This window comes from Trachurus japonicus, unplaced genomic scaffold (genome assembly GCF_045865225.1).
Source record: "Trachurus japonicus isolate A0001 unplaced genomic scaffold, Traja_1.0 AP029896.1".
NCBI lineage: Eukaryota > Metazoa > Chordata > Actinopteri > Carangiformes > Carangidae > Trachurus > Trachurus japonicus.
This window is the reverse complement of record NW_028220029.1, coordinates 1-107,842: the sequence shown is the minus strand read 5'-3', so window position 1 is coordinate 107,842 and position 107,842 is coordinate 1. Positions and strand designations below refer to the sequence as shown.

Sequence of the window (107,842 nt, the reverse complement as noted above, 5' to 3'; positions counted from 1 at the left end):
AAAGAAAGAAAGAAATGGAGTAAAAACAAAGGAAGAGAAAAGGAATAGAAAGAAAGAAAGAAACAATCAAACAAACAAAGAAGTAAAAAGACAGAAATGGAGTGAGTGAAAGAAAGAAGGAAAGAAAGAAAGAAAGAAAGAAAGAAAGAAAGAAAGAAAGAAAGAAAGAAAGAAAGAAAGAAAGATTGAAACAAGAGAGAAAAAAGAAAAGGACAGAAAGAAAGAAAGAAAGAAAGAAAGAAAGAAAGAAAGAAAGAAAGAAAGAAAGAAAGAATCAAACAAACAAAGAAGTAAAAAGACAGAAATGGAGTGAGTGAAAGAAAGAAAGAAAGAAAGAAAGAAAGAAAGAAAGAAAGAAAGAAAGAAAGAAAGAAAGAAAGAAAGAAAGAAAGAAAGAAAGAAAAAGAGAGAGGGGGATGATAGATAGAAAGAGGTAGATGGATGGATGGATGGATGGATGGATAGAGAGGGAAGGATAGAAAAAGTTACGTAAAATACAAATGAAGGAGTAGAAGAAAGAAAGAAAGAAAAAAAGGAGACAGAGGGGTTAAAAATAGATAGATAGATAGATAGATAGATAGATAGATAGATAGATAGATAGATAGATAGATAGATAGATAGATAGATAGATAGATAGATAGATAGATAGATAGATAGATAGATAGATAGATAGATAGATAGATAGATAGATAGATAGATAGATAGATAGATAGATAGATAGATAGATAGATAGGAAGGACACATGTTAAAAGCTGCATCCTATGTCCTAGGCTCCACCTGTAATTGTACTACTATTAATAGAGTTGGAAAGACTAAACGTCTGAACTTCAATTCATGAGAAAAATATAAATTGTTGGAGATGTTTACATCAAAAGTATAAAATAATTGAGAGCCTGATGAATTTGAGCTGAAAACCTGTGTGTGTGTCTGGGTGTGTGAGTCTGACGGTCTCTCTGTCTGCGTGTACATGTGCAGAAAGTAAAACTGTTGATAAGCGCCACAGAACTCCTCTCTCCCTAATGATCTGATTGATTGGCAGCCTGCCCTCAGAAGTTACCATGGCGACTACCATGCTTACATTTTACTGTGTGGAACAGTGTTGTGTTTGTGTGTTTGTCTGTTTGTGTATGTGTGTGTGTGTGAGTGTCTGTGTGTGTCTGTCTGTGTGAGTGTGATGCCTGTGTTTGTGCGTGGACATCCTCTGTCAGTCTGGTTTATCATGTGTCTGTGTGGGCCTGTGTTTAAAAACATCTTAACGAGCGGCCAGGCTGCACCTGCACTGTTCTATTAATAGACTTTGATAACGAGCTGGCCACTACAGCTGGACCAACTGCACACAGAGCAGAGCAGAGCAGAGAGATTTGTGCTCTGAGCAGCTTCCCAAAACAGCCCAGAAAAAGAGAACCGTAACTCTTATCAGAATGTGGCCATCTGACCATCTGGGCAAGCAGACCTTCCTGAGCGAGGCAATGTGCATTAAATGTTTGTAGGGCAAAAACTTTTCTCAGGGTCGCAAGGTAGAAAAGGGGGGCATTTCTGCTTTTCTAAAAAAATCAGCTCCTACTTTTCTATTGAAGTGGATGAGCCACTGGAGCGGGTCTAGCTGGACAATTAGGCTCACAGAGACAATTCTGTAAGTCTGTCTGCTGTTTTGAACACATTAAATGAGACACAACAAGTGTGGCTACAAACCGGTGAGGAAATCATGTGTCTAGAGTTTAATTTGTGGCCGTGCTGGCAATTTATCCAGAAAAAATCCTGAATGTTTTTTCGATCCCTCTCACTCTAACGATGATGTCACTCACTCTGACCCAACCCCATACACACTCATTGAAAAGTGTGAAATTTGTCAGAAATCCTCATGTGCTTTTAAAGGATTTATCTCAAAAACGGTACAAGCTATGAAAAAGTTGTAAATACAGGATGAATACATTAGAAGTTTGTCTACAGCTCAGAATTTGAATGAAGTCTCTAGCTGAAAGTATGTGGACGCTTTAAAGGCTGAAAGAAGTAAGAAGATTTGAAGAGTTTCAAGACTGTTCCAATGCATTCTCTATGGGGAAAAAGAAATCAGAAATAGTTGAATATTGCAAAAAGTATGAATAGTTGAAAAGAGAAAAGATATAGCACACCTGTCCCGAAAAGGCTGAACATTTTGATATTTGAATTGTTGAAATAGCACAAAGTATGAAGGACTAGTTACATGACGAAGAAAGGCAGAAAATGGCCGAACCGAATAACAATAGTGTGAATGCTTCCAGCATTCACACTAATAATAACTAGAAAAAACATTTCCAAGAATGGAAATGGTGTGAATGCTGTAAGCAATGCTGAATGAGCTGAAGAAATTGTTGAAAGAAAGAAAGAAAGAAAGATTGAAACAAGAGAGAAAAAAGAAAAGGACAGAAAGAAAGAAAGAAAGAAAGAAAGAAAGAAAGAAAGAAAGAAAGAAAGAAAGAAAGAAAGAAAGAAAGAAAGAAAGAAAGAAAGAAAGAAAGAAAGAAAGAAAGAAAGAAAGAAAGAAATGGAGTAAAAACAAAGGAAGAGAAAAGGAGTAGAAAGAAAGAAAGAAAGAAACAATCAAACAAAGAAGTAAAAAGACAGAAATGGAGTGAAAGAAAGAAAGAAAGAAAGAAAGAAAGAAATGGAGTAAAAACAAAGGAAGAGAAAAGGAATAGAAAGAAAGAAACAATCAAACAAAGAAGTAAAAAGACAGAAATGGAGTGAAAGAAAGAAGAAAAAGAGAGAGGGGGATGATAGATAGAAAGAGGTAGATGGATGGATAGAGAGGGAAGGATAGAAAAAGTTATGTAAAATACAAATGAAGGAGTAGAAGAAAGAAAAAAAGGAGAGATAGATAGATAGATAGATAGATAGATAGATAGATAGATAGATAGATAGATAGATAGATAGATAGATAGATAGATAGATAGATAGATAGATAGATAGATAGATAGAGAGGGAAGGATAGAAAAAGTTACGTAAAATACAAATGAAGGAGTAGAAGAAAGAAAAAAGGGAGGGATAGAGGGATAGATAGATAGATAGATAGATAGATAGATAGATAGATAGATAGATAGATAGATAGATAGATAGATAGATAGATAGATAGATAGATAGATAGATAGATAGATAGATAGATAGATAGATAGATAGGACACATGTTAAAAGCTGCATCCTATGTCCCAGGCTCCACCTGTAATTGTACTACTATTAATAGAGTTGGAAAGACTAAACGTCTGAACTTAAATTCATGAGAAAAATATAAATTGTTGGAGATGTTTACATCAAAAGTATAAAATAATTGAGAGCCTGATGAATTTGAGCTGAAAACCTGTGTGTGTGTGTGACTGTGTGTGAGCGTCTGTGTGTGTCTGTCTGTGTGAGTGTGATGCCTGTGTTTGTGCGTGGACATCCTCTGTCAGTCTGGTTTATCATGTGTGTGTGTGGGGCTGTGTTTAAAAACATCTTAACGAGCGGCCAGGCTGCACCTGCACTTGTTCTATTTATAGACTTTGATAACGAGCTGGCCCCTACAGCTGGACCAACTGCACACAGAGCAGAGCAGAGCAGAGAGATTTGTGCTCTGAGCAGCTTCCCAAAACAGCCCATAAAAAGAGAACCGTAACTCTTATTAGAATGTGGTCCTCCTCACCATCTGGGCAAGCAGACCTTCCTGAGCACATTGATGTGCATTAAATGTTTGTAGGGCAAAAACTTTTCTCAGGGTCGCAAGGTAGAAAAGGGGGGCATTTCTGCTTTTCTAAAAAAATCAGCCCCTACTTTTATATTGAAGTGGATGAGCCACTGGAGTGGGTCTAGCTGCATAATTAGGCTCACTGAGACAATTCTGTAAGTCTGTCTGCTGTTTTGAGCACATTAAATGAGACACAACAAGTGTGGCTACAAACCGGTGAGGAAATCATGTGTCTAGAGTTTAATTTGTGGCCGTGCTGGCAATTTATCCAGAAAAAATCCTGAATGTTTTTTCGATCCCTCTCACTCTAACGATGATGTCACTCACTCTGACCCAACCCCATACACACTCATTGAAAAGTGTGAAATTTGTCAGAAATCCTCATGTGCTTTTAAAGGATTTATCTCAAAAACGGTACAAGCTATGAAAAAGTTGTACATACAGGATGAATACATTAGAAGTTTGTCTACAGCTCAGAATTTGAATGAAGTCTCTAGCTGAAAGTATGTGGACGCTTTAAAGGCTGAAAGAAGTAAGAAGATTTGAAGAGTTTCAAGACTGTTCCAATGCATTCTCTATGGGGAAAAAAAAATCTGAAATAGTTGAATATTGCAAAAAGTATGAATAGTTGAAAAGAGAAAAGACATAGCACACCTGTCCCGAAAAGGCTGAACAATTTGATATTTGAATTGTTGAAATAGCACAAAGTATGAAGGACTAGTTACATGACGAAGAAAGGCAGAAAATGGCCGAACCGAATAACAATAGTGTGAATGCTTCCAGCATTCACACTAACTAGAAAAAACATTTCCAAGAATGGGAATGGTGTGAATGCTGGAAGCAATGCTGAATGAGCTGAAGAAATTGTTGAAAGAAAGAAAGAAAGAATCAAACAAACAAAGAAGTAAAAAGACAGAAATGGAGTGAAAGAAAGAAAGAAAGAAAGAATAGAAAGAAAGAAAGAAATGGAGTAAAAACAAAGGAAGAGAAAAGGAGTAGAAAGAAAGAAAGAAAGAAAGAATCAAACAAACAAAGAAGTAAAAAGACAGAAATGGAGTGAAAGAAAGAAAGAAAGAAAGAAAGAAAGAAAGAAAGAAAGAAAGAAAGAAAGAAAGAAAGAAAGAAAGAAAGAAAGAAAAAAAGAAATGGAGTAAAAACAAAGGAAGAGAAAAGGAATAGAAAGAAAGAAAGAAACAATCAAACAAACAAAGAAGTAAAAAGACAGAAATGGAGTGAGTGAAAGAAAGAAAGAAAGAAAGAAAGAAAGAAAGAAAGAAAGAAAGAAAGAAAGAAAGAAAGAAAGAAAGAAAGAAAGAAAGAAAGAAGAAAAAGAGAGAGGGGGATGATAGATAGAAAGAGGTAGATGGATGGATGGATGGATGGATGGATGGATGGATGGATGGATGGATGGATGGATGGATGGATAGAGAGGGAAGGATATAAAAAGTTACGTAAAATACAAATGAAGGAGTAGAAGAAAGAAAGAAAGAAAGAAAGAAAGAAAGAAAAAAAGGAGACAGAGGGGTTAAAAAATAGGGAGGGAGATAGATAGATAGATAGATAGATAGATAGATAGATAGATAGATAGATAGATAGATAGATAGATAGATAGATAGATAGATAGATAGATAGATAGATAGATAGATAGATAGATAGATAGATAGATAGATAGATAGATAGATAGATAGGACACATGTTAAAAGCTGCATCCTATGTCCTGGCTCCACCTGTAATTGTACTACTATTAAAGGGATAGTTCAACATTTTGGCAAATTGGCCCATTGCCATAATCGCTATAGTCATAGCAGTAGGTTCATTACCTTTAATTGTAGGTGTAAGCTATTTTCAGTACGGCGGAGCGCAGCAGCTGGCTGCTCAGAGCTACGCTATGGAGGCTAATGGAATTTCTTGGTTTCCCTCATTAAACTCATCAAATACAAAATCCCAAAACTCCACAGCGCTTTTGTAGACAAGTTGTGACCTGCACAACCACCACGCTATGAGATAATGACGGAACGATACGAAACGGAGCTGTTTTCGAGGTAAATACATACAAAACCGCTGATGCGCGTTGCGTTCAGGGACAGTTTTTCAGCAAGCAGTCTCCGTATTTACCCTGTATTTACCTCGAAAACGGCTCCGTTTCGTATCGTTCCGTCATTATCTCATAGCGTGGTGGTTGTGCAGGTCACAACTTGTCTACAAAAGCGCTGTGGAGTTTTGGGATGTTGAATTTGATGAGTTTAATGAGGGAAACCAAGAAATTCCGTTAGCCTCCATAGCGTAGCTCTGAGCAGCCTGCTGCTGCGCTCCGCCGTACTAAAAATAGCTTACACCTACAATTAAAGGTAACGAACCTACTGCTATGACTATAGCGATTATGGCAATGGGCCAATTTGCCAAAATGTTGAACTATCCCTTTAATAGAGTTGGAAAGACTAAACGTCTGAACTTAAATTCATGAGAAAAATATAAATTGTTGGAGATGTTTACATCAAAAGTATAAAATAATTGAGAGCCTGATGAATTTGAGCTGAAAACCTGTGTGTGTGTGTGTGTGTGTGTGTGTCTGGGTGTGTGAGTCTGACGGTCTCTCTGTCTGCATGTACATGTGCAGAAAGTAAAACTGTTAAGCGCCACAAAACTCCTCTCTCCCTAATGATCTGATTGATTGGCAGCCTGCCCTCAGAAGTTACCATGGCGACTACCATGCTTACATTTTACTGTGTGGAACAGTGTTGTGTTTGTGTGTTTGTCTGTTTGTGTATGTGTATGTGTGTGTGTGTGAGACTGTGTGTGAGTGTCTGTGTGTGTCTGTCTGTGTGAGTGTGTTGCCTGTGTTTGTGCGTGGACATCCTCTGTCAGTCTGGTTTATCATGTGTGTGTGTGGGGCTGTGTTTAAAAACATCTTAACGAGCAGCCAGGCTGCACCTGCACTTGTTCTATTAATAGACATGATAACGAGCTGGCCACTACAGCTGGACCAACTGCACACAGAGCAGAGCAGAGCAGAGAGATTTGAGCTCTGAGCAGCTTCCGAAAACAGCCCAGAAAAAGAGAACCGTATCTCTTATCAGAATGTGCTGTCCTGACCATCGGGGCAAGGATACCTTCCTGAGCACATTGATGTGCATTAAATGTTTGTAGGGCAAAAACTTTTCTCAGGGTCGCAAGGTAGAAAAGGGGGGCATTTCTGCTTTTCTAAAAAAATCAGCTCCTACTTTTATATTGAAGTGGATGAGCCACTGGAGCGGGTCTAGCTGGACAATTAGGCTCATAGAGACAATTCTGTAAGTCTGTCTGCTGTTTTGAGCACATTAAATGAGACACAACAAGTGTGGCTACAAACCGGTGAGGAAATCATGTGTCTAGAGTTTAATTTGTGGCCGTGCTGGCAATTTATCCAGAAAAAATCCTGAATGTTTTTTCGATCCCTCTCACTCTAACGATGATGTCACTCACTCTGACCCAACCCCATACACACTCATTGAAAAGTGTGAAATTTGTCAGAAATCCTCATGTGCTTTTAAAGGATTTATCTCAAAAACGGTACAAGCTATGAAAAAGTTGTACATACAGGATGAAAACATTAGAAGTTTGTCTACAGCTCAGAATTTGAATGAAGTCTCTAGCTGAAAGTATGTGGACGCTTTAAAGGCTGAAAGAAGTAAGAAGATTTGAAGAGTTTCAAGACTGTTCCAATGCATTCTCTATGGGGAAAAAAAAATCAGAAATAGTTGAATATTGCAAAAAGTATGAATAGTTGAAAAGAGAAAAGACATAGCACACCTGTCCCGAAAAGGCTGAACATTTTGATATTTGAATTGTTGAAATAGCACAAAGTATGAAGGACTAGTTACATGACAAAGAAAGGCAGAAAATGGCCGAACCGAATAACAATAGTGTGAATGCTTCCAGCATTCACACTAATAAGAAAAAATCCACACAATAACAGTAGTGCCCGGGCTTTGCCCGGGCACTGGTCCCTGCAGCTATTTCATAGCTGTTGGGACCAGTGCCCGGTGCGATTGCCCGTGGCCCTAATTAATGCCAAATCTACGAAATACTTCACCAAGGGGGAGTAAGTAAATGTCAAAAAGCAAGGGACCCAAGACAGAACCTTGTGGAACACCAAATTGCACTGAGGAGGATTGGGATGTAGTGTTTTTATATGAGACACAATGCCTTCTGTTGCTCAGATATGATTTTAACCAGGAGAGTGCAGTATCATGGATGCCTACGTAGTTGGATAAATGGTCTAATAAAATGTTATGATCAACAGTATCGAACGCTCCTCATTCGGAGGGAGAATGAGGAGGGAAGAAGAATTGGAGTCTGATGCAAGGAGAAGGTCATTGGTTACTTTAGTGAGAGCGCCGCGGTCTCAGTACTGTGAAGTGATCTAAAACCTGATTGAAAAGGATCACAGAGGCTGTTGCGTGAAAGGTGATCAATTAGTTGACTTGAAACTATCCTTTCAAGAACGTTGGAGATGAAAGGTAGGTGTGAGATTGGCCTAAAATTGTTCAAAACTTCAGGGTCTAGGGAAGGTTTTTTGAGTAGTGGTTTGATCACGGCAGCTTTCAGAGTGGTAGGGACAATGCCAGATGACAGGGACCTGTTTAAAATGTTGAGTATGGGGGTGCCTAGAATAGGAAGAAGTACTTTAATTAATTTTGTTGGTAGTGGGTCAAATAAACAGGTTGTAGGTTTAGATTAAAGCACTATCCTAGAAAACACATCTAGAGAAATTGACTCAAAGTTACCTCCCACAATTTTTGCTCAATTGACACCAAAATGTTTGACTGTAAATGGTATAGCTGTAAATTATTGCTAATGTGAGGGCAGGCACCTCAGAGTACCTGTCTGACGTTTTATTCATTAGCAGGTAGTGTTTCTTATACCCCTCCTTGGTTTTATTTACTATAACAAATCAAACAACAAATTCAGCTATTTTGTAGTTTTTAAATATTTATTAGTTTTGTAATATTAAAGGGACAGTATGTGACATTTACCCCCATCTAGCGGTGCGGTTGCATGTCGGCACGTATTCTTGCTGTTGCGTTTACGTAAACTCGGGCAGAAGTCAGAAAAACAACACACGCTGCATGTATCAGGATAAACAAGCCTCTATGTAAACAAACGGTCCGCCAGCACGAGGCAAAACAATACAGGCGTGACAATATGTTGTCATGGCGATGTCGTATTGTTTACCTGACCCACGTTTTACCGGCTTTCTCTCGTCGAGTAAAATAACATTCAGTCGGTTTGCCGACGGCGTCACTGACGGCGTCATTCAGGTGTCTGACTGCACCTGAAGGCAACACCAGTGCCTCCGTCCTTCCTCACACTAGCTACACGGTGGTGACAGTTTTAACAGGCGCTGTCTGGAAAACTTTCTCCCCGAGCCGAGAAGCTCCGGCGGCCCGAGTTTGTGGTTACTTACAGCCATGGTGACACTGAACGTAAAACATGGCGATTCAACATGGCAGAGAAGGTTCGGTGAACCCCCCCCTGTATGTTTGTAACGACTTGTAACATCTCATTCTAAGGTACGAGAAAGCGCTCGTTTGTATGCGGGCGCGATTCCACTTCAGTGAAATACGTATGAAAGCGATATTTGATTTTTGTCAATAAAAAGCCAATAAAGTCCCATACTGTCCCTTTAAAGGTAATGTGTTAAACTAATTGTTGTTGTTTCTTTCTTTCACCATCAGGTCCATTATCATCAGTTGATTTTAGTTTGCACAATAAATAGAATTTTGATTTGAATGCACGTCTCTGGCTCTCCTTGTACCTGGGGATAAATTTGTTTGTGGGTTTATACAGAGACCCTTACAGTGGGGGTGGTCACAGTAAGTACATTTTCAATGTTCATTAAACAAAATTGGAGTCATGGTAGATGATGTTTGGAAAATATCTGAATTTTATCTCAAAAACTATTTTTTTTTTTTTACATAATTTTGAATTTCGCCCCCATGCGAACAATTTGAGTCAATTAAAAAATGGCATTTTTGAGCATGAGTTTTTCACTTATGGAGCCAATAAATCATTGTTAAAAACAAATTACCAACATCTCCATGCTGTCTAGATGCAATTTGTGTATTTTCAGATTTTTGTCTTAACTACATTTTTGATAGCCGTTTCCAGATCGGACCATGTCATGTCCGTCGACTAACTATGTCCTTCGATGTTAGAGAGGGTGTAGTGCTGGTGTAAGTTCACAGCATCTTCATTCTTAAAATATCTATTGTAAGAACCAGAAAGGTAATTTCATTGACTGTCAGTCACACTTCCTCATACGCATAAAGGAGCTGCACTACAGAAAAAGCAGCCATACCACGAGCTATTAAGCCCATAAGTTTTGAGCCAAATGCAGAGCGGGAGATTATAAGCACTATTGCCCCACCCTGGGGTTGCCTCGAACATCAGAAAAATCCCACAGGAACATGTGAACAACATGAAAAACATGGTTTTCATTGGAGGGATTTTTTAATAACTGAATTTTTGGCAACTGTTAGAAATCTGCCTTTACACACTAACAGCTGCTGTCTTGGTTCTTGAAAATTGTGCGTTCAAGCCTCAGCTCGTGCAACATTTCCATATGAGAAATCTACCCACACTTTTCACAAAGGTCCAGTCCCATGCCAGATGACCTCAACTGGAAACACATGACAATAGTCCTGATGACGGCACTACAGCAAGCCTCTAAATTTCAAAACTTTCGCTTTTAAATAGCCTAGTCTTGCCTAAAATTGCCCAGCCCTGACCATTGCTAAGCAGCAGCTATATATATTTTTTTTTTAAGTTGCAGTGCACTGAGGTCTTGGAGCCACTGATCATGAATTCAACTTGACCTTTTAAGTTCTGAGTGAAGCAGACTCACAGTGAACACCGAGGCCAATGAGTCCAGCCAGCAGGAAAACACTCAGCAGACTCAGAGAGAGGACGACAGCTCCAAGACATCTCCTCTCAGAGCTGGTGGGACCTGAACCAAGAAAAGACCAGTCAATAAAAACAGTCACACATAAAAACAGACATTTGTTCTCTGCTCTGTCTGACTGACAGCTCTTACCTGTGGGATTTGTTGAAATGTTGGACTTGTTCAGCCTTACATCATCAACGTTGACATAGATTTCGTCCATTGATGCTCACTACGATATAGAGGATCAGCTGCAGCAAGGTCCAACATGTAAATGAATCAACGGTTTATGGCTTCAGCTTTATCTTAAAATGTAAGGAAGCAACACATGCTTCTCAAATATGCTACTTTAAACAGGAAATGTGTGAGTGTAACAGAAATCTACAGTCTTATAGTTAAAGCAGAAGTAAGCGATCCGGTCGTTTTGGCTAACTTCTTGTGATGGAGTTAGCAGTCCCCGCCCCCGTGTTTCGGACCAAACACTCTATGTAAGTGATTGCTAAGATATATTTAAGATTGTGTTTGTTTGGTACATGCTGTGTGTGAGTGTTTCACTGCAACAAGTTCACAGCACCCTCATTCTTAAAATATGTATTGTGAGAACCAGAAAGGTCAATTTGTTGACACCCAGTCACACTTCCTCATATGAAGGAGCTGCACCGCTGAAAAAGCTCAAATACGTTTGTGGAGCTTCCTCTAATTCCCGTTCTGTTCATTTTACTTGTTGGTCGCATGACGAAGATTGACTGATGGACTGATTTCAAGCAGCGGCGCCGGATCCCCCCCCCCCCCCGCAAGCGTTCCCCAGACCATCATCATCGTAACTTCTCAAAAAGAAAAAAGGAAAAAAAAAGCTGTGTATTCCGGTCTCCTGTGGCAACACGTTCTCACTCCCAGTGCGTCAACAGCCTGACGAACGGTCACTCTCCCTCATCGTCACATGCCTGACTCATTAGATACCTGTTTTTCGTCAGGTTTTGACGCGCTCGGCTTTCAGTTGATTCCAATGCAGTCCCCTTCGTGGCGATATGTGACGCTCAGAGCAAGTGATCCAGCCGACCGGCTGCGGCACTGAAAGACGCTGTGAGCAGAGGATAACTTTTTTTTTTTTTTTTTTTACTTGTCCTTAAAGCTTTATTAAACCTGATGCTGCTGTGTCTGACGTAGCTTTCGGCAAGGACGTCCTTTCGGTTATTTATTTATTTAATGATCATGGTGTTGGTGCAGAATAATCAATCAATAAATAAATAAATTAGGCTACGTCCTTGTCGGAAGCTACGTCAGACCAAGGGGGGGGTTGTGGATTCTACAGGTGAAGACCACTTCCGCGTTCAAAAAGCTGCTCTGTTTAATCAATATTCTGAAGAAAGATCTGATTATTAGCCATAACGCTGTAACCATCCAAGGAAGACTGTGTAACAATATTATGTGCTTCTGCTGAGTCCAAAAGCCCCGTGTAATATCAACTTTTTTTTAAGAAAACACGCTTTGTTTCCAATGTCATATCACGGAGAAGCACTACATTACCCATAATCCTCATATCAGCGACGTGTCTGATTGGTTGAGCTTGCTGTTACCAGCAAATGAAAAAATGAAACAAATTGAGCTTATATTATTTTCTTAGTAACTAAAAGGTCTTAACATCTTTTTTGTTTTCAACATTGAAAAAAAAAGGGTGCTATATTGTTAAAATTCAACAATAAAGTGCATAAAAGTTGGCTTGACTTCTTTCTTTTTTTCTTTTTTTTCATAATTTTCACCAGCATCTTTCTGGTCCACATCACATCACATTTATTGTAATTTTTAATTCAATGAGTGAAATTGTATTTTTTATCTGAAAAACATTATTATGAATTCAAGGGTCAGATGTCACTGATTAGTGTTAAATTTAACCTTTTTGACCCTGTTTCCTTGAATAAATCACTAAGACTTTGATGCGGGAAGCTGAGATTTTGAAAGGTTGTTCAGAGCACTAGGGACAAAGCTTCTGTAGAATTTCAGACCTGTCGGACCTCCAGAATGGTCACAGCTGACCGTCCAGGCTCGTTTCTCGGCCTTCAAAGCCTAGATTTAGAAGCCTTTTGTCTAATAACGTCCACATTATTGGGGTTATAAGGCTGAAAGTTTAATGTATTTGTCCGGGGCCTAAGGCCATCCACCATGTGCAATTTCAAACCCGTGCGACCTTCACAAGTGTCAAAGGTCGCTGATCTGTGACCTTTTTGACCCCGTTTCCTTGAATAAAACACCAAGACTTTAATGCGGGAAGCTGAGATTTTAATATGTGGTCCAGAATGTCTAGTAGATTGTGTGTGCAAAGATTCAGAGCTTTGTGACATTCAGAAGGGTCACAAATAGCCAAAAAGCAATGCTCCTTTCTCTGACCTCATATTAAAGGAGAAATGTTTCAACAGCAATTCATTAATAGCTTCCAGATGCTTTGGCCTATCAGGCTGAATTTTTAGCTAAAGGAGCTGGTGTACGATCAAGAAGTAGAGGAGCTGTGCATAAAGCCAATTGACCCTTTGTCTTTGCATTACGGGTGCAGGTGAGGGTTTGAGTCGTCAGTTGGAGGTAAACTGCAACGCAGACAGAGTATGATGAAAAAGCTGTGCAGTTAAGAAACAGACAGAGTTGAGTCATGTTTAGCATCACCTCCAGGTGCTTTTTAATGTTGAGAAGCTATTTACATACATCCAATCTTCAGCAAAGTCAAACACAGATACATACCCACATTTTGAACAAACACAGAAGAACAGATAAAGCTCTACATAATCATTGCAAACACTAGAGAGCCATTTTTTCACAGATTGACTTCATTGGCAAATTACATGCTTCATCATTCCACTCTCTCTTATCTTCAGTTGTCACATGGGTGCAGTCCTCCACACCACTTGCATCATTAGGCTCATTTTTGCGCCAGTAACTAGAAGGGAACAAGAGCATCATGTTTATCATGTAAATGTTGTCACACTGGTGTTTGAGTGTAGCCATACAGTAAATGCATTATGACTGATTATGATGAGCATTATAATTCACTATGCCATATAGATGTGGTCTTCATAGAAAGTGTCATGTGGTGTTTAACAAGGACCTTACAGCAGTGGATGTTTTTAGTAAGACCGCCTGCTGGAAAAACAACTACAACAACTTGCATCGTCCTGTGTGAAAGCATCAAGGTGATCAGGGAGCTGCTGTACAACTATTCTCATGAAAAGACATTGTTGGATAAAATATGTAGTAAAAAAAATAAGAAGCCTTACGCCAGAGTAAGTGGAGTTCCATCGACCCATTTCCAGACGCCTTCCTTCTCTTTGTCAGTCAAACCAATCCAAATTTCATCTGAGGTTAATCCAATGAGAAATGTCTGGTAAATATGAAGAGACCACATTATACAGTTATCTGAACATATCAGTGACACAGGAAAGAAGATTAATGTTAATCACACACACACACACACACACACACACACACACACACAACCTGCTCTTCAGCATTGTCTATGACGACCAGATCTGCTCCTCTGCCTCTGCAGTCCTCTCTGCCTTTGTCCCAGGAACGACGGTCAATGGAGAGGAGGTAACAGGAACCACTGAAGATTGTCCATCCTGAGGGACATGTTTTCTCTGCACGACACAAGAGGATCACAATGACCTACCAGCTTGTTGTGTAAAGGCGTTTAAAGCCCCACTATAGCCGCGTTTCCACTGCAGGAGTTCCTGGTAAAAGGAGGGGGTAGGAACTTCTACAGGGTCTGGGCAGCTAAGCTGCCAGGACACTATTGTATCCCTAGGAATTCTTCTTTCTTTCTTTCTTTCTTTCTTTCTTTCTTTCTTTCTTTCTTCTTCTACCGAGGAAATCATACTTCCCATGGCTGAAAAATCACCAAACTTTGCACAAAGGTCCAGTCCCATGCCAGATTCACTCACTTCCAAGGACATGCCCCCCCCCCCCCCCCCCTCTCTCACACACACACACACACACACACACACACACACACACACACACACAATCAACATTTAAATGTAAAAACTTTAAAAATTCCTGCGAAACCAACAGTAGATGCTACAGTTCATTTAGACTCAATACAAATTATGAAGTCCATCACTGTTTTTTTCAACAACTGTAAAACTTTTAAAATGTATCTCCTCCCACAATTTTTGCTCAATTGACACCAAACTTGCTACAGAGCATCTTCAGACTGTCCTCAACAAAACTGCAAACTACAGTGCATGAAAACGTATGACTGTAAACAGTACTGTAAACATATACCATCCAATTCTTTCTAATATGCATTTTCAATCTTCCTGAAAAAAATTGAGAATATTTTTGAGTCATGGTTGATGAAGTTTGGCAAATACCTGAATTTTATCTCAAAAACTGAATTTTCGAGAACATTTTGAAATCTGCTCTAATGGGAACAACTGCAGTCAATGTGAGAGTGGCATTTTTAAACATCACATTGAGCAAAACACTTATCGCTAAAAACAAATCACCAACATTCCCATGCTGTCTAGATGCAATTTAGGGGCCGTGTCCACCAGATGCGTTTTTGGCGCTCTGGGCTTCTACTTTCCATTCAAACCCTATTGAGTTAGGCGCTCACAGCGCTCAGAACCCAGAGTGGTTCACACGGCCCCTTATGCATTATCAGATTTTTGTTTAGATATTAGAATTTGTGACATTCTGACCATTTTGGAAATCTGCCATGACAACAGCTGCCTGGCAATTAGCTCAGTGAGTTAAGAGCTGGTTCTTGGTGTCAGAGGATGTGGGTTCAAGACCCAACAAGGGAGTTGACTAAAACACCACAGGCACAGTAGATTTTTAACAAATACATATCAGAATTTTACCTCTTTTTACAGTGGTTTCAAATCTGCCTGCACGACATTGAATGGCTTACTCAGTTTGTGAAGCCACTGTAGCACTGCTACTGCTGCAATTAGCTCAGTGCGATAATTTCACGCTCTTATCCGCTCCGTAACGGTAAGCCCAAAAAAGTGTGCTAAGCCCCCTGACTATCACAAAACTCCTCATTTTTACAAACATGGGTCTACCAACCCCCTGTTACACAAACATGCAAAGACTCACTGCGCTCGTACAAACGTTGAAGCTCATCCCGCTCTTCAGTGACTTCAGTGAGGGTGGAGTTCAGCTGGTCTCTCTCTTCAGTCAGGGACAAAGACTTGTTATAACTGATCTGGAGATGCTCACTCAGTTTGGCTTTGACAGAGGAGAACTCTGCAGCTAAGCCATGATCTGAAATAAATCAAGACACACAAAACACCTGCATTTATATCATGCAAACAGAAACAGGGTCAGGACCACATGTTTCCTTTTTTTGCAGCCGCTCAGGTTTCAGTCTAATCCATGGTAACTTTTTAATATCACCTGGTGACAGTTCCAGTGTGCTGTCTGAATTTGCATTGCATGTTGTCCACTTAAACTCATTACAAATTATGAAGTCCATCACTCTGTTTTTTTCTAAAACTGTAAACCTTATTAAACCTCCTCCCACAATTTCTGCTCAATTGACACCAAAATGTTTGACTGTAAACGACTGTAAAAATATACTTGCAAATTCTTGTTAAGTAGGCTACTGTACATTTTCAATGTTCATCAAACAAAATTGGAGTCATGGTAGATGATGTTTGGAAAATATCAGAATTGTATCTCAAAAACTAATTTTTTTTACATCATTTTGAATTTCGCTCTCATGCGAACAATTTGAGTCAATTCAAAAATGTCATTAAGCATCAGTTTTTCACTTATGGAGCCAATAAATCATTGTTAAAAACAAATTACCAACATCTTCATGCTGTCTAGATGCAATTTGTGTATTTTCGGATTTTTGTCTTAACTGAATCTATTGACAGCCGTTTGAAATCTGCCTTTACACACTTCCAGATCGGACCATGTCCTTCGACTAACTAGTCACACACTTCCTCATACGTATAAAGGAGTTGCACTACTGAAAAAGCAGCCATACCACAAGCTATTCAGCCCTTCAGTTTTGAGCCAGATGCAGAGCGGGGCGGGAGATTATAAGCACTATTGCCCCACCCTGGGGTTGTGATGCATCAACCCCAGTCTGCCTGAAACTGCCAGTTAGCGTCTGCCATTGGTTCGCAGCAATTTGAAGGCAGAAAAATCCCACAGGAACATGTGAACAACATGAAAAACACGATTTTCATCGGAGGGGGTCTTTAATAACTGAATTTTTGACAGCCGTTTGAAATCTGCCTTTACACACTAACAGCTGCACACAGGTGACTGACTGGCTAGTCAATTTGTGAAGCTACATCTAACATTTCCATTTGCCAATGAGCTCAGTGAGACAGAGGATGGTTCTTGATGTTGAAGATTGTGCGTTCAAGCCTCAGCTTTCCATATGAGAGATCTACCCACACTTTTCACAAAGATCCAGTACCATGCCAGATTTCCTAAACTGGAAACACAAGACAACAGTCCTGATGACGGCACTACAGCAAGCCTCTAAAATTCAAAACTTTCACTTTTAAATTGTCTAATCTTGCCTAAAATTGCCCAGCCCTGACCATTGCTGAGCAGCAGCTATGTATATATATATATTTAAGTTGCAGTGCACTGAGGTCTTGGAGCCACTGCAGGATAATGATCCTTTAATCATGAATTCAACTTGACCTTTTAAGTTCTGAATGAAGCAGACTCACAGTGAACACCGAGGCCGATGAGTCCAGCCAGCAGGAAAACACTCAGCAGACTCAGAGAGAGGACGACAGCTCCATGACATCTCCTCTCAGAGCTGGTGGGACCTGAACCAAGAAAAGACCAGTCAATAAAAACAGTCACACATAATAACAGACATTTGTTCTCTGCTCTGTCTGACTGACAGCTCTTACCTGTGGTTGAAATGTTGGACTTGTCAGGGCTTTCGTGATCAACGTTGACGTAGATTTCGTCCATTGATGCTCACTACGATACAGAGGGTCAGCTGCAGCAAGGTCTGACATGAAAATGACAAAAAACTTGATGGTTTCAGTTGTTTATTTGAAGTGGTGAGGAAGTGGCAAGTGCTTCTCAAACCTGTCGCTTACAACAGGAAATTTGTGAACTCAATTTATTATTCAGTGAAAAGACAAACAATAGAAGTTTTATAGTTAATGTTCATTTGCAATTATTGTGAATTTGGAGAAAAGGGTTCATACTAGTGAACTGGTGACAAAGCAGTAAATGTGAGTGTACATGTCCTTATTTAACGTTGGACCCTGAGCCTCGTCCTGCTCTGCAGGCTGCAGCCAGAGACCCTTGTGACAGTTTACAGTTCAAATTTCTGTGACTGGAAAATTGATCAAGCATTTCCCAGGTTTTCCAGGATACATATTCAGTTCGTAAACGTCTTAACAACCATTGCTGTATAGATTAGGTGTAGCCTACAGTTACATAAATATCTACTTTTCTTTTATAAAGAGGCATTTTCTGGACCTAATTTATTAGCTCAATTGCATATTGAATTTTATGTCAAGTAACAATATTCTCATCAGAGAGCATGTTTTTTGTTCAAAACAGCTAATGCTGTCAGGTAGAAGTTTGGAGCTGCTACATTTAGACTTCGGGACTGTCTATAATCATAAGATGTGGCCCTTTCTGCCTCAGCCCAGGAGGCAGAGTGAGTGGAGAGGAGGTAACAGACACAACTGAAAACCTCCATCCTGCAGGACACGTTTTTTCTGCAAAGACACGTCAAACTAGCCTAGAAATCTAGACGCACCCTAGTGGCAGCAAATGTATTTGCTCTGCAGGTGGGTCTAGAAACGAGCCATAGGAACTTTTTGAGTCTCGAACACTGTTTGTGTTCACCAATCACAGCGCTCTATCTGTTTAGAGAGTCATTGGGCGGGCTTAACGCGATGACGACATACTTGCGACGGTGAAAAACATGACAAGATGGCTTTGGCAAAGGAATCGTTTGAATCGGCGTTGGCATCAACTTTGAAAGAATTAAACTTGTCATTTTCTTTAAAAGTGGAGCAAGAAACTGCACTGAAGTCATTAATTTCGAAGAAGGATGTATTTGGTGTTTTGCCGACGGGATATGGGAAAGGTTTAATCTACGTCATCCTGCTCTTTGCTCTGATTAACATAGCGTAGCGCTACCCTATTGGTGCAGAGGCAGTTGGAAAGACAGTCTAAATCCCGGCCCCTGAATTGAGCCGAGGTCTACCGGTCGTTGCCAGACTAGACATTTTAATGATATAGTCTGGCTTGTCAGGCTAACGTCAAACATTAGACACTGTCGAAAATCACACAGTAACCATGTCCTTCGACGTTGGAGAGGATGTACAGTAGTGCTTGTTTGGAGCATGCAGTGTGTGAGTGTTTCACTGCAACATGTTCACAGCACCTTCATTCTTAAAATATCTACTGTGAGAACCAAAAAAGGTAATTTTGTTGACACTCAGTCATACTTCCTCAAATAAAGGAGGTGCACTGCTGAAAAAGCTCAAATATGTTTGTGGAGCTTCCTCTAATTCCCATTCCGTTCATTTTACTTGTTTGTCACATGACTAAGATTGACTGATGGACTGATTTCAAGATGCACAGGTATCTGAGGAAAAAAAAAAGTTACCTGGAGAGTGGAACTTGCATGTCACTGCTTGATGCACTGACTTTAAGGGTTAGGGTTAGGTAATCCAAACCATCTCAAAGGTCAAAGGTCTTCTTTTTTCATCTGTTTGGTACTGTGGTGGCATTTTTCTATGGAAAATGACATAAAAGTTTGATAACAACAAGACCAGTGAACAGAGTGTTATGCCACCTTTAAAGATCACGTATGAACTGTGTTATTATTTCAACAATGACTACATTACATTTAATGTCATTTTGTGTGGGTTTGAACAGTTAAAGTATAGTTATTTTGTGTTCTTATATTGCTTCATTTCAACATTGCATTATCACTACTGGCATAGTAGCCATTTTGATCTCCAAAATTACAACATGCTCCTTAGCACCACCTAATGGATGAGAATGTGCACTTCTACAGGATCTGAAGGAGTGCAAGGCTTAGTGGTGAACGGGGATGGATGTGGAGTGCAAGGCGATAGTGGTGAACAGGGATGGATGTGAACTATGTATGACCCTTATAATACTTTCTGCTGAGCTAGTAGTTTTGGCTTCCGGCGCACTTACATAGAATGGCCACCAGGCAAGGATCGAGGAGGTGCGCTTAGTGCATGGAAGTCTATGGTAACAGTCCAAATAAGGCTAGTAAAGTGGTACACATCCGGAGAAAAGTATCAGGGTGAAACCAAGGTCACAGAATAAAGTTCACAGTCAGCAGATCAGACCTCAACAGGTGGGAGTGAGAAATACTGAGATCAGCACATGCCCACCAGTAGGCCTATATAAACCACACTTTGATGATATGAAGGCAGTCACTTCGTTTTGTTTGTTCCTGTCGAAACTCTTTTTCGTGTACTTTGTATTTTGTAAGTGACTCGGGGTGTATGCTTTTACTTTACTTCTGTTCAAGAGTAAATAAAAGACAACTCTATGTCGGATCCATCTTTGGTCAGCGTTTAATTGGAGTCTTTGAAGTAAATGTCGGACAAGTTCACGGCCCAAAGGACGAGCTTTTTTATCACGACATAATATTACAGTGTAGTGTAGGCAAAATGAGATGGCGTTTCTCAGGGACTCAAAATACAACACACACACACACACACACACCCCTCCCACTCCCACCTCCACATATAGCCTACCAACTCACTTATAAAATCTAGAGTAAGATTCTATAAAAATAGAGTAAGATTCTGGATAAATAAATAGTTTAAAAAAAAACAAGCTAAGGGACAACTAGGAGTTTCTCCAGCGGCAGAACGAAAAATTCTGCGACAATAAAAAAGTCTCATATTAATGTGGATGAATCTACGTTACCCACACTTGTTAATGGGCCCATTTTCGATAAATATATCTTTTTGTCTCTATCGTTATTTTGTTATTATTAGTGGTGGCGGAAATGCTGGTCGAGCCGACCAGCGTTTCCTTACTTTCGGTTTCGCGGTTTATGGTCGGAACTATGTGATCGTCTTCGAACCTCTGACTTTAATTCTTGATGAATGAAAACATGAGTCTGTCTTGCGCCGGTCAAATAAATTCACGGTGCGCGTGGAGGCTCATAAACGTAGTGTGAAAACGCTTCGCTTTTCCAAAACTCCTCGTTGTCCCTTTAAGTGCAAGAAAATGCGACAGTGTGAACGGTGGTCAGAGCAGTGCAGTTTCAGCTGTTCATTAGCCTAATAGCTTGTGGGAGGAAGCTGCTGGTCAACCTGGTGATTCTGCACTTGATGCTTCTGAACCGTTTGCCTGAAGGCAGCAGCTCAAAGTGCTTGTGAAGAGGGTGTGACGTGTCTGAGGTGGCTCTGCTCCTGCACCGGCTTTAGAAAAGTTCCTGGACAGAGGGGAGGGAAACTCTGATGACCCTCTCTGCTCCCCTGACTATCCTCTGTAGGGCTTTTTGGTCTGACACACTGCAGCTGGAGAACCAAGTCGAGATACAGCAAGTCAGTACGCTCTCCACCACGCCTCTGTAGAAGATCCTGAGGATGTTAGTGGGGAGGTAGGCTTGTTTCAGCCTCCTCTGGAAGTGCAATCTCCGCTGGTCCCTCTGCACAATCCCAGAGGTGTTCTTGCTCCACCTCAGGTCCTGCGAGATCTGGACTCCGAGGAACTTGATGTTTTCCACCCTCTCTACTGTTGAGTTGTTGATGCAGAGGGGGGCATGCACTAGGGCTGCCACAAACGATTATTTTGATAGTCGACTAGTCACCGACTATTTTTTTCGATTAGTCGACTAATCGGATCATACGTAAATTGAATGTAAAACATACAGCTTATCGCACCAGCATGCAGCTGCTCTTATATACCATCATTAGCTTTCAGCTTGAAGTGTTTAAGGTATATGCTAACTAAAAATAAGGACGATGATAGTTCATTAAACTTTTAATGAAATATGCAGCTTTAACTGTAGCATAAAGTGAACAGCTGAGTAAAATAAGGATAAGGCACTGGCCTAAACAACACCAAAATAAATACTTAAAGGTTTTTTGTCTTCATTTGTCTCTGGCATTAAACATAGCTACATTTAAAGCAGAACTATGCAAGTCGGCCGGAAATAGCTCGCTCCTTCGTTGGTTTCTCTTTTTTTCCCTCTCCGGAGCTCCCCCACAGTTCTGGGAGGCACATGTCACTGTCGTAAAAAAAAAGAAAAAAAAACTCGCCGCCGCCACCTCCTCCACCCCCCCTACACGTGCTTGTGTTTACTGCTGTTTGCTAAGCCCTGCTAACACGGAGCTAATGCTAACACGGAGCTAACGCTAACACCGAGCTAACGCTAACACCGAGCTAACGCTATGCTAACACGGAGCTAACGCTAACACGGAGCTAACGCTAATACAGCCACACACAGGCACAAAGACACAGACATACACACACAGGAATAAAGGTTCCAAAACGCGAAGGTGTGTGTGTGTGTGTCATGATGTATTACATTATCTTATAAAAGACCCATGGTGTGTGTATCTGTGTTAGCATTAGCTCCCCGTTAGCCACAAGCTGAACTTCATCAGTAAACATTTCATGTTTCCATGGTTTCCTCCGACTTTCCGAACTCAAACCAATCACGATTCGTGACATGCATGACGTATGCGTTCTTATCTCGTACTGCCGTAAGGCAGTTTCTCGCGATACTTCTATCCATTGACGAGATTTGTAACACCGAGACGGACGACTGATCTTGCAAGTGCGGTTTTCAGCCAGTGGGGGGGGTGAGCGCATTGGCCTAGACCCCATTCACTTCATAACAGGTCACTCAACCATCACAGTGACTCTGAGCCACAATAATTACAGCCAAAATCCTGCATAGTTCTGCTTTAAATAAAATTAGGTGGACACCTGAAACTAAGGAATTGTTCACAATAATAAAGTTTTGGTAGGCCTATCAATCAAATATAACTTGTGCTCATTGTAAATAATAGGAGTCGTTCTGTTAAAAAAAATCAAATAGTTTATAAGACAATCGTCTTGTCTGAAAAAATGTAGATGTTCCCTTTTTACTGTCACAGAAGGAGAAACATAGAAAGACTCCACCAGAAAGTTCTGTGTGAAACTGTCAAATGAAAACAAGTGAAACTGAGGTGCAGCTCAAACTCTGCAAGGTGTGGACTGTGATGAGAAGCTACCGGAAAATATTGACGTAGATTTACGCCGGGAGAGAAGACTTCCTTATTAAGATGAGCGCTCATTACGTGACCAGGACGCTGTGACCAGACGCGGTAACGCTCTAGTATTCTCCAACACCGATCTCAAAGTCTGCGATTTTATTTTTAAATGACGAACGGCTGTTTTTCAGTCCGTGATTTAAAACGATGGAGCGGCGGTACCGCTGCTAGTATCGCTTCTCATTTAAAATGACAGAGAGAGAGAGAGAGAGAGGGAGAGGAGCGGTGGTGGCGGTGGCAGGGGCGGGGGGGCTACACCGGTGCCGCTTGATGAGGGATAAGACAGGTAGAGAGAGAAAAGAGAGAGACCACCTGTAAACTCACCTTGAGTGAGTGAGTGCACGTGTGGTGTGTGTGTGGTGGGCGGCTGCAGCGGTGGGTGCGTGTGTGGAAGGTGCCCCAGCAGTTTTGAGAGAAAAACAAAGTTAAAAAAAAAGAAAAGAAACGAGGCATCGACTATTAAATTAGTTGTCGACGATTTTAATAGTCGACGTAGTCGTGACTAGTCGACTAATCGTGGCAGCCCTAGCATGCACGCGTTGTGACCTCCGGAAGTCGATGATTATCTCCTTCATTTTGTCCACATTGAGCAGAGCATTGTTAGCCTCGTAAACCAGCCTCTCGCGGAAGTGCATTTCATTTCATTCCGAGGGAGAGTCTGGCCTCATCCCCATTCTAAGCGTTTGGACTGAAACCCTCAGAAGGCCGAGCCAATCAGCGTCGCCCGCTATGATTGACACAGCACGTTGGCCAATCAGGGACCGACTGGTGCAAAGCCCCGTCACTACACCAACTTGCTGATTGGCTGAATGGGATTGTCTGTCAACGCTACTACCAAAGATATTAAACCGTCTTTGCTACTACTCCCGCCCTGCTGCCGCCCACCCCAAACGCTTAGAGGGGGGATGAGGCCAGACTCTCCCGAGAAATGAAATGAAACGCATTTCCGCGAGAGGCTGGTTTACGAGGCTAGTGCATTGTTCTCTCTACACCTGTTTATTGGCAGTGTAAACGCAGGTGTCTTGTTCGCCAGCGCAACGTGTTTCACTATGAACTGATATTTTTACCATTTGAAATGGATAAACCTTTATTTCATTGTAGAAGCTGTGCAGTGAAAAGTCTGACAACTGAAGAAACACACTGGGTTGAATCATTTTTCACATCAGCTCTTGATGCTTTTTAATGTTGAGAAGCTGTTTACATAGATCCAAACTTCAGCGGAGTGAAACACAGACACAGACCCACATTTTTAACAAACATAAAAGAGCAGTTTTTACTAAAGCTTTACATAATCATAGCAAACACTAGACAGCCATCTTTTCACAGATCCATTTGTAGGACGCATCACATGACACATCATTCCAGTTTTGCTTCCCTTTTTCACTCCTTAAATGGACACAGTCCTCCTCACCATACTTCGGGTCTCCACCTCCATTATCAGGCTGGTTTGTTTCCCAGTACCTAGCAGGGTAAGAAGAACATCATGTTTGTCTTGTAAATGTTTCAGGCTCCTCTGGATGATTTTGTTGAATCACATTGGAGCACTTAAAGGGATAGTTCACTCAAAGTTGAAATTTCACTCATTATACTGTATACTCACCCTCATGTCGACTAAGGGCTGGGAGAAGTTTCAGAGTCCTCCGTGGCTTCTCTGAGTTACAGCGGGGCTCCGTGCAGCACTGCATGTCCATATGACGGTTGCAAATGGATACCACTTTTCTTCGTAACAAAAAGACACACCAAAAAACATTCAAATACCTCCATGCTGCTCGTATGTAATGTCCGTCTTGTATTGAAGCCCCGAAATGAGAAATTGTTTGTTTTGTGCCGGCGTCAGTAATCGCACTAACGCCGGCGCAAATCTTGCGAGATTTGGACGGACCAGGAAGAGGAGCTTCCCCTGCAAACAAGCTTGAAATATAGACTTATTTAATTTTTTTCGGAACAATTTCGCATTTCGGGGTTTCAATACAAGACGGACATTACATACGAGCAGCATGGAGGTATTTGGATGTTTTTTGGTGTGTCTTTTTGTTACAAAGAAAAGTGGTATCCATTTGCAACCGTTATATGGACATGCAGTGCTACGCCGAGACCCCCTGTAACTCAGAGAAGCCACAGAGGACTTTGAAACTTCTCCCAGCCCTTAGTCGACATGAGTAGATAATGAGTGAAATTTCAATTTTGGGTGGACTATTCTTTTAAGAAACTCTGTGATTCATGTAGTAAACTATTTTAAACTAAACCATGAGATTTTCGTAAACCTAACCAAGTCGTATAGCTGCAAGCAGCGATGAATGGGCCCTTTGGCCATGTGTGTGTGTGTTTTGGACAATGTGTGTTGGAGTGAGAGCAGTTTTTGTGGCGAATAATAAAAGTATGGGTCACCTCTAGAATATGTCAATTCTTACCAGGTCTGATGTGTTTGCAAAGTTTCATGAGTTTTGTGCATGCTGTGGCCCCCAAAAAGGCAATTTACTTTCTGGAATAATAAATGGTCAGGTCTCAAAAAGGGTCCTTACATCCTTTACTCCTTAACTCCTCCCTTACATCCTTATGTTCAAGCCCTAAAACTTAGGATGCATGTCACCTGAGTTTGGCCATAAGTGAATATTAACTTTTGGTTTCCCAGAGGAGTCATAGCTCAGTCTCCAGGTCCTCTTAGACTTTGTTGTTCTCAATACAATCTAACCTGATTTTCTAATATAAGTTCTTTCTGCTTCAGTGGTGAATAACAAGGACCTTACAGCAGTGGATGTTTCTAACACCATCTGCAGTAAAAGTATGTGCGAACTGCAACAACTTCAACAACAACAGTAACATCCTGTGAGAAAGCATCAAGGTGCCGTACAACTATTCTCATGAAAAGACATTGTTGGATTTAATATGCAGTAAAATATTAGAAACCTTACGCCAAACTCAGAGGAGTTCCATCGACCCATTTCCAGACGCCTTCCTGCTCTTTGTCAGTCAAACCAATCCAAAATGCAGCTGAGGTTAATCCAAAGAGAAATGTCTGGTAAATATGAAGAGACCACGTTATACAATTATTTGAAAATATTAATGGCACAGGCAAGAAGATGAAAATGAATCACACACACACACACACACACACACACACACACATTACCTGCTCTTCAGGACTGTCTATGACGACCAGATCTGCTCCTCTGCCTCTACAGTCCTCTCTGCCTTTGTCCCAGGAACCAGACTTAGTGGAGAGGAGGTAACAGGAACCACTGAACATTGTCCATCCTGAGGGACATGTTTTATCTGCAGGACACAAGAGGATCAGAATGACCTACCAGCTTGTTGTGTAAAGGCATTTAAAGCCTCACTATGTAGGATTCTTGGTACTATAGCCTACTCTGGTTGAGCAGAGCAACTGTCTGCTGCTGTACCCCGTTCCCAGAGAAGCACAGTAGCCTACGTGAATCTGTTGTCATTGCCAGTACATGTGCCGTTGCCGTCGTCGGTACTGGTAGGCTACCGTTGCAGTTGTCGAAACCGGTGGCGTTGCCGATGTCGGCGTCTGTGTGCCGTCATTGGTAACGGCCGGTAGCCGTGCCAAGCAAAGCTCCAGAGCTCGAGCTCTGGAGGGGAGGCTGGTCGGCCGTGCAGCCCAGCACAGGGCGATCGTGTGTGGGTGAGAGGAGCAGGGAGACTGGGCTTGAGCTGAGGCTCTGGAGCTTAGCGGAGCTCCGACTACCAGGACCACCGTGTTCCTACCCACCCAGGAAAGTTACATGCAGCCGATGCGACCCTGCTCAGGCTGCAGTGGCGGCACGATTCATCCTATTAAAGGACAATTCCAGGCGAATTCAACTCAGGGGTGTATTTTCATATCATTTTAGGTCTAAAAGAATGAATCTGAAGATTTTCAGTTTAATTGCTCCTGTTTTGCGGTAGTTGCGTCTGTCCGCGCATCACCACGGCAGCAATGAATGGGAGTGGATGTAAGTTCCGCTGTTTAGGCTGTTTCCAGCCCTCAAAGCCGCATTTTTTTTCCACAGACAGCGTCAGATGGCTACTCAAACATGCACCGAGAAGTTTATTTACTTCAAGCAAGTCGACATGTTTGTAAAACTAGATGTAATTCAAAGTCTCCCGGAGTCTCGCGCGTGACCCAGTTGCCGTGCTCGGTGTGTTCAGGTGCAGTGGGAAAAGCTACCGTTTGTGTCATAAACACAGGAATATCAACTCTTTACTTGCGTCAAGTAAAAAAAACTTCTCGGCGCATCTTTGAGTAGCCATCTGACGCTGTCTGTGGAAAAAAATGTACACTTCAAGCAAGTAAAGAGTTGATACTCCTGTGTTTATGACACAAGCGGTAGCTCCGACTGCGCCTGAATACACCAGCACTGCAACTTCGGGCTCGCGCGAAGTTGCATTGAATTAGATCGACTTTTACAAACATGTCGGCTTGCTTGAAGTAAATAAACTTCTCGGTGCATGTTTGAGTAGCCATCTGATGCTGTCTGTGGAAAAAAATTGCGGCTTTGAGGGCTGTAAACAGCCTAAACAGCAGAACTTACATCCACTCCCATTCATTGCTGCCGTGGCGATGCGCGGACAGACGCAACTACCGCAAAACAGGAGCAATTAAACTGAAAATCTTCAGATTCATTCTTTTAGACCTAAAATGATATGAAAATACACCCCTGAGTTGAATTCGCCTGGAATTGTCCTTTAATCATTTTTCTACCACTTCAATGAGTTTAGAAACATTATTTTAAAGCTCCAGTTGGTATGCTGATGAAAGTGAAAGGAAACTCCGCGACTTGGTCGGAAATTTCAAAATAATACTCCAGGTCTCTTTATGAATCTCTGCCAAGCGCCCCACACACACACAGACACACACAGATACACACAGACACACACAGACACACACACGTGCAGGCGCACGCACACAAAGTAGCCATAAACGCACCCACAGAAGATGTACCGTATCCATAGCAACTGGAGACTCCAAAATGATCTCACGTCTCTCTCACCATGAAACACACTCTTCTTGTCTGTGTCTGCGTGTGTGGAGGGAGGGAGGGAGGTTGACAGAGGTGAAAAGAGGGAGCTGACTGTGTGTATCATCTTGAAGTGTCCGACCAGTGTTGCCAGGTGTACGATAATTATCGTATTTGTACCATGAGACGTTCAGGTCGGGTCCAGAAGTCAAGCGAGCGAAATTCAAAAGCAGGGAAAATGAGACAGTAAGGCCCCTGAAGGAGACAGTAAGGCCCTTGCACACTGAGTTGTTGTTGTTTTTTTGTCCGAAACCGCCGCACGTTTATTCAACATCATGTCATGTTGATCATGACTCTGAAATTTCGTTCGTCCATCCGTCCGTGTGTGTGTGTGTGTGTGTGTGTGTGTGTGTGTGCGCGCGCGCCTGCCAGCCGCTGTTAAGGATCAAATTGGTTGTCGTCTTTTTAATGTGTGGCTTCAGGAGAGCTAAAAATCTACCACGACTAAAATAAACTGTGATCATAATTAGGTCTATTGACTCTTGAGGATTGGATGACCAAACATTTTATTTTTCTCATTTTATTTCCTGACAAATTAGAGGACCACAAAGTCATCCATGACGACTGGGGGGGGGGGGGGTGGTACTGACGTTGTACTGACGTTGTACTGACGTTGTACTGACGATACAAAGCCGTGAGTGCCCATAGGACGCTATTATACACTAGAGTGACTATAGTGCATCAGCATATTTGACTATAGTGCATCAATAGGCTTGTTATTTTGGTTATAAAAGGTGTACGATAATTTCCCTCAAAATACGATAATTTTATGCCTCTGGTACGATAATCCTACATTTCCCACCTGGCAACGCTGTGTCCGACCAAGCTGCGGACTTTACTTTCACTTTCATCGGCTTACTACGACGTGTAGCAGCGGCGATTGGCTGCTCCTCCTGCTCCCGCTACCTGACTGGTGGAGAATCGTCGGTCGCGGTGGATTTCGGCAAATACAATTACAGGCTGTAGGTGGAGCCAGAGGAGTTGGATTTTGTCCTAAATTACCCATTTATTGTCAGACTATCAGAATATACAGTAGTGACAGTTTCAGCAAATATGACTGAATAATTGTTATCAACTGAAGCTTTAAGGTTGAAAAACTACATAGTGGGGCTTTAAGATTTTACAACTCAAAGGTGACATTATCAGATCATCTACTGATCACATAGGAACTTTTTTTCTCTTTACACTGCCTACATTATAACCAACCCTGGCTGCAGTGTCACACTTTATCACACATCACAAGTCATCTGTGAAGAGGCTAAATTACTGCAGCATTGGAGTGACCGTTTTACTAGTGTCCCATATGGACTTTTTAAAAACATACATTTAAAAGGGACAACGAGGAGTTTGTATTTGGTTATAAAAACGTCTCACATTAATGTGGATGAATCTACGCTACCCACATTTGTTAATGGCTCCATTTTCGAAAAATATATCGTTTTGTCTCTATCGTTATTTTGTTATTTTAATTAATGGTGGAAATGGTCGGTTTATGGTCGGAACTACGACGTTATCTGATCATCTTCGAACCTCTGACTTTCATTCTTGATGAAGGAAAACATTCTTGGCAAGACGTCCATCTTGCGCCAGTCCAAGGATTTCACGGTGCACGCAGAGGCTCATATTAAATGTAGTATGAAAACACTTTGCTTTCCAAAACTCCTTGTTGTCCCTTTAAACTTGAGAATGAATGGTATCTTAATCTATGAACTTCTTTGACTTCAACATGGTTCATTCATGCACAAATCAATCTAATAAGACAAACATGCAAAGACTCACTGCGCTCGTACAAACGTTGAAGCTCATCTCGCTCTTTGGTGACTTCAATGATGGTGGAGTTCAGCTGGTCTCTCTCTTCAGTCAGGGACAAAGACTTGTTATCACTGGTCTGGAGACGCTCACTCAGGTTGGTTTTGACAGAGGAGAACTCTGCAGCTAAGCCATGATCTGAAATAAATCAAGATACACAAAACACCTGCATTTATATCATGCAAACATAAACAGAGACAGAACCACATGTTTCCTTATTTTGCAGCCGCCCATGGTCTCAGTCTAACCCATGGTAACTTTTTAATATCACCTGGTGACAGTTCCAGTGTGCTGTCTGAATTTGCATGTGTCCACTTGAACTCATTACCAATTATGAAGTCCATCACTCTGTTTTTTCCAAAAACTGTAAACCTTATTAACATCTCCTCCCACAATTTTTGCTCAATTGACACCAAAATGTTTGACTGTAAACGTTTGTAGACATATACTTGCAAATTCTGTTTTTTTTTTTTGTTTTTTTTTTCCATTTTCAACGTTCATTAAACAAAATTGGAGTCATGGTAGATGATGTTTGGAAAATATCAGAATTTGATCTCAAAAACTGAATGTTTTACAACATTTAGAATTTCGCTCTCATGCGAACAATTTGAGTCAATGCAAAAATGGCATTTTTAAGCATCAGTTTTTCACTTATGGATCCAATAAATCATTGTTAAAAACAAATTACCTACATCTCCATGCTGTCTAGATGCAATTTGTGTATTTTCAGATTTTTGTCTTAATAACTGAATTTTTGACAGCCGTCTGAAATCTGCCTTTACACACTAACAGCTGCTGTCTTCCTGGATCTGGAAGACAGTGGCTTCCAGATCGGACCATGTCCTTTGACTATCTATGTCCTTCGATGTTAGAGAGGGTGTAGTGCTTGGTGCATGTTGTGTGAGTGCTTAACTGCAACAAGTTAACTGCACCTTCATTCTTAAATTATCTATCTAACTAAGAACCAGAACAGTCATTTCACTGACTGTCAGTCACACTTCCTCATACGTATGGAGTTGCACTACTGAAAAAGCAGCCATAGCACGAGCTATTCAGCCCTTCAGTTTTGAGCCAGATGCAGAGCGGGGCGGGGGATTATAAGCACTATTGCCCCATCCTGGGGTTGTGATGCATCAACCCCAGTCAGTCTGAAACTGCCAGTTAGCGTCTGCCGTTGGTTCACAGCAATTTGAAGGCAGAAATACTCAAAAGTGCATTTTTGCACTCACGTACGTTTCTGCTGATATGTCCTCTAGCATCAGAAAAATCCCACAGGAACATGTGAACAACATGAAAAACACGATTTTCATCGGAGGGGGTCTTTAATAACTGAATTTTTGACAGCCGTTTGAAATCTGCCTTTACACACTAATAGTCGCTGACTTGCACACAGGTGACTGACTGGCTTAACCAATTTGTGAAGCTACATCTAACATTTCCATTTGCCAATGAGCTCAGTGAGATAGAGGATGGTTCTTGGTGTTGAAGATTGTGCGTTCAAGCCTCAGCTCGTGCAACATTTCCATATGAGAGATCTACCCACACTTTTCACAAAGGTCCAGTCCCATGCCAGATTTCCTCGACTGGAAACACAAGACAACAGTCCTGATGGCGGCACTACAGCAAGCCTCTACATTTTAAAACTTTCACTTTTAAATTGTCTAATCTTGCCTAAAATTGCCCAGCCCCGACCATTGCTGAGCAGCAGCTATATATATTTTTTTTTAACTCATTGAGTGCCATTGACGTCTATGGACGTCAATCAAAATCCAATGCTTGAGTGCCAATGACGTCCATAGACGTCAAATGCACTTTTCTGCGGCTGGTAAATGGGGACGCTGTCGCTCACACTGTAATTTTGGGGCTTCTGGGATGCGTAGAACAAAGGATACTGTAGATCAGAGCAAGAAGTGAAGAAGAAGGAGAAGACGAGCGCCATCAGTACTGATATAAAAAAGTTGGAAAAAGTTTCTATTTCTAGGGAAAAAGGAGGAGGAGAGGGTGAGGGGGCGTACCTGTTGTATTTTAGTTGTTGTTTAGTTTAGTTGTTTTTTTTTTTTTTGGGGGGGGGGGTCAATGAAAAAACATGTGAAATGACATTTTCAAATGTCTTACATGTTTTTGAAGCCAAAATTAAAATGGATGAATCATTGTTTTTCTTGAGAGACTCTGTTTCACAAAAATGCATTTTTTCTCAACTTTCTAGAAAAAAAGTGGTCTTTTTGCTGCAACCAGGCTCTATTCAACTTAAGATAAATCAAGAATGGAACAAGGTACAAACAAATGGATTCCTCTCTAGTTAAAGTGTGTCCAGACTCTCCAGCACTGGTGCCCCCCAGGGATGTGTGAGCTCCCCTGTGCTCTTTACATTATACACCAATGATTGCATCAAAGTCCATCCTGATAACTACATCATCAAATTTTCAGATGACACGGCCATTCTGGGGCTGTTGCACAAGAATGGCAGTCCAGAAGCTTACCATTCTGAGATCTGTAATTTTGTTCAGTGGTGTGACTCTAATTATCTGATGCTAAATGTAAAGAAAACTGAAGAGATGGTGTTCAATGTTAAAGCTGTGGATGACCTGAGGCCGGTGGTCACCCACAATGAACCCATCGCTCAGGACTCTTCTTATAAGTACTTGGGAGTTTATATTGATGACACACTCAGCTGGAGGGCCCATGTGGAGAGTCTCTGCTCCAAACTGCAACAGAGATTGTACTTTCTGCGCAGATTGAGAGTTTTTGGTGTTGAGCAGAAATGTATGTTGTTGTTTTATCATGCCGTACTGGAGAGTATCATAAGGTACGGAATTACAGCCTGGTATGGCAACTTGTCTGTTCAACTAAAGACACAAATGAATCGCCTGGTACAACATGCCATGAAAATCATGGGCGTTAAAGATCATGTTTCTCTTCAATCCATTTACGAACAATCCACCTTGAGACACACACGCAAAATTTTGTCTGATCAATCTCATATTCTCCATTCAGAGTACCAACTGCTTCCTTCTGGGAAGAGATTTAGAGCTCCCCGGAGCAGGTTGAACCGCTACAAACATTCTTTTATTCCAACATCTGTTATACCCAGGGGGCAAAGCAAAAAAACGGACACGGAGCGTTGTAAAAGCTTTGACACCAGAAATGATATCTAGGAACTTCAAGGATTAAAACCTGGGTGGACAACCCGGTCAACTAGCTGCTGGAAAGCTACAGGGGGCCAAAACCCCTTTCTGGGGTCATTTTGCTGGCGAAATGATGTAAATGCAAATATTTAGGTACTACAATGGCATAAATAGTCATACAACTATAAAATTTGGCAGAGAGTATCTTGACACATAGGGGGAGGCATGAAAAAAACATTCTGGGGTTTGTTGCAACTCAATTTTAAGATATCACCCTCAACATCCCAAAAAAGACCAAAAAAAGTACTGTTCGCCTGACAAATTCTCATGAAAATTATTATTTTTCAGCACTTTATGGAGAATATCTATGCTTAACATGTATATAGAAAAATTCCTTAATTCATAAGCTTCCATTTGAGTCCAAGATAGCCTTTCTATCTCCAAAGCCCAACTTGCTGTGGCCAACGGTCTTCTCTATCTGTCTGTTCACTTTGGGGAGACCAGAAATACAATGGTTTCTGATCAGGCCAGTTAACATGTAATTTTTCACAATAGGTGTTGCATTGTTTGGAGACAGCCTGTAGCTTTCCAGTAGCTAGTAGAAAGGATATCTTGGACTCAAATGGAAGCTTATGAATTAAGGAATTTTTCTATATACATGCTAAGCATAGATATTCTCCATAAAGTGCTGAAAAATAATAATTTTCATGAGAATTTGTCAGGCGAACAGTACTTTTTTTGGTCTTTTTTGGGATGTTGAGGGTGATATCTTAAAATTGAGTTGCAACAAACCCCAGAATGTTTTTTTCATGCCTCCCCCTATGTGTCAAGATACTCTCTGCCAAATTTTATAGTTGTATGACTATTTATGCCATTGTAGTACCTAAATATTTGCATTTACATCATTTCGCCAGCAAAATGACCCCAGAAAGGGGTTTTGTCCCCTGTAGCTTTCCAGCAGCTAGTTGACCGGGTTGTCCACCCAGGTTTTAATCCTTGAAGTTCCTAGATATCATTTCTGGTGTCAAACCTTTTACAACGCTCCGTGTCCGTTTTTCAAAAAACTGGGATTTTGCCCCCTGGGTATTAGTATTCTGAATGCACATATGTAGTTGTACAGTTGATAAAACACTGTGCACTGTATTGTAACGGTTGGGCAACTGCCATTTTTTGTTGCTGTGTGCTGTGTTGGTATGGGTAACGTATGTTGTTTAATGTGTACTGTATCAGTAAAGGTGATTGATTGATTGATTGATTGATTGATTGATTGATTGATTGATTGATTGATTGATTGATTGATTGATTGATTGATTGATTGATTGACGTATATTTTATGATGCTGTGTACTGTAGCAGTACGGGTTACTGATCGCTCAATTTTTATTGTTTGTTTGTTTGATTGTTTTTATTGTCAAACTGCGGACCACCTGTGAAGCCCACAACGAATTTCCCTACGGGGACAATTAAAGTCTATTGAATTCAGTGATGTTGCTAGGTACGCGTCCTGCGTCCCTGACGCATTAAAATCTAACAGGACGCAGTAAACTCACTATCCATGCGTCCCGGGGACGCACCTCATTTTCCCATGAAAAATGATACATTGTTAACAACAACTCGTGTTTAAAATCATGGGAATGACCGGCGGACGGCCATTATCCACCATTTAACCCACACAGCCATAGGTGTTGATATTGCCCCGACCATTGAGCAGCAACGTAACAAGAAGACGTAGCGGCGGTAGTCGGTAGTTTTTTCTCTCTCTCTCTCTTTTTTTTTTTTGCCACCGTAGTGTTTGTTGGAGCGGCGTGGTGCTGCACGTGACGCGCTGACGTTAGTGTGTTTACATTTACGACGAGCATTAATTCTCAGTCCGAACCCGTTAAAAAAAAAAAAAGCCCTGCCTCACCGAGTCATATTCTCGGCGCGAACCCGGCTCGAACCAGCGCGTCCGGACGGGTTGGGCCGTCCATGCTTAGAGCCCAAAACAGTCCAGAGATCCGAGGGACAGAGAGAGACAGCGCAGCAACAGGTGTCTGTGTGTGTGTGTGCGTGCGTGTGCTACCTGCTGTAAAGGGGGCTGTCCAGCCACAGCTCCCCACTAGACCAGTTCTGAGTTCAGTTTAAGTTTCATACACTCCAGCCATTCTTGCCATTACAATGTTAGGAACCTCAGTCAGTACTAAATCTGCTTCTTTCTTTCTTTTAAATTTACTTAAGCAGCTACAAAATATATTAGACATGTACCACACATTTGGCTGGAAGGTCTCAATGGTTCAAGAACTTTTTTTCCATCATTAAATATTAAAATGGAGCCAAGTAGCCTACTGCATGTTTGTTTTCCTTTTAAATAAGTTCAATATCAAGTGCTAATTCCACCTGCCATAACTGGCTCTCTCTCTCTTGTCTCTCTGGCTCTCAGACAGTGAGTGTGATATTTACAACACACACACACACTGTAATAATATCTGCACCTATTGATTGACATGCTGTTTTTGAGGTTTTTCTCTCCTTATGTCATTGTGTGTAATGGCTGCACTGTTGCCGTGTCGCGCTCCCATGGTCGCGCTATGGGTCCGTATAATTTCCTGCTTTTTTGTCCTTGGCCAATCACATCCCTGATCACACAGGGACAACATGGGGCTGCCTGTGTGAGTTTTATTAATGTTTACATCAGGTTGAGTTAAACAAATCAGTTTATGCTGCTGTGATTTAAGTAAATACAGTAATCATCATAGTGTAGTGGCAGGAAAGACCATTTAATCTGTATCAAATATTGTGTTGGTCAAGAACAAGTTCAATTTAAAGTCAGAGGAAAAATGTTTAGGGTGTTTTTACTGTTCCTAAATGTAAAAATGGGTCACATTGGACCCTCAACATTATTTAAAGGTTAAATAACGTGTTACTTAAACATTTTTCATTGTGCTGTGCTCTAAAAATATACTAACAAATACTAGTGTAGAGTCCTGTATAAGGAATGTTGAGCTTAAACTTAAACTTAAATTTAGGTTCTCAGGAAAATAGCTGCTCATCAGTAAATAGTTAATGAATCGATGAGGTCCATCAACTATCGATTAATGAATTAATCGATAATTTGCATCCCTAGGCCCTAGTTTTTTTTTTAATTGTGGTATCGAATAAGTATCGAGAATCGTGGAAATTTACAGAAATTCTGGTATTATGACAACCCTATTGGGGACCCATTGAATTTCCCAGGGACCCACCCAAATCACCACCTGTGGGTCCCAGGGACTCACTACATTGAAAACCTATCAACATCACTGTGAATTGATTTGAATTAAATAGAGAGTCTCCTCTTTCCTTTGAGCTGTTTGGTGTTTTCAGAGTTATAGTACAAAATATTCTCTGGGTCTTGAAATATTACTCAAAATGCCCCAAAACGCTGGCACATGGCACTGACCATTTTATAAAGTAGAAGAAGTAAGCGATATTTTTGTGTTAATATAAGTCTTAAATAGTTCTATCTTCCGACAGCAATCACTTACATAGAGTGTTTGGACCGAAACACTCTGCTCTGCTCTGAGCCCAGGAAAACACTTTTCTTGTATCCTACAAGTTTTATCCAATGAGGAGAGAGAACGGCATGAAGGGGCGGTCCTCTCTGTGCAGCCAAGGGATGCACGTGAATGTGGTGACGTAGGGACGAGGACCAATAGATCCATGACGAGGGCGGGGGCTGCTAACTCCATCGGCTGACAAGACGTTATGGTGCGTTCAAGGAAACCCGTAACTCGTGTTTTTCCGACCTGTGAAGTCGTACCAGTTCGATCTGGTACGAGTTCACGGGTCGGAAGTTACTAGTGGCCGTTATAGTGACTTTCACAGGTAAAACAGGTCGGAAAAACACGAGTGGGTTGCCTGGAACGCTACAAAGTTGTAAGACGTGACTTGAAGCTGTAATTTATGGTTTCAAAAGCCTGCCTGGAACGCAGCATTAGCCAAAACGACCGGATCGCTTACTTCTGCTTTAAGTTGCAGTGCACTGAGATCTTGGAGCCACTGCAGGATAATGATCCTTTAATCATGAATTCAACTTGACCTTTAAGTTATAAATGAAGCAGACTCACAGTGAACACCGAGGCCGATGAGTCCAGCCAGCAGGAAAACACTCAGCAGACTCAGAGAGAGGACGACAGCTCCATGACATCTCCTCTCAGAGCTGGTGGGACCTGAACCAAGAAAAGACCAGTTAATAAAAACAGTCACACATAATAACAGACATTTGTTCTCTGCTCTGTCTGACTGACAGCTCTTACCTGTGGGATTGGTTGAAATGTTGGACTTGTCCGGCCTTACATCATCAACATTGACGTAGATTTCGTCCATTGATGCTCACTACGATACAGAGGATCAGCTGCAGCACAGTCTGACATGAAAATGACAAAAAACGTGATGGTTTCAGTTGTATATTTGAAGTAGTGAGGAAGTGGCAAGTGCTTCTCAAACCTGTCGCTTACAACAGGAAATTTGCGACTTGTGAATTAGGTGAAAAGGCTTCATACTAGTCAGAGGAACTGGTGACAAAGCAATAAATGTGAGTGTATATGTCCTTATTTAATGTTGGACACTGAGTCTCGTCCTTCTCTGCAGGCTGCAGCCAGAGACCCTTGTGACAGTTTACAGTTCAAATTTCTGTGACTGGAAAATTGATCAAGCATTTCCCAGGTTTTCCAGGATGCATATTCAGGTAAAAGAACACAAACGTCTTAACAACAATTGCTGTATAATAGATAAGGTGTACACAAATATCTACTTTTATTTTATAAAGAGGCATTTTATGGAGCTCATTTATTCCCTCCTACGTTGAGATTTTGCTGAGAGCTCAATTGCATATTGAATTTTATGTCAAGTAACAGAGAATACTTGACATAAAATCAGAGAGCATGTTTTTTGTTCAAAACAGCTAATGCCACTGACAGGTAGAAGTTTAGAGCTGCAATATTTAGACTTCAGGACTGTCTATAATCATAAGATGTGGCCCTTTCTGCCTTCAGCCCAGGAGGCAGAGTGAGTGGAGAGGAGGTAACAGACACAACTGAAAACCTCTATCCTGACGGACACGTTTTTTCTGCAAAGACACGTCAAACATTAGACACCGACCAAAATCACACAGTAACCATGTCCTTCGATGTTAGACAGGATGTACAGTAGTGCTTGTTTGGTGCATGCAGTGTGTGAGTGTTTCACTGCAACAAGTTCACAGCACCCTCATTCTTAGAATATCTATTGTGAGAACCAGAAAGGTCATTTTGTTGACTATCAGTCACACTTCCTCATATGAAGGAGCTGCACTGCTGATAAAGCTCAAATACATTTGTGGAGCTTCCTCTAATTCCCGTTCTGTTCATTTTACTTGTTGGTCACATGACTAAGATTGATTTCTAGATGCACAGGCATTTGAGGAAAAAGGTTCAGAATCAGCCTTTATTGTCACCATACAGACGTTCAGCGAAATTACAGCAATCACCCCGTCAGTATACAGCATACAATAAGACAGACATAACAGGATGACTGGGCAGTATAAGAGGGGGGAAGAAAAGGGGAGAAACAAAAGGAGAGAGGAGGAGAAAGAAAGCAGCTCCCAGATTATGCTCTGTGTGGGAGTACAGTGTGGGAACAGGAAAAATCCCCAGCAACATAAGCACATATGAGCACATTTTACAACATAAGAACACAAAAACAACTTGCACCGGGGGAGAGCTGAGGGACAGTCTGAGATCAACAAAGATAACCATTAACATTAGCCTTGTCCAAGCGTCTTTACTTAGATCATGGTGGAATCAATGTTATCAGTGTAGTGCCTTAAAATAACTTCTGCTGTGATTAAGTGCAGAACTACGGAGCCCCTAAAGGGACATGGAAGGACTTTTTTTTTTTTTTTTGCGAGATCTCCATTACACTTACTGTATTATTTTTTTTATCATTAAAGCAGAAGTAAGTGATATATTTGTGTTAATATAAGTCTTAAATAGTTATATCTTCCGACAGCAATCACTTACATAGAGTGTTTGGACTGAAACACGGGTCTGTCAGTCCCTCTGCTCTGCTCTGAGCTGAGGAGAAAACATTTATCGTATCCTACAGTTTTTATCCAATGAGGAGAGAGAACGGCATGCAGGGCTGTGTGTGCAGCCAAGGAACGCCGTGAATGTGGCGACGTAGGGACGAGGACTGTTATGGTGCGTTCAAGGAAACTCGTATTTTTCCGACCGTGAAGTGGTACCAGTTCGATCTGGTACGAGTTCACCGGTCGGAAGTTACGAGTGGCCGTTATAGTGACTTTCACCGGTAAAACAGGCCGGAAAAACACGAGTGGGTTGCCTGAAACGCTACAAAGTCGTAAGTTGTGACTTGAAGCTGTAATTTACGATTTCAAAAGCCTGCCTGGAACGCAGCATTAGCGAAAACGACCGGACCACTTACTTCTGCTTTAAATCCTATGTCAGTATTCTTATGAGAAATGATTCTTTCCTTTCAAAATAGCAAATGTCATTGAATGGTGGAAGTTTGCACCTCTAATATAGACTCTGATGTGAAGTGAATTACATTATATAATATATATATAATACAACATTTTGGCAAATTCACCTATTGCCATAATCCCTGTTCATTACCTTTAATTGTTGGTGCAAGCTGTTTGTAGATCGGCGGGGCAATAGGTGAATTAGCCAAAATGTTGAATTATCCCTTTAAACTGTTATTATACAGATTAGATATTTTAACTTCATCACTACTGTAAATTCAATTTTACCAGTGTCCAAGTAGCCTACTGTCATCTTCCATGCATCATTTCAATGTGAGTTAATGCACCAACCTTCAAAATATTCTTTAAGTTTATTGTATTGATATAAGTAAGTTATTAGTGAACACTGAATTCAGGACTTTTTAGGGTAGGTACTGTTTTGGGTAAACTTCATAATTCTGCTTTGTAATGTTATGTTTCTGTGTGTCCATTTAGGCTATTATTGCAATTCAGTATGTAAGATGTAGTGACATCTAGTGGTGAGGTTGCAAATTGCAAACAGCTTCACTTCTCCACATCATAATCATGTGTCACCATTTTTACTACCTCACATCTATATTCTTCTTTCCTAAACTCACAGTGGTGTTTAACAAGGGGCCTTACAGCACTGGATGTTTTTAAACACCACCTGTTGCATGGTGAGAAGAAAGCCGCAACAACTTGCATCAACCTGTGCAAAAGCATCAAGTTGCTTAGGGAGCTGCTAGACAGACCAGCCGGGATGGGAAGAAGGCCACTACAATAGTCTTTGTTTCAGTTGCTTTATGCATAAATAAACCGAAACAAAACAAACACGTACCACAATACAGATAGAGTATGATGAAAAAGCTGTGCAGTTAAGAAACAGACTGAGTTGAGTCATGTTTAGCATCACCTCCAGGTGCTTTTTAATGTTGAGAAGCTCTTTACATCTTCAGCAAAGTCAAACACAGACACATACCCACATTTTTAACAAACACAAGAACAGATCTACTGAACACTAGTGAGCCATTTCTTCACAGATTGACTTCATTGGCAAATTACATGCTGCATCATTCCACTCTCTCTTATCTTCAGTCACATAGACACAGTCCTCCACACCACCTCCATCATTAGGCTCATTTTTGCGCCAGTAACTAGAATGAACAAGAGCATCATGTTTATCATGTAAATGTTTTAGGCCCTCCTGAGTGACTTTGACAAATCACACTTGATTATATATTTGAAACTCTGCGGTTTATCTGGTGAGCTTCACTTTACTTAAAGCATACATACTTGTAACAGTTAATTGCTGAGGTGTATATAGAGGGGTATTATAAGCCAGTAGTTTCTAACCACTCAAAACCCTTGGATTTATAAGTCATTATAAGCTAGATTTATAGTTATTCATAACTGTTAATACCGTGCATCATAAAGCATTATGTGTGTTTATGAGTGTAGTCATAATGCATTATGGTTGATTATGATGAGCATTATAATTCACTATGAATGCACTCACAGCAGTGGATGTTTCTAAGAACATCTGCTGGAAAAACAACTACAACAACTTGCATCATCCTGTGTGAAAGCATCAAGGTATCAAGGTGATCAGGGAGCTGCTGTACAACTATTCTCAGGAAAAGACACTGTTGGATTAAATATGTAGTAAAACAAAGTAGAAGCCTTACTTCAGAGTCAGTGGAGTTCCATCGACCCATTTCCAGGTGCCCTCCACCTCTTTGTCGGTCAAACCAATCCAAAATGCAGTTGAGATTAATCCAATGAGAAATGTCTGGTAAATATGAAGAGACCACGTTATACAGTTATCTGAATATATCAATGATGAAAATCACACACACACACACACACACACACACACACAGACACACACACACACACACACACACACACACACACTACCTGCTCTTCAGGACTGTCTATGACGACCAGATCTGCTCCTCTGCCTCTGCAGTCCTCTCTGCCTTTGTCCCAGGAAGCAGAATCATTGGAGAGGAGGTAACAGGTACAACTGAACATTGTCCATCCTGATGGACACGTTTTCTCTGCAGGACACAAGAGGATCACAATGACTCCACTATGTAGGATTCATGGTACTGGGAGCCTACTCTGGTTGAGCAGAGCAACTGTCTGCTACCTCGTTCCCAGAGAAGCACAGTAGCCTACACAAATCGGTTGCCGTTGCCGTCGTCGGTACTGGTAGGCTACCGTTGCCGTCATCAGAATCAGAACCGGTGGCGTTGCCACTGCCGTCATCGCTGTTGTCGGTGTTGCCGTCATTGGGTAATGGCCGGTGTTCTGTTGATTTCTGCTACTTGTCGAGAAATGCTGCTTTTGTGGTTTTACGCATGTGCAGAGCTGATTTTCCAAATTTCATTTCCACGCCCATAGGATGTTATTGGACTATCAAAATACGCTACCCCTAAAATAAATGTAATGACACGTGAGAGAAGAAAACTTACTTTATCCCTTTATTTGATTTACAGAGGTAGAAAACCATTAGTATTTTTTGATAGGATAGCTTGAATCAATAGACAGATATATCGGTTCATGCGGCGGTAGCAATTTTCGACAAAGCAGCGGAAATCGACACCGGTAGCTGTGCCAAGCAAAGCTCCAGAGCTCGAGCTCTGGAGGGGAGGCTGGTCGGCCTTGCAGCCAAGCACAAGGCGATCGTGTGTGGGTGAGAGGAGCAGGGAGACTGGGCTTGAGCTCAGGCTCTATGTCACGGATGTCACGGGCAGGAAGTCCTTAAAAGCTGCTTTGACCTGCACGTGGGGGCTCTGCCTGTGCTCGTGGCAGTCAGCCCCCGTGCCTCTTGTTTCTTTTGTTTGTATCCCTCGTGTTTGTTCATATGAGGCACTAGATTTTGCTATACCCCACCAAGGGAACTGGGCACTAGGTTTAGCTTATGTATTTCTTTGGGACTGTTCCCCCAGTTATTATTTCTTTGTGAATTTTCTTTTAGGTTATGGCTGACGTCCTTTTTGGTCATGTAAAAGTGCCAGCCCATCAGTTAGGGAACTAATGCTTTCCATTGCTTAGGAACTGGTAGGGAGTTTTTGTTTGATTGGTTTATTGATTTGGCGCTGTCACCCGCTGCCCTCCCTCTGTGTGGTTTGTGTGTCATCACTGCCTATATTATAACCAACCCTGGCTGCAATGAATGATCTTTCATGAACTCGTTCATATTTTGGGCGAACGTGAACTGAACGTACTGTATTTCCGCTTGATGAACGTTATTGTGAACGTGTTCATTCTGGCGTTTGTGATCAGCGCTCTCTCAAAGTATGACTTTGTGCCAGATTTCCAAAGAGCCTGCTAAACCCAGCTAAAACACACTGTAAACAGGCATTAATATGTAGCGGAAAAACCAGCCAATCTGGCAACACCTATCAGCTGTTTGGATCAGCGGAGTGATACAGCGCGTCGCGGAGCCTGTCTGTGTGGAGGAATACTGACCCAGTTGGTTAGTACCAGATAAACGGGGTTAGAGAGGGACGTCCAAGTAATTTGACATATTTGAGAATTTTATAAAATAGAAACGCAATAGTTACTTTTCCTGGTAATTACTTTCATCACGTTGTAACTCGGTTACTTTTTGGGGAAAGTAAAGTAGTAACTAGCCTATAACTAACACCACTGGTTACAACTGCTAAAATAATTGTTGTCTAATAGCTTGTAGCAACAGAAAAAAGATCTATGAACTAGTTCAGTTTTGGATCTGTGAACTTTCAAATTCAAAGTTCAAAATTTTGAATTATGAACTATGAACTGAACTAGTTCATGTAAAAAGTGAACTTTCCCAACACTGTCTATTGCAGCAATGGAATGACAGTTTTACTAGTGTCCCATTATAAGGACTTTTTAAACATACATTTAAACTTGAGAATGAATGGTATCTTAATTTATGAACTTCTTTAACTTTAAAATGTTTCATTCACACACAAATCAATCTAATAAGACAAACATGCAAAGACTCACTGCGTTTGGACAAACTCTGAAGCTCATCCCGCTCCTTGGTGACTTCAATGATGGTGGAGTTCAGCTGGTCTCTCTCTTCAGTCAGGGACAAAGACTTGTTATCACTGATCTGGAGACGCTCATTCAGGTTTGCTTTGACAGAGGAGAACTCTGCAGCTGAATCATGATCTGAAATAAATCAAGACACACAAAAGACCTGTATTTATATAATGGAAATAGAAACAGAGACAGAACCGCATGTGCCCTTATTTTGCAGCCGCCCAGGTTTCAGTCTAATCCATGGTAACTTTTTAATATCACCTGGTGACACTTCAGTGTGCCGTCTGAATTTGCATTGCATGTTGTTGACAAATTGAAGATCTTTTCTGAATTTGTGCGGTGTATTTATGTCTTTTTAGGGTGCATGTGCATGTTCTACTTCTTCCAAGGGAAATCCTACTTCCCATGTGTAAAAAATCACCAAACCATACAGTAAGCATTTAAATTTAAAAACTTTGAAAATTCCTGTCAGACCAACCATACGTGCTACAGTTTTTTGCAACTTTCACCATGTACTTTCAAACATAGCCCCAATTAGGGCTGGGCGATGAAACGATCTTGATACGGGATTGCAATACATTTTTGATCGTTTTCGATAATAACCCTATGTTATTGTGTTGGTTAAGCCGGAAGAGGAAGAAATAAGGTTCAGAGAAGGACAGATAGCATGGGAGTGTAACATGGGTTTTTCTATAAGAGTTACGCTGTATTCTTGTGTTTTGAAAAGCTAACTAAAAGTGTGTAAGAGTCACAAAGTGCATCGGAGTCTTCTTTCTAAAACTTTACAATTACCAACACCTGGATTGGAGGTGTGACAAAGTGGGTGAGGCCACACCATTTGTCCCTTTACATTTCATTACATTTCATTTCTATTTGAGTTCTCTTACTTGTTTAGTTTGTTTATCCAGTACAATATTATGCAGACACATCCTATCCCGGGTTTGGTTTGAGTTTGCAGTATATTAAGTACAGATCATTTACATCAACATGTCCAGATAAATCAAACACAGACAAGTAATGTTAAGTTAAATATGTTTATTGGTTCAGTTTATGTGCAATTAAGTTTTACAGATACATTATTGGTTTCTTTGTTTTATACTCACCATGTGGTCCAGGGGCAAAAGGAGGAAAGGTGCAGTACTTCCTGCTTTTATATCCTGGTTGACATCATCAGTGAGGTCATCGGGTAAACCATCTATGGGGGGATGGAGATATGTGTGTGAGTGTTAAATGTGTATGTTTGATATTCCATAATGTATGGTGGCACAGATGTGTGTGTATGTGATATAGATTATATAAAATCCCTTTGTGAGGAAGTGAAGATTAAAAGTGTATGCTTACCTGTTTCAGGAGAAATGCAATTCTTCCCTGCAGCTTGGTTGAGTCCAGGTGGATTCCTGTCTTAGACTCCCAGCATGCAGGGGAAGTCAGTTGAGTGTGTGGTGTCAGAGAGAGAGGACATCAGGTGTGCAGGAGAGTGCACAGTGTTTTCACTTTTGAGTTGAGTTATTTTCAGTTAAGCTGAGTTAACTGTTATTTCCTTAAGACTTTTTGTAAATATCTTTTTTGTTTATTTCACTGTGCATTTTTGGTGGCACTTTTTGTAAAAATAAATCTCTATTTTTGATAATTGAAACCTGCTTCATGAGTCTGCCTCCTACAATCCTTCACTCAGGCCTGCCCTACCACAGGAGGACTCGACTTTTCAAATCAAACTGTGGATTAGTGAACTATTCCACCCTCAATGAACATTAAAGTGAACTCATGTCATCCTCTCAAACTCAATACATTCTCTGGTTTCTTCAGGATTCAGTCAGGATGCAGCTTGAACTGGCAACATCAGCAAAACATGCATAATCGAGACGATATCGAGAATCGATCAATATGGAAAAATGTATTGTGATGAAGTTTTTTGCCATATCACCCAGCCCTAGCCCCAGTACTTTGGAAACTTTTGTCCACTTAAACTCAGTACAAATTATGAAGTCCATTACTCAGGTTTAGTAAGGCTTACAGTCTTTGAAAAAACAATTTTTGCTCAATTGACACCAAACTGGTTAGAGAGCATCTTCAGACTGTCCTACACAAACGATCCACACAGATTTTTGATTTATCAAAAATTGAGCCTAAAGTGTATCAAAATGTTTGACTGTAAACATATCGTTGCAAGTTCTTGCTAAGTACATTTTCAATGTTCATTAAAAAGAATTGGAGTCATGGTAGATGATGTTGACTGACTGGCTTAGTCAATTTGTGAAGCTACATGTGACATTTCCACTTGCCAATGAGCTCAGTGAGATAGAGGACGGTTCTTGGTGTTGAAGATGTGTGCGTTCAAGCCTCAGCTCAACATTTAATCTACCCACACTTTTCACAAAGGTCCAGTACCATGCCAGATGTCCTCAACTGGAAACACAAGACAATAGTCCTGATGGCGGCAGTGGCACTACAGCGATTTCATAACAAATCAACCATATGTGCTACAGCTTTGGAACTTTCACTTTTAAATTGCCTAAAATTGCCTGGCCCTGACCATTGTCCAGCAGTAGCTGTACATTTATTCTTTCTTCAAGTTGCAGTGCACTGAGGTCTTGGAGCCACTGCAGGACAACAATCCTTTAAAGGGATAGTTCACCCAAAATTCAAATTTCACTCATTATCTACTCACGAGCTCCGTTCGCAACTGTCATATGGACATGCAGTGCTGCACGGAGCCACGGATAACTCTGAAACTTCTCCCAGCCCTCAGTCGACATGAGAGTGAGTAGATAATGAGTGAACTATTCCTTTAATCATGAATTCAATGTGACCTGAATGAAGCAGACTCACAGTGAACACCGAGGCCGACGAGTCCAGTCAGCAGGAAAACACTCAGCAGACTCAGAGAGAGGACGACAGCTCCATGACATCTCCTCTCAGAGCTGGTGGGACCTGAACCAAGAAAAGACCAGTCAATAAAAACAGTCACACATAATAACAGACATTTGTTCTCTGCTCTGTCTGACTGACAGCTCTTACCTGTAGGATTGGTTGAAATGTTGGACTTGTCCAGTCTTATATCATCAACATTGACGTAGATTTCGTCCATTGATGCTCACTACGATACAGAGGATCAGCTGCAGCACAGTCTGACATGAAAATGACAAAAAAAACTTGGTTTCAGTTGTATATTTGAAGTGGTGAGGAAGTGGCAAGTGCTTTTCAAAACTGTCGCTTGCAACAGGAAATTTGCGAACTCAGCGATTTATTATTCAGGGAAAAGACAAACAACAGAAGTCTACAGTCTTTAGAGTTAATGTTCCCTGTTATTGACCATTTAGAGTATTTGCAATTATTGTGAATTTGGAGAAAAGGGTTCATACTAGTCAGGGGAACTGGTGACAAAGCAGTAAATGTGAGTGTACATGTCCTTATTCAATGTTGGACACTGAGTCTCGTCCTCCTCTGTAGGCTGCAGCCAGAGACCCTTGGGACATTTTACAGTTCAAATGTCTGTGACTGGAAAATTGATCAAGCATTTCCCAGGTTTTCCAGGATGCATATTAGGTATACAGTTTCATAAATATCTATTTTTCTTTTAAAAAGAGGCATTCTATGGACCTAATTTATTAGCTCAATTGCATATTGAATTTTATGTCAAGTTACAATATTCTCATTAGAGACCATGTTTTTTTTTTTCAAAACAGCTAATGCCACTGACAAGGAGAATCTGCAATATTTAGACACAGCCTTACCTGCTTTTCAGGACTGTCTATAATCATAAGATACTGATGTGCTCCTCTGGCTCTGTCTGCCTTCAGCCCAGGAGGCAGAGTGAGTGGAGAGGAGGTAACAGACACAACTGACAACCTCCAACCTGTGGGACACGTTTTTTCGGCAGACACGTCCAACATTAGACACTGACCAAAATCCCACAGTAACCATGTCCTTTCATGTTAGACAGGATGTACAGTAGTGCTTGTTTGGTGCATGCTGTGTGTGAGTGTTTCACTGCAACAAGTTCACAGTACCTTCATTCTTAAAATATCTATTGTGAGAACCAGAAGGGTCATTTTCACACTTCCTCATATGAAGGAGCTGAGTTGTTTTCAAGGTAAATTCATGCAAAACCACTGATGCACGTTCCCGTCGAGGGCAGTTTTTCAGCAAGCAGCTGCATTTGCCTCGAAAACAACTCAGGTCACAACTTGTCAACGAGAGCGTTTTGGAGTTGTTGGATTGTGTATTTGATGAGTTTGATTAAGGAAACCAAGAAATCCCATTAGCCTCCATAGAGTATAGCTCTGAGCATGTAGCGTAGAAGCCTCTCCCTAAGTAGAATAAAAGGTTGGGCGCCAGACAGCAAGAATAGTAAGTTCAGACTGTCACTTTTATATTAAGATTTCTATGTTAAACGATTACTTCCTAAGGGAGAGAAAACCCAGCAGCTCGCTTCCCTGCTACATAAGTCACATCACATAATCAGCAAAAATCAAACACATCAAACTCAAGGAGGTTAAGGATGGTAAAGTAAAGATTCTTATTGTTTCTCAGACAGCCATCAATATCATCATCATCATCATCATCATCAAACAGTTTAACGAATTAATCGAATTAATCAGATCAAGCAGGATAAATCAGGAGGTAAAACAGTCAATTCACAGAACTTAAATTAAACGTAAATATGCAGACTGTTTCCTTAAATAAAGTCTCTGCTTAAATGAAGTCCAAGAGTGTGTATGTATGAGCGTAGGGGTGTATGTGGGGAGGGACAGGGGTTTGTATGTGAGTCTTCAGGGGGCCAGTCCGTTCCGGGGAAGGCGAGGGAGTGTGGGAGTGAATGCAGTTCAGTTCAGTTCAGTTCATAGGAGTGTGCATGTAGGTGTGTGGGGGAGGGAGAGGGGAAGAGAATCCAGTTCCGAGCAGGTAGGAGATGGGGCATGTGTGTTTCAGGTAGGGGAGGGAGAGGGAGAGAGAGAGCAGGAGTAATTCTCAGGTCAGACAGGGAGAAGCCAGGAGAGTTTGGGGTAAAGGGGACTTATCTGCTGATACAGGGGTACACGGTTGTCCTCCGACCCGGAGAGAAAGCCACGCCTGAGTCCAAGCAGTGACAGATCCGCCTGCTCCAGGGATTCAGTTCCTTTTCCCGAGTCCTGGGTCCACGTACAGATTCCTCAGCTTTCCTCAGTTAAAGTCTTTTTTTCACTTTTACTTTAAACTCTTTTCCTCCTTTCCTTTTGTTCTCACTTCTTGTGTTCAGACCTCCTTCCTCCTTTCAGTCTCTCCTTTGTTTGATTTTCCCGCCTCCCAGACTCTCACAGGTGGTCTGATTTCTAACCTCCCTTCCTCCTCCTTACCAGTGATGTCATCTCCTGCTTCCTTTCACCCTCCTCCTTGCTACAAGCAGCTCGCAACTCTGCTCCGCCGTTCTAAAAATAGCTTGCACCGACAATGAATGGTAACGAACCTACTCCTAAAACTATAGGGATTATGGCAATGGGCCAGTTTGACAAAATGTTGAACTATCCCTTTAAAGGTGTCACAGTCTTGTGGGGAAGTGAATGTCATTTATCTGAAGCCTGCCAACAGCAGGGACAGTCTGAGATAAACAAAGATAACCACTGAAACACCCCACACATTCATTGACGGTATCAGTTTCAGTATGGAACATTAGCCTTTTGTATTCATAGACAATTGAATGTTAAAATAATCCATTAGAAACTCAAGTGAAACTCAGTTTTTTATGCGTCAGCTTTCATCAGCTGAAAGATGAAGAGTGTCCAAGAGTCTTCAATTAGATTGTGGGAATAATGCCTTAAGAGAACTTCTTAAGTGCAGTATGAATAGAAAATAGTAGAAAATTTCCTTTAATTTTTTTTTAGAGTGCCATGGGGGCCGCTGCCAGGGAAGTGCCATCTCCGTGAGGATGGGAATTAAACCCATGACCTTAGGGTCAAGGCAGAGCTAATCAGTCAGACACATGATCATCTTAAAGACCCCCTTCAACCATCCGTTTCTGTTATTTTAAAGCATTCTCTGTGGTCTTTAAATTGTGATTATGAAGTTTTTAGCCAAAGTCACAAAACCTGTGCCATATCCCAGGGCTCTCCTTCTGCAGAACACCAGTAGCTCATTAGCAATGCGCCTCTGAGTGGTGCGCTGCTCTGCACCCACCCAGCCATCCAGCTAAACAAGGGGCTGACTGACAGAGATGGAAGATGATGAAACGTTGTTAAAAAAAGTTTGCTTTTTCTCGGTGAGAAACTGTGCGGGGTTGTGACGCCGTCTCTCTTAATGAGCATTGTATTTAGTTTTTTATTTTATTTTAAAAGGTGGCTTTTTTGGGGGGATACACCTCACACTGCTGTTTTGTAATCTTCAAACTAGAATATCCGTCAACAAACTGTGTTGCCATCACCATGTCTTATCCTGTTTAATTGCAGTGTAAACGCAGAGCTGTCTTGTTAGCCAGTGTAACGTGTTTCATTATAAACTGATATTTTTACCATTTGAAATGGATAAACTTGCATTTCATTGTATGAGCTGTGCAGTGAAAAGTCTGACAACTGAAGAAACACACTGGGTTGAATATTTTTTTACATCAGCTCTTGGTGCTTTTTAATGTTGAGAAGCTGTTTACATGGAGCCAAACTTCAGCGGAGTGAAACACAGACACAGACCCACATTTTTAACAAATATAAAAGAGCAGGTTTTACTTAAACTTTAGATAATCATAGCAAACACTAGACAGCTGTCTTTTCACAGATCCACTTAAAGGACCTGTCACAATCCTCATCATTCCAGTCTCTCTGCACCTCTTCTCTGATGTGGACGCAGTCCTCATCCTTGAAAAAGAAAATTCCTCCATCGTTTGGCTCATTTTCAGCCCAGTACCTAGAAGGGAACAAGAGTATCATGTTTATCTTGTAAACATTTCAGTCTCCTCTGGATAACTTTGTTGAATCAAATTGAAGAACTCAAACTCTGTTGTTAATGTAATGATTTTGCACTTTAAATAAACTAAACTAATGTGGTGAAAGAGTGCATTTAACCCAATTTGTGAGATTTTTAAAGACCTAAGTAAGTAGTTTTGTGTCCCAAACCAAACCAATGTATTTAATTAAAGTCTGTAGGTGATCAACAGGCCCTTGATTTTGTATGTGTCTGCTGTTGCCACAAGGGGGCACTATGACTATGACTGATTCTGAACAGGACTTCTTTCAAATAGTAAAAGCATTAAACAGTTTGGATAATGTCTGTTGGACTGACAGTCTCCTGGAGTTCTGGTCCGATGTTTGTCCCATTTGTCCAACAGAATCCGTTCCCTCTATGGATTCAATCGCCCTCTTCACTATCTGGTGTTCAACAAGGGCCTTACACCTGTTGTATGATGATGATAAACTGCAACGACTTGTTTGGATTATTTCAGGTGAGACCAGGGTTTTCCGCCAGCTCCAAAGGTCTGGACATTAAAACATTTCTAGCTAGTTCTTCTTTGCCTCCTGGTGTTGTTTGTCTGTGAGAGAAATTATGATTTATAGAAATATATAATAAGTTAAGTGTCATGCGCGCTGACTCTTACCCACAGGGGCGTGTCTAGGTTTTTTTTTCTTGGGGGGGGGCCAGATAGGGTCACAGTCAATATCACAATATCACAATTCAATATCTCCAGTGTTTCCTCGGTGGGGGCTGTGTGCGCTGGGGGCTGCGTTCGGCCGTGTCTGGGATGTCTCTGTCTCGTGGCGAACATCAGCTGGGCTTGGTGGGGGGCCTATGGCAGTGCTTCGCCGTGCTGCTATGGGCCCCTCGCTGGCCTGTAGCTGGGTGGGCGCCCGAGTGGAGACGTCCTGGCCTGGGCTGTGGGCGGCCCCTGGTGCAGACGGCCTCCTGTGACAGCGTTTCCTGACCTGGCTCCTCTGTGTTCAGCCACATGTTTTTAAGATCAATTTTATTTGTGTGTGTGTGTGTGTGTGTGTGTGTGTGTGTGTGTGTGTGTGTGTGTGTTTGTATGTGCTGGGGTTGGGGCCTTGGGTGGGGTAGGGCGGGATGGGGGTTGTTTTTAAAACATGTAAAGCACTTTGTGCTACATTTTTAATGTATGGAAAGTGCATCTTTATTATTATTATTATTATTATTATTATTATTAATCAAGTTAATAAGCTGTGTGAGAGTTACTATGGCGGAATGTGGCCGACGGGGGACCGACGGGGGTCTTTGGTCGCGGGCAGCCCTACAGACACACACACGCTGTAGTTTTTGTGCATGCTGGAGTCGGGCGCTCTTCTTCTCTGGCGGGCAGCGCACCAACATAAAGGTGCCTTACCGCCACCTACTGTGTTGGAGTGTGAACCAGAGTCACCTATTCATATGGGACAGAAGTGCTGGAGCGGAATAATGGACTGCTTTTATCGGAGCGTTTAGAGTTTTTTTTTTCTCCCAAAACTCTGGCGGGGGGGGGGGGGGGGCACGTCAGGGGGCCAATCAAATTTCAGGGGTAGCCAGTGCCACGCCCCAGCTTACCCGGGAGACTGGGGTTCAAACCCTGCCCGGGCCCTCCTTCATCCCGCCACAACTAGATGCCGCCTTCTGCTTCTCCGCGTGCAACAAAAGCGTTGCTGTCTTGGGATGGGATCACGCTATGATGTCAAGCTGAAGTAGTTAACCACGGTCAGACAGTCATGAATATCTGCTGGACTTCTGAAGTCTGGTATGTCTAACTTTGTCAGCAGCATGCATGACCTATCAGAGCTGCAAAAAATCCGAGTTACATTCAAAAACTTGTTTTCAATGACGGAAAGTAAATTCACTAATTTGGTGGTAATTTTTTGATCAATCAGCTGTGTTTACAGTTATGATGGTTAGACAGATGAATTAGTCTCTAACACATTCTACAGTTTGACAAGTTTTTCGGTATAGAAGCAACTCAGGTTTAAGTGTCGGGAGTCACTGTCGGGACGGAAGTAACAGCTGTAATCTCTTCCACATTAACAATGAGCCTGTCTGTCACTCTGCCGGTACCACGGTCAACTGTATGTGTTACAGGATTGATTAAAACAGACAACGTATGAGCTGTGGCCCTGCTGTCTGAGCAGGCTGAAGTCTGAACTCTTGTCTTTTTTTCATAATCTTTCCCATCAGATGAGTCAAAACTTTCAGCCTCTGAAGCACCGTCATCCTCCTCACTGCCTCTCTTTCTCTCCTAACGATTCTGCGGTTTCAAAGGGGATGTTTTTGTGACTAAGTATTTATTGTCATCCGTTTATTGATATAGTGTTACATTGTGCGAGACTTTGCTTCAAATGTGAATGACTGCTCAAAGTGAGAATGTTAGTGTGAAATATAACACTACTTGTTTTCAATAAAATCATTTGGACAAAGCAAGCCTATCCACTTTTCCATGTTGATAAGAGCATTAAAATGATAGTTCAAGGGACGTTTAGAATAGATAAAAATGTGCACTAATTTTCACGCATCATGAAACAAATTAACATTTCAGAAAACAAATTAACAAGAAACGAAACACTGGAAGTGATGACAGGAGCGGCCAATACGAGAAGTGGACTTCCTTTGGCCACATGACAACTTATTGACACAACAAATAATGTCAATATTGACATTCTTTGTTGTGGTATACCCACCACTGCTGGTAGCTTTTGTTTCAATACATTCTTTGAGTTTTGGAAATTACCTTTCCATACTTCTGCTTAAATGCCCTACTTCCATTGTATTATATCACTGTACAGTAGCATGCCATCAACTACAATTTTCATTAATTTCAACTAAAAGTTGAAGATTCCTTATTTTTTGTGAGTAGTGTTAGTTGTCCTCCCTGATGTGTTTCAGTCTTTGTCAACGCAACATGGTCAATGACAAAAGACGGTTGCAGACTGAGGCCAAAGAGGGCAGCAATTTACAAGATTAATGCCAACAGGAAAGTGCCCAGGTCCCTATAGCTGTATTTATTTTTTACTGGTACTGGTTTGCTTGTCCTGACCACAGGCCACTGAAAAAAACTCAAACCAAAGTGAAGCCTTACGCTAGAGTCAGTGGAGTTCCATCGACCCATTTCCAGGCGCCTTCTCTCTCTTCATTCAAACCAATCCAAATGTCACCTGAGGTCCGACCAGAAAGAAATGTCTGGGAAATATGAAGAAACCACATTAGTTATTTGAACAAATCGATGAAAGAGGGAAGAAGATGAAAATTAATCACACACACAACCTGCTCTTGAGCGCTGTCTACGATGACCAGATCTGCTCCTCTGCCTCTGCAGTCCTGTCTGGCACTGTGCCAGGAACGACGGTCACTGGAGAAGACGTAACAGGAACCGCTGAACATTGTCCATCCAGAGGGACATGTTTTCTCTGCAGGACACAGAATGAGAATCAGAATCAGAATGACCTACCAACTGGTTAAAAAAAAAGAAAAACAAAAAAAATCTGATCATAGGAACTTCTTCTTTTCTTCACACTGGTGCCTGCAATATAACCAACCCTGGCTGCAGTGTGACACACGTGTTTTTAAACATCACATCACATGTTATTTATTTCCTGCTGTAATGCAGCAATGGAGTGACAGTTTTACTGGCATCCCATCATATGGACTTAAGAAAAAACAACAACAACATACATTTAAACTTGAGAATTAATGGTATCTTAATCCTACGTATCCTACAAATGTTTGATTTATCCACAAATTTATTTTGAATTTCAATTTATTAAAGGATAGCCCCTTGGGATGTAGCATCTCATTTTCAAAGGGGTCCCTAGACAGACATAGAACACATGACAACAATACACTACATTACATTATAGACATACATAACATAGGACAAATACAGACATCTTGCTCACAAACTCCCACACACCACCCCTACCCACATATGTCTTACATACAGAATAGAAATATTGAATAACAAGGATCAATGATGTGAACATAAAAACATAGTAAGAATAACAAAAATGGAGAAAGAAAGAATAAAAATTAATTAACTAATTAATTAATTAGAAACATGAGCAATTTGTTTTAAAGTAGGAGTATGACATCCTGAAACAATGAAAAGAGGTAATAGAACGCAAAAAAGGAGGAGATCATTCCAATCGGATATTGGAATTACCTTTTACCAACCTCTTTCGAGAATCTAGGATGAAATCAAATCTAAATAAGACAAACATGCAAAGACTCACGGAGTTCAGACAAACGCCGACTAAGCTCGTCCCGCTCTTTGGTGACTTCACTGAGTTTGGAGTTCAGCTGGTCTCTCTCTTGAGTCAGGGACAAAGACTTCTGGAGACACTCATTCAGGTTGGCTTTGACAGAGGAGAGCTCTGCAGCTAAGCCATGATCTGAAATAAATCAAGACACAAAACACCTGCATTCATATCATGTAAACAGAAACAGAGACAGGACCACATATTTCCTTATTTTGCCCCGTGTTGCAGCTGCTCAGATTTGAGTCCAACCCAAGGTCACGTTTTGATATCACCTGGTGACAGTTCCAGTGTAATTTGTCAAATTGATGAAGCTGTTTTCTGAATTTGTCATGCTTGATTATTTAGGACCTTCATTTTTTCTTCACACAGTTGTCAACAATATAACCAACCCTGGCAGCAGCATCCCACTTGATGTGCTGCTACATCACATCACATGTCTTCTGTGAAGAGGCTAAGTTTCTCTAGTTACTGCTATAATGATAGTTTTACTCTTGTCCCATCAGATGGACTTTTTAAAAACATAAATTTAAAAATAAGAATCAATAGTAGGGCAACTTCGGTTTTTTTCAACCTGGGCCCTGTTTTCATATGTTTTTCTGTAGATGTGAGTGATGGATAATATTTTTTTTGAGGTGGCTCCAGTATTGAGCCGGGCAGGCAGCCTGCAGCCCAGCTGATGCTCTTGCATGGGGCAAGTGGCTCCCGTCAAAGTTCGCCGTAAACGAGCATTTTTTTTCAAACTGACAGGCTCAGATAGTTACAATGAATGTCCGACAACATACTAGAAAGGAGAAATTAACGTATTCAGGGTTTTTTCTGGCCAAAATTTGGGTTGAGGCGGCCGCAGGGATACGTATCTCTCCCTCCGGTCAAACGCCCCGTCCTGATCCACATCCACTGCAAGGTAAAGGTGCCGCCAGCTGTAATAGTGTAACATCCGCGTTTTTACAGCTGATTTTAGGATGAAACTCTGAACATAAATAATAAATTACCATGGAGATCTATCCGGGTTAAACAGCCACCTTTGTAGCTGCAGCTCTCCGTCTCCGTCTCCTTCTCTCTCTCTTCACACTCTGTGCCGGTGGGGTGTGTTTACACTCAGCACCAGGTTTGAACGGAGCGGAGTCTATGAGCCCCAATGAGCCCCGCCCCCGCAGGTACACAAGCAAGCCGCGCATCAACGGCATCTTGCGGTCTGGCCCGGAGCTGAAATCAAACACACCCCTCCTGCTGCGGTCGAGTTGAACCAGTTGAAAACAGCGCCGCTGAGCTTCCATACCGTAGCCTACATTGAGTTTCAATCAAGATTCCAGCGCCGCGGCAGACAATTTCAGCGAGGCCGTGCCGACCACAGGGTCTGGTATGTTGTCGGACACTCATTGTAACTATCTGAGCCTGTCAATTTGAAAAAAAATGCCTGTTTATACCGCGAACTTTGACGGGAGCCACTTGCCCCATGTAAGAGCGTTAGCTGGGCTGCAGGCTGCCTGCCGGGCTCAATACTGCAGCCACCTCAATAAAAGTGTTATCCATCACTCACATATACAGAAAAACATAGGAAAACAGGGCCCAGGTTGAAAAAAACCGAAGTTGCCCTTTAACGCTTGAATTTATTTGACTTAAAATGTTTGATTTATACAAATTGATCTAAATAGGAACCAAATAAAGTATGCAAAGACTCACTGTGGTCAGACAAACGTTGAAGCTCCTCTCGCTCTTTGGCGAGGTTGGAGTTCAGCTGGTCTCTCTCTTCAGTCAGGGACAAAGACGTCTGGAGACACTCACTCAGGTTGGCTTTGACAGAGGAGAGCTCTGCAGTTAAGCCATGATCTGAAATAAATCAAGACTTATAACACACCTGCATTCACATCGTGTAAACAGAAACACCAGCATCAAATATTTCCTTATTATTAGCGCTTTGGGTATCGTTTCAGGTATAGTAAAGCGCTATATAAATACAGACAATTTACCATTTACCATATTATGCCCCATGTTGCAGCTGCCAGTTTCAGTCCAACCCATAGTCACTTTTTAATATCACCTGGTGACACTTCCAGTGTGTTGTCTGAATTTGCACTGCATGAATTTTGTCAAATTGATGGGTGAAAAAAAAAGACAAACTTTCGCAATATCTTGCAAAACTATTTACTGCTATAATGCAGCTATAGAGTGACAGTTTTACTACTGTCCCATCAAATGGACAATTTTAAAACATAATCTTAAAATTGAGAATGAATGGTATCTTAATACTTACATTTATTTGAGTTCAAATGCCTGATTTATACACAAATCGATCTAAATAGGAAAAAAATAAAGCATGCAGGGGTGGTGTTTAGCTCAGTTGGTAGAGCACCCGCCCCATACAGTATGTTGGGGCTATAGTCCTCACTGCAGGCGGCCCCAGTTCGAATCACGCGTCGAGCGGCCCTATCCTGCATGTGATTCCCCCTCTCTCTGCTTCCCATTTCCTGTCTCTCTCTCAACTATCCTGTCCATTAAAGGTGAACCCCCCCCCCAAAATAAATAAATAAATGAATAAAGCATGCAAAGACTCACTGTGTTCAGACAAACGTTGAACCTCCTCCTGCTCTTTGGTGAGGTTGTAGTTCAGCTGGTCTCTCTGTTCAGTCAGGGACAAAGACGTCTGGAGACACTCACTCAGGTTGGCTTTGACAGAGGAGAGCTCTGCAGCTAAGCTATGATCTGAAATAAATCAAGACTCATAACACACCTACATTCACATCATGTAGAGAGAGGACCACATGTTTCCATATTTTTGTAGCTGTCCAGATTTAATTTGACAACATGCAATTTGTCAAATTGAGGGTTTTTTTTTATTTTTAGTGTGTCATCAATACAAGATTATTTTTATTCTTTATACTGGTGCCTACAATATAACCAACCCTGGCTGCAGTATCACACTTCTGCAGCTATCACATCGTCTGTGAAGAAGTTACATTCATTTATTTACCGTTATAATACAGCAATGGAGTGACCGTTTACAGTGTCCCATCATATGGACTTTAAAAAAAATATTTTTTTAAAGTTGAGAATTAATGGTATCTTAATATTTGATCTTCTTTGAAGGTAAAGATGTTTCATTTATACACAAAACAATCTAAGTAAGACAAACATGTAATGACTCACTGAGGCTCTGCAGCTCATCCCGCTCTTTGGTGACTTCAATGAGGGTGGAGTTCAGCTGGTCTCTCTCTTCAGTCAGGGACAAAGACTCGTTATCACTGGTCTGGAGACGCTCACTCAGGTTGGCTTTGACAGAGGAGAACTCTGCAGCTGAATCATGATCTGAAATAAATCAAGACACATAAAACACCTGCATTTATACCATGCAAACAGAAACAGGGACAGCATCACATATTTCCTTAATTTGCCCCGTGCTGTAGCTGTGCTGGTTTCAGTCGAGTCTTTTCTGAATTTGTAGTAGATTTGTGTCTTTTTATGTTTGTTTTTTTTGGTTTGTTTTTTTTGTCGTTTGTTTTGTTTTTTTGTCGTTTGTTTTTTTAAGTTGCAGTGCACTGAGGTCTTGGAGCTACTGCGGGATAATGAGACTCACAGTGAACCCCGAGGCCGATGAGTCCAGCCAGCAGGAAAACACTCAGCAGACTCAGAGAGAGGACGACAGCTCCATGACATCTCCTCTCAGATCTGGTGGGACCTGAACCAAGAAAAGACCAGTCAATAAAAACAGTCACATAATATCAGACATTGATTCTCTGCTCTCTCTGACTGACAGCTCTTACCTGTGGGATCTGATAAAATGTTGAACTTGTCAGGCTTTGCATCATCAACATTGTTGGTGAAGATTGTGGCCATTGATGCTCACTACAACAGAGAGGGCCAGCTGGAGCACGGTCTGACATGAAATAACTGAACTCTTGATGGTTTCAGTTATTTATTTCCTCAGTTCTGAGGAAGTAACAGGTCAAACCAACCAGTTTAAACAAGAAATTTGTGAATTGGTGAAGCTCCGTGAAAAAATAAAAATCAGAAGTCTACAGTTCCTTACAGTTCATATTCTCTGGTATTGACGGTGAAAAGTTTTATCAACTATTGTGAAAGCTGAAAAAGGGTTCATACTAGGGTTGAACCCTTTCTATTTTTTACACCTAAATTATTGCCGCCACAGCTTCAGTATTGGGGCAGACTCACAATAATAATCTACCAGTTGCTCTTACTTTGCACCCTTTTCCACTACACAGTTAAAGCTCTAATCGGCCCAGCTCATTACATAATGATTTGAAGATTTATTACATTATTACATAATGCGGCGTTATTACATAATGCGGCGTTACAAGGTCCTTTTCCATCACAGCTGAGTTCTTCATAGTACCTCCTCAGTGTGTGTGTCTCCTCTACACTGTGTTGGTAAGGCCAGTCTTTTTTTATTAATGGTTATGTTGATATAAATGTTTTGAGGAAGTTAATATTTGTTTGTACTTGTTTGCACGAAACCTTGTTTGTTAAACATTGAGGAAGTTAATATTTGCACTGCCAAGTGTCTCATATTGTCATCATCATATATTGTTTTTATTTACAACATTGGACACTGATATCATCTGATTGTTGGTTGTTCAAGAAATGGCCTGTTGGCTCAATGGTAAAGAGCCTAAGAACACTCCTTCTTTGTTCTCTTTCCATCTTATGCATCTCAAGCAATTTTATAGAATAAGTAGAAAGAACGAGTAATGTAACTAATTACTTCCTCCAGAGAGTAATCAAGTGATGTAACGCATTACTATTTTTATTTTTGAGAGTAATCTGTATATTACTTTTTGGAGTAACAAGCCCCTACACTGCTTGTTTGTGACAGACAAGACTACACAAATATACACATTGTAACATCATATATGATATGTTGTGTTGTGTTGTGACTCTATTGATTGCTTCTTTGTAAACAAATGAACATGGTCAGGATAATAATAATAATAATTTTATTTGTAGAGCATCTTTCAAAACAAAGTTACAAGGTGCTTAACAATAAAACGATTGGTGCTGATTAAAATACACAACAGTAAAATAACATTAAAATACAGGAATAAAAACTAAAAGAGTCACAACAATAGTAAAAGAGAATCAGTTTAAGAAGGCCAAACGATAAAAGTGAGTTTTAAGAAGTGATTTAAAAGAGGACACTGAGTCTGCCTGCCTGAGGGGCCCGGGCAGCGAAAGCCCGGTCCCCTCTAGTGATCAAGCGAGTTTTGGGAACATGTAAGAGGGCCCTACCAGAGGACCTCAGGCTCCGGTCTGGCTCATAGGGGGTCAGCATGTCTACAATATAGGCAGGAGCCAGACCGTTTAAGGCTTTAAAAACAAGCAGTAAAATATTAAAATCAATTCTAAAACTCACAGGTAACCAGTGAAGGGCAGCAAGGATTGGTGTAATGTGGTCGCTTCTTTTGGTACCTGTTAAAAACCTGGAAAAGCGACCAGACTTACATAGTTCCCCTTCTAGTAGGCTACATTTTCTTTGGTAATGATTTGCCTAGAAATGGGCCACAGGAACCTTTTAGTTCCTGAAAATTGGTAAAAGGTCACCCGGCAGTGATCTGGTGGAAAAGCATCTTATGTGTATGTACTTTCACCACTGTCATATCCTTGAGAAACACAACCTCTTTAAGTTTCGGAAATTTTAAAGTTTTTAAGTATGCTTGTGCTGTTTATAAAACGCTCAATGGACTTGCACCTCCTCCGTTGAAAGAATATATAAAATGTAAAGCTACCAGTGGCAGAAGCACCTCTCAGACGCACAACTTTTGGTCAATCTGTTCTATCGGTTAAGGGTTGTAATATTTGGAATAATGTACCGTGCACAATAAGGGAAAGCACCACTTATAACACTTTCAAGGTCCACCTCAAAAACTGGCTTAAAACAAACCAAGTCTGTAATCATGACTAGGCGGGATCTTCGCAGTGCGCGCCTACATACATATGTAGGCGTGCACTGCACTTGCCTAGTTTTTTTGTGTGGTCATTCGTCTGGTTTTCTTGTTATTGTGCAGTGCATGCCTACATATACGTATGTATGCATGCACTGCATTTGTCTTATTTTTCTATATTGCAATTTATCTCTGTAAGTATGTGTGTGAATGGCACTTATATAACTGCTGCTACTGTAGTCTCCAATGTCTTGGTCCGCCCCAGGCGGCGGGTGTGGGCCATCACATTCTGGATCCATCCATTTAGACTTGCACTTTATCTATTTAAAGCAGAAGTAAGTGATATATTTGTGTTAATATAAGTCTTAAATAGTTATATCTTCCGACAGCAATCACTTACATAGAGTGTTTGGACTGAAACACGGGTCTGTCAGTCACTCTGCTCTGCTCTGAGCCGAGGAGAAAACTTTTATCGTATCCTACAGTTTTTATCCAATGAGGAGAGAGAACGGCATGCAGGGCTGTGTGTGCAGCCAAGGGACGCCGTGAATGTGGCGACGTAGCGACGAGGACTGTTATGGTGCGTTCAAGGAAACTCGTATTTTTCCGACCGTGAAGTGGTACCAGTTCGATCTGGTACGAGTTCACCGGTCGGAAGTTACGAGTGGCCGTTATAGTGACTTTCACAGGTAAAACAGGTCGGAAAAACACGAGTGGGTTGCCTGAAACGCTACAAAGTCGTAAGTTGTGACTTGAAGCTGTAATTTACGATTTCAAAAGCCTGCCTGGAACGCAGCATTAGCGAAAACGACCGGACCACTTACTTTTGCTTTAAACTTGCACTTTAGAATCTGGCACTTTATACCAGGCACTTTATAGATCACATGCACTTTATGTATAGGTATGAATGTGTATATGATTGTGAATCACTGTATAATTCTTGTGTATTTCTGTCTGTTTGTGTATTACCTGCCAAGGGACTACGGATGCAAATTAGCAAGTTGCTAACTCCGACGTATTTACATTTGTGCACACGTACGGATGTTTATTAATGTGTATTGTCCCTTTTAAATAATAATAAAAAATAAAAAAAATGTATTCAAATCTCTCTATTTTTCTTTGTCAAAAATGCGCTACACGAAATGTGTATCTCATTGACCCCCCAGCCCTCCACTAGCAGATCCGCAGTCTCCTAGCCAGGGAGGCACCAAGTCCTGGAAAAGTTCCCAGTACTAAACGTAAAAGCAAGAGGAACGAGGTACTTGAGTTTTTGGAGGCTGATCGGGGATAAAGGGCCGCAGAGCAGCAGGAGAGAGATCAGACTGAGCAAAGAAATCTTGTAAGAAATGCTGAACAGATGGATAAACTGCTTAACATATTTGGCAAGATTGTGGACAAAATGTAGGCCATGTGCACTGCTGTGATTTATTTTTGTTCACTGAAATGTGAATAATTGTAAATAAAAATCGTACAGCAGTGTATAAATAAAAGTGTCTTGAAAAAAGAAAAAGAAAACATCTTGCTTGCCATGCAGACAAACTGTTGTTCAAATTAATCAATTCATGTTCAAATACCCAAACTCCAGCATATTCAAACATGTGAAAATAAATGACACTGAGGTTTTAAATGCTGTAGCTTAACATTAAAGAACCACAGACTTATTTTTTCACCAAGTTCACAAATTTCCTGTTTTAAGTGGTTGGGTTGAGAATGTCTGTGTTACTTCCTCACAATTTAAGATAAACAACTGAAACCATCGAGAGTTTTGTCCTATCAGACTGTCCTACAGCTGACCCTCTTATAGAAGAGAAACATACATTTCAGGACCACTGACTTGTATCATCAGAACTGATTGTCAGCCTCCTTTCATATTTAGGTGAAAATCACAGGGCAAATCAGCAGTGTTACAAAGCTCCAGCATGTGGGAGCATCTGAAAGTCCAGCCGTCATGTCAAGATTTTTCATTTTATATCATACCAAACACCAAATGAAAATTATGAGCTTGCAGGTAAAATAAAATATAAACAACTAAATTACTAAGCAAAAAGGTGAATTTAATTTCAATCTCTGTCTATTTGAATGTCAAATTATCCATTTAAACTGTTATTATACAGATTAGATATTTTAACTTCATCATACAGATTATATATTTTAACTTCATCATACAGATTAGATATTTTAACTTCATCACTATTTACCAGTGTCCAAGTAGTGTCATCTTTCATGTCACTGCATCATTTCAATGGTAAGTGAGTTAATGCACCAACCTTCAAAACATGCTTTAATGTATTGTTATTTTTTTTAATTAAGTTATTAGTGAACACTAAATTCAGGACTTTTTAGGGTAGGTACTGTATTGGGTAAACTTCATAATTCTGCTTTGTAATGTTATGTTTCTGTGTGTTCAATTATTTTTGCAATTCAGTATGTAAGATGTAGTGACATCTAGTGGTGAGGTTGCATATTGCAAACAGCAGACTTCTCCACATGATAATCATGTGTCAACATTTTTACTATCTCACATCTATATTCTTCTTTCCTAAACTCACAGTGGTGTTTAACAAGGGCCTTACAGCACTGGATGTTTTTAAACACCACCTGTTGCATGGTGAGGAGAAAGCTGCAACAACTTGCATCAACCTGTGCAAAAGCATCAAGTTGCTTAGGGAGCTGCTAGACAGACCAGCCGGGATGGGAAGAATGAAGAATGTTTCAGTTGCTTTATGCATAAATAAACCGAAACAAAACAAACACAAACATGCAAAGACTCACTGCATGCGGCCAAACTCTGCCTCGCTCTTTGGTGGCTTCAATGAGGTTGGAGTTCAGCTGGTCTCTTTCTTCAGTCAGGGACAAAGACTTCTGGAGATGCTCAGGTTGGCTTGACAGAGGAGAGCTCTGCAGCTAAGCCATGATCTGATATCAAGACAGATCAAACACCTGCATTCAAAGTTAATCTATCTTAAATGTCTGGTGTCATGTTAGCTTGTAACTTTCATTTGATTTGTGGTCTCTCAGCTCTGCAGCAAAAGCATCCAGCGGGTGAGGGTTTGAGCCGTCAGTTGGAGATAAACCGTAACGCAGACAGAGTATGATGAAAAAGCTGTGCAGTTAAAAAACAGACTGAGTTGAGTCATGTTTAGCATCACCTCCAGGTGCTTTTTAATGTTGAGAAGCTCTTTACATAGACCCAATCTTCAGCAAAGTCCAAACACAGATACATACCCACATTTTGAACAAACACACCAGAACAGATCTACTAAAGCTCTACATAATCATTGCAAACACTAGTGAGCCATTTTTTCACAGATTGACTTCATTGGCGAATTACAGTTTGCATCATTCCACTCTCTCTTCTCATCAGCTCTCACATAGGCACAGTCCTCCACACCACTTGCATCATTAGGCTCATTTTTGCGCCAGTAACTAGAAGGGAACAAGAGCATCATGTTTATCATGTAAACGTTTCAGGCTCTCCTGGATGACTTTGATGTGCATTATAATTCACTATGAATTCACTCATGTGGTCTTCATAGAAAGTGTCACGTGGTGTTTAACAAGGACCTTAGTGGATGTTTCTAAGACCACCTGCTGGAAAAACAACTACAACAACTTGCATCATCCTGTGTGAAAGTATCAAGGTGATCAGGGAGCTGCTGTACAACTATTCTCATGAAAAGACATTGTTGGATAAAATATGTAGTAAAAAAAAATTAGAAGCCTTACGCCAGAGTCAGTGGAGTTCCATCGACCCATTTCCAGGTGCCCTCCTTCTCTTTGTCAGTCAAACCAATCCAAATTTCATCTGAGGTTAATCCAATGAGAAATGTCTGGTAAATATGAAGAGACCACGTTATACAGTTATCTGAATATATCAATGATGAAAATCCCCCCCCCCCCAACACATACACACACTACCTTCTCTTCAGTATTGTCTATGACGACCAGATCTGCTCCTCTGCCTCTGCAGTCCTCTCTGCCTTTGTCCCAGGAACCAGACTTAGTGGAGAGGAAGTAACAGGAACAACTGAACACTGTCCATCCAGAGGGACATGATTTCTCTGCAGGACACAAGAGAATCAGAATGACCTACCAGCTTATTGTGTAAAGGCATTTAAAGCCCCACTATGTAGGATTCATGGTAGCCTACTTGCGGTAAGCAGAGACGAGAGCTGGGACACCAGCGCGGGGAAAAAAGTAGCGGCATATAGTTCAAAAAGTACGGTATATAATGTTGTCTGTGAAGAGGCTTCATTTATTTATTTACTGCTCTATTGCAACAATGGATTGACAGTTTTACTTGTATCCCATCATATGGACTTTTTTAAAAACATACACTTAAACTTGAGAATGAATGGTATCCTAAAGCCCCAGTTGATCCGTAGCAACCGAAGACTCAAAAACGATGGCACCTCTCCCTCACCATGAAACACACTCTTCTTGTGTGTGTCTGCGTGTGTGGAGGGAGGGAGGGAGGTTGACAGAAGTGAAAAGAGGGAGCTGACGGTGTATCCCCCCGAAATGTCGGACCAAGTCGCGGACTTTACTTTCACTTTCTACGATGTGTAGGAGCGGCGATTGGCTGCTCCTCCTGCTCCCGCTACCTGACTGGAGGAGAAACATCGGTCGGATGGATTTCGGTAAATACGATTACAAGCTGTAGGTGGAGCCAGAGGAGTTGGCTTTTGTCCTAAATTACCCATTTAATGTCTGACCATCAGAATATACTGACAGTTCCAGCAAATATGACTGAATAATTGTTACCAACTGAAGCTTTAGTCTATGAACTTCTTTATTTCTATCTAAATAAGACAAACATGCAAAGACTCACTGCGTTCGTACAAACGTTGAAGCTCATCCCGCTCTTTGGTGACTTCAATGAGGGTGGAGTTCAGCTGGTCTCTCTCTTCAGTCAGAGACAAAGACTTGTTATCACTGATCTGGAGACGCTCACTCAGGTTGGCTTTGACAGAGGAGAACTCTGCAGCTAAGCCATGATCTGAAATAAATCAAGACACACAGAACACCTGCATTTATATCATGGAAACAGAAAAAGAGACAGAACCACATGTTTCCTTATTTTGCAGCCGCCCAGGTTTCAGTCTAACCCATGGTAACTTTTTAATATCACCCGTTGACACTTCCAGTGCTCTGTCTGAATTTGCATTGCATGTTGTTGACAAATTGAAGAAGGTCTTTTCTGAATTTGTAGTGTATTTGTGTCACTGCCATCCTCCTCCTTCTTCCAAGGAAATCCTACTTCTCTTGCATGAAAAATCACCACACTTTGCACAAAAGTCCAGTCCTAAGCCAGATTTACTCTACTCCAAGGACGTGTCAATATTCCTCCTAAAATGATCCTCTTCCGGATCTCTGGATCTCCTCCCATTAACGTGAGCGTTAATCCTCACCACTGCGGCCTGAGCGGATTCCTTCCTCCACCGAGACCCACTCTCTGTCATTCAACCCGCACAGTGGCAGAGGCGGAGATTTAAAAGACCGGCGCCATTAGTGTCGGGACGAATCGGCGCCGCACAACGCACAGAGGGCGGACATGAGGGCGTGGACAGCCTGGCTGTCACAACGTGCTACAGATTTGCAACTTTCCCCAAAATGTAGCCCCAATACTTTTGTCGACTTAATCTCAGTACAAATTATGAAGTCCATCACTCTGCTTTTTTTCAAAAACTGTAAACCTTATTGTTGAAGATTGTGCATTCAAGCCTCAGCTTGTGCAACATTTCCATATGAGAAATCTACCCCCACTTTTCACAAAAATCCAATCCCATGCCAAATGTCCTCGACTGGAAACACAAGACAATAGTCCTGATGACGGCACTACAGCAAATTCCTAACAAATCAACTTTGGAACTTTCACTTTCAAATTGCTTAATTTTGCTTAAATTTCCTGGCCCCGACCATTGCTGAGCAGCAGCTATACAGTATATATTTTTGCAGTATATATTTAAGTTGCAGTGCACTGAGGTCTTGGAGCCACTGCAGGATAATAGGTTTAACCTTTAAGTTCTGAATGAAGCAGACTCACAGTGAACACCGAGGCCGATGAGTCCAGCCAGCAGGAAAACACTCAGCAGACTCAGAGAGAGGACGACAGCTCCATGACATCTCCTCTCAGAGCTGGTGGGACCTGAACCAAGAAAAGACCAGTCAGTAAAAACAGTCACACATGATAACAGACATTGATTCTCTGCTCTGTCTGACTTACAGCTCTTACCTGTGGGATTGGTTGAAATGTTTAACTTGTCCAGCTTTACATCATCAATGTTGACGTAGATTTCGTCCATTGATGCTCACTACGATACAGAGGATCAGCTGCAGCACGGTCTGACATGAAAATGACCAAAATCTTGATGGTTTCAGTCGTTTATTTGAAGTATTGAGGAAGTGACAAGTTCTCAAACTTGTCGCTCAAACTTGTTGCTTACAAGAGGAAATTTATGAACTCGATTTATTATTCAGTGAAAAAACAAACAAAAAAAAGTTTTTATAGTTAATGTTCCCTGTTATTGACCATTTAGAGTATTTGCAATTATTGTGAATTTTGAGAAAGGTTTCATATTAGTCTGGAGAATTGGTGACAAAGCAGCAAATGTTAAGATGTAACTTATTGTGGCAGGACAAAGCGAGGGCCCGGGCGAGGTTTGAACCCACGTCTCCTGGGTAATAGTCATGCGCACTAACCAGTCACCCAAAGGGATATTTCTGTGGCCAAGCAGGGCACATGATCAATTGGAGGCATAGTGACAGGACCACCACTGTCACATTATTTAACGTTGGACACTGACCCTCGTCCTACCCTGCAGGCTGCAGCCAGGGACACTCGGGACATTTTACAGTTCAGACGGGAAGGTTTATCAAGCATTTCCCAGGTTTTCCAGGATGCATACAGTGTATTCAGGTAAAAAGAACGCAAACGTCTTGACAACCATTGCTGTATAGATAAGGTGTACAGTTACATAAATTAAATAACTTTTCTTTTATAAAGAGGCAATGCATTTTATGGAGCCCATGTATTCCTTCCTACATTGAGATTTTGCTGAGAGCTCAATTGCATATTTAATTTGTTCAAAACAGCTAATGCCACTGACAGGTAGAAGCTGCAGTATTTAGACACAGCCCTGCAGCTACCTGCTCTTCAGGACCGTCTATAATCATAAGATGTGCTCTTCTGGCTCTGTCTACCTTCAGCCCAGGAGGCAGAGTGAGTGGAGAGGAGGTAACAGACACAACTGACAACCTCCATCCTGCAGGACATGTTTTTTTCTGCAAAGACACGTGAAACATTAGACACTGACCAAAATCACACAGTAACCATGTCCTTCGATGTTCGAGAGGACGTACAGTAGTGCTTGTTTGGTGCATGCTGTGTGAGTGTTTCACTGCAAGTTCACAGCACCTTCATTCTTAAAATATCATTGTCAAAACCAGATGGGTTATTCTGTTGACTATCAGTCAGACTTCCTCATATGAAGGAGCTGCACTGCTGAAAGCTCAAAGCTCCTTCTAATTTCCGTTCCGTTCATATTACTTGTTAGTGACTAAGATTGACTGATGGACTGATTTCAAATGCACAGGCATCTGAGGAAAAAAAGTTCCCTGGAGAGTGGAACCTGCATGTCACTGCTTGATGCACGGACTTTAGGGTTAGGTAACAGTAACAGTAACAGTAATCGTCTTATCCTGTTTAATGGCAGTGTAATCGCAGGTGTCTTGTTCGCCAGTGTAACATGTTTTATTATGAACTGATATTTTTACCATTTGAAATGGATAAACCTTTATTTCATTGTAGAAGCTGTGCAGTGAAAAGTCTGACAACTGAAGAAACACACTGGGTTGAATCGTTTTTCACATCACCTCTCGATGCTTTTTAATGTTGAGAAGCTGTTTACATAGATCCAAACTTCAGCAGAGTAAAACAAAGAGACAGACCCACATTTTTAACAAACAAAAAAGAGCAGTTTTAACTAAAGCTTTAGATAATCCTAGCAAACACTAGGCAGCCATCTTTTCACAGATCCACCTTAAGGACGCACCACATGGCAGATCATTCCAGTCTCGCTTCTCGTCACCCCTGATATGGGCACAGTCCTCTCCACCTACATCATCAGGCTGGTTTGCACCCCAGTACCTAGCAGGGTAAGAAGAACATCATGTTTGTCTTGTAAATGTTTCAGGCTCCTCTGGATGACTTTGTTGAATCACATTGGAGCACTCAAACTCTGTGGTTCATGTGGTGAACTATTTTAACCCAAACCATGAGATTTCCCCAAACCTAACCAAGTAGTATAGCTGCTAGGGTTGTGCCGATTGGCGATCCGATCCGATTGAAAGGACGATTGGCAACCCCCCCCCCCGGCGATAGATCTTCTGGGAGGGCGTTTGGGACGATCTGAGAATGTCAAGATCGCCCAACATGCTAATAGCTGCGGCGATGAATGGGCTCTTTGACCATGTGTGTGTTTTTGGACAATGTGTGTTGGAGTGAGAGCAATTTCTGTGGCGAATAATAAAAGCACGGGTCACCTCTAGAATATGTAAATTCTTACCAGGTCTGATGTGTTTGCAAAGTTTCATGAGTTTTGTGCATGCCGTGGAACCTCAAAAAGACCATTTACTTTCTGGAATAATAAATGGTCAGGTCTCAAAAAGGGTCCTTACATCTTTTACTCCTTAAAACCTCCCTTACATCCTTATGTTCAAGCCCTAAAACTTAAGATGCATGTCACCTGAGTTTGGCAATAAGTGAATATTAACTTTTGGTTTCCCAGAGGAGTCATAGCTCAGTCTCCAGGTCCTCTTAGACTTTGTTGTTCTCAATACATTCTAACCTGATTTTTCTACTGTAAGTTCTTTCTGCTTCAGTGGTGAATAACAAGGACCTTACAGCAGTGGATGTTTCTAACACCACCTGCTGTAAAAGTACAGTATGTGCAAACTGCAACAACTTGCATTGTCCTGTGTGAAAGCATCAAGGTGCTTAGGGAGCTGCCTTATGACTATTCTCATGAAAAGACATTGTTGGATTTAACTCATTGAGTGCCAACCACGTAATTTCTCGTTTTTTGTTCCCATGCGTTGAGTGCCAAAAACGAAATTTTTCGTTTTTTGCTTTTTTTTTAAATTATGAAAATAGACACTTTAATACACATTATATGTAAATTTGGGGACTCTACGACGAGGAGAACTGAAATAGATGACGATCAAAGTCACATGACAGCTCATGATCTGGAAGTTTTTATCATAACTCGGCTTCTGCAAACGGAGTTCTGCATGTGGATGCAGCAGCTGCTCCGCTCTCACCTGCGCTGCTGCTCCAGCTGCTCCAGCTGCTCGGAGCAGAAACAGGAAGCTCTCAGCCGCCTGTCCCGCCCGGTCTTCATCTGGAGCAACACCGTGTCCTCCCCAAAGTCCTCCCGCGGTAAAATGTGATGGTCTCTGGGTCAAAGCAGACCGGCACCACCGACCCGTACCACAGAAGGACCGCGACCACCGGCGGGACCGATGTTCGCGAGCCGCTGTGGCCGACAGACCCTCACGTTCCGCGGCAAGAGGCTGTGACACGGCACGGTGCGTCTGTGTTATTGTTGTTTAGTGGCGCCCCCCCCCGCCCCCGATGGTGGTTTTGTGAATAGAACAACGATTATTGTGTATATTTATCTTATACGAGCCCTTTGATCCAGAAATACGAGTGTCAGAAGAGCGACAGGCACAAACAGAGCACCTTTCAGAAAAGACGCTCTATCTCCTTTTCTAGAAAAAAAGGAGGGATTTTGGTGAAACCCAGCCATGTTTAGCTTGACTTTTCTCAGGAACGGAGGCACGTAGAAACAAACGGTTTGTGGTCATTTGAAGCATAAAGTTAAACCTTTCAATTGAGCTACAGTATGTGTTGGTGGCAATAATATAGAATACACTATGGCTCTACATAAAAAGTCAAAAATGGTCTAAATTGCCGGTACACATGACTAAAACTTTGGAAAGGAGCGCGGCACTCAATGAGTTAATATGCAGTAAAAAAAAAAAAAAAATAGAAGTCTTACTCCAGAGTCACTGGAGTTCCATCGACCCATTTCCAGACGCCCTCCTCCTCTTTGTCGGTCAAACCAATCCAAACTGCATCTGGGGTTAATCCAGTGAGAAATGTCTGGTAAATATGAAGAGACCACGTTATACAGTTATCTGAATATATGAATGACACAGGAAATAAGATGAAAATGAATCACACATATTACCTGCTCTTCAGGACTGTCTATTACAACCAGATCTGCTCCTCTGCCTCTGCAGTCCTCTCTGCCTTTCTCCCAGGAACCAGACTCAGTGGAGAGGAGGTAACAGGTACAACTGAACATTGTCCATCCTGAGGGACATGTCTTCTCTGCAGGACACAAGAGGATCAGAATCACCTAACAGCTTGTTGTGGGGCTTTAAGATTTTACAGTTCAAATGTGACATTATCAGATCATCTACTGATCACATAGAAACTTATTTTTTTCTCTTGACACTGCCTACATTATAACCAACCCTGGCTGCAATGTCACACTTTATCACACATCACATGTCGACTGTGAAGGGGCTTAATTTTTTTACTGCTGTATTGCAGCAATGCAGTGACCGTTTTACTAGTATCCCATCATATGGACTTTTTAAAAACATACATTTTAACTTGAGAATGAATGGTATCTTAATCTACGAACTTCTTTCACTTCAAAATGTTTCATTCATACACAAATCAATCTAATAAGACAAACATGCAAAGACTCACTGCGCTCGTACAAACGTTGAAGCTCATCCCGCTCTTTGGTGACTTCAATGAGGGTGGAGTTCAGCTGGTCTCTCTCTTCAGTCAGGGACAAAGACTTGTTATCACTGATCTGGAGACGCTCACTCAGGTTGGCTTTGACAGAGGAGAACTCTGCAGCTAAGTCATGATCTGAAATAAATCAAGATACACAAAACACCTATAATTATATAATGCAAACAGAAACAGGGACAGGACCACATATTTCCTTATTTTTGCAGCCGCCCAGGTTTCAGTCTAACCCATGGTAACTTTTTAATATCACCGTGACACTTCCAATGTGCTGTCTGAATTTGCATTGCATGTTTTGGTTATCCTGCATGTTCTTCTTTTTATTTCTTCTTCTTTTTCCAAGGACATCATACTTCCAATGTGCAAAGAATCACAAAACTTTGCAATAAGTGGCACAATAAGCGTGTAAATTTAAAAACTTTGAAAATTCCTACCAAAACAACCGTACATGCTACGGTTTTGCTACTTTCACCAGAATGTAGCCCCAATACTTTAGAAACTTCTGTCCACTTAAACTCAGTACAAATTATGAAGTCCATGACTCTCTTTTTTTCAAAAACTGTAAACCTTATTAAACCTATCCCCTCCCACAATTTTTGCTCAATTGACACCAAACTTGCTAGAGAGCATCTTCAGACTGTCCTACACAACCGATCCACAGAGATTTTAGATTTATCGAAAAGTGCATCAAAATGTTGACAGTAAACAATTGTAAACATATACTTGCAAATTCTTGCTAAGTACATTTTTAATGTTCATTAAAAAAATTGGAGTCGTGGTAGAGGATGTTTGGATAATATCAGTATTTTATCTCAAAAACAAAATTTTTTACAAAATTTTGCTCAAAATGCAGATGTCTGAAGCCTGACTTTCTCCCCGTGACGACGGCAGAGTTTTACCCACTGGTTCCGGTGGTTCCTCAATATGTCAGTTTATCCAAATAACGCGTTTCTGTAAACTTTCTCTGACTGGAGCCAGAGGGTCAAACTCCGCCGTCATCACAGGGAGAAAGTGAGTCACTGTAGCCGAGCATCAGGCATCAGACCCGGCCGGCCCGCCGGACCCACCAGAGCTGAGCTCCATCTCACATCATAGACAGCTACTGTCGCGTATGAACTGTAAACACGTCTTTAACTGCACTAAAAGCATCGTTAGAGTGAGTAATGTCCATAGATCTGTTATTTTTTTATCTGCTACATCACAGACAGATGTTTGTGATCACAGACAGAAAGACAGACAGTCTGTGATGTAAAGTTTCTCAGGGGATCTTGAGAAAGTTTGCGGGATCTCAAGAAACTTCAACATCTTTTTTTTGTTTTAGGCCAGGAGCCAGGTCCACCCCTCAGGATGTTTTTTGCTACCTTTTTTTCACTATTATTTCTTGTTATCCCATACATTGGGCCATCACAAGTTGATAACCTCCACCCCCAGCAAGGGGCCGTTTGGCCCCAGGGGCCAAAAAACCCCCTTTTTGGGAAAAGCTTCTGGCGAAATTATGTAATGCCATATATTAGGGTACAGCAACTGCATACATGGTCAGATAACTCTGAAATTGTGCATAGTGTATCCTGACACATAGGGGAAACTATCAGAATAATATTCTGGGGCTTACTGCCTTTCTATTTTCAAATATCACCCTCAGTTTATCCCAAAAGACAAAAAAATGTGTTTCCGCCTGACAAATTGTCATCAAATGTGATCATTTTCAAGCATTTTATTACACATATCACTGCCTTAGATGGATATGAAAAACTTCCCACATTTGTAAGCCTCAATTTAAGCCCAAGATGACCTTTCTATCTCGAAGATTACACCTGCTATGACCAAAGTCTTCCAGTGTCCTACCTCAAATCAGAGAAAACGGAACTTTCAGCATTACCATTCCAAATGGGATTAAGCATGATTTCTTGCACATAAACTGTATCTTAAACAAGATTGGAGACTTAAGTTGTAGGCTACTACTATACCATCTGAAGTTAATTACATGAAAAGTGAATAATGTTACACCCCCAGGTGGAACAGGGTATCAGGGTACAATATAAAAGTAAATGCTAACCGATTTACACACACCAACACACTAACCAACCGACACACTTTAACCAACCAACTAGTCTATGGGCCAGACCAGATTTTGGTACCACTCAGGGTGGCAAAATCTAGTAACATTTTTTGAAAAGGTACATGTCCATAGATTATATTTTGGTATGATAACCCATCCTAAGTGGTAGCTTTATGACAGTTATCAGCTCATAAAGTTATCAACCCCCTGCAATAAATAGGACTCTGAACGCAGGGGGCATATCTTGTTTTGTGCTCATTTTCAGACCGTTACTCATATGTTATGAGGGCATGTTTGGTAGCATTTTAAGGTGTACAATCCTAGCTTTCATTTAGACCACGTTTTGGGCCTATCTAAAAAAAAATAAGGTTCACATGGTCAAAGGTCAATCTATCTCAACAACTATTTTTCCACTATTTTCGCCTAAACAGTCTTTTTTATAGCACTGTGAAATGTAGGAACAGCACTGACACAAATAACAAAAACTGAAATACTCACAGGACTGTAACAATTCAGGAAATGTATAATCTTCCCATAATTTCCTACTATGAGGGATGATTATGGGTCTTAAAGTGGAACATGGGCCCAGGCGAGAATTGTCAATAACTGCTTATTCCTCTGTATTTCTCAAAGAGTTTTTAAGTTTTCTATATATCTTTGCCCTAATTATCATCGTCATCATGATTATAGTCCAGAGTTAAAGCAGAAGTAAGCGGAATATTTGTGTTAATATAAGTCTTAAATTGTTATATCTTCCGACGGGAATCACTTATATAGAGTGTTTGGTCCGAAACACGGTTCTGTCAGTCACTCTGCTCTGCTGTAAGCCGAGGAGAAAACTTCTTGTATACTTCCCTGTATCCTACAACCTTTATCCAATGAGGAGAGAGAACGGCATGAAGGGCTGTGTGTGCAGCCAAAGGATGCGCGTGAATGTGGTGACGTAGGGACGAGGACCAATAGATCCATGACAAGGGCGGGGACTGCTAACTCCATCGGCTGACAAGAAGTTAGCCAAAGCGACCGGATTGCTTACTTCTGCTTTAAGGCAACTCTTTATCCTCCTCCACCCTCTGATTTGTGCATGTTTGCATATTTCTGCATCTACTCCTCCCAATATTTTGCACGTTCTGGCAGAAACGCCCATATTTGCATATTCATTAAGGCAAACACGCTAAATGGATTGCACGTGCAATTTTGACCGTTTGAGAGATGCAATCCTCAGTGCGCCCGGTTAGTAGATCAGCTTCAGCATCTGTTTGCGCGTGCAATCAAGTTTGCACGCACAAACACGTTTTAATACACACAAACCTTTAGTAGATCCGGCCCATAGTCAGAAGTTAGTGCTTATACAGTAGCTCTGTACACTGAACATAAGAGTGGTTAAGAGCTTTTCAAAGTGACTGACCACAAGTCATTGACCACTGGGGGGGCACACAGGGTGGCCAATCAGATTTTGTGGGGGGACAGGTGCCCCTCCATGCCACCATGGCAGACCCGCCCCTGGGTGAGGCAGGAGAAGTCTGGAAGCCTACAGGTCGTTGTATGTGGTTGAAGGGTCTGATGGCGCTGAGTCCAGGCCAAATTTACCCCCAGGGGACAGTAAAGTATATCTACAGTATCTATCTATCTATCAACCAGGAGTTGTTGAAGGTCAACCAGTGTGGTTGTGTTGGTCACTGTAGCATGTACAGCAACTCCCAAGCTGATCCCACAAGAGTTCAATTGGGTTGAGGTCTGGACGCCAATCAGGTACCAGTCATACACCTGTGACTGAAACACACATGGCAGCACTTGGAGCTCAGTACAAGAGTGAATACCCACAGGAGGATATTGCAGTGGATTTTGGTGTTTTTGGGGGGCGCTACCCACTCATCCTGACATCCCAACTCTTCTTAAAGAATTAACCTCAACCTGCGTGCTTGATCCCATCCCATCTAGCTTCATGAATAACTGTCTCTTTATCATCACTCCTCTCATCACTTCAATAATCAACACCTCCCTCACCTCAGGCTTTGTCCCTCCCTCAATGAAGCTGTTGTCACCCCCATCCTGATGAAACCTGGCCTCAGTCCCAACATCATGAACAATTTCAATCTCAAACCTTCCATTTTTCTCTAAAATACTTGAACGTGTCATTTATGCCCAACTGAAAGCCCATCTCAGCTAACAACCTATTTGAACCATTTCAATTTGGATTCCATAGACAACATACAGGCAGCTCTTTAAAATCACCAATGACATCCTCCTCGCCTCAGGCTCCGACCACCTCACCATCCTCATCCTTCTCGACCTCACCGCAGCCTTCGACAGTCACTCCATCCTCCTCTCCAATCTTTCCTCCACCCTAAACATCACTGGAACTGCACTCTCTTGAATTCAGTCATATCTCCTCCTCTACAGGTGTCCCAAGGTGTCCCCCAGAGTTCAGGGTTTGGTCCCCTCCTCTTCATCCTGTACTTGCTAGCATCATCCATCGTCAAGGTCTCTAGTTTCACTGTTGCGCCAATGACATCCAGCTTTACATTTCTACAAAATCCATCACTACTACCAGCCACACCACTCTCATCTCCTGCCTCAACAATATTAAATCATGGATGCAACACTACTTTCTGAAACTTAACTATGACAAATCAGATATTCTTCATTGATCCCAAATCTCTCACTAAATCTACGGACAACTTCACCCTTTCCATTGACAACATCTCCCTAACTCCCTTCCTCCCACATCCATTGTTGTCCAACGTTGGAATTTCCTTTGACAGCACCCTCTCCTATGATCGTTACATCACCCAGATAGCCCGGACTGCCTTCTTTCACTTTCAAACATTGCCTGATTTCATCCCTCCCTTCGTCCTAACCGTCTCTGCTGCTGAAACCTGTCACCACCAGACTTGATTACTGCAACAGCATCTTTTATGGCCTCTCATCCAGAACCCTCAATAAACTCCAGTATATCCAGAATTCTGCTGCCTACCTGCTCACTCATACTTGTCCCCATGACCACATCACCCCCGTCCTCCAAAACCTTCACTGGCTTCCTGTTTCTTACCGTATACAGTTTAAAATCCTTCTTCTCACATTTAAAGCACTCCATAGCCTGACTTCCTCCTACATCACTGACCTCCGCTCCTCGACCCCCACTCTCCTAACCGCTGCCTCCACTCCTTCGATGCCAACCTCCTGTACTACGCCCCATGAACTGGAACTCTCTCCCCAAATCCATCTGCAACTGCACCAACCTGTCCACCTTTAAGACCCTTATCAAAGTCTTTGAAGCGCTTTAAAATAAAATGTATTATTATTATTTAGCTGTAATGCTCAATCCCAGTCCAACCTTGTCATAAAGGTGACTTATCAGACTTTCCAACAATAATTGCTTAGATTTATTTATCGCTTTTTGGCACTCAAAGCACTTTTACACAGTAACGGTGGCGATACACTGTAAGCTACAATTGTAGCCACAGCTGTCCTGGGGCAGACTGACAGATGTGTGGCTGCCAATGTGCACCAAACAGCCCCCCTGACCACCACCAAACATGCATACACATCACACGAGGCAAGGTGGATAAGATATCTACGTCTACAACAGCGACTGGGACGGGGCGGAATTCGAACCTCTGGTTATTGGACGACCCACTCTACCTCTTTAGCCACTGTCATCCCAATATAAAATACAACACCAGCTGTATGTGAAATAATTGACAGAAATAACATAATAACAACAATTGTCAAGCTATGTTGTCCCACTATAAGGTTAATTGAGCCACCTAGAAGGAATGAACAAAATTAGCTAAGCAAATAAATTACATTATACTGTATCTGATGGAGACAATCCCAATATGTATTGAAAACAGATATAGCCTATGTCTAGAAAAGGCTATTTATAACTCATTTATCAATTATTATTTAAAGAGCTAGGATGCTCAAACCTACAAAGCTACATACTTTGGACTGATGATGATGATGATGATTAGGGTAAAGATGTAAAGAGAGTGCACAAAAATGTGCAAACTGCAAACATGCACAAATCAGAGGATGGAGGAGGATGAAGAAGTTGCCTTAACTCTGGACTATAATCATGATGACGATGATAATTAGGGCAAAGATATATAGAAAACTTAAAAACTCTTTGAGAAATACAGAGGAATAAGCAGTTATTGACAATTCTCGCCTGGGCCCATGTTCCACTTTAAGACCCATAATCATCCCTCATAGTAGGAAATTATGGGAAGATTATACATTTCCTGAATTGTTACAGTCCTGTGAGTATTTCAGTTTTTGTTATTTGTGTCAGTGCTGTTCCTACATTTCACAGTGCTATAAAAAAGACTGTTTAGGCGAAAATAGTGGAAAAATAGTTGTTGAGATAGATTGACCTTTGACCATGTGAACCTTATTTTTTTTTTAGATAGGCCCAAAACGTGGTCTAAATGAAAGCTAGGATTGTACACCTTAAAATGCTACCAAACATGCCCTCATAACATATGAGTAACGGTCTGAAAATGAGCACAAAACAAGATATGCCCCCTGCGTTCAGAGTCCTATTTATTGCAGGGGGTTGATAACTTTATGAGCTGATAACTGTCATAAAGCTACCACTTAGGATGGGTTATCATACCAAAATATAATCTATGGACATGTACCTTTTCAAAAAATGTTACTAGATTTTGCCACCCTGAGTGGTACCAAAATCTGGTCTGGCCCATAGACTAGTTGGTTGGTTAAAGTGTGTCGGTTGGTTAGTGTGTTGGTGTGTGTAAATCGGTTAGCATTTACTTTTATATTGTACCCTGATACCCTGTTCCACCTGGGGGTGTAACATTATTCACTTTTCATGTAATTAACTTCAGATGGTATAGTAGTAGCCTACAACTTAAGTCTCCAATCTTGTTTAAGATACAGTTTATGTGCAAGAAATCATGCTTAATCCCATTTGGAATGGTAATCCTGAAAGTTCCGTTTTCTCTGATTTGAGGTAGGACACTGGAAGACTTTGGTCATAGCAGGTGTAATCTTCGAGATAGAAAGGTCATCTTGGGCTTAAATTGAGGCTTACAAATGTGGGAAGTTTTTCATATCCATCTAAGGCAGTGATATGTGTAATAAAATGCTTGAAAATGATCACATTTGATGACAATTTGTCAGGCGGAAACACATTTTTTTGTCTTTTGGGATAAACTGAGGGTGATATTTGAAAATAGAAAGGCAGTAAGCCCCAGAATATTATTCTGATAGTTTCCCCTATGTGTCAGGATACACTATGCACAATTTCAGAGTTATCTGACCATGTATGCAGTTGCTGTACCCTAATATATGGCATTACATAATTTCGCCAGAAGCTTTTCCCAAAAAGGGGGTTTTTTGGCCCCTGGGGCCAAACGGCCCCTTGCTGGGGGTGGAGGTTATCAACTTGTGATGGCCCAATGTATGGGATAACAAGAAATAATAGTGAAAAAAAGGTAGCAAAAAACATCCTGAGGGGTGGACCTGGCTCCCGGCCTATTTCACCCATCAATTTTTTTCTCCCCCATGTCCCCTAAGGTGAAGAGGTTAAATTTATTTATTTACTGCTATAATGCAGCAATGGAGTGACTGTTTACGGTGTCCCATCTATGGTCTTTTTAAAAATATTAATTTGAAGTTGTGAATGAATGGTATCTTAATCTTTGAATTTCTTTGACATAAAAATGTTTCATTTATACCCAATCTAAGTAAGACAAACATGTAATGACTCACTCAAACTCTGCAGCTCATCCCGCTCTTTGGTGACTTCAATGAGGGTGGAGTTCAGCTGGTCTCTCTCTTCAGTCAGGGACAAAGACTTGTCATCACTGATCTGGAGACGCTCACTCAGGTTGGCTTTGACAGAGGAGAACTCTGCAGCTAAGTCATGATCTGAAATAAATCAAGATACACAAAACACCTATAATTATATAATGCAAACAGAAACAGGGACAGGACCACATATTTCCTTATTTTTGCGGCCGCCCAGGTTTCAGTCTAACCCATGGTAACTTTTTAATATCACCGTGACACTTCCAGTGTGCTGTCTGAATTTGCATTGCATGTTCTGGTTATCCTGCATGTTCTTCTTTTTATTTCTTCTTCTTTTTCCAAGGACATCATACTTCCAATGTGCAAAGAATCACAAAACTTTGCAATAAGTGGCACAATAAGCGTGTAAATTTAAAAACTTTGAAAATTCCTACCAAAACAACCGTACATGCTACGGTTTTGCTAATTTCACCAGAATGTAGCCCCAATACTTTAGAAACTTCTGTCCACTTAAACTCAGTACAAATTATGAAGTCCATGACTCTCTTTTTTTCAAAAACTGTAAACCTTATTAAACCTATCTCTTCCCACAATTTTTGCTCAATTGACACCAAACTTGCTAGAGAGCATCTTCAGACTGTCCTACACAACCGATGCACAGAGATTTTAGATTTATCGAAAAGTGCATCAAAATGTTGACAGTAAACAATTGTAAACATATACTTGCAAATTCTTGCTAAGTACATTTTTAATGTTCATTAAAAAAATTGGAGTCGTGGTAGAGGATGTTTGGATAATATCAGTATTTTATCTCAAAAACAAAATTTTTTACAAAATTTTGCTCAAAATGCAGATGTCTGAAGCCTGACTTTCTCCCCGTGACGACGGCAGAGTTTTACCCACTGGTTCCGGAGGTTCCTCAATATGTCAGTTTATCCAAATAACGCGTTTCTGTAAACTTTCTCTGACTGGAGCCAGAGGGTCAAACTCCGCCGTCATCACAGGGAGAAAGTGAGTCACTGTAGCCGAGCATCAGGCATCAGACCCGGCCGGCCCGCCGGACCCACCAGAGCTGAGCTCCATCTCACATCATAGACAGCTACTGTCGCGTATGAACTGTAAACACGTCTTTAACTGCACTAAAAGCATCGTTAGAGTGAGTAATGTCCATAGATCTGTTTTTTTTTATCTGCTACATCACAGACAGATGTTTGTGATCACAGACAGAAAGACAGACAGTCTGTGATGTAAAGTTTCTCAGGGGATCTTGAGAAAGTTTGCGGGATCTCAAGAAACTTCAACATCTTTTTTTTGTTTCACCCATCAATTTTTTTCTCCCCCATGTCCCCTAAGGTGAAGAGGTTAAATTTATTTATTTACTGCTATAATGCAGCAATGGAGTGACTGTTTACGGTGTCCCATCTATGGTCTTTTTAAAAATATTAATTTGAAGTTGTGAATGAATGGTATCTTAATCTTTGAATTTCTTTGACATAAAAATGTTTCATTTATACCCAATCTAAGTAAGACAAACATGTAATGACTCACTCAAACTCTGCAGCTCATCCCGCTCTTTGGTGACTTCAATGACGGTGGACTTCAGCTGGTCTCTCTCTTCAGTCAGGGACAAAGACTTATCATCACTGATCTGGAGACGCTCACTCAGGTTGGCTTTGACAGAGGAGAACTCTGCAGCTGAGTCATGATCTGAAATAAATCAAGTAAAACACCTGCATTTATATCATGGAAACCGAAACAGGGACAGCATCACATATTTCCTTAATTTGCCCCATGTTGCAGCCGTGCTGGTTTCAGTCCAGTCTTTTCTGAATTTGTAGTGGATTTGTGTCTTTTTTTTTTTAAAGTTGCAGTGCACTGAGGTCTTGGAGCCACTGTCGGATAATGATCCTTTAATCACCAAAGCAGACTCACAGTGAACACCGAGGCCGATGAGTCCAGCCAGCAGGAAAACACTCAGCAGACTCAGAGAGAGGACGACAGCTCCAAGACATCTCCTCTCAGAGCTGGTGGGACCTGAACCAAGAAAAGACCAGTTAATAAAAACAGTCACACATAATAACAGACATTTATTCTCTGCTCTGTCTGACTGGCAGCTCTTACCTGTAGAATTGTCTGAAATGTTGAACTTTTCAGGGTTTGCATGATTAACATCGTTGGTGTAGATTGTGGCCATTGATGCTCACTACAATACAGAGGGTCACCTGCAGCACAGTCTGACATGAAATAACTGAACTCTTGATGGTTTCAGTTATTTATCTTCAGTTCTGAGGAAGTAACAGGTCAAATCAACCAGTTTAAACAGGAAATTTGTGAATTCGTGAAGCTCAGTAAAAACATAAAAATCAGAAGTCTACAGTTCCTAAAAGCACAATGGGAGAAAGATTTGGGCATACATTTAACATCAGAACAATGGGAAACTATCTTGAGCCGCTCAAATAATCTTTCAAAATGTGTCAGGTATAAAATCATACAAATTAAGATTCTGTTCAGATCCTATATCACTCCACATAAACTTAAGAAAATGAATAATGGTGTTACAGATAAATGTTGGCATGGGTGTGGAATGAATGGAACTCTTATCCACTTACTGTGGCACTGCCCAGAAACACAGACATTTTGGTTAAAAATCAGAGATTATCTATGTAAATTATTTAAAATCAACTTTCCTTTAGAACCAGCCGTGGGTCTTCTAGGAAAACAAATAGAGGGAGCAACCACAAAAAAAATTCAATATTTATTAGACCTAGCCTTCCTTTCAGCTAAACGGTTAATCCTTATGAACTGGAAAGTGAAGAAACCAAATTGTTTTGATATAGTTAATTGGCAGAAGGACTTTCTGGAACTTGTTTCTATGGAACAAGCTGCTTCTGTCCTGCAAGATCTGGGCAGTGATCACACAGATTCTCTGAGTCAAATCATGTCACTCTTGAAAGAAAATCAAATCGATGAGGATATATCCTGATACAATACTGACAATGATGAGCCATTTTGTTCACTCTTGTTTATTGAAATTGTATTTAGTTATTTACTATTATTATTGTTGTTGTTATGGTTTCTTTGGTGGTACCTGTCATATTACTCCAAAGAAAGAGGGGAAAAAAAAAAAAATGTATTATTATTTTAATTTTATTTTTATATATTTGTTTTTTTCTCTTCTCTTTTTCTCTGAAGAGATCCTCTCGCGCTATAGGTGGAGGAGAACAGGATTAAATGTTTCCTAATGTTAAAATGTTGCATTTCATTGTGAGCGGGCAGAATGATGCTTCAATGTATCCCTCTCAGCACTCTCTGTGTGGTGCCCGGTCCTGGTGGGTTATGTCTCCAGCCCCGCCAGTCTCAGAACGGGACCACTCCATCTGTGTTATATGTGTGTGTGTGTGTGTGTGTGTGTGTGTGTGTGTGTGTGTGTGTGTGTAGTTGGGGTGACTCATGAATGTATTCATGAACTTTCATTCATGTTTTGTGTTTTGTCTTTTTTTTTTTTTTTTTTCTCTTGTTGTTGTTGTTGTTGTTGTTGTTGTTGTTGTTGTTGCTGTTGTTGTTGCTGTTGCTGTTGCTGTTCCTGTTTGTTATCTTTGTTGTTCATTATGTAAAATAAAATAAAAATTAAAAAAAAAAAAAAAAAAAGAAGTCTACAGTTCCTTACAGTTCATTTTCTCTGGTATTGACCTTGAAAAGTTTTAGCAGCTGCGTACTGAACATCTCAGATGTACTCGCAGCATTTCACCTGGTGGTATATTTAATTCCAGCTGCAAGCCCACTGTTTTGTGTTTTACATGGATTCGTTCTATTGTTTTCCACCATAGATATACCGTAAATAAATTACTGGTACGACGTGATTCCTGGCCCCAGCCGTCCCTCTTTGACCTGCAGGGCCGATCACCGCAGAGGAAGAGCAGAGGCTCGGTCGGTCATTTTGTTCTACTGGTCTTGAGAAACACTGTGTCGGGCCACAGAATTAGAATCACTCAGAGTCCAGATAGCTGTTTAGTATCAACCCAGGATTTATTCATACATTTCTGGGGACGAAATTCACCTCACCGCACTGTCTCTCACATAAACACAATTTACTCACACTTCCTTTAAAACAATACACAATGACCAGGTCTCAGTGTAGATAGTAATATTTAAAATGTGCAACAGTGGTGTTCAAATGAAACAGATTTATGAAAATATTCACCGTTTTATATAAAGTATGAGTTGTAAATGAAAACACGTTAATTGTCAGTTCAGGGAGTACTCCCTCCATAAAACAAACAAAATGGAAAAAAAACTGATGGATCAGTCTTTAATTAAATTGTCCTTAAATGGTCCTTTCAAAACTAACAAACAAAAAAATCATTTTCTGGCCAGCAAGAAAAATAGAGCGCACTCTTTATTTATGTTTATGTATGTTTGTGTAATGAGGGATTGGGGATATGTGTGTATTTGCCTGGAATGGTCAAGGGGGTCACGGAAACTTACCACCAGATTTACATAGTTCCTCTTTAAGAGTAGCAGACTAAATTTACTTTAGTAATGATTTGCATAGGCTTCAGTGGAAACGCAGACCTTATAGTTCCTGAAAATAGTAAAAGGTCACCCGGCAGTGACCAGCAGGGTATTCCATCAAGCTCGCTTTTTTTTGCGTTTCCACTAGCCCCTAGTGCCTGGTACCTGGTACTATTTTGGTAACACCTCGGCCCTCATCCAAGCGAGTCAAAGCAATACTAAAATGTGACGTCAGCTGACTGCCTTCCACTGATTGGCCAGAGTGTTGTCACTGAAACAGTCAACTTTCGACACCAGAATTAAACCCGCTAATTTTAAAAACACACAGACAACAGTGCCCACTGACCTGTACATATGACAGCTCCGCTCCCGCTGAGGAGGGGGAGCATACGTCAATCCGACCGCCCAAAAGTCCGATTGCCCATTTCTCCGACTACCCATTAATCCAAGTTACTCTAGAGGGTTATGGTTAGGTTAAGGGTTTGGACCAGAATGAAAACAAACATATGTGAATATGAATGCGTGCAGCCTCGGTCCGCATCTCACCCCTGGTCTTCACTGGAGGTTGAAAAAGTAACTAACCTGTTTGGAGTCGTAAGGAATAGAAAGTACGGATACTCTGTGTGTTTAAATGTAGGGAGTAAAAGTAACAAGTTGTTAAAGCAGAAGTAAGCGATCCGGTTGTTTCGGCTTCTTGTCAGCTGATGGAGTTAGCAGTCCCCACCCTCGTCCCTACGTCACCACATTCACGCGCATCCCTTGGCTGCACACACAGAGAGGACCGCCCCTTTATGCCATTCTCTCTCCTCATTGGATAAAGGTTGTAGGATACAAGGAAAGTTTTCTCCTCGGCTTACAGCAGAGCAGAGTGACTGACAGACCTGTGTTTCAGACCAAACACTCTATGTAAGTGATTGCCGTCGGAAGATAGAACTATTTAAGACTTAAATTAACACAAACATTCCGCTTACTTCTGCTTTAAATTAAGAAACAAGAAAAAAAACTGACTCCCATCATGGCTTTTGTTTGTGTTAGCTTATGTTTATCTTGTTTGTACCTTTATGTTGTGGATTAAATCTATTTTAGTTAATTTAGTGCTTTTGTGTTTGTGTTGGGGTCATTGGTTGGGTCCATTGTTATGCCCCTCCGGGCCAACGAAGTTCTGGGGTGTAACAATTGTAATGTAGCACCCTGCCCTATGAAATGAGGAAGAACTACTTATTCGGAATCACCTTTAATATTAGAGCGGGCTCTGGGTTCTTAAGTTTTTTGTGCGCGGTGCTGCATTAACCTGTACTAATAAAATGTAACTAATGAGAAGACTTGTTTGAGCCGATTTGAGCCGTCAGTTGGAAAGAGTGAAGAAATGGATTGAGTCGAGTCATGTTTAGCATCACCTTCCGGTGCATTTTAATGTTGAGAAGCTGTTTACATAGACCCAATCTTCAGCAGAGTCAAACACACACAGACCAAAGCATTAAACAAACATACAGGAACAGTTTTTACTGAAGCTGTACATAATATAGCAAACACTAGTAAGGCTTCCTTTCACAGATCCACCTCAAGTACCAATGACATTTTCCATCATTCCAGTTTCTCTTCCTCGAATACGAGGAACTTAAGATGTGAGCACAGTCCTCGTTACCATCATTATTAGGCCCACCACCATGCCAGTACCTAGAAGGGAACAAGAGCATCATGTTTATCTTGTAAATCAGCGGTTCTCAAACTGTGGGGGGGACTGTCACTGCACAGCGCTGGCGTGGGAGCACGGACCAGGGAGAACATGTCAGTCCGACCGCCCAAAAGACTGACCACCCATTTCTCCGACTACCCATTAATCCGACTTTTTCTAGACGGTTATGGTTAGTGTTACTTAAGTCGCAGAAATGGTAGGTTGGACTAATGGATGCAAAAATATAGGAATGTATGGTCGGAGAAATGGGAAGTCGGACAGACGTCATGCGCCCGCACGGACCACCCCAGTCTGCAGCTTCCCACCTTGGTCTTGACAGCCAACATGAACTACAAGTGTAACTACTAAATCGAGCGAGCTGACCGAACAGGGGTGTCAAACTCAACCACACAAGGAGCCAAAGTCTCAGACTCTAAGGGCCTGATAAGATCCCAGATAAGGGCGCTAAATTGTGTGCTCCTGGTTTGTGCCCGCAAAACAGCTGATCTACTAAGAGTAACCGCAGTATTTAAATGAGGTTTTTGTCCGTGGTAATCGTTTCACCATGGAGAGTGTGGACAGAGCTGGATGGACGCAAAGGCAGAATCAAAGTTGATCCGATGGATTAATAGAGACCTCAGGTGGAACACTCAAGCCTTACTCAGTAAGAACCGATCAGTGTGTGTGCTTAAAGGACTTCTAACACACCTGAAAAACTGCTACAGTTTGTTGGAATGACCAAGACGCAAGGAAATGCAGTTATATCTCACACAGGCTTCGCCCTCTACTGGACTCTACTGGACTCTATGGGTATATCTCTCCTCCAATCGCGTACGCGCGATGGCCCACTGAAATTTGCATGTACGTAGCCGGCCAGTATGGCGTGCCTACCTTTCCCGCCCTTTAGCGGGCTATATAAGCAGATGCACCGCCAGCTGCCCTCATTCCTTTTTACTTCAGCGTCGGCGAGTGCCCACTGTCACACTAGCTCCAAGGATGGAGTCGCCGCTTCAGGAACAACGCCTCTGCCGGCCTGCCCTAACGGCATCATCGCCCCGGCAGACCTACATCTTCTTTGCTTCGGGCGTCTCGGGAGGAAGCGCGCCACCGCCGGGCTGGAGCAGCGACGGCAGGAGGAGGACGCCGCTCCAGCGTACACCACCTCCACGCCGCCTGATGAAGCTTCGCCGCCCAGACCCGTCTCAGCTTCTGCTGCAGACTCACCGCCACTACGAGACGAGGAGGATGAACTCTCCCTCTCCGACGGCTCGACGGTGTTTGGCGCCGCTTCTATCAAGCTCAACTTCCCGTAAGTCATGACGACTGCAGCGGAGTGTGTCGGGCTTCTCCCCCCCCCCCCCCCCACTGCCCCCGAAGCCGGTGAGCCACCTCCGCGTGTGCAGGGCGAGACGGAGACTGTGTTCCCCGGTGTGCCCCCGCTCGAAGACGCTCTGGCTGTGCTCATTATCCCGCACTCAGCCGGCTGGTCAGGACACAGAAAGCCACTACCACCGCTGCTGCAGGATAAGGACACGCTGGAATATTTTGACAAGATATTCCAGCTGGGCGCGCAACTAGCAGCAGCAGCAGCAGCAAACAACCTCGGTGTGCTGGAATGAAGCCGCCGCTGCTACGCCCCCCCTTCCCCTGACACTATGGAGTATCTCGGCCGGACCATCGGTCAGATGAACAAGACAGGGAGTTGCTACTGCTGCCGGACGAGTGATGTCACTGTCGGGCGTCGGCTCTCGCCACGTCTGGCTAGGTCTCACCGCCCTCCCCAGAAGGGACCGAGTGGATCTTCTGGCTGCACCGGTCTGGTCTCTTTGGCTCCTCACTACGGTGACGCAGCGGCTAAAGAGGCTGGAGGAGGAAAAGGCGCAGCTGAGCCGTCATCTACCGCTCGCTGTCGCCGCCAAGCAGAAGGGAGAGGTCAAGCTGCCCCGCCGCTACGCTACGGCGAGGCGGAGGGATCGCCGCCAGCGAAGAGGCTTCTCCGCGGCGGATCCCCCAGCTGACCCAGGGGACGCCCCGCACGGGACCCCAGCGCGTCCCGTCCCGCGGCGGCTCGCAGCACACCCAGGACGAAGCTGTCCTGGGGCACACAGCGACCAAAGTGACAGTTAAGGGGAGGGACGGCACCAGCAGGCTGCCTCGCCGCCCTCCCTCATTGTTCATATGGTTCTGTATGTTCTGCTTGTGTTCACTGTTATGTGGATGTGAAAAATGTTTTTATTAAAACATGTTACTCCACTAACAGAGCAAAAATTCCCCCTCCCACCTCCACCATGCTCCCCGCTTGCCGCGCTGCCCCGGCAACCACCGGCAGCCTGACCGGCCGGTGCAGCCACCGCTACACCGGCCGGTCAGGCTGCCGGTGGCTTGTGTTACACCGTCACATCCCCGCAGCGGGCCCGGCAGGCAAGGCCCCCGGTCACGGTTTCACAAGCACACTCACACAACACACCCTCTACCGTCTCCGTTGTGGGAGACGCGGTAGAGCGGAGCACCGTTGTCAACCGGGTAAAAGCTACCGTTGTCCCTCTATATGAGCGCTACAACCGGCGAGGCTGCACAAGAAAACATCGCTCCCCACTGGTTGTAGCGACCACACAGTTAGCCCCGCGCGCTGCTAGCCGACACCGTGTCACTTCCACGGTGCGTCCGGCTCAGCGCGTTGACTGGCTGACGAGCGATGATTGTCACCGCCGAGCTAATGGCTACAGCGGTGACAAGCATCGTTCGCAGCAGCACGGCAGGGCTGTGTTTCCGGACAATGAAACGGCTGCCTCACGCTCGTTTAACCCACGCCGCTCCAGTGAAGCGGCCGGGCTAACACGAACTGTCTCCCCGGTAAACAGCAGTGGAGCGGCCAACGTGTCTGACCGCTCTGGTCCTGTGGCTGTTATTTCCACGGGCGGATCTAACAGCAGCAGGGACGTCATGACGGTGAGGTGCCGGGCGGCGGTGGTGCGTTCAGGTGACACCACGCCGGCTCGGACAACAGAGATGCGTTCACGGACGGCCCCGCGAGCTCGGACAACGGGCCTGGTGCGTTCAGGGACGACTCAGCCCTTTCACAGAGGGCCCCCCCATGGGCCAAACGTGGCGGGTTTGGCGGCGGAGAGGGCCGAAATTGTGTACTACAGCTTTCTAGAAGCTGCTCCACAGCTGTCTGCGCGTCCTCTCACGTGTTTTTACAAAGCATGGCAGAGCAGCTGCGTACTGACAGACTGGCTGGACAGGACCCTCAGACTAGGATATTCTCTCCAGTTCTGCGGGCTCCCCCCAGCGTTCAGGGGCATACAAGAGATGAATCTATCCTCTCAACAAGAGATAGAGTTCCTCGAGGGGGAAATTCAGGACCTGCTATCAAAACAGGCTGTGTCAATTGTCCCTCTTCACGACAAGGAACGAGGTTTTTACTCCCCATACTTTTTGGTTCCCAAAAAGACAGGGGGCTACAGACCCATCCTGGACCTCCGTGCCCTGAACACACGTATCGGTCGCAAAACGTTCCGCATGCTAACCACAAGGAGGCTGCTGGAACTCGTCCAACCAGGCGATTGGTTCTCAACCATCGACTTGAAGGACGCTTATTTTCACATCGAGGTGGCACCAAAACACAGGAAGTTCCTGCGTTTTGCATTCCAGGGAACAGCCTATGAATACAACAGGCTGCCATTTGGCTATTCCCTGGCCCCTCGTACGTTCAGCAAATGTGTGGACGCAGCGCTACAACCGCTGCGCAGCCAGGGTATGAGGGTCTTCTTTTATCTGGACGACCTCATCGGGATGGCCAGGTCCAAACAATGGGCCATTTTTCACACAGTTCAGTTGATACTTCACCTGACCAAGTTGGGTTTTGCCATCAACTGGAAGAAGAGCAACCCCCAACCAAACCAGCGGGCCGAATACTTGGGGATTGTGCTCGACTCTGTCAGCCTGAGAGCCACTCTGTCGGAGTCCAGACGGACAGCCCTACAGCAGGAGGTTCTCAAGCTGCAACAGGGTCCATGTGTCACAGCCTTGACCGTCATGCAAGCACTGGGGCACATGGCAGCAGCTCACCCGGTGGTTCCACTAGGACTGCTGCACATGCGTCGCCTGCAGAGATGGTTCGCCAGCCTACGCTTAGACCTCAAGAGGCAGAAGTTTCGGCTGCTGACGGTCCCCCCAACAGTGCGGAGCAACCTGCAGTACTGGGGGTCCCCACCACATTTGTTGACCGGGACACCACTAGGACGAGTGACCTCGTACACGTCGGTGTTCACGGACGCCTCCCTGATGGGGTGGGGAGGCACCTGCCTGGGGAGGGCGATAGGTGGTGTGTGGCCTCCGGGGGAGGACCGCCACATCAACCTCCTCGAGTTACAGGCAGTGTTCCTGGTTCTCCAACACTTCAGTCACCTGTTAAGGGGGAGACACGTGTTGGTGAGGACCGACAATCGCACCACAGTCGCTTACATCAACAGACAGGGTGGTGTACATTCCGCTGCCCTGTTAGCGATGGCGGAGAACCTGTGGTCATGGGCTTCAGAGCACCTACAATCTCTGAGAGCCCTCCACGTTCCAGGAATCGAGAACAGGGGGGCCGACCTCATGTCAAGGGGCGGCCCCCTGGAAGACGAGTGGAGACTGCAACCAGAAGTGGTACAGCAGATCTGGACACGATTCGGGAGGGCAACGGTGGACCTGTTTGCCAACAGGTCGAAAACCCACTGCCTCCATTGGTTCTCCCTGAGCCCGCAAGACCATCCACCCTTGGGGGTGGACGCGTTTGCACACGCTCCATGGCCAAGAGGGCTACTTTATGCCTTCCCCCCCCCTCCGTCTCATCCCCCAGCTACTGGAGAGAGTGAGAGTGGAGCGGCTGAGGGTCATTCTGGTGGCTCCCGACCGGCGGTCGGCTCTGTGGTACGCAGAGCTGACCACAATGATGGCGGCCCCACCATGGCCCATTCCCCAAATCCGGGGGGCGCTGTCACAGGAGGCAGGCGCGATACAGGCGCTGCCGATCCTGGGCCAGTCGCTTCAAGCCTGGGCCCTGAAAGGGACAGGTTAATGCGGACTGGGCTGACTGCGCAGGTGGTGAAAACCATCCAAGCGGCTAGGGCTGGATCCACCATTGCCTGTTACAGGGCTAAGTGGTTAGGTTTCCAGCATTGGTGCGAAGAGAGGGAAGTGGACCCACTGACATGCTCAGTGGGAGACACTCTTTCCTTTCTACAGCTTTTGGTTGATAGAGGGCTGTCTCACGCGACTGTTAAGGTTTACGCTGCAGCCATCTCATCATGCCATGAAGGGTTGGGCGGAGGTCCAGTCTTCGCCCACCCTCCGGTAAAACGGTTCATGCAGGGGGTCAGAAGGCTACGACCAGTGGCACGCACTTCTGTACCACAGTGGGAATTGCCACTGGTACTCGAGGCCCTCACAAGGGACCCCTATGAGCCTTTGGAACGCTCCTCCTTAAAGGTGTTGTCGTTCAAGACAGCGTTGCTTCTTGCTCTGACGTCAGCCAAGAGAGTGAGCGAATTGTGTGCCCTGTCAGTCCACCCGAGTTGTTTACTCCTTCGCGGGGACCGCAGTGGTGCCATCCTTAAACCGAACCCCTCCTTTCTTCCTAAGAACATAAGGAGCTCATTTCGGTCCAGAATCATCCAGTTGGAGGCTTTTCACCCTCCCCCTCATGAGGATTCGAGGGAGGCGAAACTGCATCTCCTATGCCCTGTGCGTGCGTTGACATACTATGTCGACCGAACAGCCACTGTCAGGAACACCGACCAGTTGGTTGTGTGTTATGGTGACGGGACGGCTGGCAGAGCCCTGTCCAAGAAACGCTTGGTGAGGTGGATGTGTGAATGCATCCTCTCAGCCTACAGTCAAGCGGGTCGAGAACCGCCCACTGTGGTCCGGGCGCACTCCACAAGAAGTGTGGCGACGTCTACGGCCCTGTTCAGTGGTGCGAGTGTTGAGGACATATGTACGGCGGCATCGTGGTCTTCACCCTGCCCGTTCATAAGGTTCTATCTCTTGGATGTATCAGGCTCCTTCTCCAGGTCTGTGCTCACTGTAGGGTCACAGGACATGTGAGAGGAAGGATGTGTCAAGTGTTTTAAATACTTGATCCCCACAGGGTGTCATGCACCTGCATTGGACTGTGCTCTGCTAGGACACTGTCAATGAGGTGCGCAGGAGGTCTAGGGTTGAGACCCCTGCGAGGTTAGACCACAACTTCACCCAGCCTAGTCAGGTGCTGCTAACTGGGATGAAGTTGGACCCGTTATCACTCCATACGGTGGTTAAGATTAATAAAGTGGTGACTGGGTCTTGGTACCTAACCGGTAGCTGGTGTGGTCAGTGGGCGGAGCCTCTCCCGCGACAGGGAGTACATAAATCGGGGCTTCGCCTACTGTACCCATAGAGTCCAGTAGAGGTAGGGATGGGAATCGAAAACCGGTTCCTCTTCGGAACCGGTTCCAACTTGGATCAATTCTTGGAATCGTGTGCGTGTCTGCTTTAACGATTCCCTTATCGATTCCGTTTGGTTCAGAAACTCGCGCATTAATTGATTAATGACGTTCCGTTAAAATCAATCTTCATTATAAATGAGGGTGCTTAGTGTTTATATCCACACGTCACCGTTTATTCTCACAAAATAAAGTTAGTGGCGTGTCTGCGTGGAGCGGAGCTGCTGACAGATGCAGCTGACAGTGACGTTTCTTCATCACTAACCTGTGAGCCAGAGCCACCCTCCGGTCCTCCCTCCCTCACGTCGTGAGGACAGGTCAACGTCTCCTGAACAGGCTACATATTCTTTCTGTTTTTCTCTCTTTATTCTAATCACTTCCTTTCAGGTTTTGCTCGTAGCCACGTGAAACGGTAGCTGCGCCCTGTGTCTTTTCTCTGGCGCGCTCTCTCTCTTTCGCTCGCTCACTCGCTCACTCCGCATAAAAACGAACGTTATGAAAACAATAACCTACAGATGCATAAAAACCATGGAAACATTGTTAAATTCCTCCTGTGAGCACAGCTGGCCCACAGCCACAGTGGTCTAGTGTTAACCTGTCCAGGCAGGTCGGTCCTGTCAACTTTTTTAATGTCAGAGCCATTTATGCAGTGTTTTCAACCTTGGGGTTGGGACCCCATGTGGGGTCGCCTTGAATTCAAATGGGATCGCCTTAAATGTCTAGTAATTGATTAAAGATAAATAAATAAATAAATAAACTAATTATTTTTCTTTTTATTTTCTTGATATATTCACTTTCTTGAATAAATCAAGATAAAATAAAATGCAGCATATACAAATATCTGAGCTTGCTCATCTTGAATGAGGGTCACCAGAAATTTGTGATGTCAAAAGGGGTCATGAGCCAAAAAAGGTTGGGAACCACTGCATTAATGCAAACAAACCCATTTCTCTTTTATTCCCTCACCCAATGAGAATCGATAAGAGAATCGATAAGGAATCGAATCGATAAGCAATATCGATAATGGAATCGGAATTGCTAAATTCTTATCAATACCCATCCCTACGTAGAGGGCAAAGCCTGTGTAAGATATAACGAAGGTTACGATATTGTAACCCTAGTTATATTAACACAGGCGGAGCCCTCTACTTAGGGCCCTGCCGCTCTTTCGCCTTACGCTGAAGTTTGGTGGAATGAGGGCAGCTGGCGGTGCATCTGCTTATATAGCCCGCTAAAGGGCGGGAAAGGTAGGCACGCCATACTGGCCGGCTACGTACATGCAAATTTCAGTGGGCCATCGCGCGTACGCGATTGGAGGAGAGATATACCCATAGAGTCCAGTAGAGTCCAGTAGAGGGCTCCGCCTGTGTTAATATAACTAGGGTTATCGTAACCTTCGATATAAGAGCTTTTGTCCTGGCAGGTTTTACGGTAAATCAAATGCCTTGCTTGTCCCGACCATGAAAAACAAGACTCAAACCAAAGTGAAGCCTTACGCCAGAGTCAGTGGAGTTCCATCGACCCATCTCCAGACACCCTCATACGATTTGTCAGTCAAACCAATCCAAAAAGCATCTGTGGTCCAACTAGAAAGAAATGTCTGGGAAATATGAAGAGACCACATTAGTTATTTGAACATATCGATGAAAATGGGAAGAAGATGAAAATCTATCACACACACACATATTACCTGCTCTTTGTCTACGACGACCAGATCTGCTCCTCTGCTTCTGCAGTCCTGTCTGGCACTGTCCCAGGGACGACGGTAACTGGAGAGGTGGTAACAGGAACCACTGTACATTCTCCATCCAGAGGGACATGTTTTCTCTGCAGGACACACGAGAGTCAGAATGACCTACCAACTGGTTGTGTAAAAATAGGTTTTTGTTGAAAAAAAAAAAAAGGTTTTCCAATTGAAAGGTGACATTATCAGATTGTCTACTGATCACATAGGAACTTCTTTTTTTCTTCAAACTGGTGCCTACAATACACCCAACCCTGACTGCTGTGTCACACATGTGTTTTTAAACATCACATCCCATGTCAAGACAAGAGGCAAGATGGCGCCGTTGTGTGTGGCTGGCCATCTACCTCTGCTACCTTTTCTGTGTATTGTCCTGTTTTTATCACTTTTATCTCACAAACTGTCATCACTACTGTTGTATAATTAACATTAACTTACCTTTAATCCTTTTAAACCTTTTTGGTTTTAGTATTGTAATTCATTTATTGTCTCTTTTTTATTTATTATGCATATTGTGGAGCATTCACCCAACTCAAGCTTTTCACAATGTATGTACTTGTACATCTGAGTGACAAATAAACTTCTTGAACTTGAACTTCTTGATAATCGCCCTTGTCTATTAAATTTATTTAGGATGGCTTTTAATACCCAGTAGCGTGATGACACTTATCTTATTTTAACTTATTTGATTTTGCTGCATTTTATTGCCTTCACTGTTTTTTTAATTGTTTTTAATTGTTTTTATTTATTCTTCTCATTTATTACCCACTATAAAGCACTTGGTACACCGAAAGGTTTGTTGTAAAGGGCTGTATAAATAAAGCACATTTACATTTACCTGTCGCCTGTGAAGAGGTTAACTTATTTATTTCATGCTATAGGCTACCGCAGCAACGGAGTGACAGTTTTAAGAGCATCCCATATGGACATTTTAAGAACATACATTTAAACTTGAGAATGAATGGTATCTTAATCTTTGAATTTCTTTGACTTCAAAATGTTTAATTTATACACAAATCAATTGAAATAAAACAAACATGCAAAGACTCACTGCGGTAGTACAAATTCCGAAACTTGTTCCGATCATTGGTGACTGCAATGAGGTTGGACTTCAGCTGGTTTCTCTCGCGAGTCAGGGACGAAGACCTCTGGAGACAGTAACGCAGGTTGGCTTTGACAGAGGAGAGCACTGCGGCTAAACCACGATCTGAAATAAATCAATACTCATAAAAGACCTGCATTGACATCATGCAAGCATGCAGAAACAGGAACAGCGCCATATATTTCCTTGTTTTGCCCCATGTTGCAGCTGCTCAGGTTTGAGTCTGACCCATAGTCACTTTTTAATTCATATATATTTTGTCAAATTGATGTTTTCTGAAGTTGCCATGCTTGATTGTTTAAGACCTTATTTTTTTCTTCACACAGTTGCCTACAATGTAACCAACCTGCAGTATCACAGTTGATGTGCAGCTACATCACATCACATGTCGTCTGTGAGGAGGCTAAATTTCTCTAGTGACAGTTTTTACTAGTGTCCTATCAAATGGACTTTCATAAATTTAAAAATGAGAATGAATGGTACCTTAATACTTGAATTCATTTGACTGAAAATGTTTGATTTACACACAAATCGATCTATAGGAATAAAATAAAGCATGCAGACTCACTGTGTTCAGACAAACGTTGAACCTCCTCCTGCTCTTTGGCGAGGGTGGAGTTCAGCTGGTCTCTCTCTTCAGTCAGGGACAAAGACTTCTGGAGACACTCACTTAGGTTAGCTTTGACAGAGGAGAGCTCTGCAGCTAAGTCATGATCTGAAATAAATCAATACTCTTAAAACACCTGCATTCATATCATGCAAAGAGACAGGACCACATACTTCCTTATATTGGCAGCTGCCGAGGTTTCAGTCTAACCCATGGTAACTTTTTAATATCATCTGGTTCGCTTTTACCCGGACATGTCCACTTTTTGTCCTGTCCGGGGCGTCCGGTTTTCAATGTTTTTCATGGGACCATTAAACATACTTGACTGGTGCTTTGCACAGAATACTTGGTATTTTGTTGCGACCCGAGAGGCTGCCTCTGTATGTGCGGCTCTACAACGCGCCCATACAGGGGGAGCAGACGTCGGAGCAGCGTTGCCTCTGTTCACAAAATGCTGAAGCGCAAGTGTAGCTTTACCAGGGGCGGACTGGACATCTGTGTGTTCTGGAGAAACGGACGACGGCTGCGTCATAGTCACTGTTTTCCTTTTCTTTCTTTTTTTCTAAATATCCGACAGCCGTGTTCATCTGTGATCAGGTAATAACCAGTAATACTGATTATTGATCATTTACACACCTCGGTACTACAAACTAATTTAAATTTTTCTAATATGTTACGGATCATCATCCTAGGCTGGAATTTTTTTTAGCCATCTATGGTTTTCAATTTGAAATTATATCAAATTCAGCCAAAGTGTTATAGGCCTAGTACTAGATGTCATATGGGCCTACTAAAACTAACAAAATAAACCAATAGCAAATCCATTTGCTGTAACATTTCATAATTTCTTTATGGTTTTATACAAACTGCAACACCAATGTGAAACAACAACTTAAAGTGCAACCACAACAATTAAGGGTTTTGGTAAATACACAGGATTTCTCAATGGATCGACAGTTACACAGAAAGTTAATTGCTCTTGGGGGCCATGGTGCCCTAAGCAGGTGCTTAGTTTGCTTATGCGCTTTGCCTTGAGCTGGCTCTGTCTTTGATCTACCTGTCACCCTTAGAAAAGCCAGCACCCTAGTGTCCTATCATATGGACTTTTTAAAAATATAAATTTAAAGCTGCGAATGAATGGTGTTGCAATCTTTGAATTTCTTTGACGTAAAAATGTTTCATTTATACACGAAACAATCTTAGTAAGACAAACGTGCGAAGACTCACTCAAGCTCTGAAGCTCGTCCCGCTCATCGCTGACTTCAATGAGGGTGGAGTTCAGCTGGTCTCTCTCTTCAGTCAGGGACAAAGAATTGTTTTTACTGATCTGGAGACGCTCACTCAGGTTGGCTTTGACAGAGGAGAACTCTGTAGTTGAATCATGATCTGAAATAAATCAAGTCACACACCTGCATTTACATCATGCTAACAGAAACAGGAACAGCACCATATATTTCCTTAATTTGACCCATGTTGCACCTGATCAAGTTCGAGTCCGACCCATAGTCACTTAACATCATCTAGTGACACCTCCAGTGTGTTGTCAGAAGTTGCATTGCATTTTGTTGTCAAATTGAAGAGGGTCTTTTATGAATTTGGAGTGGATTTGTGTCTTTTCATGTTTGTTTTTGGTTGCAGTGCACTTGGGTCTTGAAGCCATTGCAGGATAATGATCCTTTAATCATGACTTCAACTTGATCTTTAAGTCCTGAATGAAGCAGACTCACAGTGAAGACCGAGGCCGATGAGTCCAGCCAGCAGTAAAACACCCAGCAGACTCAGAGGGACGACGACAGCTCCATGACATCTCCTCTCAGAGCTGGTGGGACCTGAACCAAGAAAAGACCAGTCAATAAAAACAGTCACATAATAACAGACATTTATTCTCTGCTCTGTCCGTCTGACAGCTCTTACCTGTGGGATTGGTTGAAATGATGGACTTTTCAGGCTTTGCATCATTAACATCGTTGGTGTAGATCGTGTCCATTGATGCTCACTACAATAGAGAGGGTCACCTGCAGCACAGTCTGACATGAAATAACTGAACTCTTGATGGTTTCAGATTTTTATCTTAAGTTCTGGGGAAGTGCAGACAAGGCGGTTCTCAACCCAACCAGTTCAAACAGGAATTTTGTGAATTTGTGAAGCCGGTGGTATATTCAATTCAATTCAGTTCTCACCTGCAAGCCCACGTTCTGTATTTTACATGGATTTCTTCTATTGTTTTCCACATTGTATTGTATTACTGATAAGACATGATTCCCCCCACCCGTCCCTCTTTGACCTGCAGGGTGTTTGCAGCTCAGGGCCGATCCCCTCAGAGGAAGAGCCGAGACTCGGGCGGACAGTTTGTTCTACTGGTCTTAAGAAACACTGTCAGGCCACAGCCAATATACACCTCACTTCATTGTCTCTCACATGAACACAATTTACTCACACTTCCTTTAAAACAATACAAAATGACCAGGTATAAATGTAAGTAGTAATATTTTCTGTGTAAACTGCCAAAGAACAGCGGGTGAAAATTAGCTATTTGCTAACTTCGGTACATTTACGTTGGGCTTTCTCCTTAATCTTTTCCCTAAAAAGAGAAAAGAGCTGATTAACTTTTGAGAAAAAAAAATAGATGATCTGTTGGAGTTCAAACATGAGTTGTAAATGAAAATATGTTAATTGTCCTTCCATTCCGGGAATATACTCCTCCATAAAACAAAACAAAATGACAAATAAATCACTTATCTGTGTTTAATTAAATTGTCCTCAACAAACGCAACACAAATGCCAGTAACCCATAATCTTTTCTTTATGACAGATTAAACTACACAAATATGCACATCGTAACATCATACATGATATATATCGTTATCCACTGCTCTATTGGACTTACATAGTTCCTCTTCAAGTCTAGTAGGTTACATTGTCTTTATAATCTAATTTCCAATCTTCCACTTTATGCTTCAGTAAAATTACAGAAAACAATGGGCCACTGGAACCTTTTAGGTTAGTTCCCTTTGCATAATTATCATGTACTATTTCATTTCATTATACATGATACTTTACATATGTTGTTTATATACGTTATAATCAGTTTAGGATCTAAAACAGATCCTTGTGGTATGCCACATGTTTTGGGCAAGTACGCAGATGTAGGTATGATCTCCAACTTTTACAAATTGCTGCCTGTTGTAGTAGCTCCTCACCCAATCCAATCCAAGCCCATTTGATGCCATACCTTTCTAATTCATTGAATAGAATGTCATGATTTATTGTATCAAATGCTTTCTTTGAGTCTATGAAAATTCCCATTACGTTTTTTATTGTCTATGCCATTTGTGATTTTCTTGATACGTTCCATTCGTGCCAGTAGCCATGTTTCCATCCAAAAGTGATTAGAATCATTGGGAAATTCGATCCCGTGTGTCCACACAAACTTTATGTTTTACGAGTAGCAAATGTCTGCAGACCCGGAGGCCGCAGATTCAGACCCGCACGTTTGGACCCTCACATTCAGACCCCTTGGTTTTCTGCTACAGTGCTCCCTGGTTTGTGTTATGCTAACAGGCCCGTAGCCAGCCTTGTGGAGGGGGGGGTTCTTTTTTCCCAAAAAGTGGACCCCCCCCCCCCAAAAAAAAAAAAAAAGTAAATAAATAATAATAATAATGGCACACACTTCTTTTTTTCCCCATCACATGTTTCTCTTCCTCCACTATCCTTTACTGTTGCTCTCATTTACAACAACATTTTCACCATGTAATTCATTTATTATAGCCTATATATATAAAAACAGGCTTAGCTTTTTCATAACAATAATCATAATAATGTTTAATGTAGTTAAATGTATCTCACACACACACACACACACACACACACACACACACACACACACACACACACACACACACACAGAGGTACCTGCAAACTGGAAATGATGATAAAGTAAACCCCTGTAGGGGGGTCTATGATTTTAAGAGGTAAATGAAGCATTCTGGTGTACTCTGAGAAGAATATAATGGGAAGACAACATTCACTTCAGATAAAAAAACAAACAAAAAAAAAATACTACTGACTGAGGTTTCTATCTTTGTAATGGCAAGAATGGCTGGACTGTATGACACTATCTAGTGGGGAGCTGTGGCTGGTGAGAAAAAACAAAACTTTTTTTTCAATCTTTTGACCTGGACCAGCCTTTCAAGGCCAGTTTCCTCTGCTTCAGCCTCTTTAAGACCACACCACCACCACTTCTGCCCTGTTCTCATCTGTATGATGGCTGCAGCTACTGTCAGATATTAATAAATGAAAGGAGGCTCCCATTCCCATTTGGAGGTTGCAGGTAGAACACATGCACACGAACGCATGCACACACGCACGCGCACACCTGTTGCTGTCTCCCTCTCCTCTGCTCTCTGGACTGGGCTGCCTGGCTGTTCTTTTGGGCTACCAGGTGTGCATGGACCTTCTCATGGACCGGACGCGTCAGTTCAGTCCGAAAATATGTAGACATTAATTACGGTAGGTCAGGTCGCGCTCCTACTCGGCTTCTCTCTCTCTCTCTCTCTCTCTCTTTTCTTTTGGCCGGGTTCGGACCAACTTAATTCAGGGTCCGGGTTTCAACACCCGCAGGTCAGACCGGGTTCGGCTATTAACTTTCAGGCCCGTTCAGCTTGATGCCAGGAGCAGGACTTCAGAGCAGCATGTCAGTGCTGCTGACGCACCGCACCGCAGGTTGCAGATCGTCAACTCGCGCGGCGTCCTACTGCGCTATGATTGGCTAGAACTCACAGGCTTTGGGCTGTTTGCTTCAGCAGCAGTCCAGTCAACACGGGGACACGCATCCCACACCAATCAGAGAGTTATTAGAGAGCCTAATACAAGACAAGCACCGCATTTGCGGCAGCGGTGTGGTGGGGGGTGTGTGTGTGTGGGGGGGGGGGGGGTTCGAACGAACCCTCCGATCCCCATTGGCTACGGGCCAGGCTAAGGTTACCTACTCGGAACATGAACGTGCAGACCCCAGAAAAAAAGGTATTGAACGTTAATCACATCGTTCGTTTCATGTCATAAAAGTTTTTGTTGAAAATGCGTCTGCAGCGTAACGAACATTTGATTTATAATACGTTTACAATTAGCCTTTATGCACGTCAAATGCTAACCAAGCTTATCATTTTTCTGCTAGAAGCTCTCTTGGCATTTTGTTTTTAATGAAACTAAAACTACCGTGTGCATTAAATTCAACAAAAATAAAACTAAGTAGCCTATGTGTAGACTCACGTACTGTAAGTGCAACTTTATGCTACAACATGTGTGTCCCCCGCATGTGTTTTTTCATGTGGTGGTTGTGTCGTGTTATATATGTATTAGAGAGCAAACCAAGACAAATTCCTTGTCACTGGTTGACATGGCAATACATTTTCTCTGACTCTGACATGTTGTCTTTATTGACGTTTGTATTTTTTCTCTAGACAAATTGCTCAGCAAATTGATCCTGGTCTCTGGACAGAGGGGACAGGAGATGATCATAAATGCATGATTTGTGTGGGAAAGAAATTGACTATTTCCTGTAATGTCCACTTTTATTTTTATTCATTTTAGGGCTTGCCTCGCCAGACATGTGGGAACGACTGTGGGATTTTTTTTTTCTCATGGTAAGGTTTCTTGTGAAAGTATACGCACTGCAGGCATCAGTCAATGTAAATTGATGGTTCTTCTATTCCAGTACTATTTATCATTTTGTCTGTTTTCAGTGAAGTGGACGAGTTCTGCAGGAGGCTGGAAAGGCAGATGAGGAAAGAAGGAGCACTGCCATAATATAAAGGCTATTTGTGAAAGCCTGTGCAATAAAACATTTGAAATCCATTCAATTCATTGTAGGCTATTTTAAGACTGTTTTGTCATTATAACTCCATGCAATAGAACATTTAAAAGCGGTTAATTATTTATTTAGTCCAAAAGATTTTTTAAAAGTTTAAAAGTAATCCAAGCTTCACAAACAATTAGATCTTGGTGTTTTATTTATTTATTTAGTCCAAAATCTTTTTAAAATGTTTAAAAGTAATCCAAACTTCACAAACAATCAGATTCTTGGTGTTTTATTACGACTTTACCCTGTTGAAAATCCATAAGAAGGGGTCTGAACGGTCCAGACTGTGGAGTTGCAGTTTTACAGTCAACCAGTAGGTGTCTCCACAAGGGGTCTGAACGTGCGGGTCCAAACCATGGATGTATTATATTAACGGTCCAAACCAGGTGGCAACCCTCCGTGACGTCACCCATTGGTTTGTGAAGGGCCGTTTGTGAAGCCCGGAGATTGGCTTTCAGGGCGCCGCCATTTTTGATTTTTGGAGCCAGAAGAAACCATATTTGGACGAGGGGGCGGAGCTAAGGAGGTCGAGGGGCGGGTCGGACCCGTGTCTGCGAGGCTGCTAATTTACCCAGCAACACCGGCTAACTGCCGAGCGGCTACGCTGCTAACACCGTTAGCATCTACAACTCGAGGTAAACTTAATATTTAATGGTGAAAGTAATCTCAGAAGCTTATTAAATACATGTCCATGTTTGAACTAGCCTACATAAGATCCCATGAGGAGTAATGTGACACGTTATTGTAGCCGATGTTAGCATTAATAAGCTAATGTAAAGCTGTCAAACGTATTTTGATATTGTTTTAAATTGTTTTACAGAACCCAGAGACTAGTTTCTGTCTCAAACTGTGAAGCTACAACACATTAAACTGTCATGGACTGAGACTGGTGGGTGACGGCTCCTGGACTTGATGTTACCTCACCTGCATCACCGATGATCGGCTGCTGGAGCTCCGACCTGTCGACCACGTTACACTGCATTCACCCAGCTATTAGCTATTATTTTACATTCCTATTATATATATGCACGTCTTTTTTGCAGGTTACCAACATGATGATGTACTGGAAATTCAGCTAATACAATACAAGCTTGTCTTTTGACAGTATGGCTCACCTTAACATCATCCACAGCTTATAAAACGTTTTCAGTGCTGTAAAATGCTAAAATAAGTGCATCTTAAACCTGAAATTAATTTATTTACTAAGAATTGCTTCACTGATTTTTAATGGGCCAGATCTGTACAGTAACATGAATGCCAAGACACACTGCTGTAATCAATAAATTCAGGAAAAACTTACAGGACTATTTCTATGTATGCTTTCATTACACACAAGAAAAATACAAATGTTTAATGTTACCCTCCTTGAAATAATAAAGCATCTAGAGATGAATATCAGAGCTTGTGCTTTCCTGATGTTTCTTGTCAACTAATCTATGATACTGAAAACAATAATTCACCAAAGTGTCACATTATATTGGCCACGAGGTTATGTTAAATATGTAAAAGAAATACTACAGTTTAATCACAGTAACTTTCTTTATTATTACATTTTCAATGATAATCATCGACTGAATAAAGCATTTGTATTAACTGGACTATGAAAATAGCTGCTTCAAAATCTTCACTGTCAATTTTAGGTTCACCCTAAAAAGTGTGAGGTCAAATGTGGACATAGAATAATAAAACAGTTGGTCTGTTCTCTCATCAGAGGTTTTCTGGTTTCATCATCATCACAGCTCCATAACTTCACATGATGTCCTCCTTCTGTTGGCACCGGTCACTCAGTTCTCACTGTGGCTCCTTAGAATCACAGTAAAACACAAGAACTTAGATTAAAACATTGTTGAGAGGTGCAGGACTGTCTGCTTCAGTTTTTTGTGTGTGATTTTACAGCAGTAAATGACAAATCCCCACCTGTAGTTATCAGTAACGTTACAGTATGATAACGTTACGAGCAAGATAACAAGTTGATGGATAAACCTGGGGGCTTTGCAGCTTGTAGACCGATCCTACCGATCACTGTTCTGCTAAACATGACGCCGTGGTCGTTAAATATTAAACCGGATTTATCCCGGTCCGGTAAAAGTCGGAGACGAGCTAACGGTTAGCATGGCTAACACGGGAGCTAACACGGAGCTAACGGCGAGCTAACGTTAGCCGTGTAGCAAAGTGAATCGGTTATTCACATTAACTATAAATTAACTTGTCCAGTCCCTCCAGGATTTCGCGGGCTTTTTTTGTGATTGTTGCGGCCTAAAATGCCTGAATTTGCGGCCACATTTTGAAAAAATTGCGGTGAATGTTGCGATGTTTTAAGCCCTTTTGTTGCGATTAAATTGCGGGAGACAGCGAAAGTTGCAAAAAAAAGTTGCAGTTTTGTTCTGAATAATTAAAAATCAAAGGAAAATTGAAAATTTTGAAATGTCACAAATTAATGTGATGTCATGTTATACCAGCAATTTTCCACTTGTTAAGAAAGGCACAGGAAAATTATATAGAGTTGAAAGTTGTTTTACTTTTAATTAAAATGTCTGTTTAAAAATCGTGGTAAAAGAACTGTTTTATTAAAACAGTCCAGTTTTTGAATAAAAAGGGGAGGGTGGCTACTCAAGTCCAGGGCCAGGGCTTTAGGATGGGGGAAGGGGCACCTGGCCGCCGGCTGCTCCGCTCCGGCCCTGCAGTGGCGCACTCTGGATTCCCCCTCGGCGAGTGCTGCGGGGTTGACACAGCCTCGGGTGGTCAACCAGGACAACTCACACACAACACGTTCAACTCAGCTTGTGTTCCTTTACTTATCACTTTGTGCACATTGTATCAAGTTTCTTGCCGTCAGCCCAGCCACGCTGTTCCGCCGTGGACTCACTTTCAACCACCGCTCCGTCCAGACTCGCACTCTCTGCTGTGTAACTCGCGGAAAGCACCGACAATTGGTCCAATTTGCGGAAAAGTTGCGGTGATTGTACAAAATTGCAAGATCGCAAAAATTCGCGGGGATTGGCTGAATTTGCGTTAATTGTTGCGATCGCAACATCGCGAATTCCTGGAGGGACTGCTTGTCTTGGACGGTGACAGTCTCATGTTCTCCGGTCAGAACACACCGGAGAACACACGGGGACGTAATCAGTGGTCTTCTGGAATATACAACAAATTAGATATAATTTTTACACATTCAGAAAAAGAAAAAAATAACTTACTCACCAAATCGTGATATCAGCTTCCTCCGGTCTGTTAGCACCGTCGGACGAATCATAAACGAAAAACTGGGTGAAATGAATTAACTACCAACACTGTGGGTGCTATCTATCATCCACACATATCGACAAAATATCAGAAATTAAATTAAAACTGACTGAACACAATACGCAAACGACGGGAGGTCCCCTCCGTGTTAATCCTCGGTGTCTGATCCACTGTGTCTGACCTGTGACGTCTCAGTCATCAGGCTGTCAATCATATTCCGTGCTGGAAGGTGATTGGTCAGTTATACCAACCTTTAAGGACTAATATCTAATTAATTATATAATTTTTTTCAAATGGACCACCAGGTCATATTTAAGGATGAGGAACTTTAGCTTTTTAGACCGTTATCAGTTGTGAAAAAAAATTATTGATCGAGTATTTCATGATTGAAAATGAATGGGAGTGGATTGGAACCAGGGCTTCTTGGAAACACCCCTAGCGGATCTCGGGGGGATTGCAAGTAAAGTTACTTCCGCGTTGGCTTCACTTTTCAGACCGGAAGTCTACGTCCATTTTTTTTTACAGTCTATGGTCCAAACCAAGGGGGCAGTTGTTGGTCTGAGCAGTGAAGCTCACTTCCGCGTTCAAAAAACTGCAATCCCCTCGGCTTCCTCTGGGGGCTGGTGTCAGAAGGGAGCATTCCCCATAGACCCCCATGTTAAAATCGCCGATTTTATATCCTCAATAAACATGTTAAAAGCCTGGGGCCGGATTCACCAATATGTTCTTAAGAAAGATCTTAAGAAATGTCTTAAGAAGAAAATTAAGAAGTTCATAAGAAATTTCTTAAGTGCAATTCCTCAATATTTTCTTAAGAACTGTCTTAAGAACAGTCATTTCTTACGAATTTATTATTTTTCCTACTTAAGAACTTCTTAAAATACGTATTGCATTGCATTGTATGCACCATCAGCAGCATAGCAGGTAGAGTGTGGAGTTTTGTTCGTTGCAGTTTGTAAACAAAACATTGAAACTCAGCCCCTCCTCTGGGGCTAAGCTGTGTAGCCTCCTGCCCCAGACAGCAGCAGTTGTCAGGACTGCAAAGGAAAGGAAATACAGTCTGAAGCTCTGGAGCCGTGAGCCGATAACCGACCGTCACAGGAGCCTCCGGCGTTATGTAGTTATGCCATCGCGGTGAGCTGGGAAGACGGTGTTAGCGGCGGATGCTAACCGCTAGTTAGCATCGAGCTAGCTCACTACAAGTACCCTGTGTCGGTCGGGAATCGGTCCGCGGCTCTAGCGCTTCATTCAGACTGTATTTCTTTTTCTTTGCAGTCCTGACTGCTGCTGCGAATAGAGAGAGACGTGCTAGCACTCAGCAGCATCAGAGATAGCTAAGTTAGTGCAGCTAGCAGCCCTCAGCCTCCTACTCTGCTCCACCTGAGCTCTGTCATCAACTCTCGCTCTTCACCCAGAAACGACCCTGTGCACAACAAAACAAAGCAACACCACACAGGACTAGAAGCCCATTACGTGATAATTAAAACGGATTTCATATGTATAAGTCTAACATTTATTTTTGGGCACAAATATGACCTATAGCTACTAGTCTAAACTTGTCTAAAATTTGTTGAAAAAGGCGATTTTAGAGGTTTACCTATACACCGTGGGAATTTAAGACAGGTCAGGGTTGTCTTAAAGTTAAGAAAAAAGTAAAGAACAAATTTGAGAACTTTGATTTCAAGAATACCATTTGTTCTTAAGTTTTTTCTTAAGAAGAAACTTAAGAACAAAGTTGAGAAAATACTTAAGAACTTTTTTGGAGAATATGACTTCTTCTCTTTTTTCTTCTTAAGACAGAAGTTGAGAAAAAAATTACACTTAAGAAGATTTTTTTTCTTAAGAACGTTTTGTGAATCTGGCCCCTGGTGTCAGAACGTTTTTTCGTCTCAATCGATAGTTTCTACCCCCGCACACACTCTGAGGGGGGTGAATTTTTTTTAACTCTACTGTTTTACTGTTATTAGGTTAAAACTCTGGCCAATTAGGGCGCGGAAACGTTGAGTGACAGGTCCGAGCAGCTCCGTGGACAGCTGCTTCGAGGCCAGGGGGCGGGTTCTCGGCCGGCCAATCCAACATGGCGCTGTTCAGGCCGCCATATTTGAGTCACAAAAACGACTCCCCAAAACCAATGGGTGACGTCACGGACGCTACGTCCATTCTTTTTACAGTCTATGGTCCAAACATGCGGGTCTGAATCTGCGGTCTCCGGGTCTGCAGAGACATACTATTGTGTTTAACGCCAACCGCAAACACCGGAAGCAGTTGGGTGAAAGTGCGCTACGTCAGACTTAATGTGAATATAGGCTAGCTGTTTCCATTCCCAGGGCGTGACGCTAAGCTTTTTTCCAAGTAGCACTGTGCTACCATGCTGAAAAATTTAGTAGCACACAACATTTTTTAGTAGCACGATAAAAATGTAGCAGTTTTGGTGAAAATATAATTTTCAAACAAATAAAGTAGATTTAGCCTATAATCCTGACCCTGTAGACTCATTTTTAATGTTATAACTGGCTCTTTGCCTTAAAAAAAATCAGGAAAGACAAACAATGCAAATATGTGTGAGAAAATAGAATATTTACAAACAATATTAGTTTTTAGTTTTGCCCTGTATGGGTGTGCATGTGGCCCAGGGGTGGGGGCATTGATGAACAGTGAACCTATATTTCCCTCAGTATAAAAAGCTGAACATTACATACAGGGCTCTAAACTAAGATTTTTTAGGAGCACAATGAAAAATGTTTAAGTAGCAGGCTGTTTAAGCCTTAAATAATGCTGAGGGTCCAACATGACCCATTTTTACATTTGAGAACAGTAAAAACACAATTTTTTTTTCCTTTTAATAATGTTTTAACATTGATAAAACTCAACAACCTGTCACACAAGCAGCTCCATGTTGCCCCTTTGTGATGATCAGGGACAGGTCAGACAGGGAGCTTTGAGGTTTAAGTTTATATGAATGTTGTACTGTAAGACTGTGAGCACATGTCAGCTGTTCTCACCGCGACAAGCGTTTTTTTTTTTTTTTGATAGCTCCGCGGTAGCCTCGGAGGCCACATCTTTCCACCTAAGGGCTTCCTTCACCTTTCACCTTTGGGGCAGAGCTCCGTGTGAAACAGTAGGAGAGACACAGCCCGAGACGGTGTACCGGAGGAAGAAGCAGGTCGAACGTGCACGACAAAAAAGCGCTTCGCACCGAATGTGCTCTGCTATGGCGTCGCCTTGGCGTGCATGACGCGCGTCTACCTTGAAAGTAATGTGTGGAAAAGACGTTACATCTGAACGGCCCCGATGTACACAAGCTTTAATCAATGCGGCGGCCAAAATCACCAAACAGGCAGGCAAAATACTGCTCACGTTAAACAGCATGCAAAACGGTGCATGCAGTTTCTGTCGGAGTCGCACTGATGCGACTGAATGCAATTTTTTATTTGCACGGGATATTATCAACTCGCAAATGCGAGCAAAACAGTCGCACTGTCGAGCCCTGATTCCTTTCGAATCA

At 42.2% G+C, this 107,842-nt stretch overlaps 4 protein-coding genes across 4 annotated transcripts; all 4 read right to left on the bottom strand.

Moving 5' to 3' along the window:
* Positions 1-13,490: 13,490 nt before the first annotated feature.
* LOC146960860 (CD209 antigen-like protein A) lies at positions 13,491-17,564 on the bottom strand (the record flags this gene model as incomplete). The annotated part of the gene is made up of 6 exons (XM_085771995.1): positions 17,501-17,564; positions 17,312-17,413; positions 15,711-15,878; positions 14,103-14,245; positions 13,883-13,986; positions 13,491-13,545 (listed from the first exon to the last, which is right to left on the bottom strand). Coding segments are annotated over exons 1-6 (636 nt in total), but the record flags the coding sequence as incomplete, so codon positions are not given.
* A 6,468-nt stretch (positions 17,565-24,032) lies between these two features.
* LOC146960859 (CD209 antigen-like protein C) lies at positions 24,033-37,286 on the bottom strand. Its single transcript, XM_085771992.1, has 6 exons — positions 37,105-37,286; positions 36,916-37,017; positions 29,677-29,844; positions 26,007-26,149; positions 25,789-25,892; positions 24,033-24,337 (listed from the first exon to the last, which is right to left on the bottom strand). Exons 1-6 carry the CDS (start codon positions 37,172-37,174, stop codon positions 24,181-24,183), a joined length of 744 nt encoding a protein of 247 aa, XP_085628118.1. The 5' UTR covers positions 37,175-37,286; the 3' UTR covers positions 24,033-24,180.
* Positions 37,287-41,013: 3,727 nt separating this feature from the next.
* Positions 41,014-97,202, bottom strand: LOC146960857 (uncharacterized). The gene is made up of 8 exons (XM_085771994.1): positions 96,965-97,202; positions 96,465-96,623; positions 80,676-80,834; positions 79,089-79,247; positions 57,710-57,868; positions 43,332-43,499; positions 41,250-41,392; positions 41,014-41,121 (listed from the first exon to the last, which is right to left on the bottom strand). Exons 1-8 carry the CDS (start codon positions 97,200-97,202, stop codon positions 41,014-41,016), a joined length of 1,293 nt encoding a protein of 430 aa, XP_085628120.1.
* Positions 63,532-66,864, bottom strand: LOC146960858 (CD209 antigen-like protein C). Its single transcript, XM_085771993.1, has 6 exons — positions 66,695-66,864; positions 66,506-66,607; positions 65,291-65,458; positions 64,378-64,520; positions 64,186-64,289; positions 63,532-63,885 (listed from the first exon to the last, which is right to left on the bottom strand). Exons 1-6 carry the CDS (start codon positions 66,762-66,764, stop codon positions 63,747-63,749), a joined length of 726 nt encoding a protein of 241 aa, XP_085628119.1. The 5' UTR covers positions 66,765-66,864; the 3' UTR covers positions 63,532-63,746.
* Positions 97,203-107,842: the final 10,640 nt, after the last annotated feature.

Bases quoted from the DNA above. Each gene is read 5' to 3' on its own strand.
- LOC146960859 (XM_085771992.1), bottom strand. From the start codon at position 37,174: ATGGACGAAATCTACGTCAATGTTGATGATGTAAGGCCGGACAAGTCC. The intron at 29,845-36,915 runs GTGAGTCTGCTT...GATTTATTTCAG, and splicing joins CATCGGCCTCGGTGTTCACT to ATCATGGCTTAGCTGCAGAG. The intron at 25,893-26,006 runs GTAATGTGTGTG...CATATTTACCAG, and splicing joins TAGACAGTCCTGAAGAGCAG to ACATTTCTCTTTGGATTAAC.
- LOC146960857 (XM_085771994.1), bottom strand. From the start codon at position 97,202: ATGTTAATGATGCAAAGCCTGAAAAGTCCATCATTTCAACCAATCCCA. The intron at 57,869-79,088 runs GTGAGTCATTAC...GATTTATTTCAG, and splicing joins GGATGAGCTGCAGAGTTTGA to ATCATGATTCAGCTGCAGAG. The intron at 43,500-57,709 runs GTGAGTCATTAC...GATTTATTTCAG, and splicing joins GGATGAGCTGCAGAGCCTCA to ATCATGATTCAGCTGCAGAG.
- LOC146960858 (XM_085771993.1), bottom strand. From the start codon at position 66,764: ATGGACGAAATCTACGTCAACATTGATGATGTAAAGCTGGACAAGTTA. The intron at 65,459-66,505 runs GTGAGTCTGCTT...GATTTATTTCAG, and splicing joins CATCGGCCTCGGTGTTCACT to ATCATGGCTTAGCTGCAGAG. The intron at 64,521-65,290 runs GTGAGTCTTTGC...TGTGTCCTGCAG, and splicing joins TCAACGTTTGTACGAACGCA to AGAAATCATGTCCCTCTGGA.